Source organism: Agelaius phoeniceus, chromosome 6, assembly GCF_051311805.1.
Source record: "Agelaius phoeniceus isolate bAgePho1 chromosome 6, bAgePho1.hap1, whole genome shotgun sequence".
Taxonomy (NCBI): domain Eukaryota; kingdom Metazoa; phylum Chordata; class Aves; order Passeriformes; family Icteridae; genus Agelaius; species Agelaius phoeniceus.
The window spans coordinates 37,284,508-37,428,686 of record NC_135270.1 but is presented as its reverse complement, the minus strand read 5'-3'; the positions used below and the strand labels follow the sequence as shown (position 1 = coordinate 37,428,686).

General features: G+C 38.6%; 1 protein-coding gene across 4 annotated transcripts; it reads right to left on the bottom strand.

Moving 5' to 3' along the window:
• Positions 1-64,049: 64,049 nt before the first annotated feature.
• NUBPL (NUBP iron-sulfur cluster assembly factor, mitochondrial) lies at positions 64,050-142,523 on the bottom strand. Of its 4 annotated transcripts, XM_077180429.1 has the most exons (11): positions 142,334-142,523; positions 141,342-141,489; positions 139,021-139,055; positions 128,157-128,247; positions 116,481-116,520; positions 116,300-116,390; positions 95,530-95,623; positions 84,726-84,811; positions 79,139-79,259; positions 75,125-75,207; positions 64,050-66,475 (listed from the first exon to the last, which is right to left on the bottom strand). In XM_077180429.1, exons 1-11 carry the CDS (start codon positions 142,472-142,474, stop codon positions 66,413-66,415), a joined length of 993 nt encoding a protein of 330 aa, XP_077036544.1. In that variant the 5' UTR covers positions 142,475-142,523; the 3' UTR covers positions 64,050-66,412. The 4 variants fall into 4 exon arrangements, with proteins under 4 accessions (XP_077036544.1, XP_077036545.1, XP_077036546.1 ...); XM_077180430.1 differs by lacking the exons at positions 139,021-139,055; positions 142,334-142,523 and having other exon boundaries at positions 141,342-141,469; XM_077180431.1 differs by lacking the exons at positions 116,481-116,520; positions 141,342-141,489; positions 142,334-142,523 and having other exon boundaries at positions 139,021-139,058.
• Between the last annotated feature and the right edge of the window lie 1,656 nt (positions 142,524-144,179).

The following is a 144,179-nucleotide window of genomic DNA, read 5'->3' as shown; positions in this document are numbered from 1 at the left end:
TGTAACATTCACAGTGCTCCTGTCTCAGGGTCCTTGATTACATAGGTAAGCTTTCAATTCCCAATATACACTTTTGGGTCACATGTGTCCCACCATATTACTCAGAACTTTGATGAAACACCTCCGTTTAGCAATAAATGTCTGGTCACAGCCCCGGAGAGGAAATAAAAGTTCAATTTTATAAACAGACCTGGTAGAAGGTTGTTCTCTAGCTACTTTTTTTTCTACTCTTTGGTAATGCAGAATATTTCTTGTAGAAGCAAAGTTGTTACAGAAAGGAGCTCATCATAATTCAGAAGCTTTCAAAAAAGGAGGAAGTTCCTTTCTTCTAAAACTGACAAATTTGGATCATGCAACCTTTTAGCATTAGATATTATCCCTCAGAGCAGTCTTTGTTCTGGGGAAAATATTTCGTGAACACTGAAAATTTTAAGATACTTCTAAAACAAAATAAAAATTAGTAACTGTAGAAATTTGATACAAGCTCCAGAGCCACAGAAAAACAAACAAAACATAACTTCAATTCATGTTTACATCCCTTCAGTGGCAGGATAAAGACACTCTCCTAAACATTTGTGGTTTGCCTTTTAGTTCCAAAACAAAGAAATCTTCAGATCCCAAAAATTACGTCCCTTCAAAGATGTCCTTGTAATTTTTCACTACAGTGGCTGCCCACTATGATTGTCAACAACATCAGAGCCCAAGTCACTCGACCCAGGAGAGCACTCCTGACAGGAGGTCCTTGACTCATCTCCCACAGAAAGTCAGGGGTGACCTTCACCCATGAGTTCCCCTGTAGATAACTTTGGGACCATTCCATCAACTTTTAGCTGGGCAAATCTCCCACAGATTTCCAGTGGGCAGTGTTTTAACTGCATAAGCACTTCAGGCCCAGGATCTGGATACCAATATAATGCTTCCCAGTGAAGAGTGACCAGTCATCATTCACAAGTTCCCAGTGTGTCTTTCATTATGATGTCTAGTCACCAAGTCCAAGATCAATAAAGATCAGTTTGCTTGCCATTCAGTTTTACCACTGTCATCCTATGAAATATTTACTCTAGTTCCACTAACCAAACACATCTTGAAGCAAAATTGTGAATAGTAAAAACTTTGCTGACATAAAGGATCAATTTATAGGCACAGATAAAGTTTTAGTTAGTCAGCAGAGCATGCAGCAAGGGTTTATGACTTTGGGGGAAGATATGATCCCAAGAGAAGTGCATAAGTGCATTAGTGTGCTTTTGGGAATTACAATCTCAAGCTCTTCGGCTTTGTTCTGCAAGGCCAGGTGATGTGAGAGGAAATGATACTGTGATTCAGAACTGCCTAATGAGACTTGGGGTCTGTAAGAAAGCATTGCAGAGTCTTTCTGTGGCAGCCTTGTGTTGTCCTGGTTTGGGGTTAGGCTGCCAAAGAGTTCACTGCAGGTGTCCGTATAGCTATGTGCCACCATTGATACAGTGATGAATGTCAGCTCTTTGGTACTTCCAGCCCTCATCTTACTGCCTCCCTTTTGTCCCCTACTCTGTTTGAACCATGAGCTTTGCATTCTCGTCTTCATGAATGCAGTAAACATATAAAAGATTGCAAATAGTCTGAAAGCTCTTTAAGGCTCATTGAGGTAAGGAATACCCAGCTTATTGTGCAGGTTATTGTGTTACATGAGTTTCATTCCTAAAGAGAGTGACTATGCACACTCATATTTGCTATGTGCATCATAATTTAAAAATCTATAATATTTGTGAGTAATCCCTTGATGATTAGAACCATTGAAAAACAGAACAGGGGTGGGGGACTATCATAAGCACAGATGGAGCTTCCCCTGTGACTGTGAGTAGAGGCTTTAAGGACAAATTTTGGAGCCCCCTGAAAGGTGTGGCACCTCCTGTCCTGTGAAACCCCCACCAGTGAGAAACTGCATATATTTTGTAGTGTTAGGTGTGCAGTAGCACAGGAAACAAAAATCGCTATGGTTTTACAAAATGCCTGTATGCCTGCTTCCTAGTAAAATAACATTACCAGACATGCAAATGCTTTAAAAACCATAATAGTACACTCCACAGTAAACTATTTAAAGCTTAAGTACCTGTAAAATCTGTGCCTTCCTGCCCAATAATTTTTAGAAAACCTTTTAGCTACAGAGATGGATTTGATTCTATGTTGTAGCTGTCAGACCAGAGCTCATATTCCACCCATACTGCAGTAAATTTTCCCTAGTGTTAGTCTTCATTCTGACACTTTGATGAACTAGAACTCCAGCTCTGATGAGAAGTAGTGTGATAGTAATCTCTGGCAAACATTCACAAATGAAAAAGAGAAAGTAGGAACACTGGTGTACTGTATTGCTTCCCAGCATTAGACAGAGCTCCTGCTAGAGACAGCTGGGCAGTTCATTGTACTTCTCTCTCATTTGGACTCTCTTTCTCCCCTGTCTGCTCCTCATTCACTTTTAATTTTGGGAATTAGAAATGTAATGAGATACAAGCCATAATTTAGCACAGTGTTAAAACAGAAAGTCTGAAATCAGTGGTATACCTTCTCTTTTGGCATAAATCAAGAGTATAAAGCTGGGAAATCAGACTCTATATTCACAATGAAAACCAGAAACACTGAGCATGATCAAATCAAACCATATATGTTCCAGTTAATCTTATCAGTGATGCACTTGATTGATTGTATTTTATTTATCTCTTATAATGGCTCTTCTTGACAAATCACCTTTACTAATTACATAAGATTTTTATTAAACCTATAGAACTGAGGACTGGATCTAAAATTATTTCTTTGGTTGACCATTGGTAATATTTTTATTAAAAAAATCTTTAGCTGTCCTTTCCTCAATAGGTGATGCAATCAAGCTTCTCAGGTTGCTTGCAGCCCTTAGTATGCTATTAATTATGGCAGGTGACAGTGGTGAGACAGACGCACTCCCAAGAATCTTCCCATCATCCTCTCTAGTGATGCACACAGTTGAGGTACTGTGTCACTGACTGTCCAAACATCAAAAAGAAAAAAACAAAAAAGGGGGGGAAAAGAAAAAGAAGAGCAGAGGATTGTCTGGATAACTGTCTAAATAACTACATTTTGTGTGCTTGTTCCTTCTACTGCACCTTGTAAAAGATGAGAATAAAACCCACCTACAGATGATATAAGAACCAGTGTTTGTGGGACATAAGGCTTTTATTTTGAGTTTAGACTAATTAATGTATTTATGTGTTCATTAAATTAATTTCTAACTTACAGAAGCAACACATCAAAACCATGAAAATTGTCTGCAGAGTAAAACTTTATGAAAACATCTGAAATTGACTCAGAGTTGAATTTCCAGCTCTCCAATGTTTAAAAAATGTTTAAACATAACAGAAGATGCATGAAGATGCACATATTACTGAGCTTTTAACTATCTACATCTGTTGAGCATTTTTAAGTATACCACGAGGGTCCAGCTTCCCAAAAGGACCACAACTGTACCATTTCTAACAGAGGAAAAGACCTCCAAAGAAGATATGTTAGTCTGTCCATGTGTGCACTCTTAGATGAAGGAATTCTAGAATTGATATAAGTCTTTTAGAGTGTGTAAAGAAACAACTCTTGATTTAAAACTGAAAGATTCACCATAGCTAACTTCACTTACCTTGATACTTATATGTAAGTAACTTTTAACCATTCATCACTAGAACAATAAATGCCATTTCAAAAAATACTTAAAAGGTAAGAAACGTTTCATACTTACCTCCAGTTAAAAAAAAAGATCAAAATAACTTAAATCTTTTCTATAATTCTTCCATAATCTTGCTCCATATCTTCCTTGATAGGAAAAAACAGAGGCCTTTATTAAGACAACTCAGAAAACATCAAGATCTAAGATGCACATCTCTCAAATTTGTTGTAGCATAATTACATTCTCAAATTTGTTGCAAAATAATTACTGAATCCTTAGTTTAGAGTAAAAGAAGCATTCCCACCTCCTGTGTCTCAGAAGGAATTCTGAAGATGCCAATGGAGGAAAATAGGAAGAAAAGGACAGTCTTTCCTCCATGCCTACTCTTGGTCAGCTATTCCATCTCTTGTCAAATATGTAGAGCTGGATTCTGATTTTAATGACTGTTCAATTAGATCAAGGTAAGGTCACAATCCCCTCACTGAAGGGCATGGGAGTTCCTCTGGATGGAGAATCAGACACACCATGTGTCTCCTTGCCAGCTGAAGAGAAGGGAAATAAACATTTGCCTGGCACTAAGAGGGAGAAATGGGAATGCGCCTGTGGAAGTGTCTTTTTGTTAGTGCAGCAACTCCTTGACTTTCTGCCTCCCCCTGAAACTGAGACAGAGAGACACAAGATAGACAATTGAGTAGAAAGGAAAACCATGAAACTGTCTCCTGTTTTATCTTTAATTGACTAGTGAAGTCCATTTTCCAATTTTCATTATCTATGTATTTCACTAATACAGGCTAATTAAGAATTTGAAGAAAAAATGTACAAAATTATTAAATTTAATTACTCACCAGCTTTCATTAACATTTTAAATGCATAATTTTTATTATTTCTGAATAAATGCAGACAGGACTAAATTTTTTCTTGTTTTAATGTTCTCTGTGTAAAAAGTGAACAGGAATGCTTTTATTATTTAAAAAAAATATAAGAAATTTTACAGTATAAAAAGTACCAAAATTTATATCTATATCTGTGAGACATATCTATGAGAGCATGTTTAATTGCTAAAGTAGAAACAAAGTCTTCCCTGACTCATTCAGAAGCAAAAGGGTTTCTAGCACTGAGAAACAGGTTATTAAAAAATTAACAGCTTACAAGAATAAAGCATAACAAAAATATTTCTATTCTTTTTATGGCTGGGAAAGTCCTCTTAGCAGTCTACCGATTTACATAAGTTTAATAATTTCCAATTTAAACTTGAACTACTTTTTCATTTGTCTTTACATTCCAATAGGTAGATCTGAGGACAGTGAAATAAATTTTTCATATTCTGAGCCTGCTCCAAGGAAGAGCTCTACCTCACACTGCAGCAGCTCCATGAAGGCTGCATGCTTGAGCAGCATCTTGCTGCAGCGCATTGCAGCTCGTCAGAAGTCCCCACCTCCCAGTCCTGCTAATATGTTAGCCTGGGAGAGACTGGAAAAATACTGAGAAATACAGCAAACTTTCAGTTGTGTGTATTTTAAAGCTTCTCCAAGTGACCAGCTCTGCAAAGACCGTGCTGTTCAACCTGCTGAGCTGACGCTGTGCAGAGCGGCGCTGTGCGGCTCAAAGGCCAGCAGATGTTCAGCCTTCAGTGACCCTCAGGAGGGTCATTCCTTGCCACCAAACCTATCCCCACTAAGTACACCTACACCTGCTGCCAGAACAGCGTGGAGTCTGTGTCTTGTCATAGGAAGGGGCATCAGGCAGAGGTCACCCAGAGCTGGAGCCTGACCAAGGTGTGGGAGAAGGCTCTAACAGGAGCCATCAGGGGAAGAGCTGGACATGCACATGCACATCTTTGATCACTACATCCTCTTCCAAAATACCCATCCAGTGCATGACTTTTCTGGAGATTTTAGAAAGAGATTCTTTTATTTCCAAGCTCTTCCTTGACCTATAGACTTTCCGCAGTGTTTTAAATGCAGAAATGTGGGAGTAGGGAATGAGCTGGATTTTCCCTTCCTAAGTACCCAGGATCCATCAAAAGGCCTTGCTGCACCAGTATGCAGTTCTCACTAATATCTTATTAACAGCCATTGTATTTTTGAAATGTAAAAGAATCAGACTAGTGGAACGTGCTTTCTATCCCTCTCAAAAGTTTACTTAATCCTGCTTACATTTAATTAATCTTGTTTAAATGCTGACGCAAAAGCCACAAAAGGAACCCCCAAATGCATTTTATATCATAGTAATTATTTGGAGCAAAATTATAATAATCCTTATTCCTTTTATCATCATGATAGCAATTCATTATTTCTTTGCTCAAAAGGATTTTAATACAACATATAGAAAGGGCCCTTCACTTCTACTAAAATCATATTTACCAAACCCACCAGTTACTTTCTCGATTTTATTTAATAGGTTGCATTTTTTTCCTCCCTGTTTCAGAGTCCTATTTGCACATGTACTGTACATTGACATAAAACAGGAAAATAACAACTGACAGGCACTGTAGGATTGCAGTAATTATTTTAAAATAAGGCTGATTTGTTCTACTGCTTCTTTCCCTGAGGCCAATAACTGGAGGCTAGTTATACTGAAATTCAACAAGCCAGAGGAAAAACACCTGTTGCATATGATTATTTGCTATTAAGATACAATGAATAATTCCACATGGATATTTTAAAAAGTAGCATCCTTATCATCCTTCTCTGTTCTTAGGAAAGTGTCTGTAGAGGAAGAGAGAGGGGTCAGGTTAACCCAAAATACTGGCTGGGTCCTATCAGATATATTAGTCCACCCACTTTGTTATGCCCACCAAGCACACAATTGGGCTTTTCCTGATCACTGAGACAGCAGTGATACAGCTTCATTAGAATCATAGAATGGTTTGGGTTGGAAGAGACCTTTAAAGGTCATCAAGTCCCACCCCTCTGTAAAGAGCAGACAGGTCTTCAGCTAGCTCAGGTTGCTCAGAACCCCATCCAAGCTGACCTTGAATGCTCCCCAGGAGAGCATTCTGCTGATTTTCTACATTGTATTATTACATGCATGGAAGTAAGCAAGCAGAAAATACCCAGCTGAGCATGGTGATGGATTTGTGCAGTGATCATTCCAAATAAACAATTCCAAAGCTAAGGCAGAGTAATTAAGGTGAATTTAATAGTTATATGATTAGTGTTTCATCTGAAATAATTTCCCATTTCACAAACGTCAGCAGGTGAGTTCCTGTTGGGTGCAGTGGAATCTGGATAGATATTATTTAGCAGGTCAGTGATTCAGCATGTCTTACAATAATACCTGTAATGTTAAAATTTCTTTAAAGACAATATAGGTCTTCTGCATCGATGCCCCTTTGGGATTGGCATAGCACAAAAGATTTTAAAGAACTCAAATATGCCATCTGACTAGTAAAAAATTACAAGCATACACCTTAAAAGTATATCAAGACTGCTTAGCAGGTTGCAGCACTAGGCTTGTATGAAATAAGAGAAAATTTCTTACCAGTACAAATACACATTTCTTACCAGTAAATACACATATTTATTTCTTCTCAAACAGCATATGAGGGAAGTTGCATGTTTTCAGCCTCAAGGATCTACAGAAAGGGAGAAACAGAAACTCTATTCATTTTTAGCAGCAACCATAATAATAATAATTGTTTTACATCCTGTGATTCCTGGAGCACAAGCTAAGCCATCCAGACTCTATCCTCATTCAATTTTATCAAGCATCCTCCTGAAATTCCAACTCGGCTGCTGTAACTATAAATCACCAGAACTTCCATTTCTAAAAGCTCATTCACTCAGAATATGACTTACAGGGACAAGGTATAATATTCTTTCTATAGCTCTACACATTTACTGGAAAGACAATCAATAGTACTCATGATTCACAAGGGGAAATAATGCTTTTGTTTAGATCCTGCCTACTGGCAGATCAGGCAATGAACTCAGTAATATTTTCAATGATTTTTAATATCCTTTCACAAACCAATCATTAAAGTCATAGCCTCAGAGGATGGTCTAATCCTGATAAGGCCTGTACAAAAATGCTTGTATTTTGGGAAAACAGATGCCTGTAGCACTGGGAGTGGTATTCCCAATGGTTTCTATGTTTCACAGTACTTATAAAAAATACTGTAAGGAACTAATTTATTTCTGCAAATCAACATTTCTTCTCAATACTATGCAAAAAGCTTTCCACATTTACAGTTGGGTAGAAAAGATGTTATCAAAATCCTCACTGTGGAACAGTAAGGAAGCTCCTCTCCCCACACCTTCTTTACTCTTTTTCTACAATGCTCACAACTACTTAGTTTGCAGTGTCACAGCACTCCTAAAGTACTGTAGCAGGCTTTGCAATCATAAGTAACTTTAAACCAGCAACAGATAGCATCTCTGAAAATGGAGAGTTCTGCTTTTTTTTAGATTTAGGACTTAAAAAGTTTTCACACATTTCAATTGGACTGGTGAGAAATATTGTGGATGGTCTCTATTTTAATTTTCACAGCTTTCTCTAAGACATTTCAAGCAATATTTTATGTTCATAAACACTGTTAGCATGGTTCTTCTAGCAACTACAGTTTTCATGTTATCAGCCTTCTCTCCACCTGAGAAATCCATACCAGGTCAGAGTAAAGTCAAGTTGATTGAATTTTACCTTGATCAGGAGTAAAAGGTGTTCCTAAGATAAATGTTGGATTTGCATGATCAAGTTAAGATTCCTTATTTTTCATAGATTATTCCGATCTTTTTCTGGATTAGACACCACCTTCAGTTCTGCAGCTGAACTTGCATAATTGCACAAATTAGTCTGGTTTGTTTTAAAACCTTATTTCATCATGTTCCCCTTTATACTAACACACATATTCACTAAGCATTTCCCATTTTCTTTTCCCATATCATTTATGAAATTGTGAGCATCTATCGTCTTCCAGAAGTTGTTCTACTCTAGCCTCACTCAGAAGATATGCACAATATATGTTTTTATGGTCCTGTTCAGCTCTTCTTTTCTAATTCTTCTGTATTCATTTAGAGATGAAATCAGTGAACTTAAAGCAATAATCAAGATGTGAAAATATTACATGTCCACAAACTGCTGTAACATTACTTTTGTTTTGCTCTCAATCCCTTTCCTAAGTTTAATTAAATTCTCTTTGCAGTGTTGTGTTGTTTTCCCCGAGAACCCAACAAATGTTTCCTAGAATTCTCCTGTGGCACTGCAATTCTGTTCCTTAGATGTCTCTTAGCAATCTCCTTTGGCATCCAGCATCCAAGTCCTCATCATCACCACAGCATCTGCACTTCTGATGAAGAGAAGCCACACGACATAATTTTGCTTCCCAATTGCAGTATCTTCCCTGTAGTGGCCTCCTCCATGTCTCATGAGTTGTTTCACTGTATGAGTTGATAGGAATATCACCATAATTGCATATGGCACTGTTACCAAGCCATCTCTTTCCATAATGTCCTGTGATGTCATGTCTCAGAGTGCCCACCCAGAGCTTCTAGTGACACATATAGCCAGGCTGCCAGTGACGCCTCTTAGGATGGCTCCACTTACACACAGGAAATTATTACTCACAAAGAATCCTAAATATTGATGTTTTAAACAATAAGAAATCCTACTCTAAGTTTATACCTAAAGTATGATATCCCTAAAAGTTCAATGATGTTAGAACTGTTAATTCAAAATGACGATAGTGGGTTTCAGCTATCACCTGAATCACAAATTATTTCTATGTCATACAGATGAGATCATCATATTTCCAGCACCATTACTTTTCCTAAAGAGCTTGACTGGCAAAATACTGCTGCAAGCTGTGAGCTACAAACATGTGAGAAATAAGAAGTACACCACATCATTCTGTACTCATTTTACCCCTCCTATATTGGTTTGTATTTTTATTGCACCCTTTGCCATTAAATTATTTAAAAAACAAACAAAGAACAACATTCTATCAGAAGACAGAGTCATTATACGATAATACCAATTTAAAAATCATTTTACCTTGAATCAGTTTATTTGGAAAAAAGTATTGGATAATATAAAATAGTGCTTTACATTGAACACTGAAAAATATATGTGGAAGCAGAATTTACCCCCCTAGCATCTGTGAGGTTTACCTTAACTTCCTAGTCACAAAGTTCTACCACCTTCCATGTTCTTCCTCCTTAGCTCAGTGAAATATTTAATCTCTTTTCTGCTCCTCTTTGGTTTCCCCATTCAGAATACGCCATACATTGAGAACATGATCCGATTTCCTCACATGGTCAAAAGGAAAGACAAATCCAGGTTCTCTTAGGGCACCTCAGTGCCCCAGGCTAGAAGAAATGGCATGTGCTTCTTCTTATGCCTTACAAGAAGACAATGGCTCCCACACATTTATTTGTAGAGGGGTCGGTAATATTAAATGCATTCCAGAAATACCTGCAGCCTCAAGCCCTTGAGAAGGAAAGTATCTACTGTCCAGTTTGTGATTTTGATTACATCTGATCACAGAACAGAGACACTTTGGAGCTTGTCCAAAAAAAATCCACCAAAACCTGGAAAGCTTTAGCTTAAAATATAAGAATTCTGGTATCTTCAACATCAGCTGGCATATCAAGCAAAGGTTTTAAGCACTAAAATATTGGATACAGGCATCTGAATTCCGCCTAAAGTGCCTAGAAGTCCTTTCTTGGGTCTGGCTCCAAATTTCTTTAATTATATGAACAGGAAGGAAGAAAATCAAAACTTCAGGTGCAAATGTGTCTGGAAATAGACTTAATCCATCACATTCACATTATGTCATGCTGAAACAATATAAGAAGCCTTCTCTTACTTTGAAGAAATCCCAGCTGCAATATTTTAGTTCTACTTTGCAGGCTTTTATCACAGTTTTAATGAAGTATAGTTGGTTTTGAAGTAAAAGTCTGTCGGTTTTCATTAAAAGAATTAGATTCTTGTCTTGCACTGCCTGATCAGCTTTAAAATAGGACTTAGTTCTCATTATCCTCTGAACAATATATTTTAGGGAAATTAATTGTAGTGATACATTTTAACCTGATGTCACGACAGGCTCATTATCAAGAGCAGTATGCTAGCAGGCAAAGATGGATTATCTAAAAAAACAGGCTCATGGGAAGGAAGTTTGAAAGATTAGGCTGTCTCCTGGGTAAAAGGTCTCTCCACCAAAGTCAAGAGCCTTTGGAAATGCTCTGCATTCACTTTTTAATAGAAAATACACCTTTAAGTTCTACAGAAGAGGCTGTAAATACCACAATTGTAACTTCTTAGACCATTATTCATTGGTAGGAGGTAAGCAAACATCTAAATAGAAGTCAACCCAGAAGGTAACTGCCTGCCTTCTGTGGCCCCAGCACTCTAGCAAGCACTGTGCTCTCAGAGTGGGAAGAGGTCAATATTTCCCTTGAAAATTTCCCGTTTTGAGGAGATACATGGAACACATTAGGAGAAGATAAAGAGAAAATAGTTATAGTTTGCTGCCCCTGGTTAAAGTTCTACCACCTCCAGATGTCAGCCTAATGAATTCCTAACATTCAACTTGCACCAAATCTCATCCTGCTACATTTGGCAATTGTGTTGTTGGCTATTGCATCCTGCTTCTTGCCCTTGGCACTTTGTGGCAGAGCTCTTACATGGGACCTCTCCTGCAATGGAGATGATCCCTGGGGATTCTGCCCCATCCCTCCAGCAGGAGAATGCCTGCCCACCCTGTGCCCATCTGCCAAAGTGGTAAAGAGTGCCCAAGAAAGACTTGAGAAGGTCGTTCCTACAGAGAAAGGCTACACTCCCCTCTGTCATCGGTGTCTGTGCACCAAGACACAAGTTTTGTACAGGTCCACCACCCTCAGCCAACCTTCATCTGACAACTCATAATCAGATTGAAGGCTGTGAATGGGGTTACTCATGGCTGTGAGGGAAAAATTGATACCTCACAGTACTGTGCAGCCAGCCCTGCAGTCACCATCAGCAGTGCTTCTCTAGAGGGAAATATGGAGATACTTTAATAGGAAAATATGGTATTTGCTTTAAACAGTCTTAACTGTGGAAGAATTACTGATGCAGCCTAGTGGCTTGACTAAATTGGAAATGAAACAGGCTTGAGAAAAATCTGTCTCAGGCATTTTTTCAGAGAGAGAAAAGAGCATGTCAGTATTTTTGCAATCTCTCCAGCACTCTGAACCATTAGGAACCAGAAGATTGTTCTTACGAAGATGAAACTGCATGGAAATCTAATAATTAAACCTTAATAACACAGAGACTGTAAAATTAAAAAAAAATAATAATAAAGCCTTGAAGGAGACAAAAAATAACCAAAGAAAGAATATTAAAAACGTTTTAAATTATTGTTGGATATGTATAGTTACCATAGGGAAAAAAAATTTAAAAAGCAGGCCACAGGAGAAGAAAGAAACTTTTCAGGAAGAATCTGAAGAATCCAAAATGTCTTATGAGAGAGAGACACGAAATGTCTTCTCTACACAAGATTTATATAACAGGGGAAACTCCCAGCAGGAGACCACCTCTATGATTAAAACCAGAAAAAAACAGTATCAACAAATTCCACTAGTTGCCAAATGTTTTTCATTACTTCCGCAGTGGAGGCTTCTGCCTTGAACTACAAAAAATGCTTTGACAAATAGCTTCCAAAAACTCAGCTTGAGGAAGCTACAAAGTTGTTTCATTTATAAGCAGAGACTACAAATTACAGGCAAAAAATGTGGCTTCCCAGCTGCAAGACAAAACACCCCAAAATAGCGCACTCAATTAGGTGGGATTTTTTGAAGGAGTGGTTGCTGCCTGGCAAAAATGAGGGAGCTGATTAACATAATATATCAGGCAAAGCACGCTGAAGAGCCAGCTGCAGATTTTGTAACAGAAAGAGGCAACAAATTTGAAAGGATCTCACTCTTTGAGATTATATCCCATTGAAATATTTTATTGATGGTGGTGGTTAAACCTCTCTACAAGCTCAATGAACACTAGCGACTTCTGTAGAAAATATTTTATCAGCAATCAAAGCAGAGATTTCTCAACTTTCTGTCTCCCATTTCTCCTTCTCTTTTCTTTTGCCTTTCCCTGTATACACATGAAGTGGAAAAAGGAATAAAAATCTGGATATGTAGGGAAATGCCCAAGCATGCATGTAAATACCTTGTATTAACTTTAAGGAGCACTGCTCAAAAATAAACAGTTTTATGGAGATTTAGATTTTCTGAATGGATAATTTTCCATTGGAATTTGTAATCAAACCTTGATTTAAAATGAAAATGCATTAGGGTGAATCTTGAACTGTAACTTTTAGCTTCTTCCAGAAAGAGTAATAAAAAGAACTAAAATTCTCATTGATATTGAAATAAAATTACAATGAACATAAATCCTTGTGTTGTGCAGTTAATATACTCAGTTACCTTTTAATATGATAAAGTTCATTTAAACAGAGTGACTGGAGATCCACTATCTTTTCTAAAACTTAAACACAAACTGTCTGTGAAATTAGGCAAAAAATATCTTGAATAGAGTGACAAAATGTGGAATTTCTATGTTCGTGCTTTGAATTTTCTTCAATTTTTCTTCCAGGCACCAATTTTGCACCCTTTCAGCAGAAATTTTGAGAATTCAAAATAAATAAAGAAATAAGAAACCAAATTTCATAAATAAAGCATTAACTACTCAAGATACTAAATTTTTAATCAGATTTTCATTGAAAGGATGTCGGTAGAGAGTTCATAGGAACAAGAATGTGGTTTATTCTGTGACCTTGAGAGAATTCTCCCTGGCTTTCTTTGTTACATTTCAACTCTGAAATACTTCAGAGCACATCCCTGAAATGCCTCTTTACTACAACTCAATAACAATTATTCCTCACTTGCCTGCAGATGCTGCTGCAGCCAGTATCTCTGCCAGATACACAGAGAAGGGCTGCAAAGACTTGTTGCCAGTTAGGAGGTTACACAAGGAAATTTGCTTATTAGGGTCAGGGTTGATGCTACACAAAGATAGTGGTAGGATACCAAACTGCAGCAGAAAGTCCACCAAAGAAATTGCCATCTATTGTTTTCTTTTGGATCTGGAACAAGTGATGTAACCTCCACCACAGGAGAAATGAAGATATTTAAGAGCAAACATATCCAATTTCTCAGATGGTAGAACAAACAGCAGCCAAAACAGAGACTACTGCTAAGGAACAAGTGACGAAATGAGATCTAGTCAAAACCACTTCTCCTCTGACCAAGAATTATTTAGAGGAAATCCTGTGTACATAAAGAGAAATTTGTGGCTTTGGAAGGAGACAAATTGTAAGTGACATTAGCTTTCCAAGCAAAAACAGGTTGAGGGAAATGCCACTAATAATTCAGAGGCTTGCTATTCCCCAGTAAAATAACCAATTGATATTTTTACCAAATAACTGTTAAAGCAACTGGACAGAATTCTATTTTAAGCTTGGTTTTGTTATTAGTGAAGACATTCATAAAAGAATTTGGTCATAGGAACCCATGAATTGAATGGTGTGAAGCTGATGCCATTTAAATGGAATGGAAGAACAAACAAGAAGCATGGGCTGTAACTCAGTAAACTGGGGCATAAGCAGAGGTTTAAGTAATAAACTGGGGCATTAGCAGAGGTTGAAAGAAAGCACCCTGAAGCTCAGGGCAGAGTGCAAAACCTGCCTAAGAAATTGAGTAAGTTAGTCTAAGCAAAACTAACTGCTGCAGCTAGAGCAGTGCAAGAGTAACGTAAATCAAAGCTGCCACGGATGTTTACACTACACTATTGTTTCTGCAAGAGTTGCAAGACTCATAACAGTGAAAGCTCCAGGCTCAGAAGGACAAACTTTAAGGAAGTGACGGGGCTAGTGAAGTCAGCCAGGCAAAACAGCTCACCTCTATCTTCAGGAAGGTGGGAGTGTCACTAAGTCAAAGGTACCAATCTTATCTGGAATTTATGCTCTAAGGCAGAGGTTTGTAGAAAAAGTCTCAAAAACATTACTGAAGATAAGGAAATGATCAAAAACACAAAAAACAGTCAGCCAATATTTTGCTGGTCAGGAGGTGTAAGAATAAAGTAAAGATATTCAACATTCAAAGGAAATTAAAACAATGCCCTCTAGTCATAAAACTGAAAACCAGGGAAAGAGAAAATCAATCTGATTATATGTGAAGGGACAGTTATTAAAGGACACATGCATAATAGGACATGCATGTGACACTAAAGGACACTAAAATTAAGCAAGTACAGGTCAGAAAAAGGATATGGATATTGTCTTGGAAGTCAATGTCTACATCTGAAGGGCTCAGTTACCTCTTTAACTGAATTTCAGAAGGAGGGACGCAAAAAATTCCAGATCTGATACCAAACATTAGGAATAAATTTATTCAGTTGAATGCTACTGATTAACCAGAAAATCATTTATGTGATAGGTGTATGTGAAGTAGCAGGGAAGGAGAAAAAGGAGTGGCTGGGACCATGACAGGCCCATTAGACTGATCCAAACAAAATGCAAATCTGTAGAAAGAGTTTTGAAGGGGGAAACAGTAAGATCTGAAGGTGCAATGAAAATGGAATAGAATATAACATGAGCTTGATCAATAGTTACATACTAACAAAATCTTATCTTCCTTTTCCAAGGCAGCCAAGTCTAGCCAAAGGTAGTGCAGTACACCTATGCTGATTAGAGGTCAGTAAAACATTTGATTCAAAAAAATCAAATGAGAAATGGCTAGTGGTGCTAGAGAAAATGTTTGTGGGGTTTTTTAATGAAACTAGTAATCTTGATAATAATGTGTAGAAATTGGCCATGTATGCCATAGCTATTAACCTGGCAAGAACTAAGGAAAGACTGAGAGTTTCTTTTCTCTGCCCAATAATAATAAGAATTTCATTGACATTGTTTAATGTTTTCAATATACTTACCAATCCTGGACTAATGTTTTGTCCATTAGATGAGAAAGACACTGAGAAAATGGGAGATCAGCTCATAATTCATGGCAAAGTAGAAAATTCTTTTGAAAGTAATGTTCAGCCTGAAATTTCAGCATCTTGCTACCTAAATTCCCAGACAGAGAACAGTTGTCTTTAGTGAGGCAGCATTTGTTGCTGTTTGCATACTTGTATATGACCACATAAGACACAGGAGGAGAAATCAGACTATTGTGCCAATTATAACAGAGCTATTGTTTATTTGGCTTCTCCTTCCTCTTCCCATTGTTTCCAGAATGCTATTGAGGAAGTTAGAATTTACTGCCAGTTGCTCCAGCTGTTTATTTTCTGTCAAACACTTCAGGGGAAATACTTAGCCTTTGTCAACACACTTGTTTGATGCTCTACCCAGATGTACACGATGGCACAGCCTGGCAAAGGTGGTTAACACTGCCCAGGATTTCTCCAGCTGAGGAAGCTGGCTCTGTGCCCTGCCTTTAGCTCACCTGGGGCTACCAGGCAATGAGAGGAGCTAAGGGTAACTCGAGCTGTCATCCACACTTAGCAGAGCACAGACCTGACTCTCGTTGAGCTCCCTTTCTAAATGTCATTTATTTTTTTGCCATTTTGGAGGACTAATGAAGTGAACTATGAGAAAACCCTTCTAGGGACTGGCAAAATATCTCACTCACCCTTGTATATGTCTCAGTTTGACTTAACTTCTGTGTGAGAGCCACACATAATGACCAATCCACCAGTCCAGGCACCTGAAGAGATTACCAGGCAGAGGGCTTGATGTGCATCCAGCTGCCATGGAGCAGCATATCCCTTCCACAGAGCTTTATGACATCACATGACTCACTGGCATTTTTTATATGGAAAATCAGCTAGGATTTTTTTTCCTAAGAGAGAAGACAATAGCCATTCTGCAAAGAAAATAATGTATAAATGCTTTGCTAGGTTTTACTTACAGAGTTTAGCCTTTGTTGTACTGCGGGTCTTACCAAGTACATACTTTTAGAGTTACACATAAGTTACAACAGCATTCACAAGGGGGCCGTGCATACTGACATTGAGGTAATGCAGCCACTGCTGGCATGAATAAACCAAGTAAGTAAAAGAAACTGCAGATACTAACAAAAATGTCTTTTTTTCCCCCACAAAGAAAATGAGAACATAAAATAATACTGGGATAACCTGGAAGCAGAACATCTCTAATATAGGAAAATCCTCCTGAAAGCCAGCTTCCTATGCAAGCTAACCCTAACTTCAGAAATAAACCCCCAAAAGCAGGGGAATTTAAATTAAAGCCAGTGTAAGATAGAAAGCCTCTGGGATATATTGTCAAAGTGACTCATGAGGTTTAAAGTCAATAGAAGTTGACGAGTGAGACTGAAATTCTGAGTAGTACTTTAAAAATATACCCTAAAGTACTAAGCAAAGAAATCAAGAGCTAATCCCTGCATACAAATACCATGCTGCAAACATTACTTCTGCTTTTTTTAAGAAAAGGTCACAGGGATTAGATTTTTCTGCCTGTCCTGGAGGGCAGAAAATATTTGGAAAGAAGCCTGCCCTGCAGAGAGAGGCAGCCCAAATCTAATGGTTTAAGTGAAGTTTTGGTGGTGTCCAGCTCTCCTTTTATTCCTCTTCACTTGAGATTATAACAACCATTACCACTGATATGGTTATCTGTAAAGCACATGCCCACCTGCTGTGTGTGCACTTTCAAACTCTCAATCCATGTACAAATCAAAGATGGCTTTTGTTCTCACTTCTCCCCTCTCTTTTTATCATAAAACAAGGACATGTAATAAAATGATCTGTGGCTGAAATCCTTCTGAAATCAGGACACTTGACTGTTAAACATATGCAAAAAATTATTTTGTTTACAACTGATTTTTTTTAAGTATTTAGTTTTCAGATTGTGGTAAAATCAGAGAACCAAATGAAATTTCAAGTAATAAAAACCCCAGAATGCATGCAAACAACTAACAAAACCTATTGAATTGTTTGTTCTTCTGAGTCATGCTGCAGTTGGGAATGAGGCAGAGACAGAAAGATGACCTTTCTATTTACTGAACCCAGTGCTGCTGGTGCTTAATGGAATTTGTATCTTTTAGTAACCATTTCACTTTAGTATCATTTTCTATGCCTAATCTCTCACACTTTTTATTTAACATGGACACCAGTACGAAAATGGGACACTTCCTTGTGGACACTTCACCTGCCTCAGCTGAAGTTCCTGATGTGGACTGGGAGGTGGCTGATTTTGGCACAGGGATGGCTTTGTGGGCTGTGCTCAGCCCAGGCTGAGATCCCTGTGAGATAGCTGAGCCCAGCCCCGAACAATGGCTGGCTGCCTCTGCTGGGTGGGACACACAAGTGGGCTCCTCTTCCCTGCTGAGAGATCCTGACTGGTTTCTCTCCAAGAATGTACTGTGTGTTTATAGAGCAATTGTTGCAGTGGATAAATAAATAACCACATGCTGTAGAGACTTTTGGGCAGCAACAGCATAAATGGTCACTTCCTCAGTTACTTCCTATGAGCATGGCCATGTTACCCTCATCATAAGGACTACAGGCAATAATAAACTATACTACTATTCCAAAAAGCAAGAAAGCTTCATCCATCTTCCTAAAATTCATGACTTTAAACTTTGCCTGGTTATTTTAGCTGCAAATTATTGCTTAAGAAATTATTCCAGCATGAGGAATCTCTAGCAGGCTGCTGCAGTGACAGTCTGGTTCTGAAAAGCAACATTTGAAGGACAAAGCCAACCCAATTACAGCAGGACAAAACTCCTCTAATGGCAACATTTCCATCTCTCTACCTGCAAAGGCACTTCTTGAACTGGCCAGGCACTGAGAGGTTTTCCAAAGGAATATTTCTAGACAATATTTCCAGCAGTGCTTTAGAATAATGTTTTCTCATAAAGGAAAAGTTTCAGTTCTTGTCTTTATCCAAATTCCACTCAGATGAGCTGCAGATGAAGCTATTAAGAAAATGTCCTTGATTTAGGCTTATAAGACTGTGGCATTAAAGTCACAAAGGAGCTTCTCTGACATCTACACTGGCATAAAAGCCATTAGGAGTGGCAAATTAGTGAGGAGTAACAGAGAGTGCAGTTCTGCCCCAGCTCCTGTTAGATGTACTGGTGTATGGACACCCAGCCTCTCTGCTCTGTCATTCCCCAGGGGTGCCTGGCACAGGTGCTGCCTCCACAGAGGGAATGGCTCCTGCCTAACACTTTGAACACAGTCCATCCACTTGGTCCCTCTGGAGAGCCACTAAGAGCTGGAGCGGGCCCTCGTGCAGCATGGAGCACTTCCACTGGAGTCATGAGGAGAAGCCATGGGAGTAAGCACGTGCCAGCCAGGGCAGAACTGTGCAGCTCAGCTCCCAGGGGATGGGCTAATTGAGGACTAGCAGATGTCAAGTGACACCAAGCAGTAGTTGCCACAGTTAATGGAGTCCAAGCAGGCTTTAACATACAAGTACTCCTAAGACCATTTTTATGCATGGCTCTCTCACTGGCATAAGTTTGTTTTACCCATGAGCAATGCTAAGTGTTGCACAGGAAATTCTATGTAATGCCTCCAAAAACAGGTAAGTTAAAACATTTTTCTACTACTAATCCAATTCACAAAATACCCATCCTCCCAGAAATGAAAGGTGTCTGTAAATGGATTTCTCCACATACATTACTCCTACTTCAGCCTCGCTGGAGCTGCTCTGCTCTCCCTGGCAAGCCCCGTGTCGAGTCTCACTGGAACATGTGTAGCTAACTCAGTAAGGGGAATCACAGGCTGTTACCTGGACAGTAAAAGCTCTGCCCAGGCTGACAGACCAATGCCACAGAGTTCAGGCCTCGATGTGAGCCCTGCAAGGCTCTGGGGGAGCAGGTTCACAGAGCCAGGGTCCCAGACACACTGCTAGACTGGAGTGCAGAGGCTGTTCCCTGTGTGAAGCAAAGCCTGGCCTTTAACATCTAGAAAGTCTTTTTGTTGCATCACTGATTAAATGGTGATTGCTGCAGACATGAACTTACAGGAAACCTGGAACTGACACAGTGAATATTGTTGCCTGGAATTAACAGTGAGAGTCCTGATAGAAAGAAAAAAAAAATCTTTTTTAATCCATTTTCTAATCCATTATTTCATTTCAAGTACTTTATCTTTCTACTTCATTGCCAATTATTAGTGACTCTTTTTCCTTATGCCCCATTCAAAATGAAAAAATGTTTACACTGATTAAATTCTGCCAGCAAAAAGTTTGCATACGGGGAGTACTTGAGGCCAGCTTTCACTTATCACTTCAGCAGAGCTGTTTCTCCTACATTCAGGTAGATGTTCAGCCTTTCCATACCACCATTATGAACACTGCAATCATAAATTTATATGTCTACATACACATACATAACTTTTGTTTTACATGTAAAATGACTGAATGGAATTTTATTTTTAAGCAGCAATGTTAGCTTTCATTTGCAGCGAGGCCTTCTACCACACCTGATAACATCTGAGAGGGAGAGAAAAGGAGACTTATAGAACAATCTGCAATACCTGAAAAGCTACAATAGATGACTCTATGTTAATGGATGGGCTGTGTATATAGAGCTATATATATTTATAGGCTTATATAATGTATATGTATTGGAATATATAAATATATTAGAATAAATAAGTTTATGAACGCTAAACAGTCTCTAAGTTTTTACTTAGATATGCATGATTACGGTTTGAATCTTTAAATAACGTTTATGACAATTAACTGCCTAATTATATAAATTAATGTCTCTCTTTTCTCATCTATAAATGAATAGCAGCTTAGTTTTCAGTTATCTTATGCTTAAATTACACATTTCAAAAGTAGCTTTGATGCCTTTGTATTTATTTACTTAATGCATTTAAGAGTAGACTATAGTTCTTCCCCTGCGTTTGAAATGCAAGTACTTTAGTGGCAGTCAAATATTATTGTGATTTTGTGATTAAAACTCGACATCAATTTCCCCACAGACCATTCACCTCTAGGAAAAAAGTTCATACAGTCGGTTCTTTCTTCCCTGCACAGTAATGCTCTTATTTTATCTGACATTGGCTAAAAATAAGTGTGACTGAATGAAGGATTTAGGTCACCTAGTGACATTACTGGTGCTAGAAGAATATTCAAGATAAGAAGTTTGTGCCGGCGCACAGTGCGCAGTGCAGTTTGACGCGGCCAATGTCAGGCTGGGCGCAGCAATTGGCAGCAGGGCTGGGGCACAGCAGCGTGCCCAGCCTCGGTCCCTGCCCCGCAGGGCTCTGCACGGCTGCTGGGGGATACACAGCCCCCCCTACTGCCTTGGGCCCTATCAGAGCTCGGAATCCCCTTTGTGCTGCCCCAGGTGCTTTGCCTGGCAAGAGGAACGAGCCAAACTGCGAGCAGGCACTGAGACAGCGATAGCAGAGCACTCGCTTCTGTCACGTCACTTCACTCCCCAGGTTTTCAGCCAGCTCCATTCTCAGTTTTAGAGCTTCCTGCAGAGTCAGGAGCTGCACAAACCTGCACATCGTTTTTTAATAGACAAACCTGATATGGATAGTTTTATTTATTTGGGGAAGCAAAGACTTCATCATAAAGAGCAACAAACTGTTAGCTACGACAGTGAGTCCAGATGGGGGAATACTGATGAGCCTTGACCTTTGTATCTGTGATGACTGAGCAGTCATCAGAAGAGGAGGCCTGCTCCCTGAGTGCAATGTATTCTTTTTAATAATCCTTACCTCCTTACTCAACTGGTCTTTTATCATGACAACACACCCTGTGTTTGAGAAGAATCGTTGTTTGGTGTTCCTTGTTTTTTTCTGACTCCAAAAGTGCAGTATTCTTGCTAAAAGACCAATGTGCTCTTGTGTAAAACTCACACAAGCTCTCCTGAGTTAGGGAACAAGTTCAGGATCCACTTCTAGTTTCCTGTACATAAACCCCTGCCGGTGCTTCCCCAGTTGTAATGCTTGCAATGCTTTTGTAGGCATCTCAGGATTTACACCACCACATTCATCAAATCTGCTGCACACTGAGTTTGTAGGTGTGGTGGTAAAACAGCATACACAAATATCTCACATTGCTGGAGCTGTCACAGCAGCCACAATCAGCCCAGCTCATATGAAGCATTATACTGCCACAAAACAATCAGAGTGACCCAGAAAAACTGCACGTACAGAAATCTTTATATAGTCATTACACCAGATCTGAATTCAGCCCCGTGCCTGTTTGATAAATGATGAGCTTTATATTACAGTTTTTGATTCACTGGGATGAGAGCCATGTGCTGAAAAACTCTGTGAGTCAAGAATCTTCCAGCACAGTGAGGAAATGCATCAATAATGAGAGAGCAAGAACGGGTCACTTGTGGCAGCAATGTGGGACTCCACAAGCTGCAGTCAGGATGCAGCGCTTTTGCCATGGTATAGAAGGGGCAGGGATCATGTGTGTGCTCTTTCCTACTGGTTCAGCAGAGTGAGATACCACATTTTCTTTAGCTATGGAACAAAAATGACTCGTGAAAAACTAGGAAGGCAGACATTCCGCAAGGAGTTTTCTGTTTTCTACCTTCACACTGTAGAAATCCAAGAAGGAATTAAATCCACTCACCAAGGTGAAGAATCCTCCTCATATCAGGGCTTTCCAGGACCCTTCCTCTTGAAAGCAGCAAATTTCACTGAATACACACCAACAGGTTTGGTCTTCCAACACACTTCTCAGGAATTTTACCAATGGAATGCAAAAACAACCCCAGAGAGTGCCTCAAGGACAGCTTAAATCCACCTAAGTCCTTCCCCCTTGTTCCTGTTTGTGTGTTCCTAGCCTTGACCAGCTTGACCAGAAAGCTGATCTAACCATGAACTAATGACTTTTCCTGTAGGATAGGTTTTCATCACTTCTCTGTAACAATTTGATCTGCAACCACACGAGCACCAGGGCAAACACAGAGTCAGAAGTGAGGACAGGGTCTCAGCAAGTTCAGTCTGTCACCTGAGATGTTCTGGATGGGCTTATTCAGTATCTTCAGTTTCCTAACACTTTGTAAGGCAAAGTCATAACCCATCTTAAAGACATTCTTCTCAGTTGTTGCAATACACAGTTCACCAGATAACTGATCAGTGCTCATACACATTAATTGTTCTGAAACTGCTCTCAAAAAGTGAGTATATTTATGAGCTGGTAATCTAATGAAGCTCAGATGAAATTAATAAAAATGCAAAACTCATCACAAAGTTGACTTACTTTTGCAGAAGACAAAATCTAATCTCTTTGGCCATCACAAACTTACCACGTCTCCTGGCCAGCTTTATTTGTGTCTGAGCTCTGTGCACAGTGATCTTTTCAAGCACAGCAGCTGCCCTGCTGACACGTGCAGTACCCTGACCACCAAAATGACTGTCTGTCTGTCTGTCTGTCCCGCTGAAGCGCTCTCACTGCCCCTGAACGCTTCATTGACTTTTGATGACACAAGATTCCATTGTGATCCTGATGGACTGTGTTGATTGTTTTGTTCTTCACAGAGGTGAAATCTAAAACAGAAATTCTATTCTGAACCTCAGAGAGATAACAGCAAAAGATCTGTATTAAGATGTTATATTTCACAAAACTGAAGGCTGTAGAAATGAAGCTTTATAATCCTTCTCTCAGGCATACAAATTCCTGCTCGCAGTTTTGTTTTCATTTTAGTAATCCAAACAGTTTCCAAAATAAGGACAAAGCTGAAAACAGAGTGCTTCTGTTTAATACTGTAGCACTTTTTTTAGGCAACTGCTAAAACAATGGCAAACATGTACATGAACATAAAGTTTCTGGATGTAACACTGCTTTTTCTACCAATACTTTAACCATGAAAGTATTTGGTATGAGTGGAGAAAAGAGGAGAGACAGAGGGCATGAGGCCATTCAGAGAAGAGGCATTAGATATTTTAATGCAACCTGGCTAAGGAGAGGGAAAGCTTCCATGAGTGACAAAAATTTTTACGAAGTTCAATCTTTTGGAAATAAATTACTACTGTGCTTCACTTTAAATGACTGTATAAAGTTTACAAGGATGTTTTAAGGTACCTTGTTCTTTATTTCCTGTGGCTGTAAATGCCACTTCAAGAACCAGAAAGTAAAAAAAAAAAAAAAAAACAAACTTAGTAATTTTGCCTAAGGAAACACTGTTTTTTATCTAGCACACCACTAGAGAAGAGTTTAATCTTTTCTACTGCATTTTAATAGTGCATAGGCAGGAATACATCTGTGAGGGTTTTTTTAAACCACTTTATACATTTAGAACTAGATTTGCTAAAAGTCTTCAAATGCAGATATGCAAATGAAAACACCCAATGTCACATGGACATGCAGATCCTTGACAGGTCCAGCTAAAAGGCCATACCCTTCTCACTGTTCTGCAGTGCTCTGCAAAACAAAGCCAAAAACCCAGAGCCTAACAAAGCACCTACCTTGTGCTAGGAATCCACAGCACCGTGTCCCACAGCCCCTCACTGTGTTGGTGTGTGGCACAGGCTGCTGCTCACTTCCATATTCAGTGCATTTCTCAAAGTGCCCTGCTAAAATAGCACCCATTTCTCTGTCCAGGGTAAGAAATTGTGTTGCATGTAACCCATTTAACTCTCCTCTTCTGTGTATGTGTCTGAAGCAAGGCCAGGCAAGTGGAAAGAAATTCATGCTTGTTCTTACTGAATCCATTTACAGCACTGGAAGAAGCAGAAAGCAGTTTAGCATCTAAGCTATTTTCCAGACCCTGAAAAAGGATTTCTGTGGTGGAGGCCCTGTTTGCTTTCTTTCTGTTCTTAGACTGCCATAGCTACAACAGCAGCATTACTACAGCAGAGCAGATATCTCATGTACAACATAAACAGAGCACACACATAGAACAACTAACTGCACTGAAAGAAGGCAGTCTGAGAGGTGTCCATTAGGTCTAGACACCTCCCAAAATTATTAATTATATTCAGTAACAATATTCATACAGTTCTTCAAGGCCTGTGTAGGAAAGCATTTCTAGAAACTCAGAAACCTGCATGTTTAAAATCAGGTGTGTGTGGTCATATTTATCTACAGGTTTCTTTGATTTCTTGCAAGTTTGGAGGACCTGCAAGGACAAAGCTGCAGCCTTGCCCAAGTGTCTAAGCAGCCTGCAGAGCAGAGGAGGGCAGAGCCTGCCTATGCAGACCACAAAGCCACAAGACAGCTTCTGCACCCTGCCCTGACCTGCCTTTCCTCCCTCTCCAGCACGGGAGAAGCTCTGCAGCTGTGCACAGGGAAGGAGCTGCTTCCCAGAAGCAGAGGGTCTTGGCAGCATGGCCAACCCCTGCCATGAGGGGCCAGAGGGCACAAGGGGAGTTTGTGTCACTGCTCGGGTGCAGGGTGCTGTGTCTGAGCTGCTCCAGCTCTCAGATACACATGCATGGCTTTCATGTCTTTCATCTGATTTGGCTTCTATGAGATGGGCTGAATACAGCTGAAAAATGTGTGGTTTGGGGTTTGCTAATATAGATTTCAGCTTCTGAGAAGTCAAGATGAGGAGATTTAATCTGTACCCACACAATTCATACACAAGCACATACAGATATGATATAGCACGCTGACACCAAATGTCAACATTTGGCTATTCCACTCATAAAGAAAACCTCTTTCAAGCACACAAAAGATCTTCTTTACAAGCTTTTATTTTTTTTATTTTTATGATTCAGTTAAAGAAATGATCAAATATATTTTCTTTCCTTACTCTCTTCCTTCTCAAGTACTGTTCTTATTACCAGCGTTCCTCATTATCAGAGCAGATATGAAGGAAGCACTGTGAATAAACAGAAGGGAATTTGGACTTCAGGACACACTTTACTGCAGGCTTTTATCATCCAATATAGTTTGCTAGAACGCATCTTTTATGCCACTGTTCCTTCCCCAAAGACATTCCTCATTACTGAATGCTACATGTTGCCCCGTTGGTCTGGAAGAAACATTTCATTAGCTACAATATCACTATAGATTGCATCTAGTTGCCATAGAAACTTTACAGAAGAAGCTTGGGTTTAACCCTTGGAATAGACTGGATTTTTCATCCTTATAGCAATATAACTTTAAAAGATACCATGTCTTTTATTGACCTATATTTTTCAGTATAAAAGCTGACAGCTGCTGATAATTCATATAGGGCTGATGACTGTGAAATATTTTTATTACAATATCTACTATTTAACTGGGACATTGAGGGACAAAATTGCTGTTGACTTCTCTGCAACTGTGATTGCAACCTCAGCCACTCAAGGTCGAAGGCAGCTGTAAAAGTCACATAGAAAACTATTTTTACTGCTATGTTTTGGGGTCAGAGAGAGCCAGCCAGCACAAGTGGGTGCCAGGCATGGCTTTACCATAACTTCTGTTGGTCACAATTTGTTTTTGAAGTGGGCGTAAGAATATTGCCTATTTCTGAGGTGCTTAGAGATCCTCAGGTAGAAGGTGACTGTTTATGGACACTAGTTTGTTTTCTTCATAAGGATAGAGGATGCTTAAAGAGAATTTTTTTTTTCTTCTGCAAGTAAAAACAGCCCTTCAGCCCAAAGCTACAGATTAATCCATACATCAGGCTTTGCAGCAGCACTGCTACTAAAATGGGGCTTTTTTTAACCAAGACTCCATCCCAGTGTGCATAGAGACACTAAACTTCATAGTATTTTCACACTGGAGCAATGCACTGCTGTGCTCCAGATCACACCACTTGATCTGATAGCTAAATAGCTTGCTCAGTGGAGAAACATCAGCTCTCTCTATAGCTGGAGCTACAATCCCATATCTGTCTGCACTTCAGACCTGAGCAACAAAGGATTTTTTCTTTACTGGTTTCACTCCTGTGAAACGAAAAGCCTGAATGAAGATTATGGCACTACCCCAATCACAGAAGCGTTCGGGTAAATTGTGCAGTGGATGCTATTATCACTCAATAAAGAGTTTCTTCTGCCCTACCAGGCTGCATAAAAATGTGAAAAGCCTAGTCTCCAAAAGGTCTCAAGTTCTCCATCTCCCTTTTTCTTGTGTTCTCGTTTCCTCTCTTATTTAGAAATACCAACATCAACAAATGATAGTTTAAGGTTACAGCAGTGGAAGGGCCTGGCTTCCTCTCCTGCCAACATTCTTTGCAGGGTGGCTTCTGCACACTAGCACTTTTGTTCTTTTTGCTACAAGCTCCTTTCAATTTGCAAAACTCAGACTCTAGTTACAGCTGGTTTTGTTCCGAAAGAAAAACTGGAGGGGGATGTGTGTGCATGTGTGGGGATGGGGGAGCCCAGGCAGTTTTGTGACTATTCTATGGCAGGGCTGTGGTGGGGGTTATATTTAGCTTGATAACAGAGGATTTGTTATTAAGATCCTTTTAACTACATTGCACAGCCCTTACTCATGTTGGTGGACCAAGTAGTATCACTGAAGTCAATGGGCCTGTGGAGCTTTATTATTTCAAATCACATAAAGATCACTGAAATAGGAATGATCATAATGAAACACTTTCATCATGAAGTCAATGGGTCTATTTGTACAAATGTTCACAAGCATGAATGAGAATTGCACAATTTAGGCCAATACACAGTATTTTCTGACAAGTTCAGTATCTTTTCTTGATAAAAACTCCATGAATAGCACTGTCTCACATGTGCAAACTACACAATGAACCTGCTTCTGCTTGGAATATCTAATTTGTCTCAGTAGCATTTCTCCAGAGGAATGCATTTAACTCTTTGGAGACACTATTGGATTAGGACAAATCTGATGCTTTTAGTTGATTGACTAGGGATGGTACAAAATAAAGGATCTTCTGTCCTTGAGAAACCCTGGTTTTAAATAGTACTATGCCATTTGCAATGTCTTGCAGCTGAAGTAGTGCCTTAAAATGGCGCACCTATGGAAATTCACATGGAGGAAACAAGATCCAGTATGAGAATTCCTATTAGAAGACAATTATATAGCTTGAAATAATGAGGTACCACAGTGAAAGCCAGCCAATGAATACAGAACCCATTTGCAAGTAGCTTTATATGCAATTAGCATTCAGTGCTTTGAGGCAGGAAGGCAGCTTTCTACCCAGTTGTACATTTAAATTCAGTATTACAAACACCAGCAAACCTAGTAAGCACAGGAATTCTGTAGGAGCTATCCCACTGAAGGTAGTCCCAGCATCATGAATAGGTAATTTGGCTGTGACAGCAAAACTGTAAACAGAGAGCTGCTTATCAAACATCCTACTCTGGATGAGGCAGATTCTTAGGTTGTGACAGACAGGCACCTTATTTTTCCAACAGCATCTGCCATTACACACTGGATAATTCAATATACTTCCTTTCTCCTTTTCTACTGGCAGCTAGATTTCTTCCATCTCTTATATTTTTTTCCTAAAATGACACAGCTTGAACAGAAACTCGTAGTTGCAAAAGGGAAGGATAAATGATTGCAACAGGCTTCATGTTTTGAACAAATAACCACCTGAAAGGGACTGAGGCAGCCTCACACCTAGCCTGGCTGGAATGGGAGAGCATGACCCAAGGGACTGAGACTATAGAGGAGCAAGCCCTTCCACAATAGTTAAGGAGATTCCTTCTGCTGGAATGTGGGACACACGGCCTTGTTTGCTTTGGAAATGTAGCAGCATCAGTCCATGCAGAAAAACATGGCATTATTTCTCATCTCTGACTGCAGGAAGTTCATCTAAAGAGGTCCAAAAAGCATGAGGAAACCACATTGTTTCTTTCAAGAGTGAGCCACAGTCTAATTCTCTGCCTGGCTGCAGTATGTCTGAGTTACTCTGGACATGTTTGGATGTAAGAGGATGACTTAAGGCTATTTTTTCTGGACATCTGGTATTCTGGTTGAAGCAGATAAGAACTAAACATGATCAGATTGACTCTAAATGACTCTAACATCTAAATGTATGCACAGTAAATCTGAAATATCCAGAAGTTTGATTTATGGCACATGAATGACATACTGTACACACACAAATGTTTTCCTTGTTGAAATCCTGGACAGAAATATGAAAGCTCCACATTTTGGAAAGAGGCATATTCTGTAGGGTGAAACTTGTAATATCTGGAAAAGTGAAAATACTCCAATGGTCTGCAGATGCCAAAGATAACCAGATCAGTATTTGTGATACTCTCTAACTCAAACACAAAATCATTCTCTGAACCAATAGGAGTTCATCCCATTATCTTACTGTGTCATCCTAGTAGGATAGAGCAGTGAGGACAAGCATTGTTGTGACCTTTCCCATGCTCATCCATCCCTACAAAATCACCAACAGCCCTGGAGTGAGCAGTCTCACAGCCAGGCAATTGTAATATCTCTAATACTGCTCCCTCTGGCTCAGGAGTTCTCCATTTTGTATTTGACTTGAGCCTCCTAGAAAACTGTTCAGATTCTCAAGAAATAATGTTATATAACGATTAGGTTAATTTGTCCTTGTACTTTCAAGATGCAGTAGAAACATCTAAGAGAAAAATCTGACCTGAAAAGTCCTTAAATTCTCAAATTCAGTAGGATGTACGTTTAATGCCAGACAGGATTTGTGAGTTTATAAATCTGTTGTCTGCCACAACTCTAAAACTTAGTGTACCTAAATTATCTAGCAGATGCATTTTTACAGCAATTCTACCTGCAGACATTCTGCCACAGAGAGACCAGATGTCAGTTCAACATCAGAAGGAACATCTCAGAGCCCCAGAAGTGCAAATAGCTCTTATAACAAAAAAGGAAGAACATCTGTCTAAACAATCTTATAAAAACACTACAGCATTCTAGAAAAAATAGCCCAAAAAGCATGTAGCAATTACAGAATTCTACTACAGAATACTATAGGCTATCATTTTCAAGTTACTACTGTTTGAGTTTTCTAAAACCTGCACCTTTTGAAATATACTGAAGCATCTTTTCACAGTCCATTAAAGCCTGGTACCCCAAACTGTTATCAACCAAAATCAAGCCATTTGTGAAAATCAGTTGCTTCTGGAGTTTCTTTTTCTTCAGGATAAAATTATTTTTATGTACATGTGTACGTAAACTACTTTTAATAACAAATTGGTAGTTACCTCTAAGATATGACAGAAGAGCTTGTATATGGATGATGTTTGCATTGAATTTCAGTTAAGAACAATACATACACCAGTAACACTGAGCACTGTAGTCCAAGATCAGTTAGATGGTGAGGTCCTGACTTCGTATAGATTTGCAGGTGTGCTGCTGTACAGCAGAAGGCACTCAGATCTGTGCTCCCATTTCCCATCCAAAATATGGTGAGGTTTAACTAGGCATGCCCACTAAGGTGCATGAATGAGAAAACAGCTGAAAACCTTCCATAGAAATGAAGTGCTTTAGAACTAGAATTGTATTACTGCTGCTAAATTTAATTAATTAAGTTTTTCCACTCTAGATATCCCCAGGTATGGAACAGGTATTTTTGTCTCACCCCAACTTTAGACTTGGACTTTGACAGCTACACAGAGCAAGTATCTCAAAAAGGAAAATTAGGAACTTGGTAGTAAATTCTAAGGTATATAAATTCCACAAAAATGGGTATCTATGTGTATTTTCTTAGAAACTGAAAAACAAGTAGCTAAAATTAAATCCTCTTTCATTTGCCTTTTAAAAAATTCTCCTCTTATTGACTAATCTGCACAGCATAGACACCCAAATGTTGTTTGTAAATAAATGGTTAAGGGATTAGAAACATACAGCAGTCACCCTGCCAGATTTATTGATGAGTCCTCAAACACGCAAGCCCTTGTAGAAGGATTTCAGTAAACAAAAAGCATTATGTATCTATAGAGACTGAGACAAGAGCTAATTGCACTTGCCAGATTGCAAACAGCACCATACAGAGGAAATAAATACGTGTTTAATTTCTAAAGGTGAATTGGGTTCAACATCTTAACCATCCTGTTGCCTAGTGACTCCTAGTCCAAAGCCCACTGCTGCATGTTTTATAGAGAGAAATAGGAGCTAAAGAAAAGGGTTCACAGACATCAGCTGACAGTCCAAGCAACAACCTCACTTTCCAGCAAAAGACACTGCAAAGGCTGGAGCTTGAGTGCTCATGAGCTTTCTAAGCTGCCATAAGGCTCACATTTAAATCCTCTTCTAGACATCAGCATCCATGTCACATTACTCTGTCTTGCACATCATAAAAACACATCATCAAACTGGTCAGACCTTCTGATATTTCAGTGTGGCTGAGCTCAGGTGAGCAGTCAGCAATCCAGAAGGAGCAACCACAGCAAGGGCAAGGCTTTTCACTCTTCCCTCCTCCACACATCATTCATGTCAAGCTCTACCCAAACAGTAGACTGAGAGGAGAAAAAAAGCAGATGGAAAAAAAAATAGGAAGTAGGAGTAGCTCCCACCTACTTTTTGCTACCACCTACACTAACTACCATCTCTCTTCTCAAAGCCTTCTCTGGCTGTTTAGCAAAACTGCTTCCTGCTGCTAGAGGAGATTGAATGAAATAGTCTGAATAAAGCACTTAAATATTCAGTGGGACAAAGAGCTTAAAAAACCAGTCTAATAGCCTTAGTAAAGACACATCCTGGGAAAAAATAAGCTTCAGTTTCTCTTCCACTAGGGATATTTGTGTGTAGCAAAGCAATGTTCAAAGCAAAGTTCAACAGGTCTGTCTTGGACTACAGATGTACGGACAAGTTACATTCATTCCGTGCCTCTTCACAAGCCAAAAGAAACCACAAAAATTAATGAACAGATTAAGCAACATCTTCAAGTTTTCTCCATGGTGGAAGATTTCACTGAAACACTGTCAGAGATGTACAATGGCCATTAGCAATCCCTTTGGAGCTTTTCCCTGCAGTGAGAACAGCTCATCCCAACCACACCCACAGGCTGTCATGTCGTGAGAGCCTGGAGCAAGGACATCCTGGCTGGACAGAGCAAGGACATCCTTGCTGTCCCACAGTCCTTGCTCTAAGCAGCACAGAGCCTTGCTCAAACAGCTAGCAGGGGACTGTCATACCCTGAGTGCTGGTGAGCAGCATCCTGCAGGAGAGTCAGAGAGAGCCCACCGTGCTCACCTGATAAGCAGCCATCTCTTGGTGGGGGGGGAGGACAAAAAAGGCTTCTTTGTTCCTCTTTCTTTATGACTTGGTTGAAATTATCCAGTAAAATACCTACAAAGGTGAATCTTGATTCACCAGAGAGGCAAAGATGTATTCACAGTGGTAGATTTTGTTCCATGCTTCTCCCTTCGTTGTAGGGCAAAGAAGCATTACCACTCTTGCTAAATGATGGAATTTCCTGTTCTGGTTAGTACCACAGTTAAGGCTTTAAATTAACCCTCAACTGAATGTTTTCCTGGTTTAATTGCCAGGCTTTGGAAAGAGGCCTAGCACCCAGGCCCTGACAGGAGTGCAGCTATGCAATATCCAGCTGGCTGCAGTCCCAAAGCAGTTAGAGCAGCCTCTGAGGAGAGAGATTTACACTCCTGTGGGATGAAATCCTTGTAACTTCCCTCGCAGAGCTCCACCATCCCCTGCTACTGTAACCCGCCCTTTCCAAGTGACCGGGTTTTTTGTAAGCCCTGCCAAGCCTCGGGAGAGCTGGACGGGCAGCTGGCTGCTCTGTCAGTCTGCAAATGCTGCTGGAGGGCTGCACAGTGCTGGGATCTGCCCTACATGCAGCCTTGCCTCATGCTGGCTGAAAAATCTTTGCAGCTGAGTTTCTTGGTGAGGAAAGGCGCTACCCATTCCTCAACAGAAACAACAGTTTTCTGTGGTTTAGACAAAGTATTTCCACTACTACTAATGCATAGAGTTCACTTGCTAATCTACATCCAGAGAAAAAGAATTCACTTCTTATTAACATCAATGTGATGGCTAATGTGCATTCATTCAACTTGATTATGATGATGGTATAAGGCCCCTGTTACTCTTTTCAGACTGTTGCTTTTTAGGCACAGTGCTTCATTCTGTCCCTAGCTCATTTGATAACTGTTATTTTACTCCTAAGCTGAGACTGAGGTAATAATTAGCTACCATCTTTTATTTTTGAAAAATGCTCAGTAATGTTAGTCTCCTTTGGCTTTTTTTGCTTCTCCTGGGTTAGAAAGGGTGACAGAGAGACTCAATTATTCACATGGAAAGGCTGTAGCAGACTCAGTTATTCCTCTGTAGTGCATCCAGTGCTGTTGTGCCAACATCACCCATGTCCTCCTGGCCATCATTGTACTGTTCCATTTCCTGAGCACTCTCCTGAGGAGTTTTCAGGGAGCTACTGGCAAAAATCTCCTGTGCAAACCGTGCTGAGTAGAGACCCCAGGTATAAAAGTCAGTTCCTCGTGATATACACCCACTCCCAACCACCCCATTGGTTTATGAGCAGAGCCCTAGAAGGTTATGGCAGCAATCCATCAGGTACAGCAACAGCCACAGATGTTCTGGGGGCCAGTTCCATAATGTTCCTGGTGCTTGCACAGACTGTGACTATTTCCCAGAGATGATTTTACCAAAGAAGCTGCTTGGATTTTATCATAGTGATAGGGCAAGAAGAGTCGACATCAAGTGACTTAAGCCAAAAGCAAATCCGGTCTGTACATCAGTACTTGGGACCTGGGACTGAGAGCAGATCCTCAAAGCACTACACCTGCTGTTCAGCCATGCAGCTAGACAAGATGCCTTTTCTCCAGTAGGCAAAAAGGAAGCTCTCAGCCCTCAGAGAGCTAGAGGCCCTTCTAAGAGAATCTGACCTTCTCCTCAAAGGCAATACGAATGGAAAAGTACAGGGGTGTCAGTGCCAAGCTCCTCAGTTTGCTTGGGAAACAGCTGTAGCAGTTCAAGAAGAAAATACTTCACAGCTGCTCCAGACAGTAAATTCCTAGTGTTTCAAAGTGATGAGAAGCAGAAGATGAATGCAGGAAAACACTTTAATACATTTCATTACAAAGTTTAACCATTACCAAAAGGACTTAACCTAATCTGTCTCACTTGGCATTGGAGGAGGCCAGGAGGACTAATCCAGTCAATCCCACATGCTCCTCAGCTGAAGGCCAGGAACCAGTAGCTGAGAGTTCAAGACACAGCTATGAGGCAACTGCAGCCCATACAATATGCCCTGAAGATTTTGAAACAGAAGCACAGCCGTGCCTTGGATTGTTCTTTTAACCATATGTTGCTCAGACAGTTTCAATGGATGATGGGAATGCATGCAGGGCATTCAAAAGCTCACTTTGCCACAGCCCTAATCCCAGACCTATGGACATTATAATGTCTTAGGTGTTGCAGATTTATCTCTTTTAAAAGCTCTTATCCAAGTGATTAATTAGCCTACAAGATTAAAATACATTCAGCAGAAGGTTAGGCTTTTAAAAGAAACATTTTGGGTTTAGGCATTTAAATTGCATTGAAGTTAACATCTTGGGCTTTATTAAACTGATTATCTGACATTCAGGCAAAATATGGACATGACTGAAGTAGGCTTATGGCTATCTGCTGTTTGCTGCATTTGTCTTTTCTTATGAAGAGAGACAACCAGAGATTTCTTCAAAGAACATGGGGTGTGAATAAAATAGAGGAGATCTTGTTCACCTCAAGTTGCCTTAATTGCCGAAGACACTTCTGGTGAATGTTGCCAAAGAAAATGACACAGAAGATTACATTGAGACACAAGATGTCCCAGAGAAAATACTGACAGATGGGAACTCAAAGTTTTAGATGCGGAGCAGAAGCAAGGCAGAGGAGCGTGACTTGCTATTTGTGCATTACTGATTTTGAAAAGAAACTTATTGACTTTTCTTTTTGCAGGCCACATTGTTGCAGGCTGTTACCCTGACCCTTGGAAAGCCGGGTAACTCAATGAAATGCCACTGCAAATTTTATTTTTGTCAGCTCTCAAGAACATTGCATTCTTAAAAGAGGAACTGGCAGAGTTCAAGATGCAGTTCGTGTGGGGGAGGGCAGAAGCAGTGACCAGAAGGGAAGCATCCTGAGGCACTGGGTCCAGGGAAGAGTCTGAAAGCAAAACAAAGTGCACCAGAAGAGTAAAGCTCTAGGCAGTGCCTGCCAGGAGACAGACCTCTATTGCTGAAATACAGGCTTTTTGCACCACTCTTCATTTTATCCCCTGGCTGCTCTCTCAAAGAAATAGCACTGTATAGAACAACATACATGCACAGGAAGGAAAAACCTGGATTCCACCTTGGAATATTCCTCTTTCAGCTTTGAAGCAAAGTCTTATATTTGGCAGCAACATAACTGTGGTGCAGTATCTGAATCCCTTGAGAAAAGGAAAACCTCTGGACAAAGTACCAATTTCAGAGAAATTTTACCCCTGTTGACTGAGTTTACTGTTCCTCATCAACACATTAGAGGAACAAACAGGGTTAGGGTTAGGGTTCTACATTTAAAATATTTAAAAATATTTAAAATATGCATAGAGTAAATATACACTGTATGTTCATTCTTGCTTCAGTATTACCACAGTGTGCAGCTGTGGGTCAAATAACTATTAGCTGAATTACTTAGGCTGCATCAGGAAAACAAGGGAAGGATGGAAGGTGAAGCTTGGAAAGAGAGAGGTCTGTGCCTGATGAAGTAGTGACCAAAACCCAACTGTGTACAGAAAACACACTGAGGAAAATTTAAAGATCTACAGCTTTGGGAAAGGATGGGACAGGAGAAATAGGATAGTATGGGGAGTGGAGATCCTTTTCTGATAGTGTTTGGCTTTCATGGAGAACAGTGACCAAAGATGTATAGTCAGGGAATCCTGTATCTCTCCAGCTAAACAAGGTGATTAAGTATAATTAATACAGCCATTAAGAACAAATACAGCTGGCTATACTGAGAAGCTAGGAAAAGTAGGAGTGAATCAGGCAGCAGCTAGAAGGCCGTTAATCTCATCCTTGCACAAGCCAAAATACATGACAAATGAGCCTCCATGAAAGGGAAGCAGCTGAGCAATATGTAGTGCAATATAGACTCTAATGTTCAGTGATAAGAAGCACAAGCATGCAGCATATACACAACTCGTGGGGAATGTCTGTGATATGATAATAAGTTTGGCAGCTCTGCACATCACTGAAAAAAGAAGTTTCTCTTGTTTCTGTTACAGCTTGTGCAGCTAACACATTCCAGGACTGAGAGTGGGCAATTCATTAGGGAAATGGATATTATTTGCACACAGCCTTTGAGCCTCATCACTTTTGTTATTTATTTAACTCTGATCACTTCTGAAGGAGATGGCCAAAATTCCCCAGAAAGGCAGTGCCCAGTGACCCTACTGATTTGTGTGCTCACATACTCCTTCCCTTATACTGACAAATGTTTCTTACTGTGACTTCTGCTCTCCCTGTTACATCTAATGCAAATGAGGTCCAGAAGCTTGTACTATTAATGCAGCTCATCAAATCAGATCAATCAAGCTAGCATAACCTTGCTGTCATGTGTAGAGTCAATGCTTTGGCACCAAGACCATTGCATCCCTCTTATAATTGAAATATGACCAGACAGGGACCATGTGCACACATTTACCAGTCACAGGCTATAATATTTCACATTGTTCTCTCTCTTGCCTGCTATAAGCAGTACAAGCATGCAAAAAGAAAAAGGGGCATGTAAGGCATTGTTCCAGGGGCAATCTGGATTAGAGGTACAGCTTTGACTTCTGCCCTTAAATTAAAGACAAGGTTGCATCTAGGAGATGGTTCTGAAGAAGATTAAGGAAAGTCTCTGTTAGCTTTTTACTGCTTTATTATTGTATACCATTCTTTCATTGCATATTATTATAAGACAAAGTTTAAACCAGAATGTAAATATTTGTATACCTGCAAAAAAAATCATTTGAATCTTTTCTATTCAGTAGCATCTACAATCACTGCCTGTAGGAAAACAATCTTGTGCTTATTTCACAAATCATTTCACATTTATACAAGTTACCCCTGCTTCAAGTTAGAAAAACAGTTATGAGAATATATTTTGGGCAAATACATTGACCTTTAAAAAGGTATTTATACTACATATTTCTAATCTTTAGTCAAAACATATCTGTGTGAGTTTCTCCTGAATTAAAAGGTTTTAGTATTTTTTTATTCAAAGTCTATGAAGACATAATTTTTGTTTATTACTTTTCATTATGTATAACAATGGAGAACATTCTCTGCTCAGCTTTCTCAGATATCAAATGGCTGACAATTATGCTCTTGCAATGAACATAAAGTCTGCCAGTTCTGATGCTGCAGTCACTGTGGGCAGGATAACATGTCTGAGCCTGTTTCCATGAGACAGTAGGGAAAACTTCCCTGAATTTTCATGGCAAAGAATGAAGACTTTTGAGGATGATCCACATTGCGTGGGTGTTAGATCTTTATTCAGAAGTCTCTGACAGTTTGAAATGGACTGATTTGGTTGGCTTGAATCAATTCATTAGCACATTTTCCAGTCAAAAGTACATACCCATAAGGTATGTAGGATAGGATATGCACTAGGATAATGTGACATCTTGAAGGATGCCACCTTTTTCCAGTGACCAACACTGCAAATATAATTCTTTAAAAATCACATTATGCAAACATCTCATTAAGAGCACAGTGTGTGTAGCAGCTTTCTCATTTAGATCTTCTAAGAGCAGCACATTATGGGGTTGTTTCCTTTGGGTTTTGTGTTTGTTTTCTGATTGCTGATGCAGGTAACTAGGTCCTGCTATTGGGCCAGTGTTTGAAGAATTGGTATGTCCAAGGAGAGGGAAATTGCAGATGAGAGAATAACAGATGAAGGGCACTTGGATTCATGCTGCATTATTTTAGAGAATTCCAGCCTTAAAACACAGATGACATCACCTAATGATTGAAGGTGGGAAGAAGATAGGGAGTTTAAGTGCAATTACTACAGGCAACATTTGTAAAAGTACAAACATTAATGTCACTTGTGGAATTTAACCCATGCTCTATTCATCTGTTAGCAGCACTCATTCCTGTTAATTTGAGAAAGGAAAATCTCATTAAAATAACAAAACCAAAAGTGAAAGCTTGGCATTGCCCACAATCTGTGGCTCAGAAGGGGATTTTTCTGCTTATCTGGCAAAGAAACAATCAAAATTATTTTTATTGATAAAAGCAAAGATGGTAGTAAAGTGGAAGTAGTGTAACTGTGCTAGAGAAACAACCCCCATTGCATACTAGCTCCTGCATTATGCAAAAACCAAGAATAAGTGAAATCCACTTACAGGCACCTTAAAACACCTGCTCATAGACAGCTAATTAAAAGCAGATAGTTTAAGTAATCACAGCAACCAGCCTAAAAAATACAAGATACAAGGGAAGCTGTAATAACATACAAGAGTTGTGAGCCTTGGCAAACTTGGTAAAATCAGCTATTGACAGTAATTCACGTTAAGGTAAAGAAAGCATCGATTCCAATGAGGAAGAAAATCTCTGTATTCCCTACTGGCTCTCAGCTTGCTGGTTATGGGTTGGCAAATCCTTACAGAGAGGCCAGGAGAAGCAAGTACAGATGACAACTTTCAAATGGAGTAGTTGTTTAGGTTATTGTATGTCTCTCTAAATGCAATCCAGTGGGGTTTTTTTCATCAAGTGAACTTCTCACTATCATCTCAACAGATTTATAACTTGTCTAGTATATAAAAAGTGCTGCCATAAAAATCACAGTAAAGCAATTTTAATCCATATTCATTCCTAGAATCTCAGCTTGTGCAAATTTTCACTGAATTTAATAGGACTTTCTTCTAGGTAAAGGTGAAGGCACAAAGAGATTATATATCTACTTAATACCAAGCCATTTTTCTTCTGGCTTTGATTGAATGCCCATACACCTGCAGAAGCTGGATAAAGAAATGTGTTTGACACACCACAGACACAAAACTCCTGAACTGTTCCTTGGGGTTCAGGTGTCTGCAGCTGAAAGCTGCCAAAAACACCTCACAACACCTCAGGGCACAGCTGGGCCCAAAGGCTGCAGGACTGCTGTGAAACTGTGCAATTGTCTTCTGCTGTACTGTGGTACCTTCTGAGGTGCTCTGGCTGCAGCTGCACAAACAGATGCCCAGCAGTGACATGGAGGATCATGCCCTGACTCTAGTGAAAAACCTTCTTCTCCTTGCAACCCTTTTTGTCTGCCCTCTCTACAGAGGGGAAACCAAGGAGATTTCCTGCACAGAACTGCCATCTTCTCCAGGTGACAAGACTTGGAGTGGAACATGGAATTTCAGTGTAATTGCTAGCCAGGGTGGTAGCACTCCTATTCTGCCAGGAGGAAAAAAGAAGAAAGCTTTTTGTCTGGCTCCTGCCAGAAGTCATGTTTGAAACAGTAATTATATCAGCACTGCACTTTTCTGTATTGACTCCTCATTGACTGTATAGTCTCCTCATTGACTTCCAAGGCGGTTCTTTTTTCCCCCCATTCCTGGCATTACTGAAATTTTGTAGTATTCAAATAGGGTTCACAAGGTGGTTTTTTTTCCCCTCTGTACACTCAGTAATTTTCTGTTTGAGAACCTTGCTTACCTTTTCAGAAGTCCTAGAGGTTCTCCTGAGTTTCCACATCTCTGATGTCAACTCTCAGCCCTGTGTCCTGGGCTCTTCTGGCAGAACAAAATATGTTGATGGTTCCTTAGGAGGCTCAGAACTGAGCATCAGTCACTGAGAACAGCCACTCCTGAGCAGAGAAGGGCTCCATAGAAAAGCAACATTGAATTTTCAAGGTTGTTGCAAACCTCCCAGGTTGGTGATACTGCATAACATCATGCACTACATTTCCATTTCCTGATGGCCAGGTGCACCTTTGGGTGAACCAAGGGGGGGTTGCACCATTCCTTCTGCACTGGGAATGGCTGGAAATAGTCTCTTGCTCCCATCCTGGATCCTTTATGTTTTCACCTTACAAGGACAGGAGAATGAAGTCTTCAGACATGACAGTGGAAACAGAAACTGGGAAAAACAATAGTAGTGAAGAGAAACCTATCCAAACAGGGGGTTTGCACATATTAGCTTTAATGCAGAAGCCTAGAGCTGTGAGAACACATTGCATTGCCTCCTTCCTCTCTCAGTTTGTTCTTGGTTTGTTATTTTTCCTGACTGTTGCTGCATCAAAGTACTCACAGTGAAAAGGGCCTGGCATGACATGTCAGGAACAAGACTATGCTTAGGCATGAGGCTTTGATCTTGAAGATTCTTCAGCTGTGTACAGTGCACAAAGGTGCAGCCTTGGTACACACTAGCAGAGGGAAAAAATTCCAGTGGAGAGTTTTGTCTGGTGAGTGAAGAGTTAGTGCAGGTCAGTAGTAAAGGCTGTGTGTGCAGGTTTTTTGTTGCTGATGCAGTTTTAAAACACTGAGCATATGCAGAGGAAGTCCTCACATGCTGGTAAGTTGCTTCATGCAGACTTTTTTTCTTATTTTCCTATGTATTTTTAGATATGTACAAAAAATTAAATCTTCAACCAGTAGGATGTGTGAAAAGAACTTTCATTGCAATATGTGTTTGTAAACCAAATATGTAGAGAAAAATAAATAAGTAAGAGATAAAGAAAAGTGTTCATATATTTTGCAGGCTCTTCCACATGTATTAATATCCAACTCACACTGAGGAAATTTTCTCTACTCACTGTCTCAGTATGCTGCACTTTCAGTACTTCTTTGATCTCTTGATTTACAGCCATGGGGATGAAAACCAAACAAATACTTTTCCTTTGTTTTCTAGAACACCTTGTTTTGTTCCATTATAAAAACTAACCTGAGAGACTTTTATATCACAGAGATAAAAAAGGAGATAGAGAATGTACTGTGTGAACTGTGAACTTCTCTAAGGATAGGTGATACCTTTGTGAAATAAACAAGCATACATTCCCCAGGGAGGTGCAGTATACTTAGGAAAGGCTGGAACCTCACAGAGATTTTTTTCAGTAGCATGAGTGTGATGCTATCTGTGAGCAAAATCTGGCATATAAAATCCTTTTTTGCTTCTGCTTTCTATCTTGTGGTCAAGAATGGACAGAACCTCAACAGGTGTTTTTAGACCATCATCAAGAAACCAAACCAAAAAAAATAGCTACAAATGTCACTGTGCACATCACTTCAGTATTTTTGTCAAAAGCAGACGCATACAAAAAACAACATAAGTTAAGCTCACAGGATGAGAAATTTGATCCTGTACACTTAACTCTATAAAGGCCACTACATGCATTTTAAGACTCAGAATAAGATTTTAAAAGGTAAGGCATCACTCTACTTTTGCATTGGACAACTTCCACCTTTACAGCTACAGCTATATGGTGACATTTTTTCTAGATTAGAAAACATTTTACAAGTTTGAAAAAAAGAGAGTATAGCTGCTAGAAGTGACAGTGTGTTAATGTCGACATCTGATGAATACAAAATGCAGGGGGAATAGTTTGTTGCTGAAATACATTAGATCACAGCAGCAGCAAAATGCAGCAGTGAGACACCACCATCATCATTTCAATGTCTGTTCCATCTAATTGCAGAGCGACTGCGAGCTAGCAGGGAAAGCTATCTGTCTTTGGGAGTCTTGGAAATGACATGCCATTTAAAACAAAACATCAAGACTCTGAAAAAACATTCAGAGGCTCTTCAACATCTATTGAATTGTGTACAGTCTTCACAGAACATCATAAATGCAGTTCTCAGAGGAAGTAAATGGTTGTCTGAAGACACATTGTTACCAATGCCATTAGCACAACTCATCAGCTAACAAGAGCATACACGTCTGTCTAGACACAAATGATATTAGAAGAGTAATCACTATAGATCATACTCATGTCCCAGTCCTGGAGGAGCTTTGTGTGGCTTCATTCTGTCCCTGCCCTGGCCTACAGTCTGAACATCCTCGCTCACAGGTAGTGTCAGCTCCACAAGCTCTGCATGAGCAGCAGAGCTCCTGCTGTCCAGACCTGATGAAGAATCTGTCTGGTGCAGATAGAGAGCTCATTGCAAACCAAAGCTTTAAAATGCTAAGGAAATAGCTCCTTGTCTCTCCTTCTCCCATGACACTACACACAATGTTTAAAAGATTAGCTTAAACACACAGCTTTTTGAGAGGTAAAGAAAAAGGACATGATTTTCATTCAAGCTGTTGAAACTCCTGTCAAATACAGAAGCACAAATATTTGGTTTTATATATAATGTTCTGTTACCATAATGCTCCATCAGTCAACATCATCAAGCAATGCATTCTGCTTGAAATTCATGTATATGTTTAATCCCCTTCTGAAAAATTTTTTGCCTCCTGCAAAAATTCTGCACTTTTCATTAAGAGTCCCAAAATCACATGGCACCTTGGTGAAAAAGTATTTGATTTCATCTGTTATTTTGCCACTTTTTTCCCTTTCATCTGTTGTGATTGTGAATGTGATGTCTATTTAGTGATCATGAATATAATTTTGGCCAGTTTTCTTAATTTTGTTATGCAAGGGATATCATCCATAGAGAGTACACTTGTCCTGCCTCGCCGATTCAGAAGTGAGAATAGTCCAAATCTCCTCTTGAAATTGAACCTCTACTATGGGGAGTAGGTCACTTCCTTTTTTTCTATCAAATGCCCATTATAGAAACAGCAAAGATTCAGAAAAATTCAAATTTATTGAGGGCCAGATTCCTTGCCAATTTTTTATGACTATGAGCTTAGCCTATGGACAGGACCCTTGGAAGATTTAAAAGCAAAAACCTAGAGATAGAAATTATGGTACTTAAGCAACTTTATGTAACCAGAAAGTTGAATGAAGACTTAAATTTCTTTTGCTCAAAAAGGAGAAACATTTGTCTCAGTATCTGAGACACTGTAATGGTTTTGGGATACTCAGTCTGTGAAACGTCTGTGACAACACTGGTAAGACACACATTCATCCCACTACAGCCTAGAAAAATACATTATATTATGTCTGAACACCTTCAAACACTGTGCCAAATATGCTAAAATGTAATAATGGTTTTAGTGATTATTTCTTTGAGCATATGACAGCAGACTGAGGTAATGCCATGTGAATATGAAACATGAATCGTGCACAAGTAGAGCCTTTTCCACTGCCAAGTCTTAATGCTGTCCATGAATATCTATGGTCAGAGTACATTTCATAACAGTCTCCTGTCAGTTTTGGTTTGAAAAGCACAAATACCATCTTATATACATGGAATTCATTTAGTCTTTTTTTTTAGAACTCACCTTTTTTTTTCCCCAGAAATTTTTTCAGTAGTATTTTAAGAAGTAAAATATTTACAGTTGAAAGACTTATTTTCACATAAATCATATAGCTTTGTAAATAAGTATGACACAATTTAGTAACATTTCCATAATAGAGCTGGAGCACAAGCAGATGATTTTGATACCTACCTTTTTAACATCCACAGGGTGACTATTTTGAGTTACAATAGAGAACAGTAGAGGGTAATAGAAGTTTCTAAACAAATTATGCTTGTTTATTCCAACTGTGGAAAGATAACTGTACAGTTCAAACACACCACAGTGCTTGGGGTGATTTTGTGTCTACTGAGTCACTGCAACAGAAGAAAAATAAGAAAATGTTTGGAAAACAGACTGGTTCCTCAGAAAACTTCTTCATGCACAGCTGCTGATGGGTAACTGCATTTTGCTCTCAACTGACACTCACAAAGATAGATGGAAAAAATTTGTTCTTGCAATCTACATTTTATAAAAAAGAGGAAAAAGTTACTATAGGCAACTAAACAAATCCCAAACAAATTAAAATGTGTTAAATAACTTTTTTTGGGGATAATTCAGGAACAGTTTTCAAAACACACCATTGCTGTATTATCCAGATCACAGCACCCCATTCAGAAGGAGATAAGCCAAGGTATCCAGTCCCATATGGAAGTCTGAGATCTGGGAGCAGAACTCATAAAAGCTGGGAGTACAGAGTCTACCCTCAGTGTATCTGCCATCACAGAAACCAGTCTGTGATGTCACAGGGCCATGGCACATTTGTCACAGGGCCAAATGACTCTGCCTTTAGGTAGGTAAGGAGAGCCAGGACAGCCCTTGGGCTCAGCAGCAGTGCAGGGTCAATAGGACATTGCACAGCTCTAGTTAAGAGCTCAGTAAAGTCCCAGTGCTATGACTCACTCAGGATGCTCTCTCCAGCTCCATTCAGAGCAGGTAAAAGCAACAGAGCTCTTGTGAGGACAGGAAGTTTAAAGAAATCAAACTTTGACTGCCTCCAGTACATTTCATATGCTTCCAAAAAGTGAACTCCAACTGTTCAAACTATCAGCTGCTAAACTTCTGTCATTTTAGGATATTATTCTTTTAATATCCTCATTACTAACTCAGAAAGAGACTGCACCTGTTCCCAGATCTGAACTTAACATATCCCACAGATTTCTCCCTCTCCTGCATTTAAGAGTCTAGACAACTATGTATATACTCACCACTCAGAACAGTATCCTCTTAAATTGCTAGGATTTTTCCATAACAGGAGAGAAATTAACAATAAAAAAAAATTTAAAAGGTTCCAGGCAGCCAGACTTTGAGTACTGCAGTAATCTTTTATTGGCAAAAGGCACAAAACATCATGCACTAAACTTGAGAGTGAGCATTGAGTCTGCCCCCAATGGCATTGATCTCATTATCAAACACACAAAGCTGCTTCTGGTTCAGAGCCAGCACAAGCTGCACAACATGTTCCCAAAGTTATTTAGTACATCACAGACCAGAGAGTGGACAAAGATGAACAATGCTGTACTTGCCTTCACATCAAATACCAGATTTCAGGTACCCCAGGTGAAAACAGCTTCATTACAGATCATTTATTTCTAAGCAGCATAAGTATATCCAGAGGAAAGAAACTGATTCGTTTTTCAGTGTTGGTAAAGAGCTCACGGGTTTGTCACCTCCAGAGATTTCAAGCAAACAGAAGCAACTGAGCTGCCAAAGCTCCTCTCCTCATTTGTGTCCCTAAAATTAGTGCAGGCATACAAGATTCTGGTGCTACACAATAGTCCTGCTGTGCTCCTGATATCACACAAAATGCCAAGGAGGACTTGACAGCAGACCTCATCACTAGTGCAGCTTCCAGCCCTCTAGCAATGAGAATCCCAGCTCCACAAACAACTCCAGTGTCACCACAATAGCCTCAAAGGCAGTGGCTCACTCTCAGCCTACTAACAGACACCATGGCTGAGGGCATCTGCTGACATCCTGACACTTTCTACCTTTGCCTGGACATGCTGGGCTTGCCCTGTTTCCACGTGGATTTTCAGTTTTCTGACATCTCAAAACAGACAAGAAAAGGGAAATATGAGAATAATGACAGAAAAATTAAGACTGATACAAACAATCTGGAAGATAAAAGATGCCTCCAAGTTTATCCTGCAGCTTTCCTGCACACTGAGAGAGTCTTATGCTCCATCTTGCTGCTGCCTGATCTCAGTTCCTAGAAATCTCCTTTGAAATGATAAATCACATCATCAGTCCCAAGTTACAACATGCAGCAAAGCTGGACCTTAACCACTGCACACAAAAGACCACTCCACTGCAGAGATCACACAGAGCTCAGTAACTCTGAGTTCTGGTGCAGAACTGTAACTCTGGTTCTGCCAAACCTGTGTCCACTTGTGCATTTGAATTCCTGTGAATACTGTATATTTACACATCTCACACATCTGTGCTCTCATGTATCTATTCAGAATACTTAAATAAAAAGTGGTGCTGATCTCCTCATCTCTCTTTATCATAAGCTCTTCACTGTTCTCAAGACAAGAAGGAAACACACTTGAAAGTGTAAAGTTAGGGCACAGAAGAGTGGATCTAAAATAAAGGTGGAGCAAAATCATAAAAGGGCTGGGTGAGACACAATTAGGAAGAAACATCCCAGGCAAGAGGAGTGCATTTCTATAAATAGGTTATTGGTAAAAAAGAAGACCAAGACAAGAGTTGGTTTGCTGGTCACAGGGGAGACAGCTGCCAGTAGATATATGAGGCCAAAGAATTGAATTCATGTAATGAGTTTGCTACCACCAGTAGTACCAACAACAGATGGGTTAATAGAGCTGCCTGGAAGAGCAAAAAAAGACAGCAGAGAGTAGCTGGATGTTTTCAGTTCAGCTGGTCAGGCTAATTTCATCATGGGATACTCGAAGGAATAGGTGGTACAGGGTCGTGAGCATTAGCAGTTCTCTCTCAGAGTTCATGAATATCAAATGATGAGGTCTAGGAAAAGGGAAAAACAGTGATATCATGCTCTTATTTAAAAGAGGTGAAGGCAGGGGCTAGGGAATTTCAGACCAATCAGTGTAAGTACTATAGCAGCAGCAGGGTTTTGTATCTTAGACACTGTAGAGATATACACCAGAAAGGATTGATAGGGAGACACAATGAATTTTATAAAGATAAAGGATGAAATATATAAAAAAAATCTCAGAGATGGTTCAGGAGGAAAACCTTTTTAAAGCAGTCAGGAAAAGCAGCAAATAAACAAACTACTCCAAAGATCTTAGAAGAGGAAGCAGGAGGGAGAGAGAGACAGAGAGAGATGAGTAAAAGCCAATAATGGATTTGTGAAGAAGAAGTCATGCCAAGGTATTGTAATTTCCTTCTTTGTCAGAGAAGCAGGCATGGCAATAGAAAAGAATAAGAGAACATCATCTTGACTTATTAAGGCTTTTAACACTGTCTCTTGTGATATCCCCTAGCACAAATAGGCTAGGGAAATACAGCCTAGATGATGCTATTGGAAGGTGGGTACAGAACTAGTTGGGGAAAACCCTATACATTGAAACCCAGCAGAGTGTCAGAGTGAAGGACACAAAGACTGGCTAGTGAGATCTGCAACAATCTGGTTTCACCTCGGGTCTCCTCCTGCTGAATAATTTTTTGGGCAGCCTGAACATGAGAATGTGAATTTATTGCACCCACAGGTGACAGAACTCTAACAGGGCACAGACTGTTTGGGGAACAGAATGAATCAGGCCCAAACCACAAGCAGCCCACCTGGGTAGTTTGTTTTAGCCATCACTGCAAACACCAGTGTCTTCCAGGTCTTCCTTGAAGGCCTCAGCAAGGCCCTCTGAGCAAAAAGTGGGGAGGAATGGGGGGACAACAGAGCTGACTTATGTGTTTGAGGTTACTCTAGGTTCAAGGAAAAATGTAAAACATATGGAATGCATTTCAGAAAGGTAGATGTTGAGAAAAGAGATAGGAAAAGAAAATGAAAATTGAAAAACCAACCAAACTATTGAAATGACCACTACTTATAGTGGTCATTTTTCCTGTCCTATCCCAGCCAAGAGGTATGATGGAGCTCTTCATTAGAAACTGAATAGCAAAGAATAGACCAAGATAAACACAGTTTATTTGCTCTTATCTATGCAAAATCATAGAAATACTATTTTTAAAATATTTTTATTTGTCTGGTAAAAGATAAAACCTAGCCTCTGTTTATTAAGCAAGTGAGCTTTGTTCACCAGTAGTTCAGCTAAATTTTAAAAGTGAAACAACGCAGAAGGAATTAACTTCCACTTAAACTTGGGCAGGGATGCTAATCTTTAAAGTACACATTATTTTATTATGATTATTGAACTGGTGCTTTACCTGCATCATTCACTGCCCAGAAGCCACTGCCTCCCACAAATGAACAGTAAACATCAGTAACACAGACACATGCATTTTGCACTGGATTTGGTGAGGCAAATGAAGGAAGCTAATCAAGTCTCCTGCCTCAAGACTGCTTTTACTGCTCACATCCAGCTGAGTTTACAGCACAGCAGCAGGCAAAGGGTGTAACAAAAGACTTCCACATAGGCAATTTGAAAATGTAATTGGTTAAAGTCATTGTCAGTGCCAACAGGGGCACAAGTTTATGGGACAATTGGTAACAGAACACAAATACTACTTGTGTGAAAACTACTGTGCATTTAACTACATGGAAATTAGCGTGTAGTGGCAGGCTGACAACACAGCGAGCACCATATCATTACAAGATTATAGCCTTCTGAACCACAAGGCAAGAATACAGGTTATATGCTAATTAGTTTTGGATCCTCTAAAGGTAATTACATGGTAATCTCCACGTAGTTACATGGTGTTTAATAGGAAACCCTATTAACTAATCATATAATTAAAGAGTAATTGCGAGATACTCCTTCCTTGCGACATCCATGGTGGCCAGATAAATTAAAAGTGATAGAACTTCACAGCATAACCTGTTCCTGTTAGCAGACTTCAGGGCAGTACCATGCCTCTCAAGACACTGAAACAGATGGTAAAATGCACCAAAGGTCAGGGTGCTTATCATTCACTCGATACACAGAAAATAGCACCTCACACCCAGAACCACTGTTTGCTTCCACAAAATTACCAGGAAGGGAACCTCACCACGTACTTGGTTTTTTCCTCAGGTGATTTTCGTCTTTCTTTTTTCTCCCCATTTTGGCAAGAATTTCAGTTTCTGTAGTTTCTCAGAGTCACACCCCGTCTTTTCTCTTAGCATGTTTAACTCACATGGAGTCAACTCTTTGCTCCGTTACCTTCACTTTTTTTTCCCTCTTCTTCCTCTAACAAACTTTTCAGTACTTTTGCTACTTTTTTTTAATGCAAAAATTCCATCAACTTTTTGTGGAAAAACTTTTCTTTTTCCTTTCCCTCCTTCTGCTTTCTTTTCCCAAGGACTCTCATTGTTTCCTCTCCTTTTTGCAGAGGACACTGCCATGCAAATGATAAATAAAGTTATTGAAACTCTCCCCTCAGACCTTCTGAAGGCAGGACTGCAGCCAGTCAGGCTCCTCCATCTTTGTTCCATTATCCAGGCACCTTTTCTGCCTGGCTTCAGCAGAAGGTGCTCACTGCTGCCACTGTCTTTTCCCCAGACTGATACTTGGAGAACCTTTCTAGTGCTTCCTGACAGGTCACACCACTGACCACAGCAAAAGCTGCACAGCACAGCCAGCTGGAAAGAGGTGGACAAGCAGTGCAGAGCAGCACACAGTGCTGGCCAATTCCAAAATGCCTCTCACAGGAATTACTTCAGTTGCAAAAATGGCTTCATTCCAGAGTGGACTGAAAAATTGGAATTTCCCGCAAAAGAGCATTAAAAATCCAGTAAATCAAAACATTTCATTCTTGTTTTCACTTTTTTTTTTTTTTTTTAATTCTGCCTTTTATCTTGTACCAACTAAAATTAGAGTTATACAATAGCATAATCCACAGCAGTGGGTGCTGTCCCATCCTCAGAGCAGGGAACAAAATAAAGATGGGCATGAATTCCGAAGGGAAGGAAAGCTCCTGCAAGCTTCACAATGGTAGAACCCCACACTAAGGTAAGAAAACTATGGGTGAGTACAATGTTACAGGAACACTGAGAGACAGGATTAAAATTCTGTCAACAAAGTCAGAGTAGGCAAAAGAGAGCAAAATTTGGGTGGTGTGAGCCAATACAACAAATGCTCTACTCTCACCTTTTATTTTTTTATGCCACATTTTTTCACTGCTTTTTATACAGGTCTAGAGCTAGATTTATGCAACAATAACCAAGGATCCCAGGGAGTCTGCTGTTAGCCTAGAACTGCCCACTGCAGTCATAAGAGTGAGCTGTGCTGAGAGGGAAGAGACCAGGTAAGTGCATAGAAAATACATCAATTTGGTCTTTTTACTTTGCTGAGCTTCTCTGACACCTTGGTGGGAAGGAACATCAGCTTCTGTCCTCCCACCTGAGGGGGTTTGAGGAAACATGACAGACTGGATTCAGTCCATTGTGCCAGTGAACCAGTGATGCTAGGAAGTGCCATTCCTTCCAGTAAACTTGGCCCACAACCTCTAACTGTGTAGCTCCTAGCAGGGAAAATGCAATGCCTGGAAAGTTTGAAGGTAGAGATAACACCTCTAGTTAGACCAACTGGTAGAGCTGGGAAGGCTGGGCAAGCTTTTGGGTTTCCTCAGTTCTACAGCAACATCAGAATTTACACTTGAGTTTGTTTCTTGGATGGCTGTCCCTTGATCAGCTTTTCCCAGCTGACACCCTGAGACACTCCCTGCACCTGCAAACTCCACCCTGCTCGTATTGCTGCTCTAGCCCAAGAGCAGCAGCCTGAAGCAGAGGCAGCCCCACGTTGCAGTGCCATCCCCCCAGCCTGGGACAGCTCTGTGTGCAGGCTGGTACCCAGCCAGGCCCAGGGGAACCCCTTGGTACACCCCACTGTGAACCACAGTCACAGGGCAAGGGGCTGGGTGTTGTGGGAGGGTCTCAGGCTCATGGCACTGCACTGTTAGCATGACTAATTATACCATCTGCCCCAAATAAAGAATCTGGGGGGCTTGCATGTCTTTTTCAGCTAAGTTTATCTCTATTTCAGTCCTACATCTCCTAGTGTAATCCTTCAAAATACAGGTTTAGAGGACATTGTGAAGCTAAGGAGAAGGGGAGGAAAGTGGGAAAATAACTGCTTTCATGGCCAGTGTTACCCTGGCATTTGAGGGGAAGGGAGGCAGTGGGCAAACCATACAGCACCCTCCCAAGTCTCAGGCAGGGTTTTCTTCCCAATCTCTGAGCACCTCATGGTTGTTCAGAAAGAAGAAAACAAAAGCCTGTGTCAGGAGAGTTCCCTGAAAGGGAACGTGACACTGAAAAATTATGTCTGATTGTGAAGCATTCTGGCAGTGAAACAAGTGTGCTGGGCCAGCACATTCACAGCACAGCCTTCCCACGTGCTCAGCATTGCAGGGGCAGCCTGCTAACCAATGGTGCCCTCAGAGCAAGGAGCCTTTCAGCATCTGGACTTGGCTTCCAGGTTAGTCACTGCTGACTCAAATGTCTGCACAATTAAATAAAGCTAAGCAGGAAGCACGAGTAGCTCACAGTATTACTTCAATTTGGAGATAACAAAGACTTATTAATGAAGAACAGCAATTACTCAAATAAAAGAGGTTATGAACTCCTTTTTTCACTATAAAAGCCTGTGTACAAGTCTGTGTGCTGTGCTGACATTGACACTTTCCAGAAAGGCAACTCTATTTTATTAACATACAGAAATAAGCTTCCAAAGCAGATTGTGGCTCAGTAAAAGACACTGGAGTGCAGAGATTATTTTCTCCATCACTGCTTCTCTTTCCATGAGCACTGGGAGCATTATGGCTCAGTCTCACAACACCCACTTCAGCCCCAAAGTTGTGACATTGGTGCCTTCTTTCTCCTCACCCTGTGTACTCTGGGTCACTGCTTTAGCAGCTATGGAGCTGTTGGAAAGCACCTCAGGCCATCATTCCAGATGCACCTTGGGAGGGAGCAGAAGAGAGGAGCACAGTGCATGTCATTCTCTGAGCTCCTAAAACAACTTTTACTCACTGATCTGATTAACTTCAAATACCCATTACCTCATAATTTATTAAATAAATAAAATCTCCAGAAACCCTGGGGATACTATGACTAAGGAGCAGCCAGCAGCTGGTGAAATGGAACAAGTAAGGTCAGAACCAGGTGCACAAATGTCAAATGGAAACCTGCTGGAGGTTTGGAGAACTGGTGCCTGTCTAGTCTGTGTGAGCACTCAGTCACCCTGGGATCTCGGGCTGGAAGGGATGTACATATGAAGGCTACAAGAACCTGAGGATGAACTGTACTGAATTTAAGATCATTCTGTGTCAATATTACCTCTTGATTTTTTGCTTTCACCTTCATTTTCATTTGCCTAGCCACATTAAGAAATATGTGGTTTAAAATATTCACCTCTTTGAGACACGTATCTGCTGCATTTTAGCCACTCTGACCTCTTTTTCCCCCCTAGAAAAAAAGACAGAAAAGGCCAGTGATGACTGAATTCTCTCTTTATAGCATCAGCTGGTGCCAGCTGAAGTCTGTGAGAGCTGTTTGAAAGGTGTCACAGGAGAGGAACCGTATGGTGTCTGAAGTTATCTGTTTTCAAGCTGTATAAAAGTGTTTTGCTCTTCAGAGTCATTTCTCAACTCTTGCTTAGCTTTAATGATCCCAAATTGTGCAAATACACCAAGAACTCACATGGTCAGTTCCTTTGTCACCCACTCAGATTCCTGTTTTGATAATGCTCCCTCTGCAATGCTGTGTACATCAGCAGGTTAGAGAAGATACCTCGGGATTTAAAACTTTCCATTAATTCACACTGTGCAGAAGAATCAATGCTCAGCAAGTGTCCAGGTGCCCTGACAGACCATATGCAGACTGCACCAACCTGGTAATTAGAATTTCTTTAGTAGATATGCCATGCATATAAGGAGTTATATCATGCATTAAATCCTATTGGAAACAAAGAGGCTGTAACTTCCCCATCAAAGCTCCAAGTCACAAGGAAGTAACCTTGAAACGCAAATCCAGGAAGTGAAAATGTAAACTCTGTGAAATGTAAGAAACCACATCTCAGCATGGAAAATAAAAAAGTATTGCTAACAGACATCAGAAAAATCTGGATGATAGGACTGCAGCCTAAGGCCATCATTCTCCTGCAAAATCATAAAGCAAATCCAGGTACTGGTTTTGACTCTTGAAATTATTCACAGGATTGGGTTCCCTATTCAGCATTTCACTGTCTCATTGTATTGAAAAGATATTTTCCCTGACCTTTGCAATGTTTTGTCCACTACCTGGTTTCTTGACAGAAAATAGAGGTATCTACAGCAGATACAAAGTGGGGGGAAAATGAAACTCAAAGGTATCATCTCACTTTCTGAAAACAAAGAACTATGTGCTTATTAATAAGTTACAAGGCAAACAGATGCAGAAGTCACTTTCAATGTGTTGTTGAAGGTGTTTATGTCAATGAGACAAGCAGAAGAATTTTTAGATTCCTGTTTTGCATGAGATAAACACTAAAATAAGGGCATACTAAGCAACTTTAGAATAGAAGTGATGGATTGTTCCCTATTGTTCTGAAAGAACATCTGGCAGTATTTGTTCATACACACTTAAGGTGACCTTTCCTCACTAGAAGCGATTTCCACTCCCAGTTTCCAAACCAAGTGCTTGACAGCCCCTTATTCTATAAAAATTACATGAGTCACACCTGGATAGCTGAATTGATATAAACAACATCATTTTAATAGAAGGAGTATCCTAATTGTTCTATGAAAACAATCTTAAATCACAAACTTATTTCTTCTTTTACTATCTCTTGCATGTGAGAAAGAGTAACTGAGCATTCAACCCACAGGAGTCTACTGTGGTAATGGTGGTGAGAAGAAAAGAAGCCAAAGGAATAGAAAAATAGAACTCTTCAAAAGCGTTTTGGCCTTGATTTACTTATTTCAGCTGAAGAAGCTCTCTCTGATCTTACAGCTCTTTTGGAAGTATATTTTGTTCCCCAAGACAAACTCAGGGCTGCCAAGGGGGAGTGTGAGGGGCAGCAGAAACTCGTGCCACACATGGGGCAGGCAGTGACACCAGCAGTGCCCAAGTGCTGGCAGGTAGCAGGGGTGCACAGTCAGGCCAAGTGAATATGACAGCACAGAGGCTTCAGATGGAGCACTCCTAGGCACATACATGAATAAATGCACCAAGCACTGTGTCCTCGTACAAAAGCAGCTCCACAAACGCCTTGCTGCTGTGTGTATGCTGGGATTACAGGCACAGAGCAACCCGGGCTGAAAAATCTTCCCGTTTTGATAGCACAGTTTGCATTCCTTCTTACAGACAGCTTTACATCCCTTCATAGGCATTCAGTTAGTTCAGACCTGTTCATTCCCTGGAGCAGAGATCCTTTTGTATGCCAAATGTGAGTACGTGGGTATTTTCAGTAGAAACATTATACCTTCACGATATGCAGGCACCAAGCATTCAGGATGCAAATGAAGATTACATCTTTGTACAAACTGTATTCAAGGCAATCATACTTGAGAGCAAGATAAAAAAAATACACAAAAGGGCTGGAATTAACATTATAAAGTTGGGCTAAAGTCCAATTCTCCTCCTCTGAATGCCAACTACCTGAGCCAAGCCCTGATCTGTGCCATCTCCTCGTATTTCATTTTAGCAATATAACAGAGAGGATTTCTCTGCCAGAAGTTTCCTTGCCTCTGCTGCTAACATTTGTGACAAATTATTTGGTTTGTAGATTTCAGAGAAAGACTCCAGGGGCATCTAATCAAGCCACCTCCAAACTGGACAAAAAGAGCAGAGGTTGCAAGGCAGATCTCTTATTCAGTGCCTTACCATGCCACACCAGGTGTGCTTTACAAAGGGAGAGGAGGATTGCTCTCTTATCTTTTCCTTTTCAAAATCACACTATTAATATAAAGTGGATCAAAATAATGTCATAAATGTACATTGTAGTGTTTCATGAAATGTAAATTGCAAGCTTGTAGAAGAGAATGTTACATAAATATACTCATAATCAATTAGTTGGATTTAGAGGCAACTACACATGGTATATATCCTATTACTATACACTTAGATCTGAGGTAACTGCACATCTATTTATTTTTGTCACAGGATTTTAAATTAATGCACATAATTTTAACAATAGCCTGGTATACAATATACCAAAATTTAGAATAAAAATCCTTAAGAAATAAGATGAAATTCATTCCAGTTTGAAAATCAAAGCCTTCAAACCAGTCCTGTTTTGAAAATGTAAAATGTATATATATTTTAAAAGAACACAAATGTCTTGAAAAAAGCTTATTTTAACATCTTGTAGAGGTAGGCATATAAATATGAAATTAACAAGGAACATAAGTTTCTTGGCATCTGTCATGCAGATAAAGCCAAGAAAAATATGGGTATTTTCTGGTAAAGAACTAAATTAATGTAATTGACCTCAAATGACTATACTGCTTGGGTTGGTACATTCTGAAAGTCTCCACCCAAATGCTGCCAGTTCCAAAACCTTCTGCTATTTAGAACTTAAGACCTAGCTCAATGTTCTCTGTTGAAAAACTGAGGCATTTAAAGAAAACAGAAAAAGTAAGAACCAGGGAGGTTTGTTTGGTTGTTTTTGTTTTGTTTGGGGTTTTCCTTTTTAATGAAAGGCAGAAGTCAGTGAAAAGGAAGTAATTCACCTTTCACAGGGAAAATTTTTTCTGAACAGAAGTCTTCATGTCTCATGCACCTGCCTCTCTCTGAATGCAGTTTACATGTTTTGTGTGGTTAGCTACAAAGAAGCACTCCAGCAAATTTCTAAGAAATATAATCTGATTTTTTAAAATCCTATTCCTATCAAAGATTATCAAGAGATAAACTGCTATGTGTTACTTCATTCTGTTACAGCCACTTAAAGAAACAATCTCCTTGATGGAGCAGAAGAACCAGGCAATAGCAGTCACCCCTCCACAAAACTGTTTGTGCTGAAGAGTTCAGCACTGTGACTTTACTCTGATGCTAAAAAGCTGACTCTACATGACACAAGAGCTCAACAGCATAACTCTGATTTCTAAGGTGCTTGCAATGCAGAATGAACCTTACAGGTAAAATCCCTGCCCCCAAGTCACTTACTTCCTTTTATATTATTAAAGGCTGTTCTTTCATCCCCTAATGGAATAGTGATATTAAAGTTATGAAAGGAACATCTCATTTTGGGAAGTTATGTCAAGAAGGGTGAGTGATTCTCACAGTCATTGTGAGAAAAAAATAGTCACATTTCTCTTTGAAAGGGATTAACTAGGTCAAATCCCTAACTTAGAGAATTACTGCATTAGTTACATGTGTGAGAGCTTCCCTGTACAACCACAACTTTGCACTTTTGCTCTCCCTTGCCTCTTAATCAAAAACATGCAGCTATTGGGACATTTTTCTTTAGAAAACCCCAACAGTTAGTTTGCAAACACACACACAGAGACTTCTGTGTAGCTCTGTATTTCTGCATGCTCCCAGTACTCAGCTTTGCATGCAGAAATTCACTCCCTGTTGAAACTGTCACCATGTTCCCCTTTGATCCAGCGTGGCACCCGAACACACCATACCTGACACATACACCGGTTCCAAGGAAGGGGCAGGAAGTGCTGGGCAAAACACAAAAGGGATCTGTAACACCTGGCTTGGATTTACAACCTCCAGAGCATTAAAGAGTGAAACCCATATGGAGGCAGCAGGGCTGGGCCATGCCCTCACCGTGGGCTCTGGGAGATGAGCCTTGCCCAGCCTGTCACTGAGCCCCAGTGCTGTGGCCCATTCCCAGAGTCTAATGTCTCCCAGGGGGTCACTTGGTTAGGAAAACTTCTCATACCAAGAAATCCTAGGAAAAGCATCTCCATTTTATAGCTCTTTCTCAGTGAATTAAGGAGGCTGATTTTTTCCCTTTCAAGAGGAGGTTTTGTGTTTTGAGGCCCTGTGACACAAAGAAAGGGGCTGGTCAAGGTGTACACAACAAACACCAAGATGCCCACAATGTCTTGCAGTCCATATGAGCAACCCTTTAGCAGGACCACCCCAATCACTGTCCCAGGTGCGAGGAGCCAGCAGGGCCCAGGGCAGAGCAGCACTGCCCACACACACTTTGTGTGGAGCCAGAAACACATTTCAACTGCATCTGACCCTCTGAAGGCAGTGAGATCTGTTGTCAGATCACTTGACATTGCTTACACCAAAACAACAGCAGAAGAAGGCAAAATGACAAACACTGGTAATGAGCAGTTAATACAAGCCCCTGGATGAAGGCTTTGACAGCATTTCTGCTCTTGTGGAACCTCTGCTTCACTAAACTGTCTTCCAATGTATCTCATTAAAAGAGCAAAAATGATCAAAACTCCCTTTAAGGAAGCAAGGCTTAAAATAGCCAGGCAGAGGTTCCCTGGGTGAGAGGATGAATCAGTACAACTACACACACAGAGCTGAGCACCTCAGGCTGGAGGTCAGTCAATGACTTTTGGACCATGTGCTAAAATAAACTCCCAGATGTCTTGTGGGGAAAAATCCCTGGAGGTTAAAATTCAGGAGTTTCAAGGGCTGAATCAGATAGTTTGCGTACAGTCATAACAAAAAATTGATCTTAATCAAAATGAAGCAATTCTCTTGAAGAGCTTGGCATTTATTGCCAGGAAACTTCACTGCTGCTGTCTTGTCAAGCTGTTAACTGGCCCTCTACAGAAATAGTGATCCAGTTCTCCCCAACACTTCACAGGAGTGAAATGAATTCTTTTTTACAACTAGGGATTAGTAACAGTTGTATTTCTAATTTGCAGACTTCACTACTAAGAGCTTGCCTCTGAGATACAGGCAACTTACCTTCTCTATGCTACTATGCAAACAGCAAATCTACCTCTCTGCAATTCATTCAACCCCTTCTCCTCCATGGATACCAGGCTCTACTATTTTATATTTTACTAGCACTAAGATAGAGAGTGGAGGTTAAAGAAAATATGCATTTCATATGGCCAAAAGAAACTATGACACTGTATCATAAACAATTTTCTGAGTATTCCTTCTTAGTTGAACATATTAAACACTGCTATGTCTAAAAGAAAACAGTTCTTTTAAAGATTATGAATTAACTTTCAAAATAATTTGAAGATCAACAGAAGCATTAGAAACATCTTCGCATTTTGCTCCAAACCAGGCTTAACAAGTGCACATTAGAATAGTAAAGGTTTATTCAAAATCTAAGAGTTACTTAAACAGAAACCAAACAAATGTGTACTCCCTCTGTTTTTGCAGTTGAACCCCAGAGGAAATCAGAAGTGTCACAGCATATGTCACAGTTGAGACAGCCACAACACAGAGTATCACTATACAATTTCAGAAGGCTTTTAGCATTCAGCCATGCACAGTAACACCATACCTCATCAGAAGGCTTCAGGCATCTGCCCGTACAGAGTAACATCAGACCACGTCAGAAGGCTGCAAGCATCTGCCCTTCCTGTCCTTCAGCCCAGCCTTTTATGCCCCTGATGTTGATGCATTGCACCTGTGTGCCCTCTGTTCCCTTTGGTGGTTGGTCAGTGCCCCTGGGCACTCCATGGCTCATTGCTGTCAATGCTGCTCACCTGGCCCACACAGCTGTACCCATTGGGGATGGGGCTGGCCCCAGCCCCACTCCCAATTACCACAAACTGTGTGCCTACAGAGAGGTACTGATTCCAAGATGAATCTGCTTCTGGCCATTGCCAAGCTGGCAGCAACAGAGGTAGCACCTCTGGGATGATGTATTTAAGAAAGGGAAAAAAGTTATTGGGCAGAAGCAAATTACAGCCAGAGAACAGAGGAGAATATGGGAGAGGAACAACTCTGCAGACACCAAGGCCAGTGAAGGAGGGGCAGGAGATGCTCCAGACACCAATGCAGAGATTTCCTGCAGCCCGTGAGGAAGACCATGGTGAGGCATCTGTGACTCTGCAGCCCATGGACATCCAGGGTGGAGCAGAGATCCACCTGCAACCTGTGGAGGAGCCCATGCAGGAGCAGGTGACCTTGTGGGAAGCCCATGCTGGAGGAGGCTCCTGGCAGGTCCAGTGGTGCCATGGAGGACCCACACTGGAACAGTCTGTTCCTGATGGGCTACACCACATGGAAGGGATTCCCACTGGAGCAGTCCATGAAAAGTTGCCGTCTGTGGGAAGGACTCACTTTGGAGAAGTTTGTGGATTACTGACTCTCCTGCTGGAGCAGGTGAAGAGTGTGTGGAGTCCTCTACCTTTTGAGCAAGAGCAACAGCGACAACGTGAGGAACTGACTGGAGCTCCCATTCCCAGTCATCCTACATAGCTGCTGGAGAGAAGGTAGAGAATTCAGGAGTGAAGTTGAAGAGGGGAAGGATGAATGAAAAATGCTTTAAGATTTGGGTGTATTTCCCACCATCTTATGCTGATTTGATTGGCAATAAATTTGACATTTGAACTAATTTTGACAAGTTGAGTCTGCTCTGCCCATGACTGTAACCACTGAGTGATCTCTCCCTTTTCGATCTCCCCCATTTCATGTTCAAATATAGCATGGCAGGCAATTTCCTCATACCACTTTGTTGACCCTTAGCTGTCTCTGTGTCCCAAGAGTCCCAAATAAGCCCTTAATGAGAGTGGAAGTGCTCCCAGTGCCCATGCAGAGCTCTTTCCAAAGCAGTAGAGTCACAAGGGTAAGGTGTCATTTCCAGAGGTCATTCTCAGTGCAGGATTTTATCTTGGGAACACTTGAGAATTAGAGGGTCAGGCGTTGCCTACAAATAATGCAGCATTACTGAAATGCACAGCAAGTCAAAGCAGAGATCAGGTCTGCTCCAGGTGCAGAACAGGAACACAGTTCCTGAGCATTACACACAGCAACTCCTACAAACAGAACAGCAACAACTACCAAACAGTGCCCAGCACCAGCCCTGGCAGGGACACTGTACAGTCTGATAAGGAGCACCAACACACTGTGGAGTAAATAGATCCCTGTTTTCCCAGGGAGAGTAGGTAACAACGTGAAGAACAAACATTTCAGTGAGTCACTTCCTGTGTTAGCAAACCTACAGTCCAAAGGTTCAATGCTGACACAGTTCAGGGTGTGACTTTTCTGAACTGCAAATCACAGAATGAGCTTGGAGTTCACTTAAGAGGCAAAACCTGCTGTTTGAATGCTGCTGGCTCCTCCAGGGCCAAGAACAGCATGAACATGCTGCATCTAGAACCTGGGTTCAGCAGGTATATTTTCATGATCCTTAACCATGACCATTAACCCATGTGGTTTTCAGTTCTAAGGATTGCATTTTATCTGCCACAGTTCTTTATTTTTTCCATGCCAATGACAGTAAGATTAAATAAATTCATATTCTCAAAGAAAAACAGCTTCATGTTGCTTGTGGGTTTGTATTCTCAAGGTATGATTAGCAACTGGTTACAAGAGCTCCAATCTGACTATCCAAAATTATGTCCAATTGGTACCTTTCATTTTGGTGATCGTAGTTCTTAAAAACTAAAGAGAAAATAAAGAACAACCCTATCATTGACCATTTTGTTTTAAAGAAGATGATATAATCCCATATCAAAGCACGAAATTCCCTCTAGGAGCCCCTGTACATAAATCTTTTTATCTTTATCTGAGAAACCAACAATAGTGAAGGGCTGGCAATGGAAATGTGAAACCTTTCTTACAGAAAAAAACCCCACTGGAATAGAACGAAACCTCGAGTTACTGCCTATTAAGCTCAGGTACAATAATTCAGCAAGGTACTCAATATTTTCCTGACACTTGGTATCACCTATGTGTAGGGCAAAGTGCTTTGCAGAGATTATAGATCTTGTTATTGCATTCAACTTCAGCTCCTGTGGTATGGATAGCTAGAATGCTAACTTTAATAAGCCATCACCCTGGGATGGCACATTATCTGATGTGAAACAGACTGATCAAGAAGTGAGACATTCCTCAAGGAACATTCTGTATCAACTGTTTTCAACTATTCACTTTTGAATACATTTTTCAGTTGCTTCCCTAAATTACAGAAATAGTGTCCTGATGTTCTGCTGAGTCCTGTCACCTCTCTGAAGCACCAGGATCAACACAACCCCAGGGTGCCAGGCATCCCAGGTGATATGGCTGAACTTTTCTGACACAAGTGGGAAAAATACATTCCCTATTTTATTTCTGACCATACAATGTTTTATTTCCTTTCATATGCCAGTCACATTTAACAGCTAATAAACTTCCCCTGCTTTGCCCTGACCCATCTGCCTTTCCTAAAAATGCAACACTGCTTATATTTTTTGCTGTGCTAAACAAATTCCTATTGCTTCCTGGCATGAGATCATCCGAGGCAAATACTGGTACATCATCTCTCTTCCCTCCTGTCTGCTGCAGATTCATACTTAGGATTCTGTAGACAGGCACTGATGGGGAATAATACAAAATTTCTCTGAGTCACATTTCTTGTGAAAATGGCAGACCTTTTCAGGCAGTGGAAAGCAATTAATTTCAACAGCAAAGACCTTGTCCAAACATCTTAAATACCATTACTTTCTCAGAAAAATATATTTTTAAAAATCTATAAATGGAAGTATTTCAAGTAAATTTTCCTCTTGAGTGTGATGTTTTCAATGTTCATGAGCTGTAAGCTCTGAATAATTATCAGGCATTTTATCAACACTTTCACTTTGTTTTAATGAAGATGTATATCCCATCAGGGTAACAAAACCAACAATTCACTGAGACAGTGACTATAATTTCCTATATTAACCCTACAGGGAAGAAAGTACTCAGCATCAAACAGCTCTGTCATTTCTTTCTCTAGAGGAGTAACTTTTTGGATGCATTACCAACAGGCAAGGAAAACTCCTTTACAAAAGGAGGTTTATTACACTGTCAAGAAATAAGACAGGAAGTAGCACTGTCTGTTAATAAGAAATGCATTTTTAAAAAAGTGCTAACAAGCTTCAACTCACAGGTTTTCTAAAAGTTTAGGATATTAATGCATTACAGAAGAGATGTCAGTAGTGGTGGCACTCATGAACAAATGTGGGGCTGGTTTTCAAAGCCAAGGTGTATTTTCCCAGCCTTTTAACACTTGTTTTAGAAACTAACTCTGCAAAATAGCCATTGGGCCCGATTATCCTGCAGAGGGAAGTGTGGAGTGCAAATCCAAAACCTCCTGACTCCATCTGAAATGTAATTAATTAGAGGCCTCAAGGTACCACAGACAAAAGCCCATTTATATGGAAATTCCTCCTCTAAAAACAGGCATGTAGAAACTTCCCAATTCAGCAAATAAGTCAATGTGGAAACTCATCCTTGCCTGTCTGACCAGCTACAGACTCATCTCACATCACCCCCAAATGCCTACTGTTGAGCAGAAATGTGTTCAGGCTCCTGAACTTCACTTAGCACTTTAATGAGATAAAAAATATTTGCAACATTTACACAGTGGACAAACATCCCAAAATTACATCTACTGAATGTGTGTTTGGCTAAAAAAGATAGGAAGAATAAACAGGGTGAGAAACTAAGTGTGCAGCAAAACTGGGCTTTAAAAGTATATTATAGCATTTCAGCCATAATTATTTGGGGAAAAAAAGTTGTCCCTAAAAGAAAAAAAGTGATAAGAATCATTAGAAAGTCATAAGCTAACTTTTCAGAAAAAGTAACCAGAAGTTTGTATTTTGAAAACAGATCTTGTTCAGTAACAGGATGCATACATGGGGTAGGCAAGTGTGGGGAGTCTCCTGCCTTTCTCCCAAAGAAAAGAGAAAACCTCTGGATCACAGGAAATAACACAAATTTTAGAAAATCCCAGTGGTATGAGGGAAAAGACTTCAAATAAATCTGTAAGTCCTGAAAACAATGTTAAAGGACAGCAGATGTTCTTCCCTCCCGCCAGCTTGTTCAGAGACTCACACACTCCCTAGGAGAAGTCCTTTATTTGCATTGATTAAAGTGGGTATTCAGATCCAGACTCACACAAATGGAGAAAGTGAGACAAATAGGTGCATAAGGAAGGACAGGCTGTGCCCATCCTCTCTGAATACACAAAGATAATGGAAAAATACAGACCTTTGAATATATTTTTTCTTCAGATTTCAATATCTTTATAATGTAAAACAGAGCCAAAAAAAAAAAAGGCATGCCTTAAATTTAGGCTGAAAAATTTAGGCTGAAATCTACTTTGGGAATTCATTTTTTCTTTTGCTGCTTTGTGATATGTGGCTGACAAACCAATGCCTTGGCTGAAATGCTGCCAAAATAAAATGTAATCATCACTGTAACTCCTGCCATTATAAGTCAATTCTGAAATTAAATCAGCAATTCAGACTCATCTTATGGTAAACTGTTCTTAAGTAGGAGGCTTTTCCCCAGCCATCTCCACCAGGAAGCATTTCTGTTAAATAAAAATGACAACAACAATAGAGGCCCAGATGCGGCCATGAGAAAAAAACCTGGTATGTGGGTATCAAAATCCAAATAAAAACACCAGAGCTTTATCTCAAATTTGTAAGCATCTATGCCAGGCACTAAATTAAGAATTGGTAATTATATTCATAGCCTCATTAGGTAAAAGCAATCAATAAGGCTGGGAACAAGGACCAAAGAAAGCTCAGCCCAAGCCATTAAGCAAAAGAAAAAAAAAAAAAAATCAGCTGTGATTAGCACATTAGCACTTCTTTACTTCCTCCACAAGCAGTACAGCTTCATCAGGAGTGATGAACATTCCATGATGATCCTGAGCAAAGACTAAGCCAGGTGACTGAAGACCCCTCCTAAATTTAGGAGCTATGGATTTGAATCTTCTTAACCAAAGCTGGGTGAACAAGTTTCTTGTGTCTTGGACAACTACCGCAAATCATGTAGGAAAAAAAGCATGGAGATCCTCTCCCCACCAGTACCTGGAAGGACAAAAGCAGCTCCTTGGGCAGTGGGGTACTGAGCTCATGTGCCAGTGTCAGGACTGGGGACACTCTGAAAGAAGCTTTGCACATAAGTACCAAAATCCCAAAATGTAAATTGTCCCACAGCAAAGGGAAACCCACACTTCTTATGGGAAAGATGTTAAAGCGGGTTTCACTTGCTAAACTGGATCTGAGTCTAACTGTATGAAATCAATTCAGAATTACATGAGGTGTTTTGTTAATACACTGAAATGACCTGCTTCTGCCACTGCTCCTCTGCATTAATATCAGTTCATAACTAATCAGAGCAACTAAACAGGTGGCAGTTTGAACTCTAATTGAATTAGCAGACAAAAAGTAACCTGCAAACTACTTTTTTCTCATAACTTCAAATAACAGGGTTTTTTTGTTGTGAGGATCTAGCACCTAAGTATTGCACAAACCATAGTCTCAAAGGCTAAACAATTCATTAGCTGAACAAAGCAGTAAAAAATTTATACCAAAATACTTCACTAGCACAAACAATTCTATGCCTTCTCTTGTTTCCATTAAAACCAAAAACTCTGAAAGCCAAGAAATGCACTTTACTAAGACACAGCCTGTAGGCTCCTCACCCAAGAAACTGCAGGGATTATCTGCAAACACAAGAACTGTGGTCACTATACACAGGGTCGTGCTGTGAACACAAAATTACATCTGACAGCAATGCAGAAGGATCTTGGGAGTCTTGGGAATCTTGCTGCTAACCTACACAGGAGATAAACTGGGACTGACAGATGCCCCTGTCCCCATTCCTGCCTGTTTGGTCCCATGCTTCCCTAGCCTTCCTTTTCTTTCTCTTTCCTCCTCTGTGGGATTTTCCAGTGTGCAACTGAACTCACAGTGCTACAGACTTCAGTAATTCTGTGCTGGTAAGCCAGGAGCACAGTAACTCTGCCTTGCTGGTGAGCAAAGAGCATCTACCCATACAGCTTGGAAAAGCCAAGGCCTCCTGCTAGGATTAGCATTTTTAGAACAAAAACATATTAGCATGCTAGGGAATATCAATTAGAATGAAGTGAAATACTGGAACTGAAAAGAGCAAACAGCACTGTGTGTCAAGCCTATAATTTATATTTATAAACTACAGTTAAATACCACCTTATCCTGCTAAATCTCCAACTGATCCAACCGACTCTCCCATTCACAACCTCCATCAATGATTTTATTAATATAACTTCAAATGTAGTATGTTGACTGGAATTCATTACTATGTATTCTATAGTGTACAACATAATAAAAAAATACAAATATGTATTTCCATAACATTAGGAAGCAATAACACTTTGCCAGTGCCCTTCATTTACTTTGCAGGAGAAGGTCTAGGAAACAGTTTTTCACTCATGAGAATGAGGAAAATCAAGCAAATATGATCTCAATTTAAATTTAGGTTGACTGTTGGAATCCTTAAACACAGAAATGCCCTACCAATTCTGTACAATTACATATATATATATATATATATATATATAAATAAATCAACTACATTGTGTAATCCTTCCACAAAACTGTTAACTAAAATGAATTTTCAGCCTGGCATAGAAACTACGCTTAATCATTGTAACATAGTTTCTTGACAAAGGCATTCAAAATAATTCTGCAACTGAAAGATTCAACAGAGCAAAACAACAGTACTTAATTAAAAGGGGAAAAAATGTAAAAAGAAGTAAAATAAAAGAAAACTTGAAAGCAAAATTCATCCTTCAACTAACCCAAGAAATAATAAGAAACAAAAGGGGAGCTGAACAACCACCTATCTGTATACTGCTTGTTCATCCAGGCTCAACATGAACTGGGTGTCAGACATTCAAAAACTTTTTAACAGAATGAGAATTACAAATATTAGCATTCAGATTATATCATTGTCTTTTGCTAAAAAACAGTCAGAAGTCCCAGTTGTTCCACTGAAATATAAGATTATACTAGCCAGAACCACCACAGGATTATTTACAGACATGTATATCAACAATTATGCTATGTAAAGCAAAGCTAAAAAAGATGCAGAAACAAAACTTAATTTTAAAAAAATGTTATCAATAAAGTATGAACACTAAGCAGTGTTCATAGGCAGAACACTAAGCCAGCTTTGAATTTTGTAAAATATATCAGACAACTGAAAGGAATGGAGTATTCAATTCTACAGACCACAATAATATGCTACTGAAAAAGTTGACCACTGATATGAGATTTCATGGGGGAAGGTGCAGGGAAGGAGGTTCAGAGATTGACATGATGCAAAAAATCAACGGTTTTGGACTATGCAATTTACATATTTAGAAAATCACCTAAGTTTGAAATTCAACTCATTACTTGTGTCTAGATTTTTCATCTAAACTCTGAGTAAGAATATTACTTAAATATTCTTAATGTAAATGTACACCATTATTTTATGTTGTATCACTTCAATAAGAAAAAACTACGTCCAAAATCCTGACCAAGTACTTGGAATACAGGGAAAAAGCTGATCCCTCAGAGGTCAATAGCAGAACTCCCTAGTGTGGTTAACTTCACTCTCTGGTGAAGTTACAGATGTACGTTTAAGATACTGATACTTGACTGTGTAGATGGAAAAGCCTAAATGTCAGCTCCAAGATCTAATTGTAAATGAAAACTCATTCCCTGAAGGCATAATCTTTCACTTCCACACACCAACACAAAGATCACAGGCAATGAAAAAATAAACCAGAAGGCCACGCAGTTTGAAGACCAAATATTTCTTTACTTCAAAAATACATCTTTATATTCAAATTCCAAGTTGCTGCACTGTAGTAGGAATAGGCAATCATAAATTTAATTTATCTTGATCATTTGCATTCTGTGGCAAACTGAGCTCAGGAAAAACATCTGGTTTTCAGTGAAGACCTCTGTTACCTTGTCTTCTGTCTGGGTTCATTATAATGTAAAACAGTAGAGAAATAAGCCTCAGGGTCACGTAATCCATTCTCCACTGAATTTGAATTGCCTCACAATCGAACTTTATCCAATAATGAATGAATTTGTTCATCATCCATCACAAGAACTCTTCAGAGTATACGTGGATTTTTTTAATCTTCTTTTAAGATGAACACAGAAAAGTACCGCAGTTACAGAACTGATTTTGCTTCTTAAAATCTTGCAGAACTTAAGGTCAGTTTGATAGCCAGCCATGTAAAAATCTGAACAAAAACTGAAGGAAATTAAAGTATTGAAAATCCTGCTTAAAAAATTAAATTTATGTCTTGGCATACCATCGTTCTCCTTGCACGGAGAGGCTGTTTTTCATTCTTGACTTTAAAATAGGGCACATGGAAAAAATGTACTTCTTCCCTTCTTGCTCGATGATGTTACAATTCAGCAGTTAGGTACTGTCTATCATCATTTGCATACTTGAATCCTTTTGGACATGGCCAAACAACGATGTGAAAAACAGTAATTATCACAATCATAATTTAACCTCTGGTAAATTAATTCCTAAAGAAGTTCTTAGAATTAAGTTATAGCCTCCATGTATTTAGGTAACAGGACTCTTCTGCACTGCAGCATCAAAGATCACTTTCTTGCTAAATTTCAGTGGCAAATGCTTCAAGCAGGAGGTACTGGTAGTCTTCTTAATATTTCCATAGCTATCTTATGATAGGCTTTAGCCTGCAAAAACAGAAACATACATTGAGCACTAGATTTTCTATAGAAGGGAATATTTCACAACTAATTAGGTATTTGTTCTTTTACACACAAAGAGAAAATCAAACATGTTTAAATAAATGGGTTAAATTTAGCCTGTGTTCAGGAAAAACAATGCATTAAGAGACAGATTAAGCACAAGCATTATAGAAAAATATTGGTGGGGGAATTTAAATTTAACTAAACAATTTGTCTTTAACAACAAGCAAAGTCTTCTGAAAGAGAAGTGATGAGGAAGATACAGATTCTTTACTCCCACAGGTACTATTAATTATAAACTTCCCTCATCCTGACAACCAGGATGCACAGGATAGAGAATCAGAGAAAACAACAGCATTCAAAAAAAATTTTTGAAACTATTCATTACAGACCTGACTATCACTATGGAATTTCCTATTCAGACATTTAAAGTATTTTTAAAAAAAGACACCTCTCCAAAAGACTGAAGTAGGTATTGGAAAGAACTAATTCTGCAACACTGAAATCCACACAGTTAAAGCTCTTTCACACCAGCCTGTGGCATCTGGTCAGACACCTTGACTATGGAGAGCGACCCAAGTAAGCATACTTATGTTAACATCTCCAAAAACCATGACACAGCTAGGACCATGATCAGTCCACTATCAATTAACAAATCTTATGCCAAGGGACTTATATAAAAACACTGTATGAAGTCCAACACAGAACAAACCCCAGAATTAAATCAAATTATTCCCGTACCAAGCTCAACAACTTGTAGTCAAAAGGGAACATCTTAAAATCTCAACCATTTATATAAGAATACTTAATTAAAATAGTATTTTTGTGTGTATGTATATACACACTGCACATTGTTCCAGAAGTTGATTACTTCCATTTTTAAAATGTACACCTTTTCTATAATTTGAATTTGTCGTACTTCAGATTCCAGCTGGTGCATCACGTTCTCTGTCAAGTACACAGCAAAGTCCCCTAACTGAGCTTGCTCTTCTGCACAACAGTGGCCAACCTACTCCATCTTCTCCACTAAGTCTGCATACACAGACCACATTGACAACCTTTCCTGCTTTCCTTGGACAAATCTCCACACTGATTTTTCCTGTCTCCTGTAGGATGGCTCTAACCATGAATTAGTCCTTGTACCCCTGATGAGCCTTTAAAGCAGCAAACAAACTGACACATGCCAGAGCCCAGAGCTTGGGGGGCAGGAAGAGACGGTCTGTCTGTCACACCAGGGCCACCAGCACTCACTGTCACTGCTCTGAACAAGGTGTCAGCCTTTTGCAGGGCCATGCACTGCTCATGTCTGTCTCCTCTTTTTTAGGGATTGCTCCTGGCTTGTAGGATTTTCTTCTCTGGCACTCACCCTCTACACCTCACAGTCTCAATGCTCACATCTCCTTAAAACTAAAGCCAAATTTTCTGAGTTTGTAAGGAATGCAGACAGCAAGACAGAATTGTTTTCTCTCACGTACATGACTTTGTGGCAAGAACAACAGAATTATTTAGAACTTAATTCACAATCAGGAATTTCAAACTTCTGTGGCTAGAGTTGCGGTGCAGTTGGGTAACAGCCTGTGTGCAACACCCACCTCACTCGGCTGTTAATGCCCTGGGTGCTCCAGCTGCCCCCCAACTAACTACTCACCTAGACAAGGTAATGGACCCACCTGAAGTGAGGTGACTGACTGAAGTCAAGCTGCCTTTGCAGTTCAGTATTTAACTAATTGGTGCAGGAGCACTCCAGGTGGGAATTTCAAACTACCTGGAACAGTCCCGCAGGCAGCTCCCATTTTGCACAGATCAATTCATGCATTTCAATGAGCCAATTAATAACCTGCATACAGTACCCGGCCCCTTCTAAAGACTGCCCAGCCTGTTTGCCTGCTCGAGAGTTGACCAAATTGTACACAGAGCTACAAATTCACGATAAGCAGACTCAACTGCTTGTATAAATGTTACCTTATGCCAACATCCCAACAGATTTTAGATACTTTTCCCACAAAATGCTGTTAAATGAGTGTCTGAGCAACACTTCCCCAGTGTACACTGACCCTCATTTGCCAAGCAGCTGATCACCACTTTGCAACAGGAGGGTCCCAATGCAGCTCTTTGTAGCAAGCATTCCAGCACTACTAAACACTGTCTCGTGTCTAGCCTGCTCACCTTTGGGTTTTTTGTTTTCCTGGATCACTACTTTGTCTGTTGAACAGACCAGTATCTCATGTGTGCCCTTACAGAACTCTACCAGTCACCTGGCTTTGGCAAAAATCAACTGTTTTGAGCCTTGGTTTCCTGTCTTTGAACAAATGATTTAGCCATGAGTGAGGACCTGACTATCAATCAACATAACTGAAAGGTCTAAATGGAATCTTGGTGACTGTGAATATGCACTACATAAAAACAACCCTATGTATATTGAATAGTTTTTCCTACTCGTGATCTTTTCATTGTGCCATCCATAGACAGAGAGCACAGCTCAGTTCAGCTGTTTAATCCATCATTACTAAGCAAAAGAAGTTGGGCTGCAAATGAAACCAGAAAGGGTTTACTATTTCCTTTCCAGGTGGAAAAACAGCAGAGAAAGAGTAAAGGATTAGTTCCTATTCATCATCTATAACCTTTCTCATTTTAACAGGATAAAAGAAAACTTCTCAGGTCAGTTACTCCTTTCATATCTGAAAGCTCTAAATGAATGGTTTATAGATTTTCTGAAAACCAATTTTTTGCTGGCAGACAACTTTATATTTAAAAACAACATACCAGTTATCATTCCTCCCACTTCATGAGGACGAAGAAGCACACAGGAAGACAGAATGTCCTAAGCCCAGACCAGACTTGTTTATTATGAACACTGCCTCAATGGGATCTGAGAGCAGCACTAGGGCAGGCAGAGGTAGAGGTGGAAGGTGATGCTCACAGAGTCAAAAAAAAAGCTAGGAAATAGCCACGTGAGAGACTGCTCACCTCTCAAACAGTGGCACAGTGCCAGAAGGGCACAGTTCTTAAGACCTCAAGAGCACAGCTGATAATGAAGTGACTGATGATAGCATTGATGGTGGAGCAGGAAACAGAGAACCTGTGAAGAAGTTCACCAGGAAATGGAGTGAGAAGTCCTACTAAGCATAAATAATCAGACCATCCTGATTCATCACTCTGTAGCAGATCTGTATTATCATGGCCTAATACATGTTGGGTAGATTTAAACTGGAAGACTTTTTACTAGCTCATCTAATTAAGCCCTGCAGGAAATATTAGCCTTTCCAGTTATGGCCTTTCATTCTCCCTAAAAATCTTACCCATGAGGGAAGTATGCATTGTTGCTAAGATTACTGCAGACTGTACAGGTCATGGCTGACTCTGCCCTGTTGTCATGGACTGGAGTGGTGTGGCCTGACCTGCTGGCTTGCTTTCACTGGAGTGCAGATCTCAGCCTGCCAACAGCTCACTACAGTGCCTGCCAGTACCTGGTGCAACTGTCACACAAACACAGAACTCAACTTATAATCAACAAAGTAAAAGCAGGTAGGAGCTGATATCACATTTTCCTTCACCCAAACCACTGCATACAAACAACTTCAGACCAGCAACTCAGAAACACACACTGATTCCATCACTCAGTGACAGGCCTCATACACAAAAGGATATAAATCCCAGTACTGATATGGTTTCTAATGTCTATTTCTGACTACAAGACTCCAAGACTATTAAGGCTGCTTTATTCAGCCCAGCAATCCAAAAGAGAATCTGTGCAAGTCTGACTGTCTGGAACATCAAATGCTGTGGATCCTAATATACCTGTAAAGAAGGAAAAGGAATTTAAATCTGCTCAACTGACCTGTTAGGGCTTACATTTTATTAATTTTATTAATTGCTGAAGGAAACTAGCCACCATGAGCAACTAATCCAATAGTGACTATCACAAGGACAAATACCAGTCTTAGCTACCATCCACATGAAAATAAGCACAGCCAGCCTGTCATTGATAACTTTGGTTCTTAGCACTCTCTGCACAATCATGTTCCATTTGTCAGTTCAATCAGATTTTTAAATACATTTAATTTGGAAACATGGAAATTGCTTTGTTACTTTGACACAACTCCAGCCTTCAGTGCATGACTGGAGATACCTTCCAATGTCTGTATTTTACTGTGGTCAGCTCAGTTGGCACTAAAAACATGATGACAAATGCAGCTTTAAATGAGTCTACTTCAGGTCATGTCACCCAGAGAAATTCTTGGTTGCTACAAGAGGTCCAGAGACTATCCCACTCCCTACCAGTCCTTCCTCTGGGCAGCCCCACCATAAGATTCTTCTTTGCATGTACTGTCAACTCTTGCCAAATTTACAATGAAGTCTCAAGTCAGAAAGGCACACTTACTGAGACAGTAAAAGTCAATCCATACATTGTAACATGAAATGGAGGAGACTAGTAAGTAAGCTGGATTTATGAAACTAAAATCTCAAAGAAAAATACTCAGTGCTCATGGGAAACTTCCTATTAATCCTATATACCAGCAGTAGTAACAGCCAAACCATTCTTAGGGGCAGCCCCAGCTGGGTAATACTGCTAAGCCAAGGTGCCTTTACGGACATCTAAATACACATCCTGCCCAAAAAACATGGCCAAAGAGAACCCTGCAAATCAAATGCAGTATAGTAACATCCTTCAAACAGACTATCCTACACTCAGCCTTTTCTTCAGCAGACAGAACCATAAATGAGGGTCTGATGATGCATTGTACTGTCTACACCCTGAATGAAGGATTTGAACCTACATGTATCAAATACTACTGTGATGATTCAAAGGAAGCCTTGATGATAAAGGCATATTATAAATCATACCATGCAGCCTTCTTTAGGATTTGCTTTAATTTTAAAATATCACACCCCGCATTGACTACTCATTAAATGGAATTATTTATGACAACTAAACCACAAAACAGCATTCTATGACTTTTTGCTACCAGTACTTAAATTTTTCTCCAACTACTTATTGCAATCTTTAAAAGGCTGTATGTTTTTACCCTACTTATATATCACCCTTTCATAAGCATGCTAGAGACAAAGTGTTTCTGAATACAAATTTGAGTTGTCTGTTTGGATGACACCACAGCAAGGTTTGTAACATTCTGATTTAATTGAAAAGGGATGATTAACCAGACTTATTTTGCTCTGTTCCATTAGACTGCTGATACCTTGTGCCCCTGCTTTCCACCTGACTGGGCTTTTTGTCTTCCCTTATAAATCAGTGTGCAATTTATTGGACTCAAAATCCTTCACATGTAGGATGTGAATGGACATACTGGTACACCAAATGTATTTTGTTCTTGTTTGAGGTGGGAGGCGACAGGTGGGAGTTTGGTAGTCAACAATCACAGACAGCCTGTCTGTTCTGCCAAGGTATTGATAAATGCACTGTGCCATGCAGGCTGTGATACACCCAAAGTTTCTAGCAGGAATTCCTCACAAGCTAAGTCTCTGGGCTCTATGCTCACAGAAGGAAGAGCTCTCAGGAACCTCTATTTATCGTTCTCCCAGTGTGATGGAGAGTTCACTGGGCACTTAGGCAGCTCCTTTGATGGCAGAATAACTCCACTGCAATTAATCATGTTCTGTATCTCTTGCTGTGCCTCTAATCTGCTTACCTGCAAGCTTCAGGATGCCTTTCTAAACACCTGTTTTGCTGCTGGCTCCTTTCCCATGGTCCATAGGAAGATCCAGTACATCTGAGCATGATCAATTTCACCTGGTTTCAGTGATTCCTCATTAGTTGTCCCTATTCTACCTTTTCCCCTGCCTTTTTTCCCCCAATTCTACCATTTTAGCAGCATTCCTGATTTTTGTTTACCAGTTTTTGCTGTCCAGTGACTCTTCCATCTGTTTGAGTAAGCAACAAAATGGAGCCTGGGCCAGCTAATCCACCTCCACAGTGTGATGGAGGAGAAAAATGCTCAATTAATCTTTAGAAGTGTCTCACTCCAGAAGGTAAGCCTTTACTGTTGATTAAAGAAATTATAAGCTTCTTGTAGAGGATCTTGGGTCACTCTCAGCTGCTGTGTTAGGCTGACCATGCAAGTACAACAATATTCCATTTCTACATCACAAAGTTTTATCAATGAAGAGTATTAAGAAAAAGCCACAAAAAAAGCCACAATTTAAACTGACAGAAACACTAACACAGACAATGTTATACCAAGAGCAAAATCATTTTAGCAGCACTGTTATTTCTCCCAGGGGACTGCCTCAAGCTTCACCAAAAGAGAACTCCAGTCATCAAACCCTCCTATCCTTTAGCTATAATGTCAATACTTTCCACAAGCAGATTAGTCTTGTGTATTCTGTGCCTTCCCTGAGGAAGAACTTTCTAAGTTCACACATGTTCCATTCTACAAGTAATTTCCTTTTTTAGTTCTTAGTAATTTCCTTGTCATTTGTGAAATGGAAACCCCTTTTCCACCAACTACATCTAAGCTTTAAAATAATAAATTTAGACGAGTTTGCTTAGACATTTTGAAATTCTAGTGTAAAGTCAGAGGTATACTTTTACATATCTGCAAGGCAAGATGAACCCCATGGCAGATGTGTAAGCAAAAATGTATTAACTGACATATTTTAGAAACCATTTTATTCTAGGCTTGAAAGAGCTCAAAAGGTGTGACAACATGCTGGGTTTCTAAGAAGTCAATCACCATCCCTATTCCCTACTGTTTGAATCTGCAAGGTATTATTTCAGGTCTATGATTCTGTATTTGATTTGTAAGTGTGTTCTAACAAAATCAGCATAGAATTTTGTATGAAAATCCCCTGCACATTTAAGCGACAGGAGCAGAGAAATTCAGCAGACATTGTTCTCTATCCGAAAAGTTGTTAATGCATGAATAGCCACAATTTCAGTTTATTTGAGAAACATGGTGATGACTGTCATGTATTAAAGATTAGAATCTGACCTTATATGCCTTCTCCCACCATCAGTTATGTGCTAAGAATTTAATATTTCTTTGAAAATATAAGAGAATGATATTTTTTCTATCTTTAAAATGAGAAGAAAAGCAGGGATGAAGGAAAGTTCTTTTTCATTCTACAGAGATTTGTGACATTTTTAAAACACATTCTCTGAGGAGAACTATTATCTCACAGACACAAAGGCAGAGAAGGATATTAAGAGTTTTCCCCAGAGTCACACATATTTGTCAATCTTTATTCCTCTGCATATTTAACTTAATTGCCACAAATGGTGATTATAACCCATCCTTTTGTTATCAAGAACATAGTTAAAGGAGGAACAGATGGCAACACAACAGACTTTCTTGCCTTTTTATTTTCAGAATGCTATCCCCATACATGTCTGAATTCTTGGCTCAATAGTCCAGCAGGCTACAGACTCTTGGTTATTACAGATTTCAGATACTGTGAGCCCTCCACCTTAGCTTCCCAGCTGTTTTACTTCAGCTTTGACCAAAGCCATACATCCATTCAAAACTTCACATTGCTGATCAAACTTCCCAGAAAGAAGCTACCATATGGATTATAGGGATTCCTTTTCAGATAGACCTAGACTCAAGATCACTACATTATTCCACAGCATGGGCCTTGCCCAAACCTAGCAAAAACATGGCATTTAACTAGAAGCCAACACACCACTTCTCTTTCAGAGCAAAACTACAATTTTAAGACTATCACTGGTCTTCCACAATCCTGTTCAGTATGTTAATAACATTGGATTAAGAATGTTAATGTTCTCCTCTTTTTTTTTTTTCTTCTAAAATACTGTGAAGGAAAAAACACATTTCAATCATGATATTGAAAAAGCTACTAATATTCAAATGCTCCATAGGTACAGTCTACCTTATTGTGAATTGATTCTACTATCTGTTATCAGTATTAATATTTTTTTTCACTATATATCTTTACCTCTAAGCAGCAGAGGAGAGTGGGGCTGCATTATGCCATATACTGTGTACAGCACCCTGCCCTACAGAGCCTGGCAGACAAACTCTAGCAGAGAAAGAAAATAGCAGACAGGGAAATCTTACTCCATCAGCAATAATGAAATTCTATATGTGAAACTACTTTTCTTTACAGATTTGCATATTTGACTCCCACCACCTCACCAACTTGCATTTTCCAGTGACAACAGAATGTTATGGTAAATAAACTGAAAAAATCCATTTCCTCTTGTGTGCAAATTGCTCCACTTCCTGATGAAAACAACCCAGGTACTGACAATATGAAGTTTTGTTCCAAACATCTTTGGGTAAGACCCTTTGACAGTTTCCAGGCTCAGCTACCAAAGGCTTAACTGACAGTTTTAGAGGACCTACATTAGCTGCAAGGTCTCATGAGGCTTGACACTGACCTACCTCCTCTTAGTGTGCCAGGACCTGGATCAAATCTTCTCTATTCTGAATGATTCAGCCTAATTAAACAAAACCAAACCCACAGAAGCAGAACAGATGGCCAGCATTCAAAAATCAAGGGCCTGAGTTACTTACTGCTACTACCTTCTTTTACTTTATTTCCTTACTTCACTCAAAAACCTATTTCTTTCCAAAGAGCAATAAGAAGCAGCACTCTCCATTCACTTTTAGAGGAGAGCTCTCTGTTGTTCTAAGTGCAGTGCACCAAACTTACAGCATCACTTTGAGGCTGAGAGATCACAACAGGCTGTCCTGAATCACACGTCTCCCGTATATTGATGTGCAGTGGAACGTCTCCTGCATCAAAAATACCAAGACACACATATGTGAAGACCTAGTATTTCTTAAATGTTTACTTAAAATAACCCTAAAGCAACTTGAACTCTAATTCCCATTCACTATACTCTTTGAATTACTTTAGCTCCAAAAATTAGCATTTAAAATGAAAATTGGCTGTGGTATATTTTCCTTACATCCATAATGAATAATGCCAAACATATTTTGGATTTTTCATTCTCTGAATAGAAAGGACCATGCTTTAGTCATTTATTAGAGAAGGAAGGGCTTTTTGCCTCAAACACAGAAAAATACAGGCTGAGATACAAAATATTTTGTTTATGTGAAATAAACTGCCTGAGTGTTAGGCAACTGTTCATCATGCAATTTACTGTTCAGCCTATCTCCTCACTGTAAGTTCTTTTCAGTGCCGTTTTAAGATTTTAATCACTATTCAAAGACTTCTTTGAATACTTAATTTCCAAATAATAGCATTTGTTATTGTCCTTATTAGGCCTTGGATCCAATTAAAAGGTGGACGGCTATTCAGTCATTCTTCTTTCCAACAGAAATCTTCTTTATATTCTGCTTTTATAATGAGCAGGGAACTGCCAGAGAGGAAAGGAACGGTCTAAAGGAGAATCAATTAGCAGCCCTGTTCCATTCTGAGACATACTTTCTGCAACACAGATTTCACCACTACAAAACATTTGGAGATTGCTATGTTTACTGCTACATAAATAATTTTGAGGTGAACTGAAGACCAACTTTCTTTAACTGGAAGACATAGCTACACTTTACATTATGGATAGACGAAGACAAAATAGCCTACCTTAGTTCAATCCTGACACATCAGAAATCGTATAAGTTTAATTCATACATTTTAGCAACCTGATTTAACTCAAATCAAGGCCATTGTAAATTACTGAGATTCAATGTATTCAGAAAATGAAACAGTTTAAAAAACTGTATGAAAATTGACGAAGTTTAAGAAATAAAAAAACCTAAACACCAAGCAAGTAGGAATACAAACAAAAACAAACAAATAGTAAACACAAAAGCACTGGCTCCATGATTAGTGTGCTGCATCTTTGAACAGCCTTATTATTATTTAGGATAATGACAGTCCATTTCCTTCAATTTTTTTTCCTTACTTATTTAAGTCATGAATAAATTTAGGTATAATAGTCTGTTCATGTATTCATTTTTAAAAAAAATTCAGAGAGTCCTTTGAAAGTTTTCTAACCATAAACATTCTTAATTGAATAACAGTAATTTGTAAATCTCCCTGATGTTCACTTCCTACTCTTATTTTACGTTGAGACTAATCTTCTCTTTTTTCCTAAGGATGTTTTGTAAATGAAAAAATACTTCTTCAAAATCAGCTTAATAATAATCTCCAATAATTACAAAATAGCAGCCTCTCTCTTTTCCTCCTCAGACTTACAAACGTGTGCTGGTACTACAGGAGCATTCAGGACTTGTAAGAACAGAAGTGCAGTCAGAAGATAAAGAAAAATGCATTATTATTTTAAAAAATTGCAAATTTATAATTTAAGCAGAAGACATCAAAACCATCTGCATAGCTGTTTGGGTGGTATGGGTTTGAGGAAGATAAAACTTTTGGACTATTCTTCACTACCCAATGTGATGGGAACTTAACATCACAAGTTTTTCTGATATTAACAACTACTGCTGATTGCAAAGAAAGAATAATTTAAATTTACTGTAGGAAGAAAAATCAAAGAATTTTAAAAACCTGGTAGTCATTGCTGATGGTCAGGAACCAGATAGTGTTAAAAAAGTCAGGAATTGCAAAGGTCAGGATGGAACACACAGAAATTATTATCTCAGTATCATGCACACCAATGACATAGCTTTCTGGTCACAGTTACAGCTCTCAAACTTCAGGAAAAAAATTTCTGAGACAGGGAGAGAAAAATCAGTAGCACAAAGTCTCTCTCACAAACCTTATCACATATTCCTTTAAAGAACAGTAAAAATAAAAGACAATCGTAAGTATATGAAATAACGGATTTTACTTGAAAGACTCCTGGCAAATGCTAATTGCCTTCCATCATAAACAAAAATAAGGTACTCAGTAATACTAATGACAGCCAACTCTGAGCAAATGGAAGGACGATACTTTTCAATCCTGCACTGAAGGATTAGCTTGGAGAATTTGTCAAATGTTGGGTGACAAACATCTTGTTGGGTTTCCAAGAAGGACTAGATAGATGCTTATCTAAACAAACAGAACAGCCACAGGTGTCAGAAAATATATGCAAAATAAACTTAGAATTACTAATTTTAAATATATGCACTTTACAGATATATATGTAAAAATATGTTCTCTAGGTTTTTGGGCAGAATTCAAGTAATACTGAGATAGAACTTCCATTTGGGATGGATTACCATAAAATCTGTAAGCAGTAATTCTTACAATGCCATATGGTATTATTATGTAATGGTCATCCCTGGAAGGAGGAGCATACTAATCAGATCAAGTACTGTAACTCAAAATTTATCCCTTGGGGCATTATTCTTAATCTTAGTCTGGTTTTGCATTGGCAGTTTGAAGTTAAACTTCACTCTGCTTTGTTTTGTACATCTCATCTATCCCCTGCTAAATCTGTACATCTCTCACATCACTCCTAATTAAATCCAATCACAATCAGTTCTGCACTCTTAGGAAATAACAAAAACCACCTATGGGACCAATGCCATGGTACATCATTTGTGCCTGCGTATCTAAATGCACGTTAGATTCAACTGCTTGCAGAGCATTTGCATCCATCCACATAACCCAGGGCTGCAGAAGTCCCCTTGGGCTCTGATCACAACTCATTACATATTCAGAAAACTAAAAGATAGCCCAAAAGCATGTCTTTAATTATGTGTTGCCTTGCTATCTCAAGTCTATGTCAGACCTTGATGTTTCTGTGTTGATCTTTCTAAGTGAGCTTCCTGGTTCTTTTTAATGAATTAGCTATGGAAAATCATTGAGATAATTAGAGTGATACATGGAAACACATCATTAGCACATGCAATTACCCCATTTACCAACTTAATTACGCTGTGTTATATTCTTTACTTACAGCGCAGGTTGAACCTTGCCTTTTTTAATCAGTAATGTATATTTTAAAGATCCATGTATATTTTAGCCTACAGGCATGACAGATAGCTTAATCATAGCTCATCATAGAATGATTTAAGTTGGAAGGGACCTTAAAAATCATTTAGTTCCAAGCCCCCTTCTGTAGACAGGGACACTTCAAGTAGAGCAGGTATCTCAGAGCCCCATCCAACCTGCCTTCGAACCTTCTCAGGAATGGAGCTCCCTTGACTCTAGACAACCTTTGCCAGTCCCTCACACTAAAGAATTTCTTATTTCTAATATCTAATATATTATATCTAATATCTAATCTAAATCTATCCTCCTTCAGTTTAAAGTAATTCTCCATTGCCCTATCATTGCCTGCCTTTGTAAAAAGTCTCCAGCTTTCAGAACCATTTACACACCAGAAGGATGCTATAAAGCCTCTGCTGAGTCAATATTTAAACAAAATAAATGAGAAAACATTTATTGATATTACTAGACAGAGTTTAGCTCTGTCCTAAGACTAAATAGAATTCCTGGTTATTTGCAAAAATTGCTGTACAGTCAAGCACATAACAAATTTCAGGTAATACAGCACATTGATATCAATTCATGTTCTGGATTGTTTGTAAATACAGAGATTTAAGATGCAATTCAAGAATTTTCATATGCAGTCAACATCACCATTACAAGACTGGCAAGGAACAGAGCATACTGCTTATTACTTCCATTACATCTGAAAACAGTCTGAATCCAAAGTCATCTAGGATTATGCAGTTTCATCATTCAGTTAGCACTTCATGCACACCATTAGATTTTTCTTCAAAAATAAAACCATTTCCATATTCTTACCCAAAATATCCAATCCAAGAGTTTTTGCCAGATCTTTTACGCCATCAGTTCCAAAAATATGTGTCTCATGCTTACATTTGGGACACTGGAAAACACTCATATTTTGAACTAGTCCTAAAACCTGTCAAAGGAAAGGAAAGGAAAGATTGCTCAAACGAAGCACCAGTATTTCCATGTTAATCTTTGATAATATAGATTATCCACTAAGAACCAACACAGAGTGGTTATTTAAAACAGGAATCAGACCCATTAATATCATTATCAGCTCTTATTAGTCATCTCAGTGGCCCCATCATCTGGCATTATTTCAATTTCTTCACATTTATACCTCTTGAAGACTACCAGCCTTATTTGTAACAAAAAGTACTTCTTGCACAAACCTAACTTGCCAAGAACTCTCCCTGCTAGTATTTCATTTTCAAACTCTGAATACTGGAAGAATTTTCATGCTGCGTTTTACAGTTTTGTCCTTTGCAGTTTCAGGAAAGAGAAAATAAAAACATACCATTACAAGAAATTACACAATCAGACGTGCTTTTAAGGCATTTTTAGAAGTTATCCGGTAGGGAAATGTTTTCAAAAAGACCAGATTTGTTATTCTTCTGCAGAGCAGAAACGCATTTTAAAGATCAAACAATAGAAATAATTATGTGAAAGTAAGTGGCAAAAACCATAGCATAAAAATCTAATACACACATCCTGGGTACCCTTCCATTGATGCCAGGTTTTTAACGTCATCCTTATAAAATACGTCAAATGAAAATTTGCCAAGTCATTCACACAAAAAAATCTTCCTTCACAATGTGAAATAATACTAATAATCTCATTCTATTCACATAGTAAACAAAACTCTACATTGAGTCAGATCAAAAGTTTCAGAAGTGATGAAAACAGTGTTCAAATGCCACAGGGTGGAAGTTTTTATCCACCTGCTAAGGAACAGAACATCTGCTTTAAGAGATGCAATGTTACAACATTTCACTTTCAGATTTGTATAGTACCTAGATATGTCACAAACACTATAGCTGAGTTTTAGAATACACAATTTATGTTGCTATTTACTTTGTAGCATTTTGTACTTCTACATTTTCCTGAACCTTCTAGTTTTGTGCTTGAACAAGGTGGTCTCTTATTAGAGAGTTATTAGAGAAGAAATATATCCACCATGCTAATGAAGCATATCTAGGAGGAAACACAGTGTTCAGTGCGACCAACAAATATATTTAATTAAAAGTGAATGTACAACTCCTGGCACTGAACTTAAAATAAAAATGTTACTTACAATATCATAATAAGTTTCCTTAGCTATAAACTGAAATTTATCAAAAGGTGGTCACCTGTTTTGCCTATAACACCTTTTCTATACCACCTCTTATACATCTTCCTTTACTTATGTAAAACTCTCAGATGGTTTAAAGCAAGGAACGTTTTAAGAAATAATATGCTTGAAACAAAAATTACCTACTTCCAATTTAACACCTCAAACTGACTTTGCCCCTTTTCTACTCTCTCCCAGGGACTGTCAGAGAAGCAAGTGGAACAAGATTGTATTTACTGGCACATTATTACAGGTCATTTTATCATCCAGTTCTTACATTAGTAGAGACATTAAATACTGCATATCCAAGGGTATAAGATGCAGGACAGTAAAAAGAGAGCTGTACAGCCACAGCCTTCTATGGATGACCTCTAAGCAGACATTCATCCTGCTCTCCCCTTAGATCAAGTCATGGAGTTTTTACTCTGTTGGTAAACTGAAGAACACTGAAAGACATATTTTTGACAAAAGAAAAATATTATTTTCACCAGGATACATGGAGGCCATTTTTGAAAGAGAAAAAGAAAATCGGAAAAAAGAAGTAATTTGAAATTTACACTTTAATTCATTTTCAGGTATCTTGGGGTTTGAACTTTCTGTTCTCTTCAAAGTACTCATACAACATTTATGATTCAGCAAATTTATCATCAAAGAAAATTTTACGTAGTCTACTATTGTTTTGTGAATAGTTAAGCATTATTAAAGCTGTTTTGTTCATTTTTTAATAACCTAGTAACTAAGAAGTCCTTCAGCCAGGACTGATGCTAGACCAGTTTTAGAGGCCTTAAAAACTGTCCTTTTTTATTTCCATTTAAACAAACCTTACTAAAAGGAAATGACATTTCATTATTACACAATAATTTTAATTTTTCTGTGTTGGTCCTGTTTGTCAGCCAATAAACGGTGCATATTTAATAATATATAATTCATCCATCTGGAATATGAAGATGCCACTTAAAAATACTAAGTATAATATGGAATATTTCAAAATACACAATTTACTGCTGAAGTGTTTTTTTACCATGCATTTTTCTGCACATATATTTACAGAAGGGAGCTCCTTATGACCTTCAGAGCTTTTAAATCTACAAAGGAATAGGTCTGTTAATGAAGTCAGTAATAACCCTCATTTTCCTGCTCAAATAATAGACTTGTAATAGCTTCAAAGCAGCTGTTACTGTCTACACAAACTATTTCATAAGTGTGGGTGAATTCTATTCTAGTTGAGCTTGGCAAATTTGGCTCAGCAATGACATGAAAACTTTTATCCACCACAATACAGGAGCTAACCTATGGCAGCAGCATGGAGCTGCATTCCATTTAGTCTAATCGTTATTTTAAATGGCAAAGAAGCATCTGGCAAGAAATAACAGGAAATGAAGAACCCTTTCATTAGGAGTTATCTGCACACAGTTGCTGAATGTTTACATACTTCTTGTGCTCAGCAAACCTTTTGGTTACACAATAAATCATGCTTAAATCCAAATATACAACCTTCTAAGTTAAAGAAAATACAGTGATGAAATGAAAGTTCTCTGTATTTACATTAGGAGACAATTCCTGAGAAACCCACTGCAGTCATTCACTGTATTTAAGGACAGACAGCTGGTGCTAGGTCTGACTGATGGGGACTGAAGTGACCAGGGTGACAGTTCCTCTGCCATCAACTTCCTGTGTCAGTCAGCCACTTTGCATTGAAGTGCTTCAAGTGAACATGCACAATACTTCTGTCTTCCTACCTTTCATCTTGTAAAGAGCAATTTCTCTCTCTAATATCTGCTCCCAACATGAAGCCATAATCGTGGCTGGTTACTCTGGATGCTTCAGAAACACCAGTAAGAACATAGCCAAATAAGCCATTTTAGTACCTCAGAAGGAAAAACATAGCTGAGTTTATCTAAGCAGTTTTTTTGAAACCTGCAAAATCCACAGCACAACCTTCAAATTCAAGGAAAGTTCCAGAAAAATTGTAGATTTAACTAAAACCCTGTCTTTTCTTTCAGGGATATGATTGATAAGATAAACAATAATGAACTGAACTCAGCCTCAGCAAGCGGAAATAGGCAGTTTTTCTCCTAAATCCTCAAAATTATTCACTTTGAGTCACCCTTAGGAACACAAGAAAACGCTGGCCAAACTCACATAACAGACAAGAATCTTGAAACTTGTGATAGGAGTCAGCAACACTTTGCAAATTCCTCCTTCACTCTAAGTGTAGGTGTGCTCCACTGCACAAGAGATGTCACTCCTCTTTTAGCAACTATGTCCTAAGATGGAAAATATTAATTTTGCCCCATAAACCTGGTTTTAATGCTGACTCTCCTGGTCGGCTTTTCATTAGTTCCTTCAGTCATTCTACTTCAATTTCAATAAACAACATTAAAAACTGTGACTTTACCGTGGTAATACTACACATGTCATCTGAGCCTTCCATAACTAATAATGGTGGGTGTGAGGGGAAGGCAGAATATGTATATAGGCCTGTATGTACATGGGAGAGACCACAGTTCATTAAATACAGGAAAGCATACTCAGAGTTCAGCCACCCATAGCCTCTCTGCTTCTTTGAAAAATCAGCTCTTTGCAAGCGCTTTCTGAAAGATGAAAGATTGAAGATCAGTTAATTATGCAATCAGGATATGTAATTTTAGCACAGACCTTCAGATTCCAGCTCTTTGACATACACCTCAGGTCTGAAGTTGTCCATGAAAAATTATGTCACTTGACTTTCTTTAGATCCTCATATTTAGTTGACATTTAGAAATGTAGTACATAGGCAAAAGCTGCCTAAAACTCAAGCAATTTTTATACATATTTTTATACGTGTACATACAGGGCAGAATAAAATGAAGCAGGGAGAATAAAATGAAGCAGGGTAATGAAAAAGGCAAGGCCTGATAACTGGTTCAAGTGCATTCAAACACAACATGTGGTGTAACAGCTTTATTGTGACTTCTCACTTGATTTGACAACATCTGATAATTCCAATGAACCAAAACAGATCATACTTAATATCTTATCTTCCACTAGTCAAATCAGTATTAGCCAAGCCCATCCTAGAACACACGATTTTCTTGGATGCCATTCTCTTCAAAGGACATTGAACCAAACAGTTTTAGAAAGAAATCTTGGTAACTTCTCATTAAAACAAAAGGAAAATTCAGTGAAGCACTAACTTGAACACAATTTAAATTGAAAAAAAAACCCAACATTTTACATCATTTCAGGAAACCCAAACAAAATCAAAACAAAATGTTCTGTATGTTATTTCTCTTGTTTTCCTTCTGGCAGCAAATTATAAATGTTACAATGCTTTCATTTTGATGCAAATATGCTTAAATAATAGTAATAAGGAATTCATCAAAGTGTTTCTTTTGTTAAGCCATCCTGTAAATTAAAAAAGGGAAAGCATTCACTTCAACTTTTTTTAATTATGAAAACACTAGCTATGAAAAAAACTTCCTTTCTTAAGAAAGAATAGAAGTGACCTTCACACAGGTAAACAAGAAAACCTCTTTTTTTCCTTACAGCTTATGATAAGGAAGCATTTCATATCATATTCTTTCATCAACTGCCCATTTAAAAATTAATCTCTACATAAATATATTCTAGAGTACTACATTCAGTTACTTAGCAACTTGTAGCACCCAGAGAAAATATCAAGTCAAGGATGTTAGCCTGCTTAATATTTTCTCCTAATTGTGGATATTCTTAGATTTCTCATTTCTCAAACAAGTATGCTAAGATATAAACTATAAACCTCATGGAAAACAATGATGGGACAGCCTTCTACTTGTCACAATACTTACAGAGCCCTTCAAATGGTGAAGTAACTAGATAGAAGCATATCTCCACCAAAATTTGAGTTTGCTTCTTTAAAAAAATCAATAAATGATTTCTCTACATTTCATGAAATCTGAAGCCCCAACAGAGACAGTGCTGAAGAGGACACGTAATGAGGACACATAGCATGACTGAAAGGCATGCATTACTTCCTAAGATATTCTGTTCAGCAACCTGATCTACTCCATACAATTAAACAAACAGATTTAAAACAAATCATTTATTATTATGGCTTCAGCCTAAGAAAATTCTCTCCTTTCTGTATAACCAAGTTCCTGACACAGATATAAGATGGAATCGAAGCCTTTAACAAGAATTTATTAAATTCAAGTGATTTCTGAATGTTCACCTACTGCTGCATATGGAATTTTTTTTTACATATTGGAAAAAGAAAAATCTACTGGTATTTTTCATGTAGAGACTCACAGGTACATGGACTTTTCTGAACATTTCAGCTCCTTTGTGTGCATCCAATAAAGCCACGTCTTGTGGAGTGGAGACAATCACAGCTCCTGGGAAAAGAAAACATGAAATCCCATTAAAATGGATTTTATTAATTATTCTGCTAAATATTTTAAATATTTAGTACATGCTAATAAATTCACAGTAGTCACACAGTTATATGCTTTTAAGGAAGAAAATTATGCCAGGTTTTTTTATTATACAATGATCAAAATAACTGAGATAGGATATGAAGTGATAAAAGTATTTTAGATACTTCCATCATAACTTTTTCTATGTAGAAACCATTTATACTTTCTAAATGAGAAAAATTATCTAGTATCATACAACCATCCACATGCTGACAGATTGCAGAGGTGGTACTCTGGGAATATCTACACAGTAACAATCCCATGCCATAATTATAAGTTTTTAATTTAACAATAAGCCTTGTTCTAAAACCAGGAGGCAGGTGCTTGTAATCAGACTGTTGTTTTCCAGACCTCCCACACTTTCTTGAACCATGTCACACTAGACACCAGTGCATTTGTGTCAGTAATACCACAAAAGAAGAGGCCAACTGATGCACACTTGCACTAGGTTTGAATAGAGTGTTGCTCACTGTTCAAACGTGGCTCCAGGTTACCTGATAATTAGTACTCCTGAGAGTTATTAAGCACACAAAACAGCCAGAGCTCCTTGTCTAAGTAACATTCTAAAGTAAAGTAAGCCCACAGGTTACTATCCCACCCTGTTATTACTTTTTGATTAATACAGCATGAAAAACCACCACACACATCAGAATATTCTACATGACTTCACAAAGAGCATCTTTTTCCAATTGCTATGGGGTTTCAAATGTTATTTCCTCAAAATTTGCAACAAAAAACTGTTCACGCTTGTCCCTATTTTATAAAAATGTAATGTACAAGGGAGCATTACTGGTCAATTGATTAGCTTTGGTTTCACATTGACCATCTAGTGTCAAAAGTCTCTAATACAAGAAGATTTCTGTAGAGTCACATTATGCCAACCATGCACAAGAAATTTATGTCAAACTTCACACTAACAGCAATTACAACAGAGAATTCAAGATGCTTGGGAGAACTCAAGATCCTACAGGGCCAGCAGCTCCCAATCCCCTGTGTGCAAGGCAAAGGAAGAGGTGGGTAGATTTCAGAGGCATGCAATCCTGGCATCAAAGGCAGGGACCAGAGCACCAGAAGCCCTGGCACTGTGAGAGCACTCATGGTTCTGGCAGCACTGGGACAGGAGCCCTGCCCCTACAGCATCCTCCTGCTGCCAGGAGGGATCCTGCCTGCTGAAAGCCAGCCGCTTCCAAACACCACCTGACAGCGTGTTTGAATATTTTCAGCCAGCATTCTTAACCTCTAATTTGTGAAAGAAAAATACAATCTGGCACCTCACTCCTGAAAAGCTGCCAATCTCTGTCTTACACAGTATTATACACAAGTCCAAAAACTGAATGGCACATGTAATGCACCAAGCAAATGCAATTTCCCTATTTGCTCAAACTCTGGCATCCAAATAATTTGCTGATATTCCCAAACCAGCTTGTGTCCAATGGCATCACAAAGAATAATGTGCAAGCTTTTCAGTTAGACTGAAAGCACCTTAGCTCCTCATTTCACCAAACACAGGGTTACTTTATAAGCAGCACTGAAATGTAGGGTCAATTCCAAAAAATGAATGCACCTTTCCCTAAAAGCACAGGCCACAAATAAATAATTGAGACTCAGTGTCCTTGAGATTTTTGCATATTTATAAAAAAAAAAAATCTTTCAGTACTTGAAAAAAATGCTCATTACTGCTTTCTTTCCAAGCAAAATTAGAAATATGTGTCTTGTGTGTATACACACTTTTATTCACACTCTTCTCTGAAGATGCTGGCTCAGCATTCCATGAATCTTCACAGAACCTAATATGCAGTCAAGAAGACTGAAGTCTACATTTTCTGGTTCATTACTAATTGTGCTAAGAATCTAATAATTGTCATGGCATGAAGGACAGACTGTGCACAACAAAAACACCCACTAGAACCACAAGCAGCTTAACAGAGAGATATATTTTACTAACAAATTCTCATCCAAAGGGAAAAAAATCAAAAATGTCAAAACAACCCAATGGCACAGTTTGGGCTGCCACAAGCACCAACTGTCTGTACAAAAAACCTCTGGCTCCTGAAATACATGAATTAAAATTATGCTTGTGGACAATTTCCATGGCTTCTTCCATAGAAAGAAAGCCAACATGATCAAGAAGCTGCTGTTGAGGGTGTAATAGTTGTTTCCCTCCTATTTTCCTTTTTACTCTGAGCTAGTTACAGGCAAAATTTATTCACAGCCAGCTTGTACTGACTTACACCAACACCCTATAAAACAAGTATCTTCTCCCTTTGGTACATCTGCTAGTCCAACAAATCCAACCTGAAGTTCAAGAATTCAAATTATTTGCAGCGTTATTTCCTTTACTAGCAACCAAATATGGCAAATGAGACTTTTCACAGTGCTCCCCTCCCTGAATAAGTTTGCATACGTTTAATTCAGAAAATTATTCAAATGATAAGCAAGAAAGGACGCAGCCTACACTTTCCTTGCTATCTTGACTCTACACAGTTAACGGGAATATCAAGCAGTAAAGAGTTATTTTGATCAATAAAGTAACAAAATACGCTGGAATTCATGCACACAGTATGTCTCTTGAAGCAATACGTGCAATGTTTACAGAAGTGTCTGGATGAGACAAACTGAGGCTGACAAATCGAACAGAGAAGCTGCAGAAACCTTAATACTGATCACATCGCACACTGGAACATACTAAAAATTCTGTGTTTGCAGTTGTGTGCAGAAAAATAATTTCTGTGCCTTGAGTATACTAAGGATATCTAAGTAGAGTACATTTATGTTTAACTGACTTACCTACTTACTCATATGTTCCATTTTTTTTTACATTTCTATGTATTTCCTTTGACAAAAAGCTGATGCACGTTCACCAAATCACAAAGAATTAGTGAACGGGTCAGGCTGGAAGGCACCACTGCAGATCACCCAGTCCAATCTCCCTGCTCAAGCAGGGTCCTTTAGATGATGTCACTAAGGATTCTGTCCAGATGACTTTTGACTACTTCCTGTGATGGAGGCTCCACAAGCTCTCTGGGCAGCCTGTTCCAGGGTTTAATCACCTGCACATTAAAGAAATTCCTACTTATGTTCAGGTGGAATTTCCTGCACATCAGTTTCTGCCCACTGTCTCTCTTCCTACTGCTCAGTACCAGCAAGAAGAGCCCAGATCCTTGACACTCTCCCATCAGATATCAATATACATGGATATAGTTTTCTCAGTTCTCTTAATTTTCTCCAGGCTAAACAGCCCCTGGATAGCCTGGACCTTTAGAAGTGATATGCTACCATCTCCTAGTCTTTGCCCTTTGCTGGTCTACCTACAGGAGCTCCATGACTCTTTTGTACTGAGGGATCCAGAACTGGACTCAGCACCCCAGAGGAGATTGTGTTAGTAAAAATTATGTTAACTGTATTTTTAATCCTTTGGACACATTAGAGACAGAACTAACAGTACCCTGTAACACTGGTGTCTCCCTTTCTGTTTCAACCCCAGATCCTTAATTCTCAGTAAAAGAAAGATGTGCCTACACAGCACATTGGTAGCCTTCTGGTGGACTGGTGCTCAGCAAATTACAAGCATTTAAACAGTCTATCATTTCTGGGTATAGAAAATATCACCTATACAAAGCATAAGGTGAAATGTCACCAAACCTTAGCTATAGTCAATTTGTACCCAAGCAAAAAACACAGAGCTCTAAAAAGCATCTCATCAGCTGCAGTGTAGAAGGTCTCCCTTAGGATGAAAAGGATGCTCCTAATATATTCTTTTTCCCCTCCAGTGTCTTCACAGATAGATTTCAGAATGAAGCTACGTGTCTCTCATCCAAGATAAGGATCCCACCACACACAACTATTAGACCATGTCTTATGTCAGCCTCTTAGCAAACAGTGCCACCTCAAAAGCTGTGAAGTATAACTGACCAGAGAGACTGGCAGAGTTCTGGAGGATAAAGACACAGAATAATCGTATCTGCTGACTGACAGCCACTGAACACTCTTAGCAAGGAACCACATTCAGGCCTCAGTAAAGCTGTAGATGGCCTGATCTGATCACACCACTCATGCACTTCTTGCAGCTTTTGCTACCTTTTCCACTGCATTACATTCAAACTTTTAGATAATGTCTTCCAGTCATAAACAGCCTGGTTAACCTGACTCTTCTCGAGCGTGGATCTCTTCAGAGCCCTTCTGACCTTCTGTTAAATTTAACTGCAATTACAGATACATCTTTGCACTTGAAGATGCAGAAAAAATCTTGCAAGAACAAAGACTTCTGTCTTTGCAGTAATTTCAACTGGCAACAATTAGAGATAAACTAACATTAGAAAATGATTCATCTTCTAGGATAAACCTTATAAAGAAGTTCCTTCAGCTTTTGCGTGTTGCATCTTATTACGAACAGCAACTTAAAAAAGCCACAAGTGTGATTTTGCATTACAGGATCCTCACTTCAACCTCGTAATATAGCTCAGAACTGTCCCAAAGGCTAGATCCTGGCTGCATCACACCTCCAGCCTGCTTGCAACCTTCTTCTTGGAGCAGTCATTGAACAGCTGCTCAGACAGGGGATGTTTCCACACATCCTCTTTTGCCCAAGAACTAAGCAGGTAATAAAAGATCAGGACACTACCAACTTGCCCACATGAAAAGACCACAGAAATCTTACACCAATATTCTTCCTCCTGGTTAGTGGAACTGTCAGCTGCATAAAGCTGTCATCCTAAAGCTAAACTGCCCTCATCTATACTGATCAGTAAGTATTCTATCATCCATTTCACACCAGATCACACGGGGAAAGGTGTGGAAGGACAACTCTCACTGTGGTTAAATGTTTGGTTTTCGTCATGGCAAACATGTCACACTAACGCAATTTACAATGAAGTTTTACGTAGTGAAAACATTGAAAATATTCATAATAACATCTGAGAACAAGCACTATCTGCAAAGTACAGGCCTAAAACAAAAAGCTAATTCCTCACAGACACTGCCACTTTGCACTCTTTCTTGGCTATCTCAATTAGCATTTTTCTGCTCAACTCCATTCCACCTCCTGCTTTCAAGAGCATTTGCTAATCATGTCTAGATTATTATGAGAATTGTACTAAGCAAGAGCAAAGTCCAAATAGTCTTTCTGACAAATGAATATGATTTTTCCTTTAAATGAGAGGTCCCAATCCAAAGAGGAGAACTGGGTCAAAGAGTGATTCTACTGCAGAAAAAGACCACAGTGAGATTACTTCAAAATCAGCTCCCCAAACCATTCTGTTGTTTACTTTTTTTCCCCTGGAGGTGGGAATGGTAAGAAGCAGATTTGAACATTTATTTTTTTCAGAAGAAATAGCTAGAGGAGAAAATATAGTGCCATTATTCATATAGATTTCTCTCACCTTTAGCAATTGTCAGCTGAACACTAGGCTAGTTTACTCCTCCTATTCAGAATAATTGGTCTAAAAACTAACAAAGCAATTGCAGTTGATCTAGTACTTAGCATACACTTAGCCACTGTTGCCAGACCTCAGAAAGCTCAGTTTGCAAAGCCTCTATTCTTCACAATTTTTTCCTGAATACCTGGAAACTATTCTTCAGAAACAATAAAATTTAAAGAACTTGCACTGATTACACTATCAATTCAACTTCAACAGGCAATGTGTGTTAAATCAAACTCCATGAGCCAAGAATGAAATTTAAATTTATATTGAAAGATTGTGAGGTATTAATGCGTAAACTCATACTATATTTTGGCCTCTAAATTAAGTTTACAGAGTCTACTGAGTCTGACAGTTCATAATGAAGCACCAGGAGTGTCCAAAGCTAAGATAACCCTGACAATAATTTGCATTTGTCAATTACATTTATTTTGACAACAGAAGCAGACTATTTCAACATGCAAATTATATTTGGATAAATACAAAGAACTGTTTGAAAATCCCCACTGGTGCAACTCAGGGTTTTTTCTGTTTTTCAATCTATCCTAAACCCACCTGCCTTTCTTTTCCTACAGCAATCTAAAACATCAAAATACAGCATGCCATGAAGAGTAAATCTACATCAAAATCTGATATTAAAAATATTTGCCATTCAGAATTAGATCAAGTAAAATTTTCTATTACCCAAGAGGCTCCCATAAAACAGCTTCCAAAATTTACTGCAGAAACTAATTATGTACCTTCACCACAGAAGAAGAAAGCAAGCTCAGAAATGGAGGAAAACGTTGTATATTACTGTTAAAGCAAAAGGAAAGATCAGATGCCTTGCATCTGTGGTGTGCACCAAAGTAAGAGACGTGCAACAAGGGGTAAACAAACACTTACCCAAAGAGCAATGACAGAATGCAGATACACTTCTTAAACTGTATGCTACACACAATTTGTACAGCAGCACTGGGCTTTTTTTGATCTTTTCTCTTTAGAAAAGACAAGAGAACAGCACCACACCTACTCAGCTTTCAATTTCACATAACTTCAAAAGTCACCCTTATACAAGTCACAATTCTTTTCCATGCCAAATCATGCACAGCTTTATAAAACATCAACAGTATTTTTTTAAAGCTGATTTTAAGTTCTCCATTTACTTTTTTAATGTTCATTTCTGAAGAGACAGTCTACTCATCACCTGCAACTCCCTGTTCTTGTATGTTATTATATATTGAGCCAAGATCTGGTTCTGTTCAGTCCCACACACTGCTATAAAGTAGTTGTGCACAAGACTACACCCTGGTCTGTGTGACACTGCCACAAATATGAGTAAATAATTTGATTTGCAAGTATGGTGTGTCACATGACAAAGAATTTAAAAATGCCAAATGTCTTCAAGTTGGTGGCATCCCTTTACTTTCTTCTATTCAATGTAAATTGAATACAAATAGGATTTTTAATGTTTAACCAGTAGAGACAAAAATATGCTTTTTGGTTTTATTTAAAACAATCTATTAAATCACTGCTGCCAAAATAAATCCTATTAATTAGAATTCTTTGAAAATTCATATCTGAAGTAATAAAAATTCCTTTAATAAATATTTCAGCCCCACCTGAAAAAGGCATTCAGGAGATAATTAAGACATACATATTGCTGAAAGAAGCAAACATTCAGGAAAATTACACCATTTTTAGGATAAGGCAATTAAAAAATGGTACAAACTCTGTGTTATGTTGATTTTAAATATGAGAGGTGACAGAAGCAATTTCCTGTATGACTAGCAATGACAATGCTTCTGCTTTTATAGAACTTGAGAAACAAAATAGTATTTACATTGCTTTCCCTTTGCTTATCTTGACTAATTGTCTTTCTATTCCTATTAACAACCTTTTCAGGGGTTATTATCACAATGATTATAACATATGCTTTGTACAGGGAAAAAAGTTACTTTCAGAAGGTGGGAAAATTAAGAGCACTGAAATAAAACCTAAAGCCTTCTACCTTTCTGTCTCTTTTACAAACAGTCAGTTGAAGACTCATTACTGTCATTATTAAAAGATTGCTCAGCAAGATGTGAAATTATTTGTTAGTCTCAGTCAGCTTCCCACTGGGCAGATGTACACTTCTAATGGTTTTCCCTGCTATGGCACCTCAATAGCCAAAGAAATGGGTGATATGACAAACCTTTAGCAAATGGAACAATTCCAGCATTGACCTGGAGCTGGTTCTGCCAGCTGAGACAGGATCAGTCTCTAGAGCTGTCAAGCTGTCACACTTCACTAACACTGACTTCACTGAAACGTTAACAAGGAGAGGGCAGCAGACAGCCTAATTTAATGGTCAGCCCCCACAACGCAGCTTCTCCACGAGGCACAAGTGCTTGTGCAGGGCTCTGAGACTGCCTCTGGAACAGAGATGCTCCTGCTGCTTCCCACACAGCCCTCCCACTCTGAAGGGAGAGAATAATAAACTGGTCTCCCAGTCTTTATAGAGGCTAATTATCCATCTCCAATAATATTTATTACATTTATACCTCCTTTAGCTAAATGATCAAACAAATCCACTGAGTTAGATTTCTCAATTTAGCAACTAGGTAATGCAAAGGAATCACAAGCCTTATCTTTTATCATATCATTAGTTCACACTATATCTTGATAGCAAACCTGATAACATCAGCTAAACCCTCCATTTTTAAAATGTTCAAAAAGCTGGAAAACATGTAAGGATGTTTCTAATTTTGCCAAGCATGCATGCTCAATACATGCTAAAGAACCCATTTCTGGAAGTTTTGTTCATGCAAAAGATGGAACAAAAAAATAAAGAAATAAGGAAGCAGAACTCAATACAGATTAAATAACAATGGACAAGAACAAAGGCATTTTCTCCAGACTGACCCTGGATTTCTATTTGGAAAGCAAATTTGCATCTGAAGAAAGCAGTGGTGTTTATGCAGAAGTGGGTACCACATTTTCAAGCTATTATAACATTCCTCATTATGAGTTTGTTGAAGAATGACTGCAACATGAGCAAAATTACAGATGATTAAAGAATAATACACTAAATAAGATGTGTTTCCTTGTAAGGTGACTAAGACTAATAAAACCAAAAGTCACAGTAGCTTCCTTTTCCACCTTCTTTTAAAGGAAAAGCACCCACACAAAACTGCTGCCTCAGTGAAGGTTGCCTGAGGCTGACAGTCTCTTTAAGAGACTGGAATTATAAGACTGACTACTGGAATTATAAGACATATCTTGTATTGTTCTTACACCTGTTAAGTATTCCTCTAGTCTCCTTCTGACTCAAGAAAGCTATGGGACCTGTGATGCAGGAAAAGAAACCAGTCCTGTAAAATTAAAATCCAGTATCATTTCACATATCCTAGCAGTGTCTCTCTTATGCTCAGATGTTGCAAAGCTACAGCTTTTCATGCCCCATCTGGGCAAACCTGCCACAAACAAAACATCTTCACCAGGGCTCTTTCTCTCACTCACAGAAAATTCTATAAGTGGCTGGCAATAATATATGTGTGCGAGTTTTGTAAATTTATTTAGAGGCAAAATTAAAATATTCTACGCTGTCTATCCTGAGGAAGCCACAGATTAATAATGAAAGAATCATAATGCAAATACAGTATCTCACATATGCATGAATGCAAATCAAAGAACAACTTTCATGCAAATTAGATAATGCACTTTAAATTTACTAAACTAAGATACATATGTTGTCTCTGAGGAAAAACAGAGAAATTATTCCACTAACACCATGACTGTTCAAGGCATCTTCAAAGGATAAAGAATAAGAAAACCAGAAAGGAAACGGAGTTGCACACCACCAAATACTTTCTGTACCAAAGTGAAAGACAGAGGGCTTAGAAAATATGAATTGTAAAAAGCATCACAATTCTGTACACTGCTCCAAAGATATGATCATAAAGATCTGTAACAGCCTCTTCCACACCTTTGAAAGGAACCAAGCTGAAGAAAATAAAAGCATGCTAAACAAAGTGATGGATTCTTTGAAAGAAGGGACAGAAAGCAAGTAATGAGCAAAACAAGAAAGAAGAATAAAGAAGAAGTTATTCAAGCTGTAATACACAAAATCACATCCTTCCAGTGAGGGTGAAAAATAGCCACAATAAACAAGAGAGAAAACTCTTCCTAAATCACAAATTCATCAAGCCAGTAAGAACACAGGGAATTACATCTCTTATCACTCTTTGTCTGCTGTGTTTGTCTTCATCAAAAGCAGACTGCATTGTTTTTTTTAAACTGCAAGAGTCAACTCCAGCACAGTCAACAAAACCAACAAATGGGAAATAAAAATGTAAAGTGATGCTATCACTCCTAATTTTATGAAGTTAGGATTGATGAAAAAAGTAAGCTGAACTGAACAACTGTAGGAACAAAGTGAAGCCATTTCAGAACTCAAACAAAAATCAGACATCAGCAAAATTTACAAGACATACAGGATTAAAGTCATTTCCATCACTTCTCTATCCCAGAGGACCCAGTGCACCACCATAACCACTCACATTCCTGAAAGCAGTGCAGAGTTCTGTGGGGAAAGGGCACAACAGTCCCTTGAAAAATCAAGAGTCTAATGACCGTTTCTATGTTAAATCAGGAGTATGTATAATATATGTAGTAACAGAAATTATCAATAGCCACTGTATTTTAAAAAGCCCCTAATAAAGCCACAACTCTTTAACTGCATAATTTTACTGCCCTTACGTACATTATTCAATTAAATTCTACCTTAGCAAAAACCTCTGCGCCACAGTCATGTTTCACCTCATTGCTTAAAACCCTGGGAGTCAAAGGCCTTCCTGCTTTGCTATTGACACATGCAACCTACTAGGTACTGTATCTAAGAAAATGGGTATGAATCACTCTTTTATTTTATTCTCTTTATTATGTAGTAGGTACAAAGAAGGAAATTTTCTACTACAAAACTCAGCAGGTTTTGGCAAGACTGTCTTTCCTTCAAGAGTTACAGCTGACTTCTCCATCTTTTCAAAACTTAGCTTAAAATAAAGCAACACAACTGTAATGATAACATATTAAAAATCACTGATAATGTTTCCAACACCACACAACTGATAAAACAACTTCTCAGCATGCTGGAAAGAAAAATAAAAGTAATTTTTGACTGGAGCTTTAAAATAAGATTTTTTTAAAGCTACCGAACCTAATGAATTACAAATCTCTGAAGCAATCAAGCAATATACATACCTGCAATTGGAATATTCTGAGATACTGACAGTTGTACATCTCCAGTCCCAGGTGGCATGTCAATCACTAAATAGTCCAGTTGACCCCAGTCAACCTAGAAGACAACAATATAAACATATGTGGAGATTTACACATTTTTGTTTAGGGCACTTTGTGCTTTATTGCAGTCCTTGTTTCTTGTAATGTAAACAAGTGAACCAAGGACCTCTAAAAGAATAATACTGAGATGCCCTCTTAGTCACACCTTCAGCACAGGATAAAGACCTTATTTTCCTGAGACCATCTTTGCTGATGCCTCAAAACTATGAGTGCAACTTTATCATTCACTTCATTGGCATAATTATTATTTAAGTATTTCCCCCAAAATATTAGCAATAACTTAAGATGTTTACTTTAAGCTCTTTAATCATGGATTAGAAGCAAATGTTAGGTAAAACTCAGGCTAAAAACAAGGGATTTGTGCAACAAATATCATTTAGGAGTTATTTCCATTCATTTAAGACTACCTTCCTTCCTTCTAATCACTTGTTGAAACTACAGTTTATTTACTACATACATATTTAGCCTTTTTTTCTGTTTTGTTGTTATGAAGTTAGAGTTATCAGTACTGTATTTTTTCCCTAGGCAAAAGAGATGTTGGGAAAAAGAAAAATAAAGAAACAGAATGTCCCAGATTTGTTAAATTAAAATCACCAGCTATAATTATACAGAGTGACAACATTCTTAACATTCCAAAATTTAAGAAGTTTAATGGTTGTTAGACATCAAATGAGAGCAACCATTAAAGATTTTAGACTCTTGTTATGAGAATGCTGAGATTACTTACATTTTTTTACAAGGACAGATTTTCCAGGAAAGCCAAAAAAATCTCCCTAGAGCATAGTGCACCAAGATAATTGTTCTCGTAATGAGAAGAGAAATTATCCTAAGCCTACTCTATATAATGGAGCATACAGTATAAATACAGTATATAGATAGTAGTACATATAATGTAATTCTCTATACTTGATCTAAACATTTCCCAACAGATATAATGGAATTATATGGTATGTTCCTGATTCATAAAACATATGCAAGATACAACTGCATGAGCTGCTTTAAAACAGGAAAATGCCAAACCAGAGCATTGTTTTTTACACATTTCCTCAAGTGTCATTTTAACAACAAAAAATAATCAACACTTTGCCAGTCCCCTAGTTATTGCATGGAATACTAGACCCTGTCAGGGCAATACTCATTCGTTTTCATTCAGTTCTTGTATGGATGATGATCTTCTAGGGAAGCACATCCTACATGAAATCCAGATCACTAACCCACTAAACACTCCAGTGAGAAATGGAATTTTTCAAGGCAGAAGAAGGAAGATTTCAGAGCATTTATGAGAGAACAGGAATGGAAAAGCTTAGCTGAAAATTCTAACTTTAGGTGTCTAAATTAGGGACTCTCAGGCACACCTCCCTTTTCTCGTTTTTATTCAAAGGCTGCAGGAACACTAAACCATGCCTAAGCCAGTCTAGCTAAACAGGAAATGCCATTTCTGTTAACCACAGCAAATGCTGCATTTTTTCACATTTGATACTGATCTATGTCATTTATAATATCCACATTTTGTCAAAAAATTGCATACATCTAGCAGACTAAAATCAATTACCATTCATAATCATATTGAGATGATATATCTCTAAAGAAAAACTACATCTATGTGCAAAAATATACATACTGAAACAATTATGGGCAGAGAAGCCATTTTATCTGAAAAAAAAGTCTGGTTTCAACTCTGGTGTTCTTAACTAATCTTGCTTAGTTATTCACCAGATAAATGCCAGTGGCAATTAATGCCTCCTTGTCCAGTAAAAACTACTTTGCTCACATGCAGGTATGAATTTCAAATTTCTATGTTTCTTAATTAAAAATCAACCATTATAAAGGTGACAATTTGAAATTATATAGATGTAGTAGTTTACAAAATGAACAAAATCACATTCCTTGAAGATTTGCAACTAAACACACAGATCTCCTGTAAGTAACATGCAAAAAATCTCAATATGCAAAATCTGGATCCTTCATAATAATCAGAACCATTTTGAAATGCTAGGTAGGCATAAGCAGTTTTAGTTTTTTAAAAGGATAATGGATTAATTCAAAATACCTCCTCCTCCCACCATCTTCATGAAGCTTGATTCTGGCATCTTTTGTTAAGTCCATATATATGTATATATAAAATAAATAATACAATTCCAGTAATCATATTCTCTTTCCTTAAATGCTTCTACAAAATAGAATTAATAAACTGGTTTTTTGCTTTCTGCCTTGCAGCAAGATGCAGTCTGGAAACAAATCTATGAGTGGCATAGCACCACTATTATTCTAACACAGTGTCTAATCACTTTGTCTGCCAAAAACACTGGGTTCTTGGGTATATTCTTGGAAAAAAGCTTGGATATTTAGTAGTTTTCAGCCATTTTTTCCAAGAGCTCACATTCAAGTCCTTTTAGGTACAGCACTGCCTCATGGAGTCGTACAAAACAATCCAAATCCCACACTTATCAGAGGTAACTGGAAAGGAAAATGCATTCTCCTCAAGCTAAATAAAAGCTGTCTGGTTTTGCATATACTTGCAGGCCCTAAATTTAAGCTGGCTCCTCCTGTGAAAAAAAGTGACTTTCTGGGCCCGACCTCGAGCTTTTCTTTTCAGCCTTCCCAAATGTTTTGCTCCTCCTCCAACCTCTTCAAGCACTAGTCTCCTTCATCAAGTTCCATGTGATTGCCCAATGTACCAAGCATTACAATTGTGCAACATTAGTGGAGGTGACAGCAAACACCAGCAGCTCAAAGCCTTTCCTAGACATTCAGATTTGTGGGGATACACAACGTTTTGCTCAGTAACATACTTTCAAAATCTACCCCGTATTGTAAATCAGAAATCAGAGGGCACCAGAGCTTTCCACCTCAAACTTTCTTAGTAAGTGACCCCAAAACAGCCAGCGTGCACCTTCTGGATTGTCCTACAAATAATGATTTTTTAATAAAGTTACAAACATTTGAAAACTGAAGTTAATAAAGGAGTCTTAAGCACATGGTGAATCTCATGGTAAATCTCATTGCTAGGCAACAGGAAAAATACCCTGCTAACACATAGTGTAATTAAATTATAACGCTTTATTTAATTTATGGCAGCGTAAACATCTTATTTCACATATTTTCTTCAAATTCATGGATTGAAAAGAAAAAGAAATGAGCTGCCTATCAAATTAAGTGTAGTCTGTTTTATTGCTTACAAACTTGATCACAGAAAAACGGAGAAGCTACACCATTCCAGCAGAAGTGGAGAGGACATCTTGCTACTGAGCAGAGTAGGTGGCAGACAGGATTTTGTGCCTGTCAAGTTCACAAGTTTAGAAAAAGCCACAGCAAAGATGCCAAGGTCCCTAAATACTAAATATATAAGAGCACTACCCTCCACAAACCTCTCTGAGCCATGCTACTGCTGGTGGCGCTGAACTGGTGAAAATCAGGTGGCAAACTAGATTGGAAAACCATTTCTAATCAAAACTAACCATGTTTTTTATTTTGAAGGCATTCAAGTAATTATCCTCAAAGTTTCATTTTCCTGTTTTTCATTTGTAATTCAGGGCAAGAAGGGAGAACTGCACCAAAATTATATAGCCAAAATTTCTGGAAAGAACTGATCTAGTCTATTTGCCTGGTAGTGAGCAGTAGTGTCTAGACATACAGATTTGCTCAGACTTGGGCTCGGGAATGCTGCACGTAACCCCATTTCTCACTATGGACTTTCTCTTATTTGCTTCTATTCTGCAAGGATTGGATGTCATTCAGTTGCTCCTCCATTACCCTCCCACAGGAATACAGTATGAAAATCTTTTTATTAAACACATTATTGAATATAATTTGGACAATTTGTTATAGAAGTGTACACTTTATTTAACAGAAGAAGAAATTACGGGTATGTTACCAAATTGCAGCATAGTAGAAAGAAAGAGGGGAAAGACATTTTTAATTAAATTCAGAACTGGAACATAAAATCAGGAGTGGCTTTTTGAAATCTACTTTTGCCATTAATTCAACATTATTAAAATGGAACAAATAATCGGGCTGTGCTATAAAACACTACTTTGAATGCAAATCCTGTTTATATGCAACAATTTACCAATTCGGGACCACTGTCCTTATGTTCTCCATGAGTTCCAAGAAGTGTGTGTGTATGCAAATGCCGTTTCACACAGGAAAATGAGCTCAGATTAACAGCACATTACAGTAGATGAGTTCCCTTTGCAAGCAATAGGCAGACTGGGCTACAAAAGCCTGCCTTGTAGCATCTGAAATCTGTCAGCACCTTTGCATGTACAGAGGTGTTAATGTCTTTGCCCCTCTAATGTATACAGTGTGTAAAACATTTCAAAGCATAGAAATGTAATTGCGTTTTCCTTAAGCACAGCATCCATCTTTTTTTAAAAAGGTTTAACTTGACATTTATTGTTAAGCAAAGTAATTAAGTGCCATGTGCTTCTGTGTATTTTCCCTTGCTCAGAAACCCCAGGAATGCTTCTATGTAAATTACTTTAATCAATCATTCTGTTTATGTGACAATCCACAATCAAAATACCATATATGCATTTTGAGTAGGGGTTCTAAATAGCAAGTTAAACCCAAGGTAGAACACAGAGATATAGATGACATTTCTGCTGAGGAATGAAGCCTGAGCATCCTCTGTGCATGAGGCAGAAAGGATAAAGCATTAGAACAGAAGAGGGGTTGCTACTTATGACTTTGAAGTAATCTTCATGTTTGGTTGTTTGGTAAATAACAGAAGATATTATTTATTTGTTCCTATTAAGAGGAATACATGCAGAGTTACAATCAAGAGTTATGCAGGTGCAGACTTGGCAGCAGCCAGCCAAACTGAACACCAGTATCAGAAAAACAGTAAGAGCTACACTGCAGGCAGCTTAAGTTCTATTCCTGCCAGATCCATCCTCCTCTCCTAACTACTTTGTGTGTATGTTAATGATTTAATACAGGCAGACAGCTGAACAAAGTAAAGGTGAGAAATTGTGTTCCTGCGTGAAGATTTATATACCTAGTCACATGTACTTATGTGTTAAGATAAAACATGCATTTAAAATAAAAACCATGTATTTTAACATAAAACAATGAAATTAATATGGTAACGTGATAATATTATAAAATAATTCCTTGAAAAATTACTTACAGAATGCTGCTTAGACACACACAAACATTAGGAACAAGTAAATAGTTTCACAGTGTAAGCAAACAGATAATCTAGGAACAGCATAATGAAACATGGCATTTTAATCTAATTTTTTAATGTACTTTCAGAAGTATTTGATAAAGAAAGGAGACATTCCCCAGACATAATCCAGAAGATTTTTAGCCCCTACGGAAACTTTCTCTTTGGTAGTATCACAACAGGATATGCCAGAGTGCTTAACACAACTGGACACTTTCTGAACAAACACAACTGCCCCTTTGACTTGTCCTCTGATGCTCAACCAATCTCAAAGCCTTGCAATGTGACACCATGAAAAACAGATCCACTGCAAGAGTTCAAATTCCCTCTAAGGTATTTATGAGCAGTCTGCTGTGCCAAGTTCAGAGAGAAACTGAGGTGAACCATAAGAACAGTTTGCTACAAAGACATCCACAAGGAGAAGGAAAATTCTCCTAGTCTCTCCCTATATAGGTTAAGAGTAACTTTTAGAAGTAAGTATCTAGGAAGAATGCCTGAGTGTTGTTCAATTCAACAACCAGAACAGAAACTGGTCTCCTCCTCTTCCTCTCTGTTGGCTTTTAATAATGTTAAGAGTGAAGGCAAACACAGTAACCTGAAGTTTTCTGTCACCTTCATTTGTATAACCAGCAAAATGAAACACCTGCAAGAAAGCAACAATAAAGAGGTCATTCTCTGTGTGGTGTTCCAGGAGACAGGAAGGCACTCAACACCAACCTTCTTCAGGAAGCCCAATCAACATCATATCAGCTTGAAGGGAAGATGGAACCCAGCTGTGAGGCAGTCTGGAAAACCCACAAGAGCCTGGGGATAATCTCTGAGGGTGACTGACAAGGAGTAATTCTGATGAAGACTGTCTCAGCACTACCACATATAAAAGGCTCTTCCTCTAGGTTCAAGCTGTTACTACAAAGAGCTTTTGTGAGTGTGATTCCCATTTTCCCACAGTCTGCTTTCTAAAAGATGACAGTTTGGAAAGCAAACTTCTATTACGCAGTTTTAAGATTGATCATTGGTCTGTTGCTCTCTCTACCCTTGAACAATACATAATTTGCAGAAACTTTTCTTCAGAAACACACCATGGGGTTTTTTCCCCAAGTTCTACAGTACAGAATTGCCTGTAGTTCAGCTGCTAAATAATGACAACAGGAAAAGAAATACAGAATAAAAGGGTGTCTATTCCTACGTTTTTTGCAATAAAACTAAGCACAAAAGTTAGGTAAAGGTCAACAAATCAGAAGAAACTGGGCTAGCATCACACCTTCTAATTAAACTAATCACCAGGTTGATACAGCTATGTTAAAAACATCATCTAAACCACAAATTCTCTTTAAGTTCTCCTTACTAATACACAAAGGCAAAATCATTGTTTAGCTATCAAACCCAAAGCCAAATAACATATTTTTAAGGCAGTATTATCAGGACCCAACTTAAGCTCATAAAATTTATATAAGGTGTCTGAATCAGATTTTCCCTAAAACAACAATAGAAGGAAATATTGTAAGTATTGGCAACAAATATCAAAAGGGAGAAGCTTAATAAGCCCACTCCCCATATGTATTTCAGCCTATACTTCTGTAATGATGTTAAAAGCTGATATATAATTTAAGACTGAATACTTAAACGATGCAATGGAAAGCCATGTTCCTAAATTGCTTCGTACGTTATTTAACTTCCTTAAGTTGCTTGAGAAGTAAATAAAATTTTCTTCTTAAGTTTCAGTTCATTTTCTGGCATAAGAAAAAAAAAATTGAAAATTCCTTACTGGGGTACCAACAGACTACTGAAGGTACCATTTAATGACCATCACTGAAACAATGATTTTAAAACAACACTTAAACTAAAAATCATTAGATTAAAAATGTCAGAAAACTGTTTCTCAACTATAATGTAAAATGCTTTTCTTGTACAGAAAAGGGAACTTCTACAGAGGCCAGTCTAAGGCCTTCTGAAAAAAGATTACTGAAGAAAGTAACATGATAGGTGTTATTCAAGTAAATTAAAATGCTGCTGAAGAAAACCCTCCAGTATTACCATAAATAGTGCAACATAAAAACTAAAATAGAATCAATTAGATGTAGACCACTGAACAGAGGCCAAAAGACAGTAAATCTCAATATAGAACTTAATTTTCTGCCTGGTGAGAAGTTATCAGGTTTTAAAGTGAACTAGCCTTGAGTTAAAACATGAATTTTACATAATAAAATGCTGTTTTCCTTTTTTTTTTAAAGACTCTGCTTTTCAAAATATGGATTAAAATTTTCCTCCAAAATTTTTGTATTTAAATTCAAAAATATAACTTCAGCAGTCACTGAATGAAAAAAAGTCATCCCTTGCAAATGAAGCCAGTGTTGGAGAGTCTGCTTGAATTATGTCAAAGCACAAAAATCAATACTTCCAACAAGAAGTAACAACAAGGCTGCACAAAATATAGAACCTTTCAACTCTACAGGAAGATTGAAGAAGATGAAAGAGTGTGAGAAAAGAATGTAAGCAGGAGTATATCTGAGAGTGAACAGAGCAGATTCATGACCATGGGACTGTAACTCTAAAGTTGGTGTATGCTCTCTGTCAAAGAAACTGCCTTTAGGTCAGAAAGGTGCAAGAAAAACTGCATATACATTGTCCTTACAAATAGCAGAACACAGAAAGGGCATTAATGACACAGGTAAGATGTAAAAACAATAACAAATAAATTTTAAAACCATACACATTTTGCAGTCACACACATACCATAGCCATAATTTAAAGATGTGCTGAATGTCATATTCCTGGAGTAGTAAGAGCATTTACTATGAATTAGACAACAGATAATCTATTAAAGTGTGCAATTATAGATTGGCAGAACAAATGCTATGCACACAGAACAATGCTTTTGCATTCACTAGTGTCTTCAGTTATGAATCTCCAACAATAAAAGTGTTACTTGCATTCTAAACCTAATTAAAATCATTTGCTGCAGGTGCTGATACCATGAGTCTCAGGGACATCCAGAGATTAGTGCCAAGCAATGGAGAGTCTTCCTATTTTTATTCACTTCCTAGCTTTTTCTTTAGCTCCAGTTCTTATTTAATACAGAACAAAAAAATCTAAAAAAAGCAAGCAAAAAAAGAATTTTAAATCCACTTTAGCTCTTACTTTGCCTAGTAAGAGCTGAATTCCAAAGGCAGCATTCTGCTAGGAGAACATAATCTTTCTTTTAAAAGATACTATTGATGGAGCAAAAGACAGTAAGAAGTGAAACATCTTCTACAGCTTCATGAATAGTACAGAAAAGCAGTTTTTCCTTTGTTAGGGAGGGGGAGGGGGAAAAAAGCCCCATGACACTAATCTCTGGTACCTTAAGCACAATTACTTTACGTTTGTGTCAATCACTTGGGATGTGAGAAATAACCACTTTCTGCAAAGAATACTGGTACAAAACCTGCTGCTATTCTTGGATATTTGCAGTTATTTTCTGGGAGCAAAAGAGATATGGGAGGATGGTTTGAGTGAAGGATCAATCTGTCAGCTTCCAACAGACAGAATGCAAGCTGAATTATTAAAAATAAAAGAAACAACTCTGTGCAATCAGTTTAACATATATTAATTCAATAATAATTTTAAAAATCTGTTTATACAGTTACACTCATAGTTACTTAATAAGTAAAATTAACGTGTAATGCTAAACAATGGGTCAAAGTTCAGTCAATATTCCAAGGTAGCAAGGTTCTACTTCTATTTTGATCAAAAAGATGAAAAAGAATGGCTGAAAAATGGGAAAAAAACATGCTCAAAAAGCAGCTTTGGTGAGCTCCACCTACACATTCTCCCAAACATCCTGACTGCTCAGGAAAGGAAATAGAAAATCTCCATTGAGCATAAAATTTCAACATGAAGCCAATTTGGGATCCATTAATTATACACACATTCGTGGGAAAGGAGAAAGTCTTACAAGCCCAATGTAGCAGGCAATCTCTAAATGCACCTGCCACTGGCAACACTGAACCCAACACAAAGCTGAGCACATGTGGCCATTAAAAAATAGAAGAATCAAACCAAAAACAAAATCACAAAGCCTGTCACTCTACTGTTATAATAGCAACTGATTAATATCATAATTAGTCATATGAGAGAACCTACCTATGAATGGGAAGATGTCACTTTTTATTTCCCAGGCAGGTGGTATTTAGCTGGATAAAACTGTGTAAGTAAAAATGCAAAAGCTACAGAAGCCACCATGATGCTATATAAGGCTGGCAGCTAAGGTATTCACCTAGAAAGCTAAAGCTTCAGGTGAAATTAATCTGCACAGATCTGGTCATGCTCCCCCTGCACACACCTAGTCCTGCCCTCAGGAATCTTGCATCTCTAGCTGTAGAGCAGAGGGTTATGACTGCTGCATGGGATTGCAGGGCATTCTCCAGGGTAGCAGGTAATACAGCCCTAAATGCTAAACTACTAACATAACCAAACTTGCACCTCTCACTTCCAGACTTCCAAGGCTGTTACTATGAACAGAGAATAAGCCTGTAAAGTTCAGGTGAAAGAAGGATCTTGGCACATAACAGAGGATGCTCAGTTTTGGCTTTAAATCTTCACTCCACAGCTGTCCAATAAGGTTACATTTAGGTGCTGAAATCCAGGAGAGAGTGAGCCCACAGGCCTTTCCTTACAGCCCTCTCATTCAACGCCTTCAGCACTGCTTCATTCCACTTGGCAAAACTACTCCCACTGACTTACACCATCAATTTCCACTTACTCCACACCAAGCTCTAAACTTCAGCACCTATTCTACTATGGCACTGCCAAAGAGTCTGAAGGTACCTCCAGGTGGGCAAAGTAATCCCTCAGTACCACTGAGAATGATAAGTGATGTATTCTCGCCACTCCAGGTATGCAGTGACTCCAGGCTAAGCTTTGGTTTAACTTTTCACTCCTGCAGGCAGGCACCAGCCTCTTAGGCACAGCACAGCCATGCCCACATCCCTTTTTGCATCTAACCTACAACAGCTAGAAACAAAGAACAAACCCTCTTATTAGTGGAGAAGAACAGAGAAAGTAGAAGAGCAGCATTAGGCGTCTCCTATTTTTTAAAAAAAGTTTGCATAAATAAATGGAAGTTTTATTTAGAAAAGGAAACAAGCAGTTACTTCTCTTTCCTTTGCTCCTCTACCACCACTATTCCTGTTCAGCAAACACTTCAAATCATGCTGAAAGCACTACCTCTTTCCAAGAATGATGCTGGATACCATTTAGGCACAAAGTTCTTAACTTTGTTGCAGAGAAACCTTATGCTACTTTGCTTTAAAACCTTGAGGGAAAAAATAAAAAAAATCTAACCTCAGCACAGCCATTTTGAGACATTACGAGCTCTCAGCCATTTCTTCCTGTCTGGTCAACAAACCCAGCAAAACAGTTGCATGTTTTGCATTTGTTTTGTTTTATGCAAAGGAGAGCAGACACATGCATACCTGTGTAATATGTGTGAAAGATGAGACTACTGGAAGCAGAGCAAAGAAAACACTCTCCCAGCCTGTTCCCACAGCAGCACTAACTGCACAGTCATAACCATGACAGCTGAGGAACCAGGCCAAGAAATGTTTGCTGTAAATACATTCTCACTCTGCTGTTAGGCTTTTTTTTGCCTTTTTTTTTAATCCTCCAAGACATTTAAAGTACATTTACTGCAAATGCTTCCAGTTCAGCAGTAAGATGTTGGCTAATGTTTTTGGATTTTTCTGGTTTTCTTAACACTTCTCTCTATGACTGTCAATTCCTTTCAGCAACTATAATCCCTTTTCATATCAGCTGCTAATGCAAGCCAATAAAGCAACAGGGAGCTGTATGGATCCTGCTTCATTAAAAAAAGAAAGGCAAGAGAACAGGTTCTGTAGCTTCAGCTGGAAACAAAAAGAATCAAGCCCATATTCGTTCAGTCACACCCACCCCAAAACACACAGGAACACACAAGTCAAAGGGTGACAATGGAAGTATTCTAACTGGGGGACAGGGGAGTGGAAACAAAGAGCTTTCTGTCATCTCCCACATTTCTGGCTACAGTACATCTCTGCATCAACATTCAGCTTCTGATATCCAGAAGTACCATCATTTTCTTTAAATATGTACATATTGATTGGGACTGGTTAAGGCAGTTCTGTCTGGACAGACAGGACCTTTCAAGGTGATCATTAACATATGAGCAAATTAGTGATGATTATACAAATTCCTGTAGGAAGCTTTTCTAAACATCAACATCACAGCTGAACCATGGTGTAGAAATTAGTGTAGAGATTTTGCATTGATTTAGGTTGGTTCAGAAGGAGAAGAAACTAGTTTATTTGTCCTTTAGTCTTGGCAAAATAAACATAACAAAAAATGAATATAAGAATTTTTAAAACACTTTTTGTAAGGTATGAATGGGTCATCTTCTCTTGCCCTTGAAACAATTTCCTTAATTTCAGTGATAAAACAAGAGAACAAAACTTGACCTTCCTTGATTTAAAGGAAAGCTTATTAAAGACATAAGAAAAATCTCACAAGCATTTGGAGTTATTGTTTACCATCTTTCAGCTGTAGATGCAGTCTTAGTGGCATATCCTAGTGCAGTTTTAGCACTGGCAGTTCAGTCACTATTTATTACTGAGTATTGTTCTTCTTTTCAAAATACCTCCAATAGCAAAGGATCTTTCTAAATAGAAAAAATACATAATACCAATGATTTTGTTTAGGGATGAAATGTCCAGATCTTTTCATTCTCATACTCTAGATTACAAAAATAAAAATAGAAAAGCTTTCCAACTCCCTAAAGATGCAACTACTCCTATTGCTTTAATTAACTTTTGCCTTTTGCTGAAACTATAAGGCAACAGACTTAAGCCTGATCTAACCATCTCCACATCCACCTTAGGTTGAGGCATCTCAAAACAGAAGAAATAAAGTGAATAAATATTTTTGTAATTGTGGAAAAGCTGGCAAATCTTCCACTGTGGTGACACTGTAAGTACTGTATTTTAGAATTATGCACTGCAAAGATGCAAAAAACTACAATCTTTGTTGTTCATAATATAAGCATATATATATAGCAGCTTTGTTTAGTTCTATGAAATGTAAACTGTAAATATCTGCTACAGACTATCTTCCTCAATTACTTGGAGATAAATTGGATAAACACATGAATATTGTGAAACACATGTCAGTTTTGAAATTAGCAAGTATCCTAAGATGGATGGATATTTGCCAAAGCACAAAATATAGAAAGAGGAATACTGTATTGATCTGCACTAAGCATATACATTTCTGCTATGTATCTTCTGTTGATACACAAACAAGTGTGCATAGACTCTTACATTTGTACTAGAACATGAAAAGACTACAAAAGTTTGCAAAACAAAGAGCTATTTATGCTTCTCACCCCTTTTGCAAAAATTTCCCATTGCACCATCTCACTCTTTTCCTGTCTTGAAAATTCAGTGCCACAATACAAGTTAAATGCCTTCAATGCTCATCTCTTGATAGAGCTCCCTCCCTACACCAAAAGGTGTTAAAAATAAAATCCACACCAAAAAACTCATCTGGCTTCACAGCAGTGCTCCTTCTTCACTTGCTCTTTACATTTACAATAAGAATAATTTTCAGCATTGATTCACTATTACTATTCTGGGCATCCTTTCAATTCACTGAAAATACAGCTACAAAAAAATCAGAGCCATCAAATTGTTATTGTCTTCCTCCTGACCCAATAGGTACCATTCTAATTCCCTCCCATCCACCAATACTGTCTCACTAATTTTGTACTGATAAGACAGTTTTTGCCCACACTATAATAATTTCATCTCTGACATTTACCATGTAAGTGATGAAACACAGCAAAAGGGGTACTTTCTGCCAATTTGTTTAAGAAACTTATCTAAAGGATGACAAGTTCTTGCTACTCTTAAAATCCAAATTTGCACCTATTATCTTAAGATACTGCCAAAGAGTGTGGAGATAAATCCAGGAGGGGAAAATAGTCCCTCAAATAGTACCACTGGGAATGACAAGTGATGTATTCCCACCACTCCAGGTATGCAGTAGCTCCAGGCCAGGCTTTGGGTTAAATTTCCATTCCTGCAGGCAGGGTACCAACCACTGAGGCACTCCAATATTCAGTGCAGCAATACCAATATCCCTTTTTGCATCTAACCTATAGCAGCTAGAAAAAATAGTAGATGCCTTTGTCAGTGAAAGGAAAAAAAATAAGAGAAGCATTAGGTTTCTCCTGTAGTCCATATTTTGAATCTTTCCATATAAATAAATACTACCAGTATTCCTGTTTAGAAAACACTTAAAAACATGGCAGCCTTCACTTCATGTCTCCAGGGTCCACTCCTGTGCTCATTCCTGCTTGCCTTTCATCTAAAAAAATCTGACATAAAAGATTTATTCTACTTGCTTTTTTAAGATGACTTTTGCTACCATCTTTGAATTTTTCTTTGTCGAATTGGAATTTAAATTACTCAGGGCTGACACTGATGGCAAGATTCAACAAAGAAAGAAACAAAATCAATGTATGGTTCTCCATGCACTACAGAGAATAGCCAGATCTCTTAGTCTGAGTTTCATACATACCTGCATACTAGACAGGACACTACTAAAGCTAATGAAAAAAAATTCAGCAGTCTTCAGCAAAACTTCTTTATGACATCCCTACTCAATTCTTAGTGCCTGAGAGCACATCAATGCATGCTTCAAACCACTCCTAGATCAAGACACTTCTATAAAAACAAGAGGTATGATAGGAAAACAAAATATGTATCTCTTCTATTTTTTTTATAGCTCATAGTAAGGATGCTCATTCAAGAAACAAGGCCTATTTGAGTTTGACTTTTCTGTCCCCACCTCAGCACTTCAACAGTCTAAAGAGACAAATGGTACTGAGGAAAGGATGGTCTCAGTCATTATGTTGAAACATGCTCATTTGACTGCAACACTTAATGGTATGACTCCCTCACTGAGTGATTAAGGCAGTCATATTAGAGAGACACCTACATTCAGTTCAGGTTTTGACTGACTGCTCTAACCAATGATTTCTGTGATAGGCAGAACCGTTTTCTTCTCTCTGAGCTTTAATGGAGTTACAGACCGACAGCCAAATAGGCACTGGAATGCCAATTTTAGAACTAATCCCAGAATCACAGAACAACTTACTTTGAAAGACCTCAGGGACCTCTGTCTGCACAAAGCAGAAACAACTTAGAGCAGGTTACTCAGATACTTGCCCAGCTGAGTTCTTAATATCTCTCAAAAGAGAGCTTTGAGATCTCTCCTGGCAACCTGTTCTGACATGCAATTGCTTTAACTGTAAAAAACCAAACCACCAACACCCCCTCACATTTCTTACTATATATTGCAACATACATTCATTACATCTTTTAATCATTACATGCTATTAATGTGCATGTCCACAAAAAAATTACTTTCATCTTCTCTCTATGTATCCACTAGGTAGCTCAAGACAGCAGTTCATATCTCCCTTGAACTGTCTCACAACAAAATAAACCCAGTTCTTCAGTGTCTCTTTGCACATTACATGCTCCACACCCCAGTATCACCTTGATGGCTCTTTGCTGGAGAATATACAGGCAGGGTAGCATGTACAATCAAAAGCTAAGCAATTGCATATGTATCTGCAAAAGAGATTTAGGTCCTGAAGAACACCAGTTATGGTGAATGCCAGTGATATATTTACACTGATCTCAGGCATTCTTAACACATATATGTCATTCATATGAACAGACAGTGAGAACCAGGAACACAAAATGTACTGTGCTCAAAAGAGAAAAGGTCTTATAAATTTATTGTATAAATATAACAAAGTATCAAAGAAAAATGTTTATATTTATTTGGAAGTTGTAAATACTAGTCTTTGTATGTCTCTGCATCTCTCACAACAAATGATAACTCACTACAGTGCTGAACAGTGCATAAACACAGAACAAAATTTCCATGGTCCCAAAAACATAAGGCAAAAGACAATACATGGTCACAAACAGAAGCCAAAGGACAACTCCTAGGAAACCATACTAACCAATCAGACAGATGGCTCAGCATGTAGTACTTAACTACTTCAGTGACTATGCTCTCATTGTTTACTGCTTCAAATCAAATCCACATTGTTCCTCCTAATGCAGAAAGCCTTCCCCTAGTTTCTACATTGTTCTGTTTTTAAGAAATCATTTATACACACAGACACAAGGCAGTGCAAAGCTGAAAATTTACAGGCTGAAGAATTTCTGAGCTATAAGACAAGAATGTTATGCACACACATGCCAAACAAGACTGGACTGATGTCTACAGACACCATATACAGAACATTCTGCTGCCTAGAACATGCACAGTAAAATAACCAATGGAAGCCTGGTAGCTATTTTACCAGGTATAAATACATTTGCTCTTAATACCTTACCTGTTTTTGTCCTCTCAAGTGCAGCATTAACATATAACTAAATAAACCACACCTAAAGAAATTCTGGCCCCAGTCTGTACCTGCAACCTCTCCAATGTAATGGTGCAAAGGATACCAGTAACTACATGCACACTTCTCAGCTAGTAGCAACTGCATGTAAGAATTTACTAAGTAAAGCCACTCAAACAAAAACAGTATTGAGTATCTATAATCTCCTCTATAGAGATGAGTCTCTTCAGACTGATCAGAAACCCAAAACAATATAGCCTCCATAGTATATGTTTTCCAAAAATTAAATACTACTTTTATTTCCAAGTTACCTTAATCCCAAATCTTTAAATATGAGTTTTTACTGTCCTATTCACACAATGCTTGCTTTTATGGCAGCTTTCTCATATGGGCTCTTGAAATAACCCAGACTTCACAACTCATAGTCTGCTCAACATTTTAAAGACTATTTATCCATTTGTCTGTGTCTTCCCTATTCCCTACAATGTATGTGTGCAAGTTCTGGCCGAAGTAGAGTTAATTTTCTTCACAGTGACAACATTATATACTCTGCAACTACCTATGTATGATAGCTGAGCATCAGAGAATTATGCTACAAAAAAGGTGCAAGTACATATACATACCTTCACACACTCCACTATATAATAATTGCTACCATCACTATCTCTGGCAGGTGCTGGCGTTGAAAGAAAGAAGCACACACAGTCCTCACTGCTAGCCAAATTTTCAAGATTATGTACAGCTTAAATAATCACAGACTGATTTCAATTTGTTTTAAGAGTAAGGCTGAATCTTTAGACTACAATCCTATTAAGTCCTGGGTTAGCTAATAAAATAACATTGATCCTGCTTCTGTTTAATTTATGGCTTTCAACATGAATATAAGGGGATAAAGCTTGTCCAAGCATCAAAATGCAAGGCTCCACCTCCTTTTGCTGATAATGGCTCTGCATTGGAAGTTTAATTTAATTTGCTATCTGCTAACTTCCCTGTATTCTTCCTTTCTAATTATACCCATCCCAGTGAAACTTTGTTTTATTTAATTTTCTTTCAACACCTACCTTGACTAGAACAGAGGCTGAAGTGGTGCTAAAATAAGCAGGAAGAAAGAGCTTGACGAATTACAATTTGATGACAATAAGAGCATTTTAGGGACTCATTAGAATTAAGCCATTGCAGGAAAAATTTCATCCTTCTGGGAACATGGCTTCATCCTTATCAAATACATCAACAGAACCTTTAGGATTCACAAACACTTAGCAGCACTGAGGCTCTGCTTTATAGCTATAATATACCAAAGATGCAAAAAATATTCTGGATACTCTTGAAAACTATGATAAGGAAGAAATACAAGAGTCCTGCCTCTTAAGATCTGACTAGCCTGCAAAAACATAGGTTGAAATGTCATGTCAGGGTAAGAAATCCTATTAAGGGTGTTCATTAACCTGAGATCCGTGCCTTGAAAATAGAGCAGACTTCTAGGCTATTTTCAAGGGGACTGTTCACACAAAAGAGAATTGCTGGTATCTATAATCCATGTTGTGTAGGCAACGCTTGCTTCCAGTAGTGATATAACTTTATCTACTGATAGGACAAAGATACAAGGAGAATATTACATAATAAAATATGCACTTGCATTTTATCTGTAGACCCATTTTTATTTGATTTTTTTACAAAGAGAAGCAGACTTGTGTGCAGAATATTGATTTTTTTCCTTCTCTGCTGATAGTTCAAGTAGGTAACACACATGGAATAAGACAGTGAATCCAAGATCAGAGAAAACAACACTTGCTATCTTTTAATATTAAAAGTTTTACTGATTACTCCCTAAACAGGAAACTCCTTCCATTTGTATTGCTTCTATGACTATAGCAGATAGTAAATTGGCAGTCAGCACAGCGACTTCTCCTTTCACAGAGCCTTTGGCAGAATGATTGCCATAACAAATTCCAAGACATACAGCAGGTTTGTATCTGCACCCTTCTAATTGCTTCTTTGCCATCAACTGTTAAGATGCCCTAAGACAGAAAAGAGAATGGAACTTTGCTAGAAATGCTAGAGAACTTGCCATACGGAGTGTACGGGATAGTGGTAATGGTATTTGAAATCCCTGCTGAAAAAGCAATTCAAATCAGAGAGCAAGTTCTGCTTGCCTTGTCTTTTTTTTAAATAATCTTTTTATTTCTAAGGTTCTTAGCTACCTACTTGATACTTATTTCAACAGCTTTTCAGACACATTACTGTTCGAGTGCAGGCTTTAGGCAACTCTCAAAAAATATCGTATCTTTACTGTGCTTAGCCTAAAGGTTAATCATAAGTCAATCCCACAACAAATACAGCAAGATGATGAGTTTTGAGGCAGGCTGTTTAATATGAACCAAATACCATCACACTGAGTCAAGATACACAGAGTAAAGGAACAAAGTAAATGGGGCCAGACAAAAGAGTAGACAGCTTCTTAAGTGAAGTGAAAACCACAGAGAAAAAGCCCAGTACCATGGATGCACTGGAGAGCTTCCTTACCTGGACTGTAATTATACCTTCAGAGAAAAGAGAGATCTTTAAAAACTCAAACTAAAAAAAAATACTCTCTTCTATCTCACCTACAGGCAAGCAAGATTCAAAAGAAGTGTTAACAGAGGTGAAAGACTTTTTACATGAAGATAACTGTGACAGGGAAATAAGAGTCAAAACCCAGATAAGTGATAGACCATCCTGAAGTGTAAATAGACCTACAGTACATCTTATGTTAACAAATAAGTCACTTCTCAGCCACAACAGAATTTTGGGCAATTTCAAGACATAAACTAGAGATATATTTAACAGAAAGTTATGCATATGTTTGTAAAGATCAAATGTTCCATTACTGTTTGCAATTCACTTTCACTACACATGAAATACAATTTCCTTCTGCATTTCTTCTTGTTCTTTCAATAGCTTAAGATCATCACTTTCCTTCTTTTCTATTGACCAATTATTCTGTTATAGAATATGCTCTATATTTTCATTTATATATTAATTTGATTCACATACATCAATATATAGGTAATGTAAGTAATACAGCATCCTAAACTGTTCACTTTGTTTGGTATTGTAAGGCACATTTCCCCCAAATTCTGCTAAAGAAGAATAGTATGTGTTGCAGAAAACCACCTTGCTCATGAGATATGCATAACCAGAGAAACACCAAGCACTCACCACTCACTACTTCACTAATACTGCCTGTTATCTACCATTCTGACACTATTCAATAAACCTGCATTACAAAGAGGGAGATCACATGCAGTAAGTATCTACAAAAGCGTTATGTATATATTTAACAAATATATTTAAAAGAGTAAGGATTCCAGAAATAGCTAAGACCAACCAGAACAGATTTTTCAAACAAAATTTCAATTGTGATCTTCAAACAAAAATTTTTGAAGATCACAATCAGCAGATCACAAAACTATTTCTAATCTAAAATAGAACAAAAGTATCTTTAAAAGGAGCATCACATCCTGCAGTTCTCTCTTGTTTAGGTGTCTAAAATCCTTAAACTATTGGTCTTGCAGTTAACCATTCTTGAGAATGGCTGGTTACTGCAGAAGGGAGATTACAGTTTTTACAAACAAAATAGCACATCTCAGTCTGGAACGTGCATTCTTTTCCTTTCTGGACATCAGACAGAACTGCTCATTTTCCCTGTGATCTGTGAGCTTCTTTTCAAAGGAAGAGATGCAAACTTTTCCAGCTCAGATTTCAGGCTAACCTGGTAATCATGCAGAAGCAAAATGCATGTGGACAGGAGAAATTTAGCCATAAAATTTTGCTCCTTCACAGCTAAGGTTTCACTGCCAGGGAAATCAGTGATGCCCTGAGCATTAATGGACTTGCCTCATTCCCACAGCATGGTTGGCCAGCATGTAACTGCTCTGGTTGCTAGGGAGCAGCGAGCTCATTACACAGCATCACCAGCACCCTGCACAAGGTGCTGGCACACACTCCCCAGCTGGGACACTATGGACTGAGGAACAGCACTGCAGTGCCTGCCAGCCTCCACTCTCCCAGGGCAGAGCATGCCAATACAGCAGGTGCTAACTTTAACTCTACCTTCAAGGTTTTACATTCTGTTTTCCTGAGCCAGCCACTGCAACACAGCACACAGAGAGGTCAGAATGGTCTCCACAGCTATTGGCATGGATACCCCTTACTTTTAAAGGTCAATTCTAGACAAAGATGTTCTGAAGTTTTGGCAGACGTATGGTTTCCGTCACCAGAGCAGTAAGTGCCACTATTCTAAAATCCGTGCTAAAGGAGAATTCAGTAAAAATGGAAAAAGGCTGAAAAAATTATTCTTTTCAGTTGTTAAAGAAGCACAGTATTTGGAAGAATTTAAATAAGATAAACAGAAACCTTGTGATACAACCTCCAGGCTGTACACAGTAGATTCCTCGACTAGACATCAGCTGTGAACAATCTGGGTCACTTCAAAGTCTAAACATGCAACCTTAATGCATTTTTTCACCTATTTGTCTCATTAGCACTCCACAGATCTCTTCAAAATAAAAGAAAAAAAATCTGCCACAGAATAAAGAAGTCATTCCACTTCTACATACCAGAAGATTTATTAACTAACAATCTATCTGCATTGCACAGAGATTGTAGCTAATGATTTTCCTGTACCTGTCACTTCAAATGCCATCCAAGAATTCTTAGTGCTGGTGAATTAACAAGCACATAAGGGAATACAGCTGTAGATATGCATAGGTATCTATACATTCAAATCCTTAGGCAACTTCAAAATGCCTTTTTTTAACAACTGCATAAAGAAACATAAAAAGGAATGAGATGGAAGGCAAATTGGGGTAATTCACTCATCAAAGGCACAGAACAACAGCTCTGTTTGAGGGGCATAGGTAAACACAGAAGTATCAACTTTCCCCCTTACCTGAATTTAAGAAGACCAAGACACAAAAATGCTCACTAATAACATACAAAATAATGTCATGGACACTCATGTATCAGTAAAATCCATTTCAAAATAAGTGATTATCTTGAAGCAGAAATACATAACTAAGCCTTACCTGTCTCAACAATTTTTCAACAGCTGACATTACCATGAGCCCTCTCCACACAACTGGGGCAGTCTCTTCTATCAAGAAACCCATAGACATGCTGCAACAAGAAACCAGAAACTTGAGCTTTAAAGTACAATACCAAGTACATCTGAAAAGAAGCTTGATTTAAATAAAAACATATGCTCACCATGCGATTCCATAGTTCTTAAGGGGCCTCATTAGATTTTCTAAAACAAAAGCAAACAAGGGGTTTTTTTTGGAGGGGAGATGGTTTTGGGGTATTTGGGGTTTTTTTAAAGAAATAAGCTTACACTTTTTTTTTTATCTTTTAAGAGCAATTTTCCCTCTCTATTTAAATAGTTATTTTTCCCCCTCATCCCTTCAATAAACGTATGGACTTATCTATTCTGCCCAAGAATCTGACTCTACTTTTTGTTAGGTTGTTACATTTTACTAATACCATTCATCTTTTGCCAGAATAACAATGTATTTGCCCATAAAATAATGTCACTTTGTGCTGCCAAAATCAATCTATTTTTATGAAATCTCTGTGCTGGAAGGCATAGATTCCCTATCAGGAATCACTAAAAGCTGAGTCATTTATATTGGAACAAAACCAAAGTCATACAACATGGTGAGATTTTAATTCCTATTTTTTAATCTATCCTATTCACTAATCTCATTAATCAGAAGAGTATTCCCACTAACATACCAGAGAATTGGGGAATTTGTCTCCTTCTGTTCAATCTGCTACAGAAACCCCAGAGTAGAGATACCAAATAAAACCATCCCTAAACTATACATTGTCAACAGCTCCAGGTAATTAGTCCCAGATTTCTTCAGGCTGATAGAAATCTGCAGGACTTCTAAAGTAGGAACAAAAGATTCTTATTTGAATGTTGCAGATGTATTGTCCTTGTCATACATCTTATTCCTATGCCTCCAGTGTCAAGAATAAAAAGCAGGGAGATAATACTGTAATTGTTCTGCTGGAAAAGGGCGTGCAAGCAGAAAGCAAACAAAACAATTAAAAAGAAGGCATTCAAAACAAAATCTCACAAAAGCAGAAACTCTTCCTTGTGGTTTCTACCATCTAAATCCACACCTTATCTCAAAATGGCACACACACTCACAAAAAAGAATAAATGGCATTCTCTTTGGTCTAGCTGATACCTTGGAAGAGCATGCACAGGCAGGGACTAGCAGAAAATAGGAAGAACACTTTAAACAACAGAAAATATACTATAATGCAGATTTTGACAGAAATCCTTGATGCACCCAAAGTAAAATACATAAAGAGAGTAAAATGAAAACAAAGTGAGTAAAATAAAAACAATGTGAGTAAAATAAAAACAGTGCATTCAAAGCTGAACTCCAAATTCAGACAAAATAACAACCAAGTGCATACAAATTCAACAGCTAAACTCTACAGATGAAAGCTTTCAAGCAATCAAGTAAGTGAGCATTCAAGCCATGTAATTTTGTAGAAATATGGTGGAGAATAAATTGGATGTTTTGGTTTACAAATCAAAAAGAACAAAACAGGAAGATAAACAAATCACTTGTATGACTATTGCATTCAGGAATGAGTTGGGAGCTATTACTGAAAAAGAGATTGGCTTGGACTGATACACTGCACCAGTGCATACAGCTCTTCTTGACTTGTGCAGCTCTTCAGTGTTGACTCAGGACTTACTCTGGTGGCACTATACTGTCTAACCACATTTCTAGCAATGTGCACAGGCTTACTTCACCCCCTGCAGTAAGACAGTTTAGTTATGAAGAGAGTGATGACATTGGAACATCACCCTAGAGCTACATCTAGGCACTGTTTTGGTGTCCTGCTAAACAAGATATACACCACTGCAAGTTAAAATAGAAGCGTTCAAAGTATTGAGAGAAATTACTACACATTTACCTAAGAGAGTGGTTAAAAAAAAAGTAGTAGGAAAAAAGAAGTGGCAGGAAAAATGTACTTGCAACAGTGCATACCACTGCAGACTCAAGGTTTCCTTCATTTCTTATCAAGAAATAGGGACAATTTTAAGACAAGACAAAACAAAACAGGGAGGCCACGCTTTGACTGCCGATTATGAGGCTCAGGAACTGGAGAGTAAGGTGAATGGAAAAGATGCATTATTCTGGGAAGTTCACCAAAATACTAAGCCACTTCTCAGTTCAGTCCAACTGCTCTACACTATGTGAGTCAAACATACAGAGACATCTCAACATCCACTACCTGCATGGACAATTTCTTCTGCACAGAGATCAGGTACACAGGCTGAGCTCACACACCTTCCAACATTTCTCTCTCCTTCACAAAACAGGAGAGTTGCTGTGAGTAGATAAACATTGACCTACAGAGCAGCAAAAGGGGCTTTTGCTTTTAAAAATATATGCATGGTTTATTTCTCAACAGCCGAGTTTCCTCTTATTGAAACTGCATCTTATTTTCTTTGGTTAACAACAAAGATTATAAAATGCTCTGAGCAGCAAGATTTAATCAAATTTATACAATGCAGAGGAACAATTCACAATTTGCTGTATATTCTGGCTATAATGTTCTGCATATTTTAAAAGTAATACAAAATACTGCAGAGCTTCCCACTGTTTGCCTACTGCTAAAAATCATTCTTAAGACTAATCTCAAATCTAAAGTGCTTCAGTGGGCATTGGTAATCACCCTTGTCTCATCAAAAGCAACAGGCCTTCCTCCTTTTTCATTGTGGGTCTCATGAAGATTTCCTAAAACATAACATGTAAAGAAGATTTAGCTTAATGAGATCTCAGTAACACCTCTAATTCCCATTGCTTTTAGAGTACACTTTTCTGTTATCAGAAGCCTACCATACAGCTCCAAAAATTTAACACAAAACAAAACAGATCTCCTAAACTCACAACATACAGCAATACCATACCACCTATGCCAAGAGATAAATAAAATTGCCTAGTTTGCAATTTTCCAGTAGGCTTGATGGCCCTAAGTAAAAGACTGCTGTGTTTTCTCTGAACATACAAAATCAGATCAGTAAGATCAACATAGCACCAATGACATGTCAGTAAATGCCTTTTCTGATAGAATACAAGTGGGGCACTAGAAAAGGCAGATGTGCAAATTCATGAAAGCATTATAGCAGATTGCTGATTAAAATAGTTCTGGGACTGGTCTGAAGATTGAATTGTTACTCACATGGGGAAGAGTAGCATTGATGTAATGAAGATGGATGTTCATTACATCAATGAAGATGCATTTTGTAATTATTTTTTACTAAGCTTTTTCTCCCAAAAAAAATCCAGCCTTGAAAACAGATTATCTAACAAGATAACTGAGTTACTCCACATTTTCTCTAAGAAGACTGACACAGCTCTTCAACAATGGCCAGGGTCACAGGGTCAGTAGAGCACAGAAGGTGTGTACAGCACTACATTACATATATGTATCTATATATCTGTATGTATGTGGTTTTGGCTGGAGTACAGTGACATTTCTTCACAGTAGCTTGCATGGTGATATGTTTTGGATTTGTGATGAGAACAGTGTCAAAAACTGTTCTGCTTCTCATGCCACCCCATCATCAAGCAGGCTGGGATGACACAAGAAACTGGGAGGGGACACAGCCTGAACATATGACCACAACTGACCAAAGGGATATCCCACACCATATAAACTGGGGAGACAAGAAAGAAATGGGAGTACATTCAACATTATGGTGTCTGTCTTCCCAAATAACAGTCACATGTGATGGAGCCCAGGGCTAAGACACAAGGAGCCATTCCAACTCTTGGCTTAGTTTTTGGAAGTGGTCTGTTGAGCAATAAGCACAAGCAGAAGCTTACATTCATTCCTACCCCATCAGGTAAGTAAAGAGTGTTATTCCACAAGATTGTGATGTTGTGCTACACCTCCTTAGAAGGCATAATACTGCTTACAAAAAGCAAAGGCAGCTTATTAAATATCAATGTAGTGGATCATGCAACACCCTAGTAAATGTATTTTGAGCTCACTAGCTCAGCAAGCTACAAATCTGCTACAAATGCAGAAAAGCTGCTCTGAGTTTTCAAGAATCTGAACTAAGGAGAAAATTGGGGTTTTTGGGAGAAAGACAGACAGAAGGAAGCCATTGGACAGGAAGAGTAAAAAAGTGATTGGGCTTTACTTGTGTAAACACAGATGTCTCCTGCCACTCTGGATGCCTTAGGGAGCTGGGATTTGTACATGGCTAGCAGATTTGACAGAGGGCACAGGGAGAGACATACCTTCTGAAGGGACAGCCAGAAGCCTGACACCACACTCCAGGCATCTTTAAAGTAGCAGTGGTTTCCTAAGCAAAGGCAAGTGAATTCCACCCACAGAATGGTAAAGAGGAAAGAAATGCCACAGAGAGGAGAGGAATGAATAGCAACAGGGCCCCAAGGTTCCTTGAAATAAAACAGTGACACCAATCTATGAAAGAGGGTAAAGGATGCTGTCACCAAAGGTTAGTCAAAGTCATAAATTTTAAATCCTTGCTTTAACTGTAATCATTGTTTTAACTGCTTATGCCAAAAGCCTAGAATATTCTATGGCAAGTGACAGACTAATTGAGACTTCAGGCTTGATTTCACACTGTGTTGTAAGTTTATTTGCAGGATTGCCCCAGAAATACAACAATTTGTATTTTAAGCTTGAAGAGCTCCACACAAGGAAGGCTGTGATTGCCCATTACATCCTGCACTAATAGTGTTATCTAACCACAGAGACATCCCAAATACTTAACCAAAGCAAACTAGTAATGAGACTTAAAGAGCATAATTCCATGCTCACTGTTCAATTTCATGAAATATGTGCATAATGAAATGCAACTTTTCCCAGGAGATTTGATTCTCATATTTAGAGGGTCTACCAGTCCCATTACCTGGGAAGGCATTACAGTTTTTTTCCTCCCAACAGACTGCAGAGGAAACAAGGCTCTGTAAAAGCTTTTTCATTAACAGAACAGTTTTGCAGATATGACTTCAGCAGTCCTACCTAAAAGCAAAAGAACTAATTGCTTGCTGGAAGACTGTACTTCAAAAGCAAATCTGGCACAAGTAAAGAGCACAGTGATTTAGAAACATCTTTGTTACATTTTAAGGCAGCACTGACTTGTTATGTTTAAAACACAGGGCTAGTTTTAAGCATCATGCCATTACTTTCCATCACAAATGTCTTCCTTACGATTGCTAAAATAACCCACATTTTGAAATGCCCTCAGATCCCCAAGGAGACAAAAACTCTATTTATAGTGGATCAAAAGATTTATTAGACTAATTTAGACGGGTCCTTTTAGTTCATTATATCCACAAGGAATGAAATAGACTAACCCAACGTTCAGTTTAACAGGACAGACATCTGTCCTGACACACAAAAACCTCTGGGAACGCTCATGTCATTTGAAGCAATGGCTTGCTGTTGTGACAGGGGGACTGCCCTGGTCAGTCACATAACAGGGTGTCAGACAGCAGAGCAGAACAGGGAGGAGCAGGAACCCCAGGGGCAGAGATGCATCAGCTTTAATTTAAGACCCAACTTCAAAAAAACATTCCAGTTAACTAAAGATTTCATTGCTTTCAAAGCACAACTAGAGAACTCAAGGCAATTGTGTCAATAATGTAAAATACTATAATCAAGACCCCTGCCCCACCCCTCCCCCCCCAAAAAAAGGAAATTTAGGTGAAAAAAGGAAGGGAGGAAAAAAATGTTCAAAGAATTATGTGTAATTGTGCTTTTGGCTAAGATAGAGTTATTCTTTTTCTTAGTAGATGGTATGGGACTGTTTTGGATTTCTGATAAAAACAGTGTTAATAACAGAGGGATATTTTTGTACTGCTAAGCAGTGCTTACACAGTCCATGTGTTTCCTGCTTGTCACCCCACCCCACCAGCAAAGCAGGCTGGGGGTGCACAAGGAACTGGGAGGGGACACAACCAGAACAGCTGATCTCAAGGGGATACAAAGGGGATACAAAAGGGATATCCCACACCGTATGGCATCACGCTCAATATATAAATGATTATGACCATCAGCTAAAGCAAATGGAAAGAGATGCTAGCTTTTCAACTCTTATTGTCATTTTTGGCCTCTGGGCTCTACAGGGAAAGGATTAAACCACTTTTTTTCCTGGTTTTGATCTATTCTGCTTCATTTCTCTATTACGAAAAGCCACTACATTGTACTGCAGAGAAGGAAAGAGAGACTACAGCAAGAAGCCCACGGAGGGAAAAAAAAGCACAAAAGTGAAATTGCAAGGTAAAAATATTGAGAAAATTCAGAATTAGTTGCATTCCTTCAATTTTTCTTCTAGTAGAGAAATGGAAACATTTATTCCTCTGAAATAAGCAAAAAGGTAAATACGTTCAGTCTACAAAAGCATGATTTATTTCTTTTGTTTATGCAAGTATAATGAAAAGAGTATCTATCATGTTCCTATAACAAAGCCATTTTGCAATTTAATTCCAGTTTTTATACCAGTTGAACCAAAAAAACATTTGTATCTCTAAGAATAAACTTTATATTTTAGTAAGTATCTGCTAGCCACACTTCAAATAATTTGAAATTACTGCACCACAGGATTAGCAACATAAAGAGTAATACGAATCTGCCTTCAAGTACTTCAAATGTATTATTTCAGGTTACAGTGTTTCAGTAATTTATACTAGAATGGCATTTGGCAAAATTTCATTTGCCATTTATCCAAAAAGACTGGTCTCAGTAAGAAGCTTTAATTACTACACTACATTTCTCATCTTATACTTTTTGTAATTGTATGAATTTATTTATAATGAAGAATAAAATTTTAATAAATTAATTCCCTAGAGGTTTTTTTCCTTTTAAATAGCAGCTAACAGCTGTATGCCTATAAATAATTACTTGCAGAATTGTGTATCTGCCATCTCCTTTCCCTTCCAAGGTCTTTGATTTTCTCCACAAGTGAACTCAACAATAGCTGGACTAATTCACCTTGAGGTTTATTGTTACAGGTTTGAGGGCAACAGTCAAGGTCCAGAATAGAAGACTAAACATTCAAGTAGTCTTCTCATTTTCAACTACTTGATCACATTTGAAAAAGCCTCAAAAATACAAACCACAATTAATTACAACATTCTCATTAATTATTTTGTCACATGTAAGACACGTGGGACTATTGTACTTCCACCATCCCGATAAATTGCGGTAAGACATCATCAAAAGTAAAACAAAGGGTTTCAGTTCAGACTACTTTCAAAATAGAATCAATAAAACATATCATTAGACTATAGACAATCTAAAAATCATTTGCTCACCAATCAAGAGCTGGTATCAGCCACAAATATTTTTTTTTTAAAGAATCAAATGTAGGGTTTTTTAAAAATTTATCATGATGCCATTCCACTGATAAAGCATGACAAATACAACTTCAAGACTTCAAGCTTTACTTGTAAAGTTAAATCCTTAGCAAACATCAAGAAATTTCTTCAAAATCATTATGCTATGTAATGTTTTGTCTATTTCACTGGTCTACCCCCAATTTTCTATTTATGACTCTCAAATGAATGCGCCACAATCCCTTAATACTATTCCAGCAGACATCTTTAAACAGTCAAAACTATTTTAAATTTTCACATTCTGTTATGAGAGTCTGCTATCACAGTCTTAAGATATGCAAATGTACCCCAGTGAAAAAATTCAGGTGCCCATTTCTATAGTTCCTGCAATTTTATTTGATTCAATGGGGCAGCCACAAACACTGTTAGCTTTCTCTAAGAAATTACATTTTATTCTAAATTGTGAAAACAGATGTCTGCTACTGATCTTTTGAATATACTATTTTATTAAGAAATGAAGGACACTGAAGCTATCATAAAATGGCAATAAAATTTTGAAATACTAAGAGTAGAGTCACCTGTCAAAGATTTACGCACCAAAACCTTCATAATCAAACTAAATAAAGAAACTTTATCTGGCAAAATAGCAAATGTTTTTGGCAATATAATAGTTTTTACTCTCTGACATCTAGTTTAAATGGCAGATTTAAAAGGAAAAAAATGAAATCATGTGATTCACTAAGCCAGAAAACTGCTTTTAACTAAATTACTTAGGGAAAGAATAAAAGTAATACTTTTGGAACTTATGCTATTAGCATTGCCCTGCATATATATTGTAGCTGATGGTAATATTAATTCCATAGTTAGATAATCCTCCATTAGCTAATTAAATTCAATGGTGAACTTATTAACCAACATTTCTCTGACCATTTAAAGTATTTTGAATGACAGCCTATTAAATGTTAGCAGACTTTTCAATGTACTACAGTTTGCAAAATTAATTTAATGTAGTATCTTCCATTTATACAGACTCCTCACTAAGAACTCTCAATTCATTTTGAATGCTTAAATTATAGCATGATAATAATAACTTCTATTCAGAAGTAATAACTCCTGCATGGACTTACTGTGTGTGGTACTGGGCATCCTTAATCCCTTTTCATGTGAGAGAGGAAACAGAAATCAAAGATTGCAGAAGTGCTCAGAACCTCCCAGGATTAGTCTACAGATTCACTTTCAAATCCATGTCTCACACTGAAGAAAGCATTAAGACTTGAAACTTTTTGTTTTACTGCTATGTTATGAAAAATGTCTTTAACTGACTTATTGTTACGTAGACATAGTTTATGCATTTCTATAACACAGAACTGCCTGGGCTCTCTCATTTGGTATGCAGTATTTCTTCAGAGTTTGTTTTACTCTTGAAAATACAGTAACAAACCAGATGATAACACTAAACCTCATTATAGCAAAATGCAAGAGTCATACATGTTTTTATATCAATATATTTATATACACCGCTATATGTACCATATATATATACACACACACCTATGATTGATCACTTCTTTGCAAGCTTACCCATCTGTCACTCATTAAAGGAATCCTTGATTAAACTTTAATTAAAGTTTCCTATGTCATTCCTACTTTGCAATTAAACCATCTTTGACAGTACTTCTCTTGCTGTTACTCGCCAGTTTCATCAACTCAATAGTTAAAAATACACAGAGTAGTGAACAGAATCCCTGAAATACAAATTCTATCTTGTTATTCATACCAAATTACTGTCTTTCTCAGCAGACTTGTGTCATCTGTCAAGCTTTTGAAATATACAAATTCATTTTTCTGTCTGTTAAAAAAAGGCTATGTTCTTTAAATCCTGATATTTACTTGTACATTCCACACAGAAGTAGAAAGAATAGATTTCAGTGATCAAAATGTTAGTGCTTACAAGACAACAGCAGAAGTTTCAGCTCAGGGAAATCTTCCAATTCTTTTCTATTACATTGAATTCTGCATTTCTAACAATGCTTGAAGCTTGTTAAGACAAAGCTTACAGTGCATTCTATTCAGCTGTTTACCAGAAATATCCAGTCACTGAAACAAAATTGAGCTGCTCAATATCAGAGTGAATACTAAGTTCTAGCATTCCTAGCAAGTTGATTTCTACAACCATAAGAAACAGACTGGGCAATTTGTGGCTCAAGACCCAGACTTAAATTAGGTATGGACTGATAAAATACATAGCAAAATGACCAAGGAATTCTAAATTATCTAATCCATTTTTCAGACAGTGAGGGAAAACTGGGGAGACAAAAGTCAGCGTCACATAATGAAAAGAGAGATTTGAACACCACAACATAGTCCCTTTTGTGTTCACATTGCACAATGCACTTCAAATACAAAATTCATAGCAAAAAATCTATTATGGGAAAACACAGCCTGTATGACATTCATCCTCAATAGAGTTCAAAGTATCAGTGAATGCAAGAATACTTCCATTTGTATCAGGAATTCAAATCCTACTGATGATACATGAAAAGGCTCAGTTATTTGTTTATTTATCACTCAGCAGCCTTTTGGCTTCAAAAGATATAACAAAAATCCAATAAATAAAACTAAGTACTCTCCTCCTCTCTTAGGAATTTATCTAAATAAAACCTGCATTTGTAAGCTCGGTTCTTAAACGTAGGAAGTACTCAATTTGATGACTGTCTGTACAAGCACATGCAGTGCATCAGTACATGGAAATACATTACTTTTTCTTTATCCAGTGTACATGGCATAATCATAAGGAGACAGAATTTTAATTATATAAGAAATCCTAAGTTTGCCACATTAAGTCTTCAGAGGCTGATACTGCAAGCTTAATAACAAATTTTTAAAGATACTGACACTGTTTCATTCTGCATGCTTTATGCCATGTGAGAACATACAGATCAACAACCATAATACCCATATACACACACAAATTCAGATGAGTTACAAATGAACATTCTACAACAACACTAGAGTAGATATAGAGGGATGGAACACATCTCCTGTGATGAAACACTGAGAGCATCATGGCTGCTTAGCCTAGACAAAGACTCCAGGGACACCTCACTGAAGCCTTTTAGTACTTAGAGGGGACTTGAAAGAAAGATGGAGACAAGTATTTTAGCAGGGCCTGTTGCAATAGGACAAGAAGTAGTAGCTTTAAATTAGAAGAGGGTAGGTTCAGACTAGATATAAGAAAGAAAGTTTTTACAATGAAGCTAGTGAAATGCTGAAACAGGTTGCCAAGAGTGGTAGTGGACATGAAACACTCAAGATCAGGATGTCTGAGCAACCTGACCTAGTTGAAGATGTCCCTGCTCATTGCAGGAGGGTTGGACTAGATGACCTTCAAAGGCTCCTTTCAACCCAAACCTTTCTATGATAAAAAAAGAGAGATCATGGCATGAAAAGAAGCAGAAGGAATATTTAACTTTCCTTTTACTAGCAATTGCTGCCCACAAACATTGCAGTTGATGACTTCACTGAAGCCTTTCTATGTCCTGTTTGAACTGGTACATGTTCTTGATCCCTCCCTGACAACACATATGGCCAGTCCGTACTGTCTTCAGAAGGATCCAAGTACATTTTAATGCATCAACCAGCTGCTACAGTGTGTGATTAGTTTAGTATGTGGTTACATGTTTTTATTATTTTACCTACATGCCCTCTCTCACAGGATAATCAAAACAAGGTATTACAAAAACCGTATCACCCCAGTGTCCCTACCACCCTAAAAAAACACACTGCCTTACACTCAAACATCATATGAACAGGGTATCAAGATAAGGCCATTCTTCACTTTCATCCTTGGTTGGCCTGGGTGAAAGTTAAACGTCTGAAAGGTAAAGAGAAAGATGGGATCTTTCTACTTTGGGTCACCTTATTTCTCTGAAGACTGCTCTACCTGAATTTATGTTTCCCCAGAATTCTTCCAAGTAGAAGGAAAATTAGGAGTTTTATCTACTGTCTTCACCTTCTGGTAGGAAAGTGACCACCACTGAGTTCCTAAATGCACAACTTCAAATACAAATTAGTGAAGTGGCATGGCACATTTGGCTTAAGAGAAATCAAACAGAATCATTTTAATGACATTTGAAACAAGCTACCATGATGATCCTTCTCTTACTGTTTTTTTTTAGTGCCTCTTTCCCTAGATTAGTTGGTTTTGTTCTTTAACTGAAAGTTATCTATTGTAGGATACTACATATCAATTTTAGAACTTCTGATAAATAACCTTCCCTTCCCTAGAGTCTCTAGTAAAAATACATGAGACTGCATGGACCAAGATTAACAAAAAAATAGGACTCTGAATATGCTCCTAGTTGTACATAGCAACTTTGAAAGTAACCTCAATAATAGAAACAAATAAATAAATACATACATACACTCAGTCTTCACCTTCTGTTTGCATCCTTTCTGTGCCACACCAAGGAAGCACCCATGAGTGGACCATGCTCCTCCCTGTACAGAAAAGACAGCAAGAAAAATCCCTTCCACTTACTTGGTGTTAATTCTGGGTTTCCTTTTAAGTTCATCATCTTTGGAATTGAAGGTCCATATATGTCTGCATCAAGCAAACCAACTTCTTTCGCCTGTGAAAGTGAAAAAGAAAAGAAGTGAAAAGAAGTAGTTGTCAAAATGTCCTCCTTTCTGCATTATTAGCTCGATTTGAGACATCAGTTATCACTGTTTCCTTTCTCTCTAAATAGAAATTGAAGAATGAAATATAACGATGTCTACAAGTTGGGTCAGTTGCCTTGACAAGAGCCAGATTCTCCACACAGACAATCCTTACTTGTACAGTTTCTTACTTAAATTGTAGACCACAGACTTTATATTAATAAGCATTATAACCAACATTCTCTCTATTCCATGTAGTTTTATACAAAACTAACACCTTAACATTTTAAACAAGATATCAAATTTTATTGTTTAAAAAAAAGCCAAACAAAAAACACACACACAAACAAAAAAAAGCAAAAAAGAAGAGGTTCGTAAGTATATGCAAATGAATGCAATTTAAATCATACTAGTGATTAGAAAGAGTGTGAAAATCATAAAAAACATATTTTTATCTTCCATTTAAGTGGCCAGAGTACACTTTTCCAGACATCTTGAAGTTACTGAAATGCAAGTCTCTGAAGCTAGTTAAGCAGGCATAACATTTTAATCAAATACATTTACACAAAAGTAGGCTAAAAATTGGCTTATTCAACTACATATGGTACATTAGGCAATAAACTTTAAAAAAAAATTATTTCAACTATGTAGTCTAGACTTACAAAACTCCTTTCTATATTCTTTTTTTTAATAGATACACATACATATTTTGTGGAAAATAAACTATTTTTCTACAGATGGCAAGACATAGTACCAATTACTAAGTTCTGCAAATTAAGTAGTAAAGAGCACGCCCTTTAAAGTGCTGAATGTCAAGTTTCTCTAATATAGAAAGCTAACTGTATTCAACATTCTGCAAAATTGCAAACAAGTATGTTTAAGAGCTTGTTTGAAAGGTTAAAGCAGCAAGAGGAGCTTTTCCAACAAAGCCAAATCAGACTTCCACTGTCAGTGTTTCAAAGTGTGTATTTCATTTTTTGGGTGATGTTTTCCTAATTTGGTATCTTCTATTAAGTCATTTTGCTATCACAATTTTGATGGGAAAGATGGAAAGATAAGTTTAAAAAAGTATTATCATATTTGACCTACTACATACTTTAAAAAATAAGATTTTACTGCAAAAATCAACCAAATTTGGATTCAATTATTCAATGTACTTTTTATTAACAAAACAGAGCAAAGCATATATAATTATATGGATTATTTAATGTAGATTTTTTTAACACTTTTTCTTTATGATGTCTTGTGAAAACTATCAGACAAAAGTTCAGGAGTTACTGTAACACATTCTTCTTCTTGCCTTCCTTGCAATTTCAAAACCATTTAAAAGACCCATATTTAAGCTAGACTCTGAAGACATGGAAAACAAACTATTAAAGCTTCTCTGTTCTTGTACAAAATGCAGATTTTAACAGATTAGAAAGATTCACGACTCAGTCCATGTCGGCAGATAATCAAACGTATCAAAACATCATCTACAGGCTGTTCCACCTAATTCCTTCTCAAATGAAAGCAAGTAATTACTAAAAAACCCACAAAGTGTTTTAAACCTGATGACATACTTCCCCTGAATTTCTTGAGGATTTTCCCCCTCATGCAAGGACTCTGACTATTGATTGACTACAATGATCTCACAGCTCACCAGAGTTTCACTTTCAGAACAAAGGGATAAAAATTTAAGATGACCTAAATTAATTAGAATGACTTCATGACCTCCTGAACATATAATCAGGTGTTCACCACTACATTCCCAGGAGTCAGCAGCACTGCATCTACTGTATCTATATTACCCAACCTAAGTGTACAAAATTTCCTGAACTAAAGAATAAATAGATCCATGCTGGAGAAGAACATCCCAGAGGACTTTACAAATTCAGCTACTACTTTAAATTACCAAGCTAATACAATAAACCTGACCATTTCTCTAAAAAACTTTCACACTTCTTCAAAAGTAAGAAAAGTGCCTGTTTGTGACATGCACGGCTTTTCATGGATAGCGTTCAATTAAATTCTTGTCATCAAACAGAAGAATAATTAACAGATTCTCAAGTTTCTACGATTCATGTTAACAAAAGCAGAAGTGTTCCTGTAAGCCTGGTGCTTTCTACAGGATTATAGGAAAAAGGTCTTTCAGAAATCTTTAAATCATTGACAAAACCTCATCTAAGATAGCCTAAGGCAGGGGTTTTTTCTTTACCAAGCAATTCAACACGTCAGGTAAGTCGAGTTCACTATGCCTAGAAGCAGCAGCTTACACAGAAAGCATTGGCCTAATAAGCTATGCTCTTCTTTCTCCCAAATATCCCTACTTTTGCAGTATGTAAACATCCCTAGAATGCCAATAACCCTTTACTCAAGGTTTAATTATCTCAGAAAAGTATTATGGCAGCTACCAAGGGATTTTTTTAAGACACGCACAGTACAGTCCAGATCATTTCTTCCAGCATTTACAATGTTTTAAATCCCCAAGAGAAGAAATAATATGCACACACCTGGATGCTACCACATGAAACTGCTAATCAGAATTACCAGATACCTCTCATGCTGTGTGAAATATAATCCAGATGCATGAGTTCTGATAATTAAAAAATTAAATTAGATTTTAATAAATTGGTTCCCCCCCCCCCCCCCATACAACCTAACCTCATATAAAACAGCACATCTTTCAAAGTATTGTATTAAAACAAATCCTAAGAAAACAACATAACATCACACAAGGTAAAGAAAACCATCTGGACAGAAGGAATAGATTACGGAGAATCAAAAGCACAACCAAAAAGGCAACTTAGGAAAAAAAAGAGGAGGGAAAAAAGCCTCTAAGATTCCTCTTATGTTCTCTGACATATTTTGATATACATATACCTCTCATACCAATGGTGCATCTTTTTATTCTTAAATAATCCTCATCACACAGACAGAAATGCAATACTTAAAGCACACCCAAGCACGTACAAGTCCCCCTGCTACTAAGTGTTTTTCAGAGTGCAGCACACACCACTGCTAGAGCCTCCCTTGGCACTCTGGCAGGAAAAGGACTCAGAAAACACAACTCCATCACCTCCTCATGGCTGTATTTTCTCCTTATAAACATATTTCTCTCCTGTGCTATTAAACAAACTGCATTCCATCTCCCCAGATGGCATAGCAATAACCAAGTTCAAAACAGCTGTTCTCAAGTGTAACATTTGTCCTTTTCCCTTCACCTGCCCAGCTGTGAAAGAAAGTTTGAATCAATCTTCACGTTTACTACACTTGGAAAATATTTTCTAGAGACCTTATTTTTGGTTGCTTTACAGCAAATTCTGCAGCTTAAGCACTAAAGATACAAGTGACAATGTAACCATTCCCATATGGTTTAATCATGGTCACTGGAAGCTACTTTGAAAAAATATACAAACACATGCAGTATCATTGACCTCTTCATGCAGCATAAGATCCTTATCAAAATTCCAGCAGGCAGAGACCATGAAATCAGAAATAAATATATTGTCAGCACATGAAAATACAAAAGTACTCCTATGTCAGCAAAAGCTCTACTTAAAAACTCACAAATATTTACCCGCTTATCAATGCTTTTAAGGTTTTCCCATTTTAGGTAAACAGTCTCTAGCACAGGCTAACTACTACTAGGATTTCCTATTTCTGCAGCACTGGCACTATCATGGTCTCATCTGATCACTGGTGACCTCAAGAACATTAAAAAATTTTACAGAATAAAGAACTGTAACTCCTCTTTATCTTCTACTTTTACATCATTGACTAAGTAATTCTTTCTACTTCACTTCATTATTCTTCTCAGCAAAATTTTAATTTGCCCATTAGACCTCTCTAAAGATTTCTGACAAACATTCTTCATGAGGTACCATAAGTTACATAATCACTGCAGCTCTTAACCCATTAAAAATACAGTGAAGTTTTCATTCTAATTTAGAAACTTCTCTCATCTACACGAAGAATCAAAAACTAGTTTTCAAAGTCACCAGGTACAGATTCTATATTTACAAGAAAACCAAATTCTACATCAATAGACAAAGAAGATATTCTTGCAGATATCCCCGAGAGATGAGAATTCTACAGCTTCATTTTGTGCAGTGTACAAATTACAGGCACAGATAACCTTACTAAAAAGATCTTCTCCTTTACCTTCTCTGGCAAGATTCTCTACCTAATTAAATTTCATCTTAGTCTTTGAACCTGGCCACTGCCCTGTGAGTAATAGAGATTTGGAAGAAAGCAGTGTTCTAAATTAATGATTTTCAAGCTCTGAACTTAGTCGTAATTCTTTTGGGGGAAAGAACTAAAATGAAGTTGTTGAAGGCCAAAGTCCTGGCAGGCAGAGATCATGTAAAAAACTAATAAATTTTGCCTCCTTTTCTTTTCCTTATGCAGACTAGAAAGTATTGACTTGCTATTATGTTTGTTCTCTTAGGCAGGCAAATGTTACTGTACATAATCCTTGTTCAGGTGGCATAAATTAATGCTCATGACAAAAAGGATCCATATCTTTCCTCCTCTTACCTCTTTGAGCCTTAAGTTCCTTAAGACCTGTTCCATCCCTCCCTACACTTCCTTTATGTAGGTTCCCTTTCTGTTTTTCAGGGAATATTGACTACAAAATCAATTAGATTTTCCAGTAACAAATTCTCAACCAAATGCATCCAGTTTCATTCCCATATCACAAAGGACCCCTCCACACAATTCTGTGTGCAGTGGAGAATCTGGTGATATCACTTTTTTCCAAGTTACAAATTCTTTATTGAGGAACAGACCTGATTAAAGACTAATAAAAAGAACAGTTCACAAAAAGCTTCTATAAATAGCTGTTAATCAACACAGCCTGTGTTACTGCTAAACATCCAAAGACTCTTTGACAGCATTAATTTAATTTTTGCTCATATTTTCTGAGAATTTTTCCCATACTTGGTAGGGTATATGTATCCCCACTGGATGCTAGGAGATAGTATTTTCCTTTGAAGTCAACTCTGTCAACAACCACAGCTCCCTGGTGTTTAGCCTGGGAGGGATAAAGGCACAGGTTAATGAGCTGTTGTTGTTCTATACAGTGAAGAATCTCCTACACTAGAAGTGCTGTAGTCCATTCCAGAGACAGAAGTTCCAGCTTTGCTAAGTGAAGGTGCCAGTTACTTTAAAGCTGGTTCTCTTAATCCACCACCAGGACTCTCAATTTACCCTTTTAATGTCATTATAGACTTAGAGCTAATCCCAAAGTGCAAGCAGCAACACATAGGACAAAAGGGAACTTTAAAATCAGGATAGGCTATGGATTCCTCATTTGACATACTGACACAATGAATAGCCATCTTTTAATCCTTAATTCTCTAACTCTTTCAGCTGCACGCTATTTAAGTGCCTAGCTGTAAATTGGATTAAGGCCAAAAACGTACCACTGCAGTTTCTTCACCCTATCCTAGAAATGCAAACTTGCTTTAAACACTCAGTCTGCTACTGGTTTAAAAGCACTTGTCCTTTATATGAAGTGTTTTCAATTTTCTGCCAGCCACAGGACTTCTCCAGCACTTCTTTTCCACAACAGGCTGCACTAGCTCCTACTCAATGTTCTTAACAATTGCGTACCAGTACTTCAATCTTGTTTGGCCTTTCTGCACATTATCCATCCTGCTGAAGAAAAAGAACTCAATATAGAACCATTTGAAAAATAAAATTACCAAAACAGAATCCCCAGCATTACCACATCTCTACAAGATGCCTCTCCACTTTCACAGCATGTAACATTTTTATAAAAAAGGGTTCACCTTTCACATCAGTCTCTCTGGTATCTTTCAATGACGTGAAGACTAATGGTATTTAATTTCAAAACAGACCAAAAAAAAAAGGAAATTTTCTTCAAATTAAGCATATAGTTATCTGATTTAAGTAATATATTTTAGGAGGTCTATTTCAAAATATATTTTTTAATTTTATTCATTTTTATTTGAAAAATAGCAAAATGTTTAGAGCATTATTATATTTTTTTCCAATTGATCTAAAAGCTAAGTTATCACTGCAAATAAATCAAATCAATTCTAACTGGCATGTCCAGCATTAAGAAACATGCATGAAGGCCTTAGCTACAGTGATTAAATTCTTCTGACTCTATGCAAGAGTTAAAAATGCTTAGAAATCAAACCCAAACAACTAGAAAAGCAACTCAAAACTTGTCTTCACGCTACGATTACCCAATGAAGGATCCCATTATTGTCTAAATTCTTCAAGATTTGTTTCCCCACGTGGAATTTCTTCCTTACCAGCAAGAAATGTATATGCATTGTAAAATCATCTATGAATGCATCAGTCAGGTATTAGCCTGGGGAGAAATGGTTCAATTACACAAGCCAAATATTAAAAAAAAAAAAAAACCAAAACACCAAAACAAACAAAAAAATAAAAACCCCACAAAAACAAACAAAAAAAACCCCAAAAAACAAACAAAACAAAACAAACCCAAAAAAAAACCAAAAAAAAAACTGGAATGTAAAAAAAGTAACCTGGGTGGTTTTATGCAGTTTTGAAATGTGTGAGTTTTGATTAAATACTCTATTTGAAGAAATTAAAATTCATTTTATGGCCACAGTAGTGAGCTGACACGAAGAGTCGGTCCTACCTACACCATCACTATGCTGTAACTGACTATTACAGGCATGAGAAATAGAAATATTCCCCGCCTGTGCTGATAACGGCCAGATAGCCAGGTGAGATGTGTGTCTCAAGAGCAGAGCAGGCGCGGTGCGCGGGGACAGCCCAGCAGCGGCGGGGACACAGCGCGGTGGCCGCGGGGACACGGTGGGGACAGCGCGGCAGCGGCGGGGACAGCGCGGCAGCGGCGGGGACAGCGCGGCAGCGGCGGGGACAGCGCGGCAGCGGCGGGGACAGCGCGGCAGCGGCGGGGACAGCGCGGCAGCGGCGGGGACACGGCGCGACCCCCGCGCGGCTCCCGCGCCCCGCCCGCCCCGCAGCGCCCGCGGCCCGCGCGCCCCCTGCCGGCCGCAGCCGCCATCCCCGCGCTGCGCAGCAACCGCGGCCTCGGCTGGGCAAAACGGGGAAATCCGCTCCGCTGCATAAAAATCACCCTTGGTGCATTGCCCCTCTTGGTCCTGGTCTGCACCACCACCCAGTAACCCCCTGGCGCTACGCCAGAATACGGAAAACTGCTGCCTTTCACCACGTGCCCCAGTACTGCAGGCAGAAGCCACTTGCTTATGCGTACATGCTAACTTGGTCCATATGGTTTTGCTTCCTCCTCTGTCCTTCACAACGCAAAAAACATTTCATCCTATAGTGAAAATGTAAATCTTCCCTAACGAAAAGGCGAGCCAAAGGAAATCTGACTGGGGAGCTTGCCTCACAGTGACAGCACAAGCATGCAGCCTCCCAACTGGATTTGTGCCATCCTTAGTCATGCACAGCTGGTGTTTGCTCACTAAAATACTCTGTTCATAAACAAGCAATCCCTACCCTATTATTGCTGCCATCTATTAATTCAACTTGTTTCTACTACAATAAATTGTCTCTGGCCAGGCAGCTTTCATAAATAGTCATTCTAGTCTGAATATGAATTGTCCTGGCACAAAACCCAAAAATTCTTCCCAAGTGCTCCTAGGGGAGCACAACTGACTGCTGGTACATCAAAAGAATGAAAAGAATCAGCTGTCAAACTAAGCAAGCAATTAACAATAGAACACAAGGGTAAAACTTTAAGTTATTTCTTAACACAAAAAGAACACTGTATAGATTTATAGGCCTTGGTACAGGCCCAAGAGCTTATATATTTCTTAACTAATCCATCTACAACAGGTAACCCAGGGAACCAAAAAAACTAATATTGCTAGGAAGGCATAAGAGGCTGCCCTGCTTGTCTTCCCTGGCTCTGAATCAAGAAACAAAACCAACCAACCAAAAAAAACAAAACAAAAAAAAAATCCACCAAACTACTCTGTCGTGGACGTGGTATCTAGGCATCTAAATGAACTTCTGTCTTGAATTATTTACCCTGTAACCATGAGGTAAAAATACGCAAAGCAGACTGAGCACCAGCATGCAAGACGTTGAACACTGAAATTCTAATCCTGGCTCTGCCAACAACACTGTGTGACCATGACAATGTCCAAGGCTCTGCTGATGGCTTAGTACTTCAGGCCATCACTACAATAACTGAAAAAGCTGTCATGTTAAAAAAAAAATTAAAATACATATATCAGTAGAAACAGTGGGGGTTTTGTTGTTTTTTTCACTACAGAAGGTAGATTTTTAAAAGATGGAAGGATGTTTTCTTTTATCAAGAGGACAAAAAATCCTTTACACTTTGGTAATCTTCCAATTTATGATACACCAAACAATAAGATGTCACAGCAATCACTGAAAGTAGCAAGAATCTAATCCCATCTCCTCTTAAAGGAGAGCATCTTTCACAGATCTCACTCACCAGAAAACAGATGTTTTCAATAGTCTTTAACCTGTTTTAGCTTAGAAAAAGAACACCAGTGACAAGCATAGAACTTGTAACAGACTATGAAGGAAGCACAGACCTTTATAGTCATCACCTTTATTTTCCTCCACAATTCCTTTCTTTCCTCCTTTAAGCAGTACATCAAGTTCAAGATCAGTTTCTATCAATTTGTGTTTTGTTTATAAGAGAAATAAGGGCAGTTAATGAAGTTGCAGGGACCTTCTGAAGCTCTGATCAACTAACAATCATTACTGCTTCTTCTGAAAGAGATGAACTTACAACAGCAATGAAGGAAACAAAAACCATGGCAAGGTGAGGCACCATCAATAGTCACTAGACGTAAAATAAAGGCATCCATTGCTGCATACCTGAGGACAAAGAAATTCACTATAAAATACAGCAGGAGGCACCAATGGACTCTGAAAAACAACCTCCTTATTTACTTCATTCACCATTGCAAAACTGAAAATTGCAATGATTTATAGAATTCAGAGCACTGGACAGTTCCAGTCTGGAACAAGGTCACAGAGATTTTAATTTTAAAACCTTATCTCACAAAATTAATGAACTAAAATCAATGTGAGTACACAAATGAACAAACGAGCAACTTCAAGCCCAAAGGTTAAAAATAAACATAATGCATGCCATTAATTATCTTAAGGAAAGTAAACCACAGAAGAAAAAATATATTAATGCATGAACCAACAAGAGAGTTGTTTATTTAATCCACTTTAATTTCGTACTTTCTAACTTGAAACAACATCAATGCACCATTTCACCACAGTAACAGCTTGCTAACCTGTGAGCACCAGTTCACACAATTCACAGCTATTTCATCAATTCCAGCTGCTCTTCATTATTTAACATCCACCAGATGCTGGCCTCCAACTTCACACACCACCACATAATTGTAACATCTAAACTCCTAAAAAAGGGCATAATCCCAAAACTTGTGTATGTCAGAATTACAAAGAGATACTTTATCTAAATATATTTTAAATGCATAAAACTGCATGTTTGAGAAGTATCAGACACCATCTAAAAAGCCCATAAGCTAGTACAGAAAGTTATGTGCAACTGGTTCACACTGTTTCCATGGAGCTACTCAGTGACCATCCCACAACACAGATCACATTGCAGAGTTGTTTTTAGGGTTTTCTTTTGCAAAAGTATTAGAGCAAATGCTATGTTTTAAACTTGATTAGAAGGAACCATTTAAACAGTTCTGCTTTTCAACATGACAGATTTTTCTCTGAGATCCAATTATTCCAACAGCCTATTTAAAACACAGAATGAAAGACTGTGAAATAACAAGATCAGATGCCATCACAAAGAGTACATACTTCATGTAACAGCTTTAAACACTCTTCTTATTAAATGTGACTGAGTTTATGGAAATATTTTTAAATCTTTTACAAAATTCCTCCACGAAGTTTGCAGATTGCATGTAGCCCTCACTCCTACCTGTTGCTTTTTGTTTTACTTGTCTTTTACAACAGGAAGATGCTACATTTGCCTGATTAAAGTACTTGAGTACACTTTGTATTTAATGTTTTATGAGTACAAAGCCTGCATCATACACCCTCCCATTGCAAAGGAGACTTGCTTCTGAGTTTATCTGCATGGCAATAATGTGCACAATGGAACTACTCCCAATGTCCACAGCAGCAGGTGGACATAAAGAACACCTGTGGTTTTTACTCTTGAATGGCTTCTACCATCTATTTATAGTCCGGGCAACAGTTTTAGTAATACTGAGCTGAGAAATCACTCAAAAATTTTTACTTCCAAGCTTTAGGGAAGATACATAGTTTTGGGGGGTTTTCACCTTAGCTGTTTATAAAGTATTTTGATACATAATTTCTCCAGAAACAGTAAATCTGTGAAGCTATAAAAAAATGGTTTGGACACTATTCAGCACAAACTCCAATTTTTTTCAAGTCAGTGTTCTGAAGTGGTAGAATTATTTATTGTCTCCAACCTACAGAAGCATTCTCCATGACATCTATACATCCTTCCAGAATTGCAGTTAACGCAATTCTGTGACGCACCAGGGAAAGGACAGAGCCAAACCCAGAAGCAGGATGAGATCTACTAAGTTATTCATGGTACTGATAAAATATAAACAAACTGACAGAAACTCAAAAGCCCACCAAAAAAAATAGAAATTAACTAAATAAAAGCATTAATTACATTAAGTGTATGCAACTGCCCTCAGCAGTAACCACTTAATTTATGACACACATTTCACATTAAGGCTGATAATGAAATGTTCACCTACCGAATCATTTGCTGCTAGGGCGAGGGCTATATTTACTGTAAGGAAGAAGAGGAGGAAAAACAAAAAGATTAAGTGCAGGAAAACTTAATTCCTAAATATTAAGAATGTTATCACTGCTAACAAGAGAAAACATTCAGTAATTATGCCATGCAATAGTTTTGTTTATATAATTTATCTGAAATTCAGTTGTTCATCTGAACCATCAAATTTATCCTCATGGTAATACACAAGAATATAGATTTCCTTCACAATATTACTAATTAAAACATTAATTTTAAAAGGCTGTCCATTACAGATACATGTAAATGCTTCATTTACATTTCCAATATCTTATTTAATGCTTGTTGAACCCTGATTTTTTACTTTTAAATGCACAGGAATGAACTCACAGTTTTAATTATTATTTATACATGTGTTAAATTTTATGTAGAAATTACACAGAGATACCAGTTACAAGAATTTAAATTCAGGTATTTGTTTGCAGACACGAGTAGAGTAATCTGAATTTGCTTTTCAAATTATTTTCATTTTGTAAACTGTCAATTGATGAACAGGTATTTGGTATTTTTAGTAACCTACAACAACCAGTCTATGTATTATAATGATATACCTTTTGATGGTTAAGAAACACAAGTTTTAACTGTTTTGCATGTCTTTGTACAGGTAGGTGTATCCTGTGTATAGGATGGACAATAGCTAAATAGAAAAAAAACACTTTTTTTTAAGAATAGTTACTTTTGGTACAGATATCATATTAGTCTGTTCTAGAAATTATTACTCAGTCTGTTTCAAGCATGGCTGAACTACAAACCCCAAAATTATACATTCAGAGCTACATCCATGTGTTATCCACAACACATGGAGATGAAGAGCAGACATCCTTCAACTAAAGAATAACTCTTCTACAAAGAAAGAGATCTTTAAACACATTTCTAACACTTTACAGAGGTCTTTTCCAAGAACTTTACTTTCAGTGTCATAGTATCATAGGGTGGTTAGGGTTGGAAGTAACCCTAAGGATGACCCAGCTCCAAACCCCTGCCATGGACAGGGCCACCTTCCACTGGACAAGGTTGTCCAAAATCCCATCTAACTTGGCCTTGAATACTTCCAGGGATGGGACAACCACCCTTGTCTGGGCAATCTGTTCCAGTGTCTCACCACCCTCACAGCACAGAATTTCTTCCTAGCAGCTAATCTACATCTCTCCACTTCTGGTTTAGAACTATTCACCCTTGTCTTATCTGCCCATATAAAAAGTCATACTCCTTCCTTTTTGTAAGCCCCCTTTAATTACTGGAAGGTTCTCAAAGAGTCTCCCTGAAGAGACTCTTTAAGAGTTTCTTCTCCAGGCTAAACAAGCCATATCTCTCAGCCTGTCAGCAGAGGTGCTCCAGCCCTCTGATCATATTTGGACTTGTTGGACACACTCTCACAGGTCCTTCTTATGCTGGGGGACCCAGACCTGGACGCAGTGCAGCCATCCAGCCAATTCCTAATCCACCAAGTGGTCCATCCATCAGCTCCCAGTCTCTCCAGTTCAGAGACAAGGATGTCATGTCATTTGATAGTGACAAATGTTTTGCAGATATCCAGGTTGATGATAACAGTCATTCTTCTCTCAACCACTGTAAGAAGGCACAATAAATGGTTTTTTGCACATGTTGGCACAACAAATCTTTTTCCATTCTCTCATTTATTTAAGTTTAAATCGATTTCTGCAGTACTGGTAACCCATGTACCATCTTATTCTACCACCTAGGAACAGGTGGTAGAGAAAAAATTAGAGAAAAATTAATTCAAAACCTAACAGTGGAGTTGAGAGAAGAGTTCAAGGTACTTCACAAAGCTCTGATCAATTTGTGTGGTTTTAAGTACTGCTTCGCTTTTTCTTTATAAAGCATCTACATATGTAGTTGAGAAAATTGAAGAGTCCTGATCTGGAAACTTTCTAAATATCAGTATCCTCTACAGAGAAAGGCACTGCATAGGCACACCTAAGCAGCCAGGGAAGGAGGAACAGTGTTGTTGCACTAACATATGATCCCTTTCACCTCAGCCTACATCACCTCTGAAGATGCCTTGATATCTCAGGACAGTGCTGCACTATTACAAAAATATAATTTCAAAGCTAAATTCACACCAAAGTTAAAGCCAAGGTTTCTGTATCCAAGTAAATTCCCAATGGCTGCAACAGGACTTGTCAGAGGTGAAGTGTTATGGAACCCAATCACAAGGTAATGACACAAGCACCTAAATATTCCATACAAAATACTATAAAATGCACAAAGGAAATTATTTAAAAAATAAAGAAACCTTACCTGCTGTTGTTGATTTTCCAACTCCCCCTTTTCCAGAAGCCACAACCACCACCTGCTTAACCCCTTCTATGGGCTTCTGCTTTGGCAGCCCTCGCGACAGGATCCGCGCACGTTTGTCCCTCAGAGCCTCATCCCCAGAGCTTGAGAACTAACAAAACCAAAAAGCAAGTGAATGCATGTGCACCAATCCGCAGTTCTCGCAGAGAAAGCTGACAGGAGGAAACCTACATGCACACTGAGAAATTTTCACCACTTGTCTAGAAAAACATTCTGCACAAGGGCTCTCCCTCCCAAAGGGAGTCTGCTTCACAGGCAGGAAAGGACTGGGCCAACTTAAAACAACACCAGTCATAATTTTTTGACAAACACTTAAATATGCTTGATCTTAACAGTCAAAGATAAAAAAATGCATTGAAATAAACCAAAACGCTGCTTAAAAGTCGGAAGCTTTGTGAAACAGACTCGACTTGGCGGTCTTTTCGGTACAGCTGTTTCAGGCACAACAATTAGAGTAACAGCGCAGGAGCAGGAGCCCGAGGTGCTGAGGGCAGGCGCTGTCCCTGCCCTGAGCCGTGCCACAGGAGAGCCACACACGGGGCCCTCACGGCTGGACGAACGGAGCAGCTGAGCCGAGCTTCCCGTCAGGCAGCGTCCCACCTGCTCCCGGCTGGCACAGCGGTACCGCCTCGGGCGCTTAGCACCGCGCACTGCTCCCACCGAGTTCAGGCGAGTGCGGGTAAAAAGCGGGCAGAGACCGTCCATCTTCCTCTCCTCCCGGCCCAGCGCTGCCCCAGACCGGGCCCCGCCGCCTGCAGCGACCGCATCCCCTCCGGCAGGGACTCAGCTGCTGAACCGGCTGCCGTAGGACACGGCCCGGCAGGGCACCCGCCCACGGACAGATCGTCCCGCCTGCCGCCCCACGGCAGCCCCGCAAGCACAGGGACAGCCCAGCCCGGCCCTCGCCCGCCCCGTTCCGCTCCCGCCTCACTCACCGCGGAGCCGGCGGACGGAGCGGCGCAAGCGGCGGGCGCGCAGCCCGGGCGGCCCCGCCGCGCCGCGGGAGCTCTCCCGCCGCCGGCGCCGGGCAGGAGGCGGGCGGCGCGGAGCGCCCAGCGCCAGGCAGCGCCTCCCATGCCCGCGGCCGCCCCGGGCGCGCTGAGATGGCGCCGTGCGGCCGCGCCTCGGCCCGCCCCCCGCGCCGCGCTCCGCCCGCCCGCTACCGGGGCTGGCGCTGGGTGGGCTCGGCAGCCCCGGGCCGGCGCGCAGCCTGCGGAGCTGAGGGTGCGGCGCCGAGAGGTACCGCGGCTCCGGAGCTGCGGGAAGCGCCCCGCGCCCTCCCGCCGAGCAGCGGCACTGGGAAGCAGCAGCACGGAAAGCAGATCCCTGCCGCTGTCTGTAAGGCACCGGGGCCGCGGGATCAGCACCGAGTGACCGCACGCAATGCAAACTTGCTCGGGCTAATTCCTCATTATGCTGCATTATAATAACACATTGTTCCAGCAGAGGCTCGTTCTGGCGCTCCCTGCAGTGCTCCTTCGCCTCGTCGGTGCCTTCTGAGTTCTCATCTTGGCCCGCAAAATGTTTGGGCAAGAGCTCGGGCCCCTCTTGGTTTATGTCCTTTACAAATATTATAAATGCATCCCATTTCCTCCTTTAGATCGTTACGTAAAAGAACAAAGAGACCTGTAGCCGAGACAGGTGCCACCTGTTTGGTGCTTTCTTTGCTTATTTTGATTTGGATTTTTTGGTTGGTCGGGTTTTTTTTTTAAATACTAAAGCACAGAATCTCAGAAGTTGGAAGGCCACCACCATGGATCATCTGGTCCAACCTCCTTGCTCAAACAGGGTCATTCTAGAGCACATGCCGCAAGATTGTATCTAGATGGTTCTTAAATATTTCCAGTGAGGGAGACTCCACAGCCTGTCTTAAAAATCTGTTCCAGCGCTAGGTCAGTTTTTCTTCCTCAAATTCAAGTGAAACTTCTGTGCATCAGTTTCTGCCCATTGCCTCTTGTCCTATTGTTTGGCACTGATCATTGTTCTGGTGATCGTTTTGCTCTTCCATCCAGTTTACCCTCACTCAGTAAAAGTTCATCAAAACCCATTTCTGTTCCTTATGTCACGTGAGATTTGCTTAAAGTTTTAAGACACATCATCTCCCACGTCTCTCCCACCTGCAAGCCTTGTAACCACCTTGTGGAAGGAAATTAGATTGGTTTGACATGATTTGCTCTTAAAATTCCATTAACAGTCCTTATTCAGCAAGTGATATTATAGAAATAATTCAGATCTCAGCAATTTCAGGTCATTAGTTTGCAAATATAAAATACAGTGTAGACAGTCATTTGTTGGTGTCAGTCGTAATATGTAATGGATCAGAGGATTTTACATCAGTTTAAAGTGTTATTATAATATTTCTTTCACAGTGAACAGAATTTTCACCATTTTAAATGTTTCTTTTTAAAATTATATTATTAAAAGTTCTAATCAAGCATTTTGCTAAACCCCACTATTTCCAAAGGCATGTTCCAATGCTCAGCTACAAGACATAAATCACAATGCTGAAAATAGGGGGTTTTTTCCCTATCCTTGAAGTGATTCTCATTCAGCCTACATTTTTGATGTACCAACATGAGCGTATTTTGCCTATCTACAGACACCTGAAGAGGTCAAATCCTTTCCCAATCATTTACCCTACTGTCAAACTAAACTGAAAAAGAATCCTGAAAACCAACAAGCTGCTTTGTTTTGAAACTATGATACAGACTCCAGGGCTTTTTTTCACTGCCTCTGGAAATCATGTTACCTCTTGCATTGCAGGAAATTTGCATAATTGTT

What these genes read in the sequence shown, in the direction of transcription:
- NUBPL (XM_077180429.1), bottom strand. Translation starts at nt 142,474, where the DNA reads ATGGGAGGCGCTGCCTGGCGCTGGGCGCTCCGCGCCGCCCGCCTCCTG. An exon ending in TTGAAAAATTGTTGAGACAG is followed by an intron (nt 95,624 to 116,299) that starts GTAAGGCTTAGT and finishes GTTGTCTTCTAG; the next exon opens with GTTGACTGGGGTCAACTGGA. An exon ending in TCAGAATATTCCAATTGCAG is followed by an intron (nt 84,812 to 95,529) that starts GTATGTATATTG and finishes TTCTTTTCCCAG; the next exon opens with GAGCTGTGATTGTCTCCACT.